The 134,331-nt window shown below is 62.9% G+C and overlaps 5 protein-coding genes across 18 annotated transcripts in view; 3 read left to right on the forward strand and 2 right to left on the reverse strand.

Annotated features, from left to right (window-relative positions):
• Nucleotides 1-1,607: 1,607 nt before the first annotated feature.
• PLCH2 (phospholipase C eta 2) lies at nucleotides 1,608-75,673 on the forward strand. Of its 6 annotated transcripts, XM_009214399.3 has the most exons (23): nucleotides 46,279-46,669; nucleotides 48,401-48,547; nucleotides 49,638-49,881; nucleotides 50,089-50,218; nucleotides 54,161-54,331; nucleotides 56,473-56,566; nucleotides 56,739-56,942; nucleotides 57,141-57,261; nucleotides 59,052-59,223; nucleotides 59,606-59,713; nucleotides 61,025-61,168; nucleotides 64,540-64,632; nucleotides 65,111-65,193; nucleotides 66,228-66,325; nucleotides 66,446-66,628; nucleotides 67,506-67,613; nucleotides 68,508-68,632; nucleotides 68,724-68,808; nucleotides 69,051-69,197; nucleotides 69,694-69,773; nucleotides 72,061-72,859; nucleotides 73,492-73,518; nucleotides 73,807-74,161. In XM_009214399.3, exons 1-22 carry the CDS (start codon nucleotides 46,492-46,494, stop codon nucleotides 73,500-73,502), a joined length of 3,525 nt encoding a protein of 1,174 aa, XP_009212663.1. In that variant the 5' UTR covers nucleotides 46,279-46,491; the 3' UTR covers nucleotides 73,503-73,518; nucleotides 73,807-74,161. The 6 variants fall into 6 exon arrangements, 5 of the variants coding, with proteins under 5 accessions (XP_031519607.1, XP_031519610.1, XP_031519608.1 ...); XM_031663747.1 differs by lacking the exons at nucleotides 46,279-46,669; nucleotides 73,492-73,518 and adding an exon at nucleotides 1,608-2,371 and having other exon boundaries at nucleotides 72,061-72,358; nucleotides 73,807-75,098; XM_031663750.1 differs by lacking the exons at nucleotides 46,279-46,669; nucleotides 73,492-73,518 and adding an exon at nucleotides 14,799-14,973 and having other exon boundaries at nucleotides 72,061-72,358; nucleotides 73,807-75,098.
• A 2,649-nt stretch (nucleotides 75,674-78,322) lies between these two features.
• Nucleotides 78,323-96,111, reverse strand: PANK4 (pantothenate kinase 4 (inactive)). Of its 2 annotated transcripts, XM_003890997.4 has the most exons (19): nucleotides 95,952-96,111; nucleotides 91,441-91,523; nucleotides 90,823-91,037; nucleotides 90,459-90,642; nucleotides 90,064-90,156; nucleotides 89,548-89,701; nucleotides 88,786-88,967; nucleotides 88,153-88,234; nucleotides 87,803-87,903; nucleotides 85,165-85,320; nucleotides 83,930-84,042; nucleotides 83,576-83,663; nucleotides 82,414-82,565; nucleotides 81,315-81,370; nucleotides 81,033-81,082; nucleotides 80,485-80,589; nucleotides 79,828-79,928; nucleotides 79,618-79,686; nucleotides 78,323-78,843 (listed from the first exon to the last, which is right to left on the reverse strand). In XM_003890997.4, exons 1-19 carry the CDS (start codon nucleotides 96,097-96,099, stop codon nucleotides 78,630-78,632), a joined length of 2,346 nt encoding a protein of 781 aa, XP_003891046.1. In that variant the 5' UTR covers nucleotides 96,100-96,111; the 3' UTR covers nucleotides 78,323-78,629. The 2 variants fall into 2 exon arrangements, with proteins under 2 accessions (XP_003891046.1, XP_021790903.1); XM_021935211.2 differs by lacking the exons at nucleotides 91,441-91,523; nucleotides 95,952-96,111 and adding an exon at nucleotides 91,280-91,417.
• Nucleotides 96,112-98,232: 2,121 nt separating this feature from the next.
• On the reverse strand, nucleotides 98,233-100,078 carry HES5 (hes family bHLH transcription factor 5). Of its 2 annotated transcripts, XM_003890999.5 has the most exons (3): nucleotides 99,594-100,073; nucleotides 99,329-99,494; nucleotides 98,233-99,232 (listed from the first exon to the last, which is right to left on the reverse strand). In XM_003890999.5, the coding sequence occupies exons 1-3, from the start codon at nucleotides 99,645-99,647 to the stop codon at nucleotides 98,952-98,954; spliced, it is 501 nt and encodes a 166-aa protein (XP_003891048.1). In that variant the 5' UTR covers nucleotides 99,648-100,073; the 3' UTR covers nucleotides 98,233-98,951. The 2 variants fall into 2 exon arrangements, with proteins under 2 accessions (XP_003891048.1, XP_009212927.1); XM_009214663.4 differs by having other exon boundaries at nucleotides 98,233-99,494; nucleotides 99,594-100,078.
• Nucleotides 100,079-106,836: 6,758 nt separating this feature from the next.
• Nucleotides 106,837-117,646, forward strand: LOC116273836. Of its 2 annotated transcripts, XR_004182292.1 has the most exons (3): nucleotides 106,837-110,257; nucleotides 116,201-116,312; nucleotides 116,929-117,646. XR_004182292.1 is itself a non-coding variant. In XM_031663760.1 (2 exons), the coding sequence occupies exons 1-2, from the start codon at nucleotides 116,501-116,503 to the stop codon at nucleotides 117,467-117,469; spliced, it is 681 nt and encodes a 226-aa protein (XP_031519620.1). In that variant the 5' UTR covers nucleotides 116,361-116,500; the 3' UTR covers nucleotides 117,470-117,646. The 2 variants fall into 2 exon arrangements, 1 of the variants encoding a protein (XP_031519620.1); XM_031663760.1 differs by lacking the exons at nucleotides 106,837-110,257; nucleotides 116,201-116,312 and adding an exon at nucleotides 116,361-116,640.
• Nucleotides 117,647-128,234: 10,588 nt separating this feature from the next.
• The window catches only part of TNFRSF14 (TNF receptor superfamily member 14), a 9,448-nt gene continuing 3,351 nt past the window's right edge, over nucleotides 128,235-134,331 (forward strand). For 2 of the 6 annotated variants that reach the window (XM_003891000.4, XM_009215078.3), the window contains exons 1-4: nucleotides 130,125-130,705; nucleotides 131,649-131,757; nucleotides 132,248-132,373; nucleotides 133,723-133,878. In XM_003891000.4, coding sequence (XP_003891049.2) covers nucleotides 130,637-130,705; nucleotides 131,649-131,757; nucleotides 132,248-132,373; nucleotides 133,723-133,878 — 460 coding nt within the window. In that variant the 5' untranslated portion in view covers nucleotides 130,125-130,636. Of the gene's footprint in view, nucleotides 128,330-129,795; nucleotides 130,706-131,648; nucleotides 131,758-132,247; nucleotides 132,374-133,722; nucleotides 133,879-134,331 lie in introns of those variants that run through there. The other 4 variants (XM_017956436.3, XM_009214942.2, XM_009214976.4 and 1 more) reach the window with 4 other exon arrangements.

A 134,331-nucleotide genomic window follows, 5' to 3' on the forward strand; every position in this document is an offset into this window, starting at 1 on the left:
TGGCTCGCCCGGTGCCGTGCTGTGGGGCCTACGCCAATGGCTGACCTCATGGTCCTCTGTGGCTTCGCCTAGGCTTGCGGCAGCCGACGTGGCGTTGTTGCCTAATTAGGTTGGACTGTGCCAGCCCCAGCGGAGCCCACGCCCGGCCCTCGCGCTGGCAGACGTGTCGGGGCACAGCTCCTGCACTCCCGCTGCCGCAGGAACTGCTCAGGAACCTGCTGGTCGCCGGCCGGGACGGTGGCTGGATCAGCTCAAGCCTCCAGGGCCCTGCGGCTGAGGGACTGCTCATTCCAGCCGCCTCAGGGAACCTGGGCTGGGAGACCCCATGTCTGGGGGTGAGCCTGGAGCCAGGGCAGTGCGGTGAGGGGCGTTGGAGAGAGGGCTGGGCACCACCAGGCTTGGGCGAGGAGGGAGGCCTCTGGTCGAGAGCGAGCCGAGAGTCTTGGGGGCCCTGGGGTGGGTGGCCTGACGCTGTCTCCCTGCCATCTTCTGGGGCCAGGGCTGCCAGAGGCGCCGGGCCAGCCAAGTCCCGGTCTGTGCCGATTGGAGGGGGTGGGAGAGGCTGGAGGGCCGGGGCCTGAGGTGTGCAGGGTGAGGGGACAGGTGGCCGAGGAGTCCTCCTTCCTGGGGATTGGGTGTGAGGAGGGAGGCGAGGTCAAGGGTGGGGATCCTACCTGCCAGGGCTGCTTCTAGGGCCCCGGGGAGACAGACATGTCGCCAGAAGCCTGGCCTTCCCAGCCCTGGCTGTTCTTCCCACCTGGTAGAGCCTGGCTCTGGGTGTCTGAGGGCCCAGGGCTCCTGATGTGCATCTGTACTGGGCAGGCAGGGAAGAATCCAGGCCCGCCTGGCCCTTGTTAATCCCCTCCCCAGGGAGGACACTCATCTCCCTGAGGGGCGGGCACCAAGGAAAAGGTGGCCAGAAAGGCTCTGAAAGGAGCTGGCCTGAGAGTGAGGAGTTGGCAGATGGTGTGGTGGAAAGGCAGGTTCTGGGCAGGGAGGCTGAGCAGAGGCTAGTGGGATGGAACCCCTGGGCCAGGACATGGAGGCTACTTGGAGCCTGGGGCCCCTTCTGGGGGAGCAGTGAGAGTTAGGGGTCTGGAGCTCAGCCAAGCAGGGCTGCCCTTGGCAGATGTTACCAGGGAGACCAAAGGGGCCTTGATTCACTGCATGGGCTGAGTGGTGACTGAAAGAGCCTGAGACCCTGGCCCCAGGAGTGACACCAGTGAGACCATAGGGCTGGAGAAAGGAGAAAGGGCTGCCTGCCATCCCACAGGCGACTCCTCAGCAGGTTAAGTGAATGGGTGGTGGTTTGGTGGGGCGGGACTGCGGGACCTGGGACTAGGACTGTGGGCTGGGAACCAGGGGAATCTCATCTGTTACCCAGTCTGGAGTGCAGTGAGTAGCTGGTCATGGACAGGTCCCGCCTCCCGGTTTCATTTTCATTCTCCTGCCTCAACCTCCTGAGTAGCAGGGGACTACAGGCACCCACCACCACACCCAGCTAATTTTTTTGTATTTTGGCTGGGACAGGTTGTGGGGTTTGGGATGTGGACGTGATCTGCCCGCCTCAGTCTCCCACAGTGCTGGGATTACAGGCGTGAGCCACTGTGCCTGGCCCCCAGGCACCTCTTGCTTTGCAGATGTGCTCCTGGAAGACTGGCTGGTTTCTGTAAAGTGACTCCCTATTTGCCTTTGAATTTCATCAAGCTGTGGGGAAAGTGTCAGCACAGAGAAACAGCTGGAGCATCGAGGAAGCTGTGGCCTCAGGTCCCTGGTCCTCTGGCTTCCTCTGTGACTCCCCCAGAGACTTGAGGTTTCAGGGAGGGGTCCTGTGGCTCTCCTCCCCTGCCCTTTGGTCCTTCCCACCTGACTGTTCAGACGCAGCTACCCAGCCTCACTGCCCTGGCCTACACCCACTCTGGTGGCCTATTTACCTATAAGGTGCAGTGAAGCTGGGCTGCAATGCAGAGCCTGCCAGCAGGGGTCGCTGGGCACACACTGTGCTCCCTCCCTCTAGTTATGCACTTGCCTGGACCGACCTTACCTGCTGACTCCCTCTGGCCTTCTTGCTCTCTCTAGGTGTGTGATGAGCTGCTGGCCCAGGCTACACCCTGACAAGGGACACCGAGGGCCCTGGGAGTGGAGGGACTTCAGAGAGGCCTCCTCCTGCCTCCTGTGGACGGCTGGCCCCAGCTGGTGATCCCAGCCAGTCCCAGCTTTCAACTGCTGTCCCCACTGACAGTCCTCAGTCCCTCCATGATGGCTCCCCCGACAGCCGGCCCCTTTCCTGGCCCAGCTTTTCCGCCTGAGGACCCAGGTCCGGATCTGGAGAGCAGGTGGCTTTTCTTGAGCGCCAACATTCTGCCTGTGGGTGAGTGAGGCCCTGGCTGCCCACACCAAGCCAGAGAACATTGTTCTTTTCCTGCTGAATGCGTCTCTGTTTCCTGGAGCCCAGGGACAGTATGATTCAGGGTTCAGTTCAGTGACCGTGATGTTCCGTGATGTCACCTGGGGAGAACGGGGGCTCTGCTAGCACCCCAGGACAGGTGGGGTCACCACGTGCAGAGGAGCCCAGCGTGCAATTCAAGAGCTCTCAGTGTGTGTTCCTTCGTGTGGGCAGAGAGGGGGTGGGTTCATTCTTGGGGGACGCTCTCTGCCCACCTGCTGCACTGCGGGGTCTGGGAGAGGTGCCCCTGCAGCTCACGATGCTTCCTTCTTGGTGGTGGTGTCACTGTCAGAAGGGCGAAGGTCTCCCGATGTGGCAGATAGCTCTGGGATCTAGTGTGGAGACTTTGGGGCGTGGAGCTGGTCCCCTGAGCTCCTGAGCTTCTGCTGGGGTGCCCTGGAGCAGCAGGCCTGCGGCTGGCTGCCCTGCGTGTGCGTGTGTTTGTGTGTGCACATCAGTACCTGCCACTTCTGCTCCCCCCGGGGGCCCTTGCTGCTCTCTGGGCAGCTGCTCTCAGGCGAGAACCATGGCAGTGGTGAGCACTTGCGTGTGTGCGTGTATCTGCCTGCACTCGTGAGGGTCTGCACCTGTGCCTACGTGGTGTGTGCCCAAGTGCGTGTGTGTGTGTGCTCATGCTCCGTGCATGCCTGTGCCTCACAAAGGTGGCTCCGGCTTGTTAATCTCACATTCTCAGATGTGCCCAGACAGGTCTCCGCCATCTGAGGGTGGAACTGCGCCTGTGTGGCTGCACACAGCCCCTGCCGGGCTTGGGGCCCTGGCTTTCAGCAGCTGTCTGGAATGGACTACCAGGGAATGGGGAGACTGGATGGGGGAGGGGAGCAAGCTGCGCCCCTCCCTCCAGAGCTTCCAGAGTCCCTGAGAGCTTCCAACTCTGGCAGGGCCTGGAGGGGGGAGGAGCTTGGACGGGGGAGGAGCTTGGAGGGGGGAGGAGCCAGCAGTCCTGTGTGCAGAAACAGTGTCGGGTCCTGGGGCAACAGTTCCAGGACAGGGGACTCCTGCAGCATCCCCTCCTGCTGCTGGCCCTGCCCCTCATCACAGTCCCTGACTCTGTCCCTACCACTTGTCACTGTCCCCACCCCATGCCTGGTTGGTGGATGCTGAGGGAGGGCAGTCTTGTGCTGAGTGCTGGCCTACCCTCATCCTGGGGGTCTTTCTGGGAGGCTCCTTCTTGGTTGAGCCTGAATCGTGTCCCATCCCCTTGAGTCGGTGCCTGCCACCACTGATGTGAGCTCAGTTACCTGTGCACATTAGGGCGGTGGTTGGCAAGGTGCCCCAGGTGGTGTGGGCCTCCGGCCTGCTCCAGGACAGGCTCAGCCCTGGCCTATTGGGTTTCGGGGTCCCGGGTAGGGAGGCTTGCATGGAACCTCGCGCATTTACGAGGCATCAGCTTTGTGCTACCTCCTCTGGGATTCATGGCCGTGGCCACCCACAGTGAGGCCAGGCCCGACTCTGCAGATGAGGTGGTGAGGACCCCAGGATGCTGGGGCTGGCGCCTGGCTGGTGACTCTCTCATCTTCCTGGCTCACACCCTCAGCCCTGAAGCCGTGGGCAGTGATGGGGACGGGGGTCGACTCTGCTTGGGAGTGCAGCTTGAGGGTGAAGAACTGAGCACTCCGGCTGGAACTGGGGCAGGTGGACAGCAGAGGGCCCAGGTTGGGGGCCGTGGGACAGCACTGGGGCCAGCTCCGTGTGCTGCTGGCCCCTCATGGCTGACGGCACCCCCATCCCCTGTGCAATTTGTCTTACCCCAGTTCTCGTGTATCCGTGGTAACGGGCTTTCATTTAGAGCAGCTTGATCCAGCTCCCGGGGCTAACGGGTGGGGAAGAATGCAAATAACTGCTGGGCACGTGGCCGGGCCCATGGCGCAGCCTGGAGTGTGCACCCGGCTCCCACACTCAGCGCCCTGGGCCTGGGAGCCCCTGCTGGGCATGTCGAGGGTCTGAGCTGCCTGGACAGTGCACCCTCCAGGCTCTGGGAGCCCCCACTCCTGATCCCTGAGCCTCTCAGTGCCTGGGGCCAGATGCCAGAGGTGGAGGGTCAGAGCCCGCTGTGCAGGCTTGCATGAATGGACACCACTGCCCTCCCACAGCAGGGAGGGTCCCCAGCTGCCCCCACTGGAGGGGCTGTCACAGGAGCTGCCCCTGGGAGGTGCCTGGAGGTCTGTCCTGTCGGTCAGGTGGGGAGGGGTCTGTGGCGGTGCCCCCTTCTCTTCCCAATGCGCACACGGGCTGGGTGGAAGAACCTGGGGACCCTCCCTGCCTGTGACCCACCAGTGCCCATGGCTGGGCTTCAAGTGCCTGCCCTTGCCCCGTCCTGTCCCTGAGGTTGGGGCCGTGTTTCCCTCTGGGAGGATCGGGCAGCTTATTGAACTCAGAGGTGAGAGCCTTCTTCGGGCTGCCCCCTAATACTGAGCCAGTGAGGGTAAAGGGGGGTAAAAGGGGGTCCTCCTTCCACTGTTCCCCTCCCAGCTCAGCTCCCGGCCCCTGCTGTGTACATGCTCAGGTGTCCGGGGAGGACCAGTGTGCTGTGGTGTGGGTGGTGGTGCTGGGAGCAGAGGCAGGCAGGTTTTGTAGGGCTGACCGCATGTGCACCTGGCCTCTGAGGGCTGGTGGGCCCTCCCTGGCATCTCCATATGGATGAGACTGGCAGCACGACCCTACTTGGCGGGGGGCTGCTGAGGCCTATCCGGGCTGGTGTGATCCTGTCCCCTGGAGTGCTCCAGCGGGAGGCTGTGGTCCTTGGGGCTCAGGGCTGCTGGAGTATGTGTGCCCCCATTCTCACTGAGCTGGAGCTGGAGCGGCTCAGCCTCGGCGCCTTGAGGCTGGCACAGGTGGGAACAGTGTGTCCGCACAATAGGAGCCTCCCTGGGGGCTTTCTGACTTCAAAGTGCACTCAGATCTGCGTTTTCCCTCTGACTCTACGCCAGCTCTTATGTTGGCAGCTCTTATATGTTTCTTTTTTCCGTGATCATGAAAGCAAGACTCACTCAGAGGAGATACTTTGGAAAATACAGAAAACGACAAGGGAGAAAATCAGATCCGGCATTGCCATCCGCCTCTCCCCGCTTCTTTGTGCCTTTGTGTGCCTGGGTTAGGCAGAGCCCCTGCCTGCTCCCCAAACCCCTCAGAGCCACTGACTCCCTCCCCAGACGTGCCCACGCCGGGGCCCTGGATGATGCTGGCTGCTTGGTCCCTTTGAACCTTTGACTTTTCCTCTGGAGCCGGCTTTGAGTGTCTGCCTCGTGCTCCAAGGGTGCAGCGGTGCGGTCTCCCCGGGCACCCAGGAAACTCGATGTGCTGCTGTCACCAACGTTGCAGGAGGTTCCTGCGCAGGCATCACGCATCCGGCTTCGTGGCGGGTCTCCCTGGGTGGCGTTTGATGTATGTGCACCGAGCTCTTTGAAGCTCCCACCTTCGGCTTCTTACTGAGCAACAAGAGAGGTGGCTGGGTGTGCCAGGCGCTGGTGGGGGCTTCGCCTGGGCGCCTGTGCAGGGGGCACTGTGCCTTCCCTGGGTCAGTCCCTGCCTGAAGTCGGGTCAGAGGCTTTTCTAGAAGGAGGCAGGACACACGGACTCACCTTCAGAGCCGTCTACGACCTGGGGAAGTGGCCCCGGCTCCTTGTGCAGTGGCAGCGTGGGGCCCTTCCTCTCCCAGGCACCCCTGGAGGCTCTGGCAGGTGCAGTGGCTGCGTGGGGCCCCTCCTCTCCTGGGCACCCATGGGGGCTCTGGCAGGGGCGTATTTCCCCCATGCACAGGTTCCTTATCTGTCTCCACAGCTGTATCCAGAATGCAGTCTGGTTGTGGAAAGCAAAATTAAACTCTGCCTCTGTAGACAGAGCAGCTGCTGCCAGGTCTGGGCGGCACAAGCTCCATCACTGGCCTCGGGGGCCTTGACTTTTCTTTGAGTTGTGGAAGCCGGGACACTGGGCCGTGGGACCCTCCAGTCCTGGAAGGGCCAAGTGTGGCAAGGGCCTGGCTTCCAGCAACCCCCTTTCCCCCAGCCGGTAGAGGAGCCCCAGGCTGCCCGGGCTGCCAGCCGCACGAGAGGTGGGGAGAGCCCGTTGTGTCTCCACTCCCTGGTGCCAGTGCACTAATGATGTGCTTCACCTGGAAACCGAGGCTCCCTGTGGAAACCACCTCCGAGCAGGATCAGCTGTGGGTTGGGTATGTCCTCGGGCGCCCATGCTGTGCCCAGGCTGTCCGGGAGACCTGAGCCCACACGGGAAGGCAGGCCCCTAGAAGTGTGTCCTCGTGGCCCATGGCTGGCTTCACAGGGGGATTTGTTCTGAGAAGTTCATGGCCTGCAAGCCTCAGCAGGCAGCAGGCCGGGCAGAACACCGGGGCGCAGGGACCTAGCTTTGCCAGCAGCAGGACGCAGGTACACTGACCCGGACGGTCCTGCCCGGGCTGCAGAGAAGTGGGCAGTCCAGGAGCTCTGCTGGAGGAGGGGTGGAGCTCACCAGGATGAGGGAGAGCATGTGGAAGACGGTCCCGGGGGTGAGGACCTTTCTTGCAGGAACCCCTGTCTCCTGGGGACAGTGAACAGGCCAGAGGCCAGGCAGGGGCTGTGGGTGGGGGCCTGGGTGCTGCCTCTTGCAGGGAGGGCACCTGGGCCCAGGGTGTTTCCTTAGAGAGGACAGGGGAGTGAGGCTCACGCCCAGGGTCCCCGGGCTCTGAGCTGTTGGGTGTTCTCACACCTCCCTGGGTGGTCAGAGGGCTCCAGCAAATCTGTTTTAGCTTCGGAATGGCTAGAGGCTGGAGACATGTGTTAGTAAGGTGGGGATAGCAGGCATGGGGCCTCTCTTTGCAGGGACTGGGGAAGGGGCCGGGGGCCTCAATGGGGTTCCTGGGGAGGACGGAGGTGGGAATAATTGCTGGCCAGCAGGGCCCGAGTGCAGCGTGACACGGCTCTCAGAGCCCACAGTGCGCCTGGCCAGCTGCGATCTCCAGGAGGGGAGACTGGGTTTTCAGGGTCCTTTGCTGGCTGTGGAATACAGCTGGGGTGGAGAAGATGATGAACTGTGGGCAGCCAGGGCACAGAGCCCCTGCGACGGGAGGCTCAGCTCAGCCTGCAGTGAGTGGCCCCACACCTGCGGGGCTCAAATGGGGACACCTGCTCTGCCCAGTATAGGGCTGAATTTGCTGCTAAGACTTCGGCTTTCATCATCTCTCTCCCTCCGGCCAGGAAAAGAGTGAGGGCCTCTCCTCCCTCCTCCCTTCCTCCCTCTTCCCTCCCTCCTCCACTCCTCCCTCTTCCCTCCCTCCTCCCCTCCTCCCTCTTCCCTCCCTCCTCCCCTCCTCCCTCTTCCCTCCCTCCTCCCCCCTCCTCCCTCCTCCCTCTTCCCTTCCTCCTCCTCCCTCCTCCCTTCTCTTCCTCCCTCCTCCCTCCTCCCTTCCTCCCTCCTCCCTCTTCCCTTCCTCCTTCCTCCCTCTTCTCTCCTCCCATCCTCCTCTCTTCCCTCCTCCCCTCCTCCCCCCCTCCCCTCCTCCCTTCCTCCCTCCTCCCTTCCTACTTCCTTCCTCCTCCCTTCTCCCCCCCTCCCTCCTCCTCCCTTCCTCCTTCCTCCCTCCTCCGTTCCTCCCTCCAAGGTCAGTGGCAGCTCCCCAGGGTTGAGCTGTCACCTATGGCTCTGTCTCCTGGGAGGCCTGGAGAGGCAGGGGTGGGTGGCTATGCAGGCTGTGCTGGCAGGCATGGCCCGAGGGCTAGGCTAGTCCCTTCTCCTAGTGCCCTGAAAATTGACACTGAGTGGGACATGCAGCCTTGTCCCGGGCACAGTGGCTCCTGGAGTCTGGTGAAGCGGGCAGGGCTGGTCTTCCCGGGCCAGGGTGGGTAGGGACCTGCAGGCAGGGGAGGGTGTGGGCAGCATGGCCCATCTGTTTAGAGCGTCCCAAGAGACCACCCAGCTGAGGCTTTGTGGGGAGCTCTGGTGCCAGGGTGCACCTTGGGTGGGAGCAAGCATGGGGACCTGAGGTCCCAAGACCCTCCCACAGTCCCCAGCCCAGACAGGGCCGCCGGGCCTCTTGCCTTCTGTGGGGCAGGGCAGCCCCCATGGGTCAGGTGCTCGGTGTTGCGCCGGGCCCAGCGGGCAGATGAGGGAGCAGCAAGGCCAGGTCAGGTCCCCGGGTCATGGAGGGCTTGGCTGGAAGGGAGCGGGCTTGGGCTATGGCCCGGGGTTGCTCTGCCAATTTCAGCGCCTTGGTGGGCTGCAAGCCCCTCCTCTCTGAGCACAGACTCCTGTTCCAGAGCCCCCCACATTCTCTAGGGTTGCTCCATGCAGTGCTCAGCCCCGACTCCTGCCCAGGACGGACAGACCTCCCCTGGCTGGCTGGACGGCTCTGCCCAAATCTCAAACTCATCATCCCTGAAAACTCAACCTCAGACCCCGACTCCAGGCCTCCCTGCTGGACAAATAGCACCCACCGCAAATGGGGGGGTCCAGATCCTGGGAACGCACTCCCACCCACCATCCATCCCGGGGGTTGCTCTCCTGTCTCGTGTCCCCTCTTTGCTCCACCCCTGCAGCCCCCACCCCTTCAGAACCACCTCAAGTCACACCTGGCTAAGCAGGGGCCATAGCCAGATCGCCTGCTCCCTGCCTCTCCCTCTAGGGACAGGCAACACACACATGCACACGCACACACATTTGTGCAGACATGCACATACGCGTGTGCACACCACACACATATGTGCACATATATATGTATACCCATGCCCCCCACACACACATAGGGAAACACATGTGCACGTACACACAGCACATGTTCACACGCACCCAAACCACACACACACACACAATACACGCACCCACACACATGGCCGTCCATCTCAGTGGTCTTCTGGAACTCGCCTGTCACTGCCTCCTCTGGCCTCGAAGGCCTTCCACAATCTGGCCCCTGCCTGCCTCTGCCACCCCACCCCCACTGAGCGGCCGCCAAGGTCCCTCCAGACCCACCTGGCACCTGCTGCCTCAGCATTAGTAAAGCTCTAGGCGACTTGGTTGGGTGCTGGCTTTGCAGGTCCCTGGCCTGAGGCCTCCCCCAGGGCAGGGTCACACTGCACTCCCAGCCACCTGGCTCAGAGCCTGGGGACGCTCTGAGCGTGCCTGTCAGCCGCCGTGGAAATGAGCAAGCGCGGAGATGAACCGCACTCAGCAGACGGCATGCGCTGGCGCCCGGCCCCGTGCAGGCGACAGTTGGTTTATGAGGAAGTGTGCAGTGGGCCCGGCTGGCATGGAGTAAGAAGAAAGGGCAGGGCCCAGTGTCCCTGGGTCCCACCGGTCTCTGCCCCCTGGTCTGTGTCCAGGAGGCAGTCCCTCCTGTGCCATCTCCCATCTCCCTGCCATGTCCCCTCCAACTCACCCCCAGCAGGGGTGTGCACACGTGGCCCTGGGCTCCGTCAGAGAGGGCAGCGTGAGGGCTCTGGGTGTGGGTGCCAACAGGAAGGGGAGGGGGCCTGTGCTTCTCCACATCGTCCTCGTTGATTGCCCAGGAGGGGGCACCCCGGCCACCGTGGCTGGTGCAGGTGAAGGCGCCGTCTTGCCCCCTCCTCCCAACACCTGCTCCCCACAGCCTGGAGGTCTATTTTCTTCCAGATTGGCTTGAATCATTCCGGCTGGGAGCACCCCCCGTCACGCTGTCGGCCCACCAGTCTGCCACCCTGTGTGCCAGAAGGGCCTCTGGTCCCATGGACACCTTCCCTGCAGACCTGGGGGCCTCCGGGGGCGCAGCGTGTGCAGGGGGATCCCCGGCAGTTCGCGGCAGCATTGAGTGTTTTGCCCGCCTCCGCCGGCGTGGGCTGCCCTGCCCAGGGATCTGGGCGGGCCGATGGAGCCCGGCTCTGGCCACATGGGTGGCTCCGAGTAGAAGTGGCTTAGACTATGCCCTCCCAGCCCTGACCCAGCTCCCAGGTCCCTGTCTTGCTAGACCTGAATGGAATTATCTTCCTTGCCAATGAGAGAGGCTGTTTCAAGGCAGGATACCAAGTCTCTGGGGACCCTGGGCAGGTGCCTTTCTCTCTTTGTGCCTCAGTTTCCCCCTCAGAGAAAAACATGTGCCAGGCCTCAATGATTCCTAAGGGCAGGCAGTGCCCATAAAGACCTTTGGCCCCCAGAGGGTGTCCTCACCCTTCTTGTTGGCACCAGCCCATGCAGCAAAGTGCCTGGGGGTCTCAGGGCAGGAGGCTCAGCCCTTCCCTGTCAGGGCCTGGGCATGCCCTGTGGGCTCCCACCCACCCCAGTGCTGGCCAGACCTGGTCCCTGACCCCAGGGCTGCCCCCCGGCTCTGGGCCTTGTTCATGGGAAGCTGAGCCAGGGCCAGCTGATCCGATCCTACCCGTTCGTTGTCTTGAGTTCTGATGGAGAACCGGATGTCTTCAGACCAGATGCTGGTGGAAAATGAAACACATACTTTCTAAATTTAGCCTCTGAGGATTGCACGTTTACCTAATTGGGTTGCGTGCACTTGCTCTCTCTGCAGTGCTCAGCTGTGCCTCTCCGGCCTGTCTGTCCTCCGTGGTGACCTCAGGCTGCAGTAAGGCCTCTGAGACCTCCCGCCCAGGTCTCTGGCCCGGAGCCATCTGTTCACCTGGAGCTGATACTGCTGCCCGCGGGGGAGAGTCCCGGGGTCTGTGGGGAGAGGCCGTCAGAGTCAGGCTGGATTCTTCTCCACTGAGGAAAGGCATTGCCTCAGAGACACCAGGCCTGGCCGGAGTGTTCGAGGGCAGTGGGCACGCAGCTCCCTGCCTGCAGGGGCCTCACGATCTTAATGTGAAGGGAAGACTCAAAATCAGGGCAAGGTCGTTGGGACACTGTGGGGGACAAGGCAACCAGGGAGGCTTCCCAGAGGAGGTGCCCTGCTCCTGACCTTGGAAACCAGGCAGGGGTGAGCAGGGGGCCTGTGGAGCAGGGGGAGTCAGGCCTGGGGGAGTGTCTGTGAGGGAAGGTAAACAGGATAGAGAAGGCAGCTGCAGCCTGTCCACAGGGCCCTGGGTGCCAGGCTGAGTGGGCTGATGTAGCCTGTGGTCCAGCCGCAGGGGTGGGTGTATTGGAGTGAGGCCTGCAGGCCAGATGGGGTCTGTGGGTATGGTCCAGGAAGTGGCCCATCTGGGAGAGCCTGGGAAGGAAGACTGGCTGGGAGGGCTGGAGCTGGGGAGGCTCTCGGGTGGGGGGCAGGCGGTGTGCCCTGGCTGCTGGCGTTGGCCCCAGGAGCGCCCAGCATGGTGGTGGGTGCCTCCACACAGCCTGCCGTGAGCAGGCGGCCTCTCTCCACGTCTGTCACTGGCCCTGCCCAACCTGCCCAGGGATCTTGTGTGCTCTGACCAGGGATTCTTGGAGCCTCTGGCTCAGGATGGAGATTTCTTTCATGGTTTCCAATTTGCATTTCAGTTTTGGCTTCGTGCAGGAGGCCAGGCTTCTGTCTCATTACTGTTGGTTTCATCTCTCTGCTTCTGTCCCTGGGTCGCTGGTGCTTGGCCACATCCCCCTGGGGACGGAAGGCTGTGGGTCTTTCCTCCTGGGGCTTCATCTGAGGCCACTGAGCTCCACAACTGCTGAGATCTGGCTGTGCCCGGGTGGTCCTGCCCCCAGGAAACTGCCCATGCTGTCCGGGAAAGGGGGTGCAGATGGGCATGGTTCAGAGGGCACTGCCCGCTCCAGGTGCCCAGGAAGTGGAGGGGGTGGGTCCCCATCCTGACTGCACTCAGCTCCCGGGCGTCTCTAAGCCAGGCAGTGAAGAGGGTGCTCAGGCTTTAGTCTGAGACAAGCCCTTAGAGGGCCGGGGAATGGGAAAAGCATAGGAGAGAGCCCCGCTGCCAGCCCCTGCTGCCCGGCCCCTGCTGTGAATGAAGCCTCAGGAGCCAAGAGGTGCTGGCACCACAGGTGTGGTCCCAGAACAACTCCCAGCTCCACGCAGGCATCCCATCCGGCCTGGGCTTGGCTTCTGCCAGCTCCTGGGCCTGCGCTGGGAGGGGCTGAGCGTGGGGGCATGGGGGTGGGCAGGAGCCTGGGCACGTTCATTCACAGCACAGAGCTCTGTGGGTACTCATTCATTCACCCACACCTCATTTATTCCTCCTGCACGTTTCTGAGCGTCGACTGGCACGTCCATCCTCCACTCATCTGCTGAGTCCACTCTCACTTTGGGATCCCAGACCAGCTGGTGCTGTCACGGCGGGGTTTCCTCCTGGGGAGGAGAGGGAGGAGCAGCAGCTCTGCCCTGGCCTGTGCATTGGGTCCTTGGTGTAGGGGTGAGCAGAGAAGCTGCGGGAGCCAGCACCCCGGGAGAGGAAGCCAGGGTGGAGTCCGGGAGTCCTGTGTACCGGTGTGGCCAGGGGAGCCCGGAACTAGCCTTTCCTTCGAGAGGAAGCTCTGGAGCTGCGGCAGGGTTCGCCGGGGGAGGAGCAGCTCTCTTCGCCTTCCATCCACAGCCCCCATTAAGGCAGCTACACCTCAGGGCACAGGGCTCTGTCAGCCCCTCACGGTAGTGATGGAGGCTTCACTGCAGGCTCATGGCCCTGGGCAGAGGCCGCTGGAGCCTGCCCAGCCTCGGCCAGATGAAACATCCGGGAACACACACCCGGCACAGAGTCTCCAGGGCTGTGTGGAGATGGCACTGCCTGGTGCTCCTGGAAAGCAGAAAGCCTCGGGAGCCGAGCTGGCCCTGCAGGCGGCAGGACACAGTCTGTCCGTGGTGAGCTTTGCACCAGGAGGAATCCTGACCACGCCCAGGCTCTGGGGCACAGCCAAGCAATAGACTGCTTGGGGGAGTCAGAAACCACCTGGGCTGCAGCCATCGGGAAAGAACCGTAGACACCAGCAAGTCTATTCCTGGGGACTGAGGCCTGGAGGGGAGACTGAGGCCCCTCGTGAATCTGTGGGGAACCACAACGTGCACCTGTGTCTTCCGTCTCCTCTTCAGTCACTATGCCAGGGCCAGATAGTGGGCAGGGTCTGCTTTGGAGAGCAAAATAGAAACTCTGGCAACACGGGTCCCGAGTGACATGCTCCCACGCACCCCTACCCCACCCCTGGCCTCCTTCCTGGTTCCCAGCTTGGTGCCCATCTTGGGCCTCATCTTAAGACTCAGCCTTTCCTGTCCCTGGCAGGCGGAGCTGGCGGGCCCAGGGATGTGTGCGTCCTTAGTGGCCTGTGCCCCTTTTTCAGCTCTGGCGAGGACCCCTCCCGGTCTGAACCACTCATATCAGACCCAGAGAACAAAGTCCAGGGACCCTTGGGTGCAGAAGCAGCATGGTGTGGGTGCACGGGGCTGCCCTAGGGTGAACGCTGTGGCTTCCCTCTAAGGCCAGAGGCTGGCCTTGTGGGTAAACTGGGGGGCTCTGAGCGCAGGAGCCCTTCTTATTCCAGAGTCTGCCAAGTTCTGCCTCTTCGCTCTGTGGCCAAGGCAGGCCTGGGGGAGTTGAGGCCTCTCTGGACACAGGCGAGAGCTGGGCAGTCTCTCTTGACTTGCCTCCCCCCTCCTCCTTCATGGCTGCCTGCAGCAGAGCCGGGAAAGGAGGAAGTGCCTGGAAGCAGAGAAACCTGGTGGGCAGGGAGGGTCCTCAGGGTCTAGGTCCTGTCTGTGTGGCGACTTTGGGCCTCCAGGGTCTGAAACAGTGGAAGGGGTGGCTGGTGTGGGGCTAGGGACCTGACCAGGGGAAGGGTCTTCCTGGTTGTCCCCGGGGCACAGGATGCAGCACCAAGCTCCCTCCCACCAGAGGTGGGTGGATGGCCGCCCGATGGGAGCTAAGGGTGCCCTGCCACCCTCTTGGGGCTGGGCTGTACCCCCTCCTCAGCAGTGCTAGGCACTTCTGCAAGGGTCTGCACGTGCCCCTGACATCTTAGTTGGGGGAGGGGTGGCCCAAGCCCCAGTCCTCGAACACCAGGGTGATGGGGTGGGGGGTGGGGAGTAATGTCGCCAAGGCCCCTGTCTTGGCTTCTCCCGGCGCCTGGGCAAACGCCCAGCCTGGAGATGGGAAGCGCTCTCGGCCCCGCCCCCTTCCCGGTCCCGCCGGCTGGGGTCACGGGGAGCCGGAGGGAGGCGGAGGGGGAGGTGGGAGAAGCCGAAGGCCGAGGGAGCATCTTTGCGGAGAAAGTACTTTGGCTGCGGCGGGCGCGGGGCGGGCCGGCTGGCCCCGCCGTGCGCCCAGCGCCCCACCTGTTCTGCGCGCCGCGCTCTCCCGGTTGCGCCTGATCTGCCCCCCCGCCCGGTGCCTGTGGCGGAGCCCGCGCCCCCGGCCCCCTCCCGGCGCGGGGCGGGCAGGGGGTGTGGTGCGGGCGGCACGAGTGACAGCGCGCTCCTCGCGCGGCGCCTCCACGGGGCGCAGTGTCACCGCGCACAGCCCGCCGCGGGCCGCCCGAGTCGGCGGGGCGATGCCGCGGGAGCCCGCGCCCCAGTCGGAGTCAGAGCCCGGCCGCTGACTGCGCCCCCCGGCCCGCAGCCCCCGCCCCCGCCGCCCTCGCTGCCGCCGCCACGGAGACAATGGACGCGGGAGCCGCCCCGCAGAAGCACAGTAGGTGCCGCTCCTGCCGCTGCGCCGCCGCCAACCGGGATGCGCGGGTGGACGCGCGGGGGCGCCGCAGCCCTGGTGCGGGTCCGAGCCGAGCTGCCTGGGCTTCAGACCCGGGAGCGGAGGCTCGGATCGCGGTGGCACGGGCACGGGTGCGGGTGCGGGTGCGGGACTGTGGGCGGGACGGGCGGAGCCGTCTTGAGCTCTCCGGGCGGCCTGAGGTGACGGGGACGGATCTGGGGGCCGCCCCTCTAAAAACTTTCCTCCCCGGGCTTCCGCGGAGGTCGCACTGGGGTTGTGACCATGCTGAGAATGATCCGTGCTGAGCCCCGGCCGGACACCTCTGACCCCTGCCGGATGGTGCCGCAGGGCACCCTGTGGGTCCGGGAGGTGCTGCGTGGATTGCCGCATGGGCACATCTGCCCAGGCTGCAGGTGCGCGTCTGGGGGGAGCCGGCCTCTCCCTGCACTAGCAGGTGGGGTGCAGCAGGCACTGCCCAGGCAGGCGGGAGCTCAGGAGGCCCTGGGGCGGCCCTGCGGCGTGGTCTGTAGGACACGGGAGGGGGAAGTGTCTGAGTGTCCACTGCTGAGGGGCCTCCTGGACTCTGGACCTGCGGCAGAGAGCTACAGGGTGTTCTTTAGGGGAGATGGGCTCTGCTGGAGCGGGTGGAGGAAGATGCCAAGGAGATAGGCGGCTTCCCGTCCCCTCCACTCCCCGCCTCCCACACTGTCTGGTGACACTGGAGGCAGCCAAGGTGGCCACTGATCCCCACTGTGACCCCTGAGACCACTGGGACTGCCCTTCCCCCATGGCCTTCTCCCTCCATGAGAATGGACCCGATCCGCATCCTCTTCCTCCCCTGACACTTTGGTCTGGTGAGGTGGGGTCACGGTGCCCAACACCCCTGTCTTGGGGAGCCCATGGTGTCTGCCGGCCTGGGTGTCTGATCCCAGAGACTCCTTCATCGAGGTGCAGCCTCAGAGAGGATTCAGGCACCATGGGAGGCCAGGGAGGGGCAAGTTAGAGAGAGAGGCCACTGTCCTACCTCCTGCTTGGTTGATGGGGACACAGCCAGCCTGTTGGTCTCCCCTAGGACCCTGGGCTGATGGGAGAAGTCGGCTCTATATTGGCCCCCAAAACGTTCGCTCTGCACTTAAGCCAGAGCCACATTCTCTGCACCGCCCTAGGGGAGGGTCTGGGGTCTGGAAAGGATGAGGGAGGCAGGTGTGCACTGGGCAAGTGGGTGCCTGTGGCTGTGCTGAGGGTCCCCACAGGCCCCTTCCTGGAGGCTGACCGCCTGATGGCCCTGCCCTCTGGGAGGTGAGAGAGCTGAGCTTTCAGCCTCGTCTGGATGAGGCAGGGAGGGAGACTGGCGCCTGCTTGGCATGTCCCCAGGGAACCCAGGGCAGTGAGAGAAGAGGCTGGAACCGGCCTGGGCAGTGGCTGGGGAACTGGTGGGAGTGTCAGCTGGACAGTGTGTGGAAGACACGGGGCTCGGGGCTCAGTCTGGTGGTCTTGGCCTCAGATCCCTGAGCCTGAGGCTGGGGTCAGGCCTGATGTCCAGCCTCTGGCAGAGCTGGCTGTGAGTGGGAAACAGCTGGGGGCACGGGGGAGGGTGGGGACAGGTTGGCAGCAGCCCCTCCTGTGGGTGACCATGTAGGGAGCCCGCCCGGGGTGGGGGGCAGAGGAGCTGGTGGGCAGGAGAGACCCCCTACAGACCCTCCTAGGTGGTGGTGGGGGCCCGGCAGCCCAGTTCCCGAGGCCCTCACTCCCACCACCGGAGTTCAGGTTACATAATCCGCACCGCACACACGGATTGCCGGAAGCCGCAGCAGCCAGGTCTGACAATACGAGTTGTAATTGGATTTTAATTTTTAATGTCCACAACACATGAAGAGCTTCGGACCAATTTGCATATCTTCTGTTACTCTGTCCTATTAGTGCGCCTAATAGGACCACTTCATTAGCTGCTAACTGTCGCACCCACAGTGCCGTCTGTCCGGGAACGGAGGGAGCCTGGCCCGAGCCCCATGCCAGAGCCCCACGCCAGAGCCCCATGAGCTGCTGGCCACCTGCTCCAGTGATGGGCACGCTGACGGGAGGGGGGCTGAGGACCAGCCCAGTGGGTCCCTCCCGCTGCCTGGCCGGCCTTCCCACCCCCGTCCTGCTTCCCTGTCTGCCTCAGACCTAGCCTGGGTGCTGCCCCTGGCTGCCAGGAAGGGGTGGCCACTGGGGGCTTATACATCAGCGCACCCACTGAAGGCCCAGCTTCCCCGCTGCTGCCCGCTCTGGGGCTGTCACAGGCCCAGCTGGGACTCTTGTCTCCAAGGGCCCCTGGGCACAAGTGGCCCTGGATTCTGGGGTCCCACTGCCACTCGCGCTGCTATTCACAACTTGTGGCTCAGCCCTGCCTGCGAGTTGGGGGATTTAGGCTGGAGTTAGGACCCTGCAGCCAGGTCTCTCGGGGCTGGGGGTGGGGTGGCCCTTGACAGACTGGGGCCCCAGGCAGAAGCAGGAGCTGTGTGCCTCGAGCCCCTCCCTCCCCCCAGCTGCAGGGGTCCCAGGAGGCGGGGCAGCTCCACTCCGACCGCCCTTCGGATTATTCTTAGGTCTGTTGTGTAACAGGCGCACATGGAGGCAGAGGGAGGAAGGGCTCCTGGAGGCATCTCCGGCAGCAGCAGCTAGCCAGCCGGGAGAACAGCTTTTGTCCTTTCCACTCGCCCAGCACAAAGGGACAAAGGAGGCTGCCTCAGCTGACCAGCCCAGTCGAGAGCTGGCTAGTCTGGGCCCATGCAGAGGGGTCGGGCTGGCAGGGAGGTCAGAGCTGGCAGAGGAGTCAGGGCCTGCAGAGGGGTCAGAGCCGGCAGGAATGCGGGCGTCCCTTCACTGCCTCATACTCCCCAGGGCTGGGCCGAGTCTGGGCTGGGGCTCCTTCCTCCTTCTGCTCCTGCAGCCCCATGTGTGTGCGTGCACACCTGTGTACCCATTCACCAGCACCTCTCTGGGGCCAGCTGCAGGGCAGCACAGTGACCTGGCGGAGGTGGAGGTGGCGGAGGGTACCCACCCCAGCCTCAGAGCTGCCCTCAGGACTCCTCTTCCTGCCTTCCCCTCCCACCCCCTTATGTGCTCCCAGCAGCCTTTGGGTGTGGATTCTGGGGTCTCCACCCCCGCAGATGGGAGCAGGCTCCTCACACCTGCCTTCTGAGCTCCCAGTGCAGATCAGACCCTGTAGATGAGGCTCCAGGAAGAGCCAGGCTTGATGGCAGAAACCAGGGACCCTGGGGGGTTCCAGGGCTAGGGTAGCTGCAAGGTGGGGCCCCAAGTCTGTGTGGGGAGGCCCATTTGCTCACCTCAACCACATCCTCCAGGACTACTCTGCCTTCAGCTCCTTCTCCCCGATCGCTGGACCTGTGTTCCACATACACCTGCACACGGTCACTCCCAAGACGGCGGAAGGGGCTCAGCCGGGCTTCTCAGGGCTCCTGCTCCCCCTCCCCCAGGTTCTGCTGTGCTCACAGGGTGCCCTCCCACTGGGGAGCAAGGCGGACATGCGTAGTGGGTGGAGATTCCAGAGACAGCCGGCCATGTTGGGGGCCTGCAGCTCCAGGGAGGGGCTGCTGACCTGGGGCTCCATTGTGACCCTTGGCTGTGACTGAGCTGCTGGCCCTGGAGAGACTGGAAGGCAGGAAGGGCTTGGGGGGTGGGGGCAAGTTGCTGAAATGTCCCCAGCTTGGTCCCTCGGGCCCAGGGAGACGTCTGACCGGAGCTTCAGCCGTGGTAACCTGGCCTCACTCCTCCCTGACGTGACCCGGTCTGCCCACTTCAGGGCAGCTGCTCTGAGTCTGGGGTCTTTCCCACCGGGGACCAGCCGACCGGAACCGAGGAATACAGAGGATGTATTCCCCGAGGATGCATGTGCCCCGCGGCAAGGCCTGAGGTCTTTTGGTCCCTCCCTGGCTGTGGGACCTTGGCAGGGCATGTCCCTCCTTCCCCTGCAGCACCAGGAGAGCCAGTGAGATCTTTGAGACCAGGCTGTGGCACAGTGCCTGTGGGCGGAGAGCATGGTGCCCCTGGCTGCTGTGGTCCTTTTTCTCTGGTGGTGGCCCCCCGGGCAGCCAAACCCAGGCAAAGGTGACTCCTTGTCGGGAAGGCTTTGCTGACAGCTGGGCTGCCCTCACCCTCCTGGAGCGCCAGGTGCCCCGGGTGTCTGGCACACCGTGACTTGGCGGGGTGTTTCCTGCGGCTGCTGGGGCCGGTTGCCGCGCACCGGCCAGTGAAAACGCCACACGCTCATTCTCTCGCAGTCCTGGAGGCCAGAAGTCCGAGGTCAGGGTGTCGGTGGGGCCGCGCTCCCCTGCAGGCTCCCAGGGAGGACCTTCCTGGCCTCCTCCAGTCTCTGGTGCCTCCGGCATCCCTTGGGTTGTGGCCGCCTCCTGCTTCTGCCTGTCGTCCCTCGTCCTTCTCTCTGTCTTCTCTTGCACCTCGAGTCTTCTGCTTTCTCCTGTAAGGATTTAGGGCCTGCCTGGGTCATTCAGGACGATCTCCTCGGTGCAGGGGCCTTCACTGAAGCACGTCCTCAGAGACCTTTTTTCCAAATAAGGCCAAATTCACAGGTTCTGGGATGTGTGTGTGTGTTTTGTCAGAGGTGGTCGCCCTTCAGCCTCCTACTGTGGCCATGTGCTCCACCCCAGCACCCCCACCCGAGGCAGGCCCTGGACCTCACGCTGCTGGGGTCCCACAGGTCCCCTAGCCCAGCCTCCTGGCTCCCCACCATCCTAGTCTCTCCCTGGGTGGGGCCCTGGCTCCACAGGTGACCAAGAGAGGTGCTGGAGGCCTGGACGGGCCTCACTGCATTCTCAGGGAGCAGCTGCTCCTGGTTCCCACCACTCATCACATCGCCGCTGCCCCACAAGGCAGCTGGGGCCTCCAGAAGGCTCGTTTAGTGAAACCATTGCACGTGGCTCCTTTGCGAGTGTTGGGAAAGGGCCGTGGTCTTGGGCCCTGGAGCACCTCCCAGGATCAGTGGCTCTGTAGGCTCCAGGGCCCACCAGCTGCTCTGAGGAGGCTCAGACGGGGCTGGGAGTCCTGGTTGGAGCTATAGCAGCTTCACGTCCCCCTGGACAGAGGAAAATGCAGATTCACCACCCCCACCCCCTGCCGCCCAGAGGTTGGAGCTATTTCAGTAGAAAAAGACGTTTTAAACTGGGGTGTCTGGCCAGCCACGGTGGCTCACGCCTGTATTCCCAGCACTTTGGGAGGCTGAGGCGGGTGGATCACCTGAGATCAGGAGTTCGAGACCAGCCTGGGCAACATGGTGAAACCCTGTCTCTACTAAAAATACAAAAATGTATCTGTGTGTGGTGGCAAGCACCTGCAATCCCAGCTACTTGGGAGGCTGAGGCAGGAGAATCGCTTGAACCCGGGAGGTGGCAGAGGTTGCAGTGAGCCAAGATGGTGCCACTGCACTCCAGCCCGAGTGACAGAGTGAGACTCCATCTCAACATAAATAAATACACAAACAAACCAGGGTGTCAAGGCCCACACTCGAGGGAGTGGTGTCAGGCGAGGTAGGGGCCCAGGTCTGCAGCAGCCTCTGCCTGGCCTGGGTGGGGCAGCTCTGCCCGGGTGGCGTCACTAGGGTGGAAGACATGGCTCTGGAGCTGGGCAGACGTGGATCCCAAATCTGCAACTGCGTGGCCTTGGGCAGTGGGACTCACCGCTGAGCTGGGCCAGCAGTAGTGTGTTGTGGACAGAACTGCGAGGCTGCTTGTAAGCTCTGCCTAGCCACCTCTGAGGGACAGTGGCTGCCCCATTCTGGGCCCCTCCTGCCCTTGTTCCCTGACGCTCCCTGGAACTCATCCATTCTCTGGAGAACCGGCAGCCCTCAGAACTGAGCTGTAGCTGCGGCTGCAGCCATCTTTGATGCGTAAGTGGAAGGCCGGCCTCGGACTGGGCTGCCGCCGCCAAGCTCAACCCTGGGAAGTGGGTGAATGAGGCTGTTTCTCTGCACACAGCGTCTCCCTGGCTCCCCTGGGGTCTCCCGAGCCACCTCAAGGAGCCCCGGCTCCTCCCAGCTGGGCCCGTCCCCTGAGGCTTGTCCAGGAACAGGCGCCCTGGGCAGAGGCGGCTTCACATGTCGCTGCCAGCCATTCCCTCCCTCCTTGGGGGCCTCCAGCACAGGCGGCCGGTCCTCTGGGCTCCTCTTTAGCTCACCAGGATGTGCCCCGCTTCTCAGAGCCTCTGCTCCCCAAGACTTGCACATGAAGTGAAGATGGGTCGGGCCTTCTGAGATGTTTCCCGGCAGCCTTCAGAACACAGTTGGGCGTTACCAAGTGCCCCCAACTCGGCCTGCCTCCCTATTCAGCCTGCCCCCTGCATTGCCTGCCCCCCACTCCCTGCCTGCCCCCTACATTGCCTGCCCTCCACTCCCTGCCTGCATCCCACTCTCTGTCTGTCCCCTGACTCCCTGCCCGCCCCCCACTCCCCACCTGCCCCCCAACTCCCTGCCTGCTGACTGTTGCATCCCAGGCTCCAGACCCTTGTACCAGGCGCATTTAAGGCCAAGTATGTGGGCCCCCAGCCTGGGCTCAAATCCCCGCCCGTCCTCCCACCAGTTCATGGACTATGGATCTTGGAGAGATACCTGTGTCTCTGGGCCTCAGTTTCCTCATCTGTGAAAAGGGGGTGACAGTGGTTGTGAGGGTGAGCAGGTGACTTGTAGAGAAGGAGGGACAGCCCGTCAGGGGGAACCCTGCCCATGCTAGGGACGTCAGCTCCCAGGACACGGCCCTGACCCTGGCCCTGCCTCAGGGGCTGTTGCTTGGCCACCTGGCACACAGTCTGGAAACAGGACTCAAGGTGCAATTTGGGACAGAGCCCGGGCTCCAGTCCAGCGGCTGGGCCGGGTGCGCTCCAGGAGGGAGGCCTGTTGCTGGTGTCCACGTCAACAAGATGCCGGGTGCCGCTCCACTCCCCAGGGCCCTCCCCGTCTCAGCCAAGGCAGGCGGTGGTGGGCCTGCCTCGCGTCCTGATTGTGGGGTCTGGGGCCAGAGACGTGTGTGCCTCCCCAGCCCCCCACGATCATACGCAGTCGTGTCTCCAAGGGACGCCACCAGCAGTGACAGGCAGAGATTGTTGCGGAGAACGTGGCTGATGGAGGTGCGCTTCCGGGCTGTACAGATCAGTGCCAGCTCTCTGGACTGATCAGTGCTGCCCGGCTAACCCCTGGTAGCCCCAGTGGGGCCACCACCACATACCTCCACTTCTGGAGGAAGCCCCTCTACTCCAGCCACAGGAACTGGCTCCAAGGGCCACTGTGAGGCCAGAGAGCCGCCACCCACCAACACGTCCTCTCACCGTGGAGGGGGCAGCCGTGTGGGGGTCTGTGCCATGGGTGGGCTGGGGGCTCTCGGGGGCTCTGATCCCTCAGAGGGTCAGCCGCCGTTGGCAGCAGGGAGCCCTTACCCCAGAGCGCAGCCCCGGTAACAGGCGCAGGACAAACCAATGGGACCCCTCCCTGGGGACTGGGCAGCATCACAGGGGCCTGGGTAAGTTGGCCCCACCGGCCTGGGACCCTAACGTGCTCTCGGCCCCAGCCCTGCCCCCACTGCATCTGGGCTGCCGGGGGATGGTGGGTGGTGGTGGGGGACTGTGATTCAGGCTGAGCTGTCACGGACGCCTGTCATCGGCACGCTGGTGGGGAAGTGTCTGTTCACACAGAAAACACGTTCTGAGCCCCGGGATCTTTGTCATCCTTCAGAAATGCCAACCCTGTGAAGTGAGGTCTGCTCCGCTGCAGGCCTGTCGGAGGAGGCTGAGCAGAGGCTTCCGTCTGGGCCCTGAGCCTCGGCAGTGCACGGGAAGGCGCCCCCTCCCTCCGGCCCAAGGCTCCCTTGCTGGTAGGGGCAGCTAAGCCTGGAGCTGTAGTGGGTGCCGTGTGCAGCCAGGTGTGCGGAAGGACAGTGGAGGCTGAGCGCAGCCGGGCCGCACGACCCAGGACGGTGGAGCTTCAGGGAGCAATCCGGAGGTTCTCCAGGAGCCGCTGAGGCCTGGGTCCCCCTGCCGCCTGCTATGCCCCGGCCCTGCCTGGCGGGTAGCAGCCCCACGGAGTATTTCATCTCGGCCCAAAGGCAACAGCTGCCGTCCTGGAGTGAGCCCCATGGAGGGGGGGACGGGAGCCCTTGATCCTGCCTCCTCCTCTCCCTCCTGCCCTGGCCCTTCCTGCCTCAGCCCCTCTGGCCTTTGGGAGCGGCCACCGTGAGCAGCAGGAGGCGAGGCTGGGACTGGGGTGGGTCCACCTCCCTCCAGCGGCCCCCTCGCAGGCATGAGGGGGGCAAATACATCATTCACCCGACCCCAAGCCGCCCCAGAGAGCAGCAGATGGGCCCAGGGAGGGGCTTAAATAATCCCCAGACCCCGGGGACTGGGGATGCTGGCCTAGGGCTCCCCAACCAGAGCCTGGGCATGAACCTCCCCTCTGGGACGCCTGGCCACCCGGTCAGACTTGGTCCTGGGAGGGCCTGGAGCCTGGCCAGTCACTGTCCTCAGCTGACTGTCCCTGGGCCTGGCCCTGAGTGCAGCAAGTACACAATCAGGGCCGTGCCTTTGCTGCCCGGAGCTCAGCAGAGCCTAGAGGAGGACAACCTGGAGGAAGGGATGCCTGCTGGCACCTGGTCCTGGCTTCTCAGGAGGGAAGTCCCGGCTCACCCCACCCCTTCCCATGGATCCATTCCAGGTGGGGGCGCCCCCTCAGTGCTCTCAGAGCTGGGACTCTTCACCACCCCCACCCAGGCCTGGGCCGCCCGTCCCTCACTGTGGCACAAGCCTCCTGCCTGTCCCCCGATCTTCCAGTGGGGCAGCTGGGACAATTTGCCAAAACGCAAGTCCACCCCCCGACGGCACCAGTGCCCCCATTGTGCTTGGGATGTGGCCTGCGGGCGCCATGCTCCCTGGGGCCCTTCCCCGTGTGGTGCTACTTGGGAGGTGAAGACCCCTGAAGTGTATGTTTCCGGTCCGCCCTGTTATCGCCCATTGCAAAGATGAGGACATTGAGGCTGGGGATGGCAGGTGGTGCAGGGGAGGCCCTTGTACTATCTGGAGGGCTCACTGGGAGCGTCTCTGCACACCGCAGGCCCTCCCCAGCCTGGAAGAGGGGGCTGCTGGCCCCGGCACGTTGATGGTGATCTGGGCTGAGACACGGGGCTCGCAGGACCTCCTTCACGTGTTCCGGGGCCAGCGTCCTCACGGGGCCCTGTGGCCTTTGCCCTCCATGCTGCCCAGGGCCACCCGCTCTGGCAGAGGCAGGACCCTCCACCACCCCTTCCTTCCACCCCAGTGGGGCAGAGCTCCCAGCGGAGAAAAGTGTACCCCAGTACCTGGTCTCCGCTGCCTCTTTCTGGGGTCCTTGTTCCTGTGTGTAGCCCCTGGACACCCTCTCCTGACTCCAGCAGACGCCGGTCCTGGGTCCAACTCGGTGCCTGTCCCCGTCTCCCGGTCAGGAGGGCTGCTATGGCTTCCAGGGTCCCCAGGATTTCGGGCAATGGTGGTGGGGGCTGCTGGAGAGGCCTGGCCTGTGTCTCCCGAGTCGGGTAGGGAAAAGAGGGCAGGCCCCAGACTGTGTGGGGGAGCCTCTGAGAGCTGAGGCTTGCTGATAGTGGGTTCTGGGGGTGCTGCAAGCCAGCCCCGCCCCCAGTCTGTCACCCACCTATAGGTGCCCACTGTGGGCAGAGCCGTGAGGGCCACCTGGCTTCTCCAGCAGTCCGGGCTGGTGCTCGGCCTCTCTGGGGCATGTCCTGGCCTGCCTGGCTGAGCTCCTAGGGCAGGCACTGCCTGTTCCCTTCTTGCCCTGCAGCATTGGAGGTGGCCCGGGCCTGGGCCCTCCAGTTCCCTGCTGGCCAGTGCCCCGCCCACCATGCCTGACTCACCCTGACACGTGGGGACCCCCAGGCAGCCCCGAGACAGGGTCTTAGGGCCGCCTCTGCAGGACCCTTGGAAGCGCAGGCACTTGCTCAGGGAGGCGTTGATGGTGTGGTATGGCAGGAGGCGGCACCACGTGGCAGGCTTGATGTGACACGATGTGGTGTGGCCCTGTCCGGGAGGATGGTCTGTGGAGGCTCAAGGCCACGGACCTTCTACTCCCCAGGGGCTGAACCAGCAATGCCCTGAGTGGAGCATGTCCTTTTACTGGGAAGGGGTGGCCTGACGGCGGACCCCAGGCATTCCTGTCTGGGACGCTGCAGGGCCTCTGGAGCCCCCTCCCAGGTGAGGCCTCCGAGTGGGGAAGGGCCAGGACGTGAGCCCCAGTGGCTTCCCCACGGTCCCCCAGGGTCTGGGATAAACCGGGAATGGTGGCTTCCCTGAGAGCAGCCCTGGCTTGGCCCCTTGGTGTCGCGGCCCTTGCGGGGCTGTTGGGACAGGACCTGTTCCTGAAGGTCTGTGCACTACGTCCTTGGCCAGGTTTGGGACTCTGTGGCAGCGTGGGTGGGACAGAGCAGGTGGCTCACGGCTCAGGAGCCCCTCGGAGTCCTCTTACTGTCACCAGCAAGAGTGTACGTCACCCCCAGAAACCTGTTGTCCAGGCTGGGGCCTCCCTGTCTGGGGGCAGCCGGGCCTCGGCCCCCCCGTGTGGCCTGAGCACGCACGCCCAGCTGGGTCCTGACCCCCACCTGCTCCAGGAGGCTCTGCTCCTCCCTGCAGCCTCCACAGGCTGGACTCCCATGATGCTGAGCCCCCAGTGGGGCTGGGACCTGGCTCTCCCCTCACCCTTGGGACCATGCTCTTTTCTGAGATAGGAACCCAGTTGACCCGTCTGCAGGCTTAGCCTGGGCATGGGACCCTTGGCTGTGGGAGCTGGGACGGGCAGGCACCTGGAACTGGACATTGGCTGTGTGATGGCCAGTCTAGGCTGGGCGCTGCCCAGAGGCCCAGCAGGTCCCTGTTCCCTGGCCTGGCCTGAGCGCCAAGGTGTCAGGCAGGAGGACCCTCGGCCCTGCCAGGCCCCTTCTGAATCCCTTGGTGCGGGTCCCCACGTTTGACGGTTCACCTGCTGTTCCCAGGGCCTGTGCTAGGTTGTGAGACACCCCCCAGGGAGAGCACGTAGGGGCACCGGGTCCCCAGAGAAGGGCCTGCGGGGACCTAGGGAGGCTGACAGCCTGCATTCCTACAGGTGGAGTTAGACTCAGTGAGTGTGAAGGACGCTCTGTGGCCACCATAGCTGGAGCAGTTGCCTGTGGGGGTGCCAACGCTTGTTCCCTGGGGTCCTGGGGGTCAGGCGGGGGCAGGAGCACTCAGAACCTTCAGAGGAGTGGCCCCAAGGCCTTTGCTGCAAATGGAGGTGGGAGGCTCCCAGGGGGCAAAGCGCACCTGCTGCAGGTGTGAGAGGGCCCAGCTCAGGCAGTATGGCCCCCAGGAGCCCCTCAGCCCCTCCACCCCACTGCAGGGCCTCCCTCCCCGGCCGTGCCCCCGTCTTCACCCTCCATACCTGTTGAGCCACGCCGTGGGTGGAGGCGAGCGTCCCGCGGGCGGGCTGTGTGCGTGTGCGTGCTGTGTGCTCGTGTGTTTGAGTGTATTTTTAAAGCGACTTTGCAGCTGTGTTTGACTCCATTGCACTCTCTGGTAGGAGCTCGGCAAGAGGCGCGTTGTGGGTTATTTTGGGCTTGGCAATACTGGAATTATTAGATTCCATGTTTGTAAGGAAACGGTGTTGCCTGGAGCAGCATTGGCTGTGGGCGGGGGTGTTGATGCCATGTGGGACGTGGAGCCCCGAGGGAAGGCCTAGCGTGTCCCTTGGGCCTGTCACGGGGTCATCGGAGTCACCAAGCCGCCAGCACCAGGTCACCCGGCGGGCAGTTTCCCCTGGGCCTTTGTCGGATTTAGGCCTCCCTTGGCTTCCGAGCGCAGCCCCCACAGTTCGTCCCCTGGGCGTTGGCTCCCACCTGACCTGTGGCCTCTGAGCCCTGCAGGGTATTGTATTGGAGGGGCTGCAGCCCGGCTTGGGAGGCAGGGCGGCACTGGGGGGTGGGTGGCGCTCTAGCCACGCACTCTGGCGCTTGTCAAAAAGACTTAAATTGCCCCTTGCTCTCAGCTGTGCCTTAAAAAGCTGCGGGTGGTGACTCAGTTGTCACCATCACAGTCACCGCTGCCGCTGCTTCTGGGGACACCTGAGGTCACTGGGGTGGTTCGTCCTGTGCAACCCCCGCCCAGCAGACTCCTTGGGGTTGGGGGATATGGGGGAGGTGCTGGAGCTGGTGCGACTCGGCCTCCGTCAGCTTCCTGTCATGGCTGTAACTTGAGGGAGCCTCCCTCCCTGGGGCTCAGTTTCCCCCTCTGAAGCCAGGGAGCTGGGCCTTCCTCTGGCCTTGATTTGTCCGGGGGTCTTGGTGGGAGGAGCCCACCCTTCCTGAGAGCAGGGGCCCACTTGGTAGGACCCTTTTCTGCCCCTTCTAGGTCCAGCGGAGGGGCCCGTGCTGGGTCTGCGGAGAGCAGGTCTCACAGCCACGGGGGGCTCCCAGGTGGGAAGGGACCCCAGGTTCACAGCATGACTCCGGCACTGTGAGGGGTGATCCGCACCTCCCCTAGGCCTTGGGCAGGTCCTCTCTGTCCAGCCAGGGCCCCCGCCTGTTGTCTCCATTTTCTAAGGGGCAAAAGTCACCTACCTCCAGAACCCCGTGGGGCTCCAGTCTTCAGGCGCCTGGTGTGGCGGTGGTGGCTTTGGGTCCCGCCCTGGTGGTCATCTCACACTGGCCAGCCCTTGTACAGGATGGTCTGGGGTGGGGGGGCCCAGGGCTCTTTCAGGTGGGCTGAGATGTGAACTGACCGGCTGGTAGCTCCGTCCATCAGCAAGGACAGGAATGAGACCTGGGCCTGCCTGGCCACGCTGGGCTAGCCTGTCCTCCACTCAGTGGGGACCCCTCCTCCCCTCCCCGCTGGGCTTCAGGGGACTTTCCAGCCATGGCTGGAACCTGTGAGTGGCCAGGAGCTGGGGGCCCCATGCTCCCAGCAGCCTTGTGGCTGTGATCTCAAGGGGCTGAGTGCCCTCTGCCTCAGTTTCCTGCCACTGCAGCTTCTCGCCAGGGTTCCCAAGTCGCCTGCTCCTCAGTGTCTCCTGGCCTCCTTCCCAGGACGCTCCTTGGGTTCTAGATCTGCTGAGATGGGGGCTGTGTGTGGCGGGACAGGGCTGCACCTACCCTGGGGGAGTGGCTGAGCCGCTGGATGGCCTCCCGCCTCTGAGGGGCCCAAGAGCGACTTGCAGGCAGTCAGGGAGGACTCCCTGAAGGAAGCGGTTTCCTCAGTGTCTGACCACAGGGCAGTCACAAGTTCCCCAAAGGTGAAGGGTGGCTCACCCCGAGTCCTGGCTGCATCCTGGTACCCACGGCCTGGTGCAGAACATGAACCCTCCCGGTCCCAGGAGGCGCGTGCTGGGGGCGGCTCCCAGCCCTTGGATGATCTTTCCTCGTGCCTAATAGGCAGCGTGCCTTCTTTTCTGTTTTTGACCTGAAAAAAAATAAAAAGAAAAAGAATATTTGCCTGCATAGCCCTGATGGCCACCCAGCCCACGCTGTCCACCGGGCAGGTGGTGGGGGGCGCAGAGAGCGAGGAGTGGGCCTCAGGCACCAAGGGGGCCACACAGGCACGGGGCTGGTGGGCGCTGGGCTCCCTGGTGCATCCCTGCACCAGGCAGGCGGGGTGGCAGGCGGGGTGGACCCAGTGGGACCAGCAAGGTCGGTGTGACCCCCACTTCCTGGGCCTGGGGAGAAGCTGGGCTCCATCTGTGCCCCCGGAGTGGCCAGTGGCTGGGTGGCCGGGGGAGATGCCAGAGGAGGCTCTGGCTCTTCCCTCAGGGAAGCTCCCGCCCAGACCGCGCCCATACAGGCAGCCCACCCCCGATACAGGCAGCCCCCCAAAGACCCATCTGCACAGGGACGGTCTCGAGGTCACGTTTCATTCCTGCATCAGCCTCCTGTACTCCCGATTCTCACTGGCTTTTAATCTGCACTTACGCAACCATGGTAAAAAGTGACTACATCTGGGATGTCCCTGTGCACTGTGATGTGTGCTTGACCATCTCTGCAGATGGGGGCCCGAGGGGTCACACTGACCTTGCTGGTCCCACTGGGTCCACCCCGCCTGCCAGTTCCTGTGAAAGCAGGAAGGCCACTCGGGCCAGCCTGGTGCCCGTTCCCAAGCCACTCGGCATGTCCAGGTCAGGCCAGGCCAGTGCCCACGGGGGCCTGTCCAGCCCAGCCTCCAGCCCTTCCTGCGTCATGGGTCCCGGCTGACGGCCCCTGCTGCAGGTGCTCCGCCCCCTGCTAGCGCCCTGCTCCAGGGTCTCTGCCGTCTGCTCCAAGGGGTCTTCACAGCAGCCTGGGCCACGCCAGTCTTGCAGCGGGGCTGCTCCTGGGCACTCTCGAGCCACTGCCTCATGGTGACCTGGCTCCCTCATTGCAGCCTCAGCCCTGAGTCCTGTTCCCTGGGGCCGGGTTGTCCCCATCTGGAGGTGGGGCTCAGGAGGGGCTTTGGTGATGCCAGGAGGTCAGTGGGTTCTTGCCACCCACCAGGAACCTCACTGGGGCTAAAACCATGCACCCTCAGCGTCCACTCAGGGCCTCCTGTTGGCCCTGCATGGGACATGGTGACAAATGCCACGCTGGTGACAGGTCCTCTCTGGCTTGTTTATTTTGTCTTGTTGGAGACGCATGTGCCCCCTTGCAGGCTTGCCAGTGTTCTTTCTTTCTGGTGGTCTTCCTTTCTGGTGGTCTTCCTTGCCCGTGGTCTTCCTTTCCAGTCCTTGGGCCAACACTGAGCCAGCACTCATCCGAATGCAGTGCTGATACCTGGGGAATATGCTCCTGAGTCATTCACACGCGGGACAGGACAGCTGTGGAAGGCCTGGGGCAGGCAGCGTTTGGAGGCCAGTTTCCGCTCAGCGCCTCATGGTGGGGCTGTTTTCCTTGGCACAGTGCGGGGCAGGTCCAGACGGCCAGGGGAGGGTCCATCGGCCCCTCACCACTCTGCTGGCTCCCCTCTGGCCTGTTTGGCTCCAAGCAAGCACCCTGAGCTGGGACCTGGGCCAAGCGCTCTTCTGCTCCGGCAGTGACTGGGCCCAGCTGGCGCCGTCCAGCCCTACCCAGGCCGCTTCTGCCCTCCGCTTCCTCGCCTTGCTGCTCTAGCCTGGCCTGAGGGAGGGGCCCGCGCCCCCATGGGACTGGCCCTTCATGCCCCTAGGGGCCCTGCTGTCCAGGAAATCAGCCCATTCTCTCCAGGTCTTTTCTAAGGCCGTGCTGCCCTGGAGTCCCAGGCCAGGTTCCCCCAAGAGCTAGGACCACTGACCACTGCTCTGTGTCTCCCAGACCAGAAGCCCTCGGGGTGCGGGGCCTACCTCTGGTTTCCTTACTTCCTCCCCAGTTCTAAGCCATGCCCAGTACACAGTAGGTGCTTAATAAACCCTGGCTGATGGCTGGGGGTACGGAATAGGTGGGCTGGAGACAGGCAAGGAAGGACACAGGGGGTGGCCAGTCTTGGCCCTGGGGCAGGGACCGTGTGGGCTCCCTCTGGCCTGAGAACCGAATCTGAGGACTGGGATCGTGGGAGCCAAAGGCAGGGGCTTAGTGGCAGAAAAGGGACACTGCTTCTTTTTCAAGGATTTTCACATTTTTAATGATTCGAGCAGCTGGGAGGCCTGGGGCAGCACCCAGGTGTAAGCTGGGCTGCTCTGGCCTGATGACCCTGGTGGAGGCTGGTGAGGCTGAAGGGGCGCCTGGTCCTGGGGATGGGGACTGGCCTGCCTCTGGGGCCAAGGCTGTGGGGGCCTTTGAGCAGCAGCCAGAGACTGATGGCGCTGACTCAAGCTCAGGTTTCACAGTGACTGGCTGTGTGGCCTTAGCAGGTCTCACAGCTTCTCTGAGCCTTTGACCCCTCAGTGCAGGGTGACACTCCCCACCTGCAGGGCAGCAGCCACCGGTTTGCCTTTTTCTCTCTGCCCTTCCTTCAGCAGGCCCTTGAGGCTGGGGGCCAGCCTGGTGGGGCAGGGGTTCAGAAGTCTGCCCAGTTCTCCTCTCTGGGGCTGGATCTCACGCCCCCACATGGGAAGGGTCTGGGTGGGGCCAGGTGGCCAGCAGCTCCTGACAGACCCGGCTGAGGGTGTGTGTCCTGGGACGTGGCTGCATTGGTGGTCATGTGGCAGTGTTCGTCCTGGAATCCTGCTCGCTGGACTCCGTGCCAGGCTGGCCAAGGCTCTGCATGGCTGCTGCACACGGGCACAAAATCTAGGTCAGGTTGGTGCAGGGGGGTAGGGCTGGGCAGCCAGGGCAGTGCCTGCTCCCTCAAGGTCCAGTGGGGCTCTACAGCCTGGGGCTGGACACCTGACCCACCAACCTTGGCCAGGTCCCTTCTGGCGGTGCCTGAACTCCCTGGCAAGGCTGTCCTGTGGCAGGGAGGAGGGAGGCATGTGGGCACCTGCTGTGACTGTGGATGCTGCTAGCAGGGCGGGCTGAGCTCGGTCCATGTGAGACCCAGCCCCTGGGCACCGGGAGGCCAGGATGTGTGGGCCCTGCTGAGATGATTCAGGCCAGAGCCTTGCCGAAGCTCCGGTCCCTGAGGCTGCCCCAGCTTTCACTCCCTGCTGCGTTACCCAGCCTCAGGGACTGCAGCCTCGGGGCCTCGGCTCCCCTCCTGCCCGCAATAGGGAACACTGTGGGGACAGTGACACCCACTGGACACCGCATCCCCATGCCTCCCGCCTCTGTGGGCCTCAAATCCAGCTGTTTCTTGCTCTCTCTTCTTTGTTTCTTCTGCACCTTCTGCCTTGGCATTAACAGTGTTCCCTTTGAACCTGTCTGCCAACTCCCCCAGGCTTGGGGGGACCGGGTCAGGGCTGGGGCCTTTGTTTGGGGAATGGCACTGTGGAAGGTGGACAGGGCAACTGGGGATGTCAGACTCATCCCCACCCAGGGCCTCTGCATCTGGCCCTCCCTGGCCATCCACCCGGGACGCCCTGTCCTGCCAGCTTGTGTTTGCTTGAGTCCACTCTTCCACCTCCATTCCACCCTCCTTCCACCCTTCCCCCCTTCTTCCTCCCCTGACCCTTCCTTTGTTTTCCCCCTCTGCCTGACCCCTCTTTCATTTTCCCCTCTGCCTGACACCCCTCTGCCTGGGCCTTGGGCCCTTCCGCCTGACCTCCACATCCACCTGTGCCCCCTCTGCCTGACCCCCATGACCCCATCCCTCTCGTCTGTTGCCCCTCCGGCCTGTTGCCCCCCTCCGCCTGAGCCAATCCTCCGTGACCAGCCTCCTGCCCCCATTGACCCCCCTCCACCTGTGCCCCCTCCTTCTGACCCTCTGCCCTGTTATCCCTCCCTCCTGGCCACCACCTCCCTCCGCCTGGCCCCCTGCGGCCTCCCCTCCGCCTGGCCACCCCCCTCTGCCTGACACCCCATGACCCTCCCTCCGCCTGACACCCCCTCCACCTGACACCCCATGACACTCCCTCCGCCTGATACCCCCTCTGCCTGATATGTGGTCTTGTCCCCATGGCCTGCTGCCAGGTGGTCGTCCCAAGGCATCTTGGTCCATCTGGGGCAACTGCGGTCAGTTTGGGTGGCCTGTGGTCAGTCTGGCCAGGTCCTCACTGGTCTGTCTTCCTCCTCAGCCAGAGGCTACGGGCTCCTCTGTGACCTTAGAGCCCCAGAACCAAGCTCTGGGCTTGGGCATCGCTGGGCACTGCTGGGCTGGTTCCACCTGGGGCCCTGGGGGCTGAGGCAGTAGGGGGATCTTTGTGTTGGGGACACACCAGGGCCTTAGAGGGGCATCCCTTGCCTTACCCTGTGCTCCCACCCCCCAGCCATTGCCCAGGACAGGAGGTCGCTCAGCCCGTCCTGGTGCCGAGATGTGTGTCGGGGTGGTGGGGGTGAGTCTGGCCCTTCAAGGCCCCCAGAGTGGGCTTAGTTTCCTAACCGAAGCCGTAACAGCCACAGAACTCTTAAACCAGGCGAGAAAGCAACACGGAATTCGCTTTGATGTTGAATAATTAATGCAACGTCTGAGGTACGGGCTTCTGGGCTGTGTCTCTCCCAGCCGCAGAGCTGTCAGCACCGTCTCGTCATTGGAGGGGCCTGCATTTCTGTCTTTAAACATGCGCTTGGCACCTCTGAGAGGTAATTAGGACATTCTGTGCACGATGAGGAGGCTGGGTGCTCACCTCCAGGGGGCTGCAGGGCCAGTGTGACTGTTGGGGACCAGCCCACCCTGGAGGGGGAGCTGCAGGGTCAGCTGGGCTGTGAGACCCCAAGCAAGAGTCCCCTGCCTCAGTTTCCCTATCTGAAAAGTGAAGAGGTTAGATCCAGGGGCCTCTGGGGGCCCGTCTAACTCAGGCATTCCAAGGTGGTGGAGGAGCAGAATCAGGGACACATGGGGGACCTCGTTGTGTCCCCAGGTTGCCCTGGTGCTGGTAGGCAGGATGCAGAGCCCTGCCTGCTGAAGTTTGCTGAACGGGGCTGCAGCTGAGAATCTGTTTACTGCAGCAGGTCATCGGGAAGCGTTTCCTTGGAGACATATGTAGGACAGAACTCGGAAGCTGAAACCCAGGCGCCCCACGAAGGCCCCACACCGCTGGCGGGAGGCGGTTCTCAGGGCTCTGCTCCTGGAGGCTGCTGGGACACAGCTGCCGCCCGGGGACTGGTCAGAGCCCGTGACCCGAGAACAGGGCTCCTAGCCCCTCCGCACAGCAGTGGCCACCCAGGGGGATATCGCACTTGGACTTTGGTGCAAGAATGTCTCCCGCCAGACTCCACTGAAGGTGTCCACCGCCCTCCTCCGGGAACCCTCCTCCTCCATGGCCTGAGCCAAGGCGCCATCTGGCCAGGCCCTTGGAGAACTGCTGGTCCTCCCTGGTTTCACACGGGGAAACTGAAGCCAGAGGGACACTAAACTCCCATGGGGTACACAGAGTCAGGCAGAGCCAGGGTGTGGACTGGGGTCTCCTGAGCTTGCCGAAGCACTGCCCTTCCTGGCTCCTGTCTACAGTGGCATTTTCTGGAACACACTCAGGGCGCCCCTCGCTCGCCAGCAGCCCCAGAGGACATGGTGCTAGGCTCCTGCACAGTGGGACCGCTTGGCAGCTGGTTGTGGGTGTGACCAGGCCACTGGCCTCCCCAGCTGCACAGGGTACGGCCCACTGTCCAGGAGAGGGCTCTGGGGCTCCGGAGCAGCTGGCCTGTGGGAAGTCCTGGGGGTGAGGTCTCTTTTCGTGGGGTTCGTGTGTGGGCAGGGGGGCTTCACAAGCTTCTTACCTCCCCACTCTGCCCTCACTCTGGTTTTCCCCTGATGTACGTCTCCATCTTCCATCCCTGGCTTTCTCTGGGGCTGTTTCTGCTCAAACTCTGGGTCACCCGAGGGCCCAGAATTGGCGATCCTGACGCAGACTGGTGCACAGAGCGCTTGTCTGGCCCCTGGGCATGCACACGAGTACACACAGGCCCTTGGGGTGCCCGGGAGACTGGAGCAACCCTGGCCTGTTGTGGCCCCCGTCTTTGGGCTGGCCATGTCTTCCTGAACCTGTGCCCTGGGGCAGGGGCCACCTAAATGATTTTCTTTGGAGGTGAGAGGTAAAGGAACTTTTGTTGCAGGATGGCTGAGAAGAGGGGTCACCTCCTGCTTCCCCAAGCCAATGGAGAAAGCAGGAATGGAAGGAACGCTGCAGGGAAGCCGGGGCCTGGGCTCTGTCTGGACTCGGCTGCCTCCTGCCCCTACCCCTGTGAGATGCTGGGCGGTGCCCTGCCCACTTGGGGCCTTTGTCCAGCCTGCAGGGCAAGAAAGCCTCTCCAGCTGAGAGAGAGAGGATGGAGACACTGCGGAGTCTGGGGTGGGCAGCGTGGATGTCAGGGAAGCACCTGGTGCAGGTGGCCTCGGGCTCATGGCTGGCTCTTGGTCAACTCACACAGACTGAAGATGGGACCCTCAGGCTCGGCTCTGCAGGAGGCATTAGGGCCTCAGCAGGCCCTGAGGCTGGGTCTGGTGTCACTGCAGCCCAGGAGGGCAAGGGGAGTGGTTGCCTTTGTGTGCAGCGTCTGGGCCCGGGGCACAGGTGTGCAGTGTTTCCAATGCACATCGAGGAAACTGAGGCACAGGGGAAGGGGGATCAGCTCTGTCCACCTACAGGACTAGCTGAGAACCCAGGGCTGCAGGCCCAAGGTCTAAGCTCGCCCTGTCTCAGGGTGTGGTGTCCTCCGGCCTCTGTCCTGGCAATGCCTGTGAACCCAAGGACAGATCCAGCCAGGGCTCACAGCCAGATCCAGCCTTAGACTGTGGGGACAGGGGTAGCCTCTCAGACCCAGAAGGCAAGGACCAATCCCAGCAAGCGGGGCTGAGGAGACACAGCTCTGGGCCCATAGGGTGGGGACCCTCTGCCCTCTGCCGTCCACCCTCCAGCCAAGGCAGGAGCTAGGTGTGGTCCTCCCAGCTATGCTGGTCCATGGCCAGGGGCAGGGGCTCTGGCGGGCTCCTGGCTGGCTCTTCGTCCCTGGGCACGTTTGTTGCTTCCAGTCGCCTTCTTCAAATGAGGAGAAAATTAAACTCCCGGGGGCCTGGTTCCCCTGCCACCATGGCACCTCCCTGCCTGCCACCCGCCGCCTGCCGGGCCAAATGCTCTCAAAGACAGAATTCTGCTTAAATGCCCAGAAAAGAGATTTAGGAGATCAGAATCTTAAGCACATTAACATGTGCAGTGGGCGGCTTTTAATCACCGCCTTTAATCGCAGGCCGCGGTGATGGAAATCATCTCCTGGCTGAGTGGCGGGCGGGGCTGGCCCTGAGGATGGATTATTCATTAGAACCTGAACCTGGGTTTCGCCGACCTCTGGAGGGGGGCTCAGGGGCCTCTGTCCACTCCAGGGAGGGGTGGCTGGGTCGGGACCTGCAGTCCGCACACCTCTCTCCCTCCTTCCCACCCTCGGGCGTGTCTGTGGCTTTCACTTTCTGTCTCCTCTCCCCACCTCAGTTTCTCCCTTCTGAGACTTGGGGCTGCTGGCCCTTTCCTGAGTGGACGGTCCCAGGGGACACGCAGAGCCCAGGTGTTGGGGGTGCTGGGATGCCTGTTGCTCCTGGGTCACTGGCTGCCTCTGGCACAAGCGCACTGCAGTGTCGTTGCCCGGACAGCCCCCATTGTAGCCTGGCCTCCCCTCAGCCCTGCCACTCAGCTCAGCGCCGGGACCCACTGAGACAAGGGACCCACAGGGAGGGACCACCCCTCCCTTCTCGCAGCTGTGCCCAGCCAGGTGGACACAGGCCCTGGGGCCCTGGCTGTGCCGAACGGGCCGTGAGACTGTTCATTCACGAGGGCAGGTCCCAAGAGCCCAGGGCAGGGGCTGGTCCAGCCGAGGGTCCCAGGTCACCCTGAGTGGTGGTGAAGGCAGGAAGCAGCTCCTTTAAGGATGCCAGGCAGCTGGGCCCAAGGGTCTTCCCTGGCAGGACCCAGGTGGTGACTGCAGTTGCTGGTGGCTCCCCTCCCCCTCCACACTGGGGCCCCGCCTGGCAGTAGGTGGTCACACCTTGAGATGGCAGCAGCTCAGAGAGCACAGAGGTGGCCCCGCATCCTCCTGCTCGGGCGTGCGTGCCTGCCTGCCCTGCCCACATCCAGGACTCAGCATCCACACAAGCTTCCCAGGCCGCGCTCTGCGATGGGGGCTCGAGGCCCCTTGGGGCAGAGGTGGCTCCTTTCAGAACACCCCTCATGGATGGATGTCTCTTTTGTCTGGAAAATGTTACGTCTCTCAGATGCTGGGAGCGGCATGTGCACGGGGAGGCAGAATGCTGGCTTGGCAAGGGCGAGGACCCCAGGGCGGGCAGCTCAGCACCGGACAGACAGGATGGGGAGGCGAGGGGCTGAGGGAGTGCAGGAAGGGGTGTAGCAGCACGCGGGGCTGCAGCCGTCACCGTCACCATCACCATCACCAGGAGCTGCTGCTGGGGCTCGGCCTCCCCCAACGCTGGACGCCCCCCAGGGCAGCCAGTGAAATGTCACCTCAGTGACCCTTGGCAGTGCTTAACCCTTCCCAGAGACCCTCCTGGTGAGTGGCTCTTCTTGGCTGCAGCCTGCGGGGCCTGGGGTGTAATGACCAGAGGGTCCCTGTGATGGAGGGGCAGCCAGCCAGGGAGCATTTGGCTCTGGTCCTGGGGGTGCAGCCACCCCTCAGTAGGAGAAGCCCCGCCGTGAGGGAGGGAGGGCAGGATGGACGGCGGGTGGTCACTCATGCTGCTATGGGAAGAGTCAGCAGGCAACCCGCCTCCCCTTCTGGCCTCTCAGTGGAGCCAGTTCAGCTCCTGCCAGAGACACTGGCCCGGGTGCCCTCCCCCGCCACCCCAGCAGAGGCTGCTGAGCCTGGGCTGGGCAGCCAAGGGTTAAGTGGGAGGGGCTCCCGCGGGAGGGGCGGTCCCAGCAGCGGCCCGTCCCGCCCTCCCCTCGCCTTCCTCACAGGCGCGGCAGTGTGTGGGGCTGCAATCGGCATGGGCACGGCGCGCGGGGTGCCCCTGCTCGGGCTGGGGCTCAGGGGACGCCGGGGGCCAGCACAGGGCCCGGTGTCCCTCGGGCCGTGCCGGTAACTGGGATTGGCGCCTGCCAGCCATGGAAGAGCCTGGGCCCCCGGGTGGGCTCAGCCAGGACCAAGGTAAGGGGGGCAGGTGGGGTCCCAGAAGGGGGCTGTGATGGTCCCCGTGGGGAGCCCAGGACCGGAGCTGTTCACTGGTGACCCACTGACCCCTCGAGGGCAGCGCAGGGCCCCTCCCAGCAGGGTCTCCGGGAGCACGGCCCAACAACCCCTTTACCTGCACATCCCTCAGATGCGGTCCCAGAGGAGGGATGCGGCCCCCACCCCTTGGCGCCCGCACCTTGCCTCATCTGCCGTGTTCTGACACCTGGCAGCGAGAGGGTCTGCTCCCTGCAAGGGGCCCAACACAGTCCAGGTGGGCAGTGGGGGAGGCGCCCTCAGCCATGCTAACACAGGTCCTGACCTGCAGCCTGACCCCAGCGGATGCACACTGCCTGGTGGGAGGCAGGTCTGGGGGTGCCAGGGGCTGGTAGGCTCTGGCCTTTGGGGCTCTGGGGGCTCTCCTGGCCCAACCCCACCCCAGCCCCTCATCCAGGTCGGCAGAGGTGGCCCTGAGCTGCAGTCAGCACCATGGACAGAACAGCTGCCGCTTTCTCTGGGGACCTGCAGTTGCTGTGCATCCTCAGGGTTCCCTGGAGTCACACGCTGGCCCGGTCCATCCCACTCCGCTCCGGGTTGGAGATTTCTTGCTGTGATCTGTCACGCTTTCCTGACCTGGGAGCCGGACATTGCCCTGTGCAGACAGAGCAGAGTCGCAGGGGTGGCGGGAGCCCCGGGCTGTTCACAGCAGGAGCTTCCAAAGGGCATTCTGGGAAGGCACCTTCAGCACTGGCTGGGGCAGGGTCTCCAGCCCCCCAAACACAGCACTAGCTCTGGGCCAGGGGCAGGGAGAGGAAAAGGTGAAGGGGGACAGTGGCCACGGCTGCAGAAGGAGTGGCTCAGGCGGGCCACCAGGAGGAAATTCCTGGGCTTCCAGGGACGGTAGGAGCCTCCTGGTGGTTGGAACCTGGTTGCTCTGTCCTCTGATCGACGTGGACACGTGGGCTGGGACATGGCATCGCTGCGGGGCAGACTGGGGATGGGTTGCTGGTTTTTGCCTCTGATGAACCGTGTGACCTCACACAAGGGACTGAGCCTCTCTGAGCCTCCATGGGCGAGAGGGATAGCATGGGGTGCTTTCACGGGGTGGCTGGGAGCGTTCAGAGCAAGCGTGTCTGCAAAGTGGTTGTGCCGTGCCTGGCCCGTGCCACTGCTCCAGGGTGCCCGTCCCCTCCTCTGCCCCACCCCTGTCGGAGGTGCCCTCTCTGAATGGAGGTCAGTGTGGCAGGTGTAACCAGGGCTGCTGGGGCAGACACTCTGTTTGTAGGATGTGCTGCATATTCAGGTCACTCCAAGTGCACCCACTCGCTGACCGCAGCCCCCATCCCAGGGCTTTCCTGAGCACATTGTCCCTGGTTCCTGCCTGTCTGGCCTGCAGAGAGCTCCCTGGAGTCACTGCCCTGTGCTGGCCACTGGGCTCAGGATGCCTGCCTGCTGTGGACAGGGGCTGGCTGCTGCCAGGTGGCCCCAAAGCCGCAGGTTCCAGGAGACCCAGCACACCTGGGGTCTGCAGCCAGCCAGGGAAGGGCCTAGTCTTAGGAGGGGGCAGTGGTGGGAGTGGCTCTGAGCCCACCCTCTGTGCCTGCGTCCTCTGGGCAGAGGGAGGGGAGCCAGCAGCACGGTCCTTACAGACTCCACGTGCCGCCGAGGACGGAGCAGATGGGCCGGTGTCCTGGGTCCAGCCCTCCATCTGCACAACTAATGAGCTGATGACGATGGCGTCCCAGTTCCTGGCAACTTCTCCTGCAGAAGCCATGGGCTGGCCCTGCCCGGGTAGTGCCCTTTGCTGGGGCAGTTTTGTGGGGGATGCCTGGGCCCTCTCAGGGACCCAGGCCCAGCGGCTCCACCTTCATTGAGGGTGGGCTGGGGGAGGGATTGGGGAAGGGGATGAGTAATCCGACGTGCCTGTTTCTTCCCGGGATTTTGCTCCCAGCACTTCGTACGTGGGCTCCCGCCGGCTGGACGGACTTCCTGTGTGGGCAAGGCGAGTGGGCGCGGGCCTCCCGCGTGGGGGCAGGGTGGAGTTGGTGGACACCATTCCCAGGACAGGACGTTTCCTCTGGTTCCTGAGAAGTCACTTACCGGGGTGGCCCCAGGCATGGGGGCCTCCATGCCAGCTGGGTGAAGACCCCAAGAGGGAGCCTTGTGGCTTACGGTCACTGGAGATACAAGTGAGCCACTCTGGTGGGGCTGTGGGGCCCCCTCCAGCTCTGCCCCAGAGAGCAGCACCTGGGCGGGGGCCACAGGGGGCTCTTCCAGCAGGCAGGTCCTAGCACCAGGATGCAGCCCTGACTTGGGGACGGTGGCCACACTGTCCTGGGTGTAGGTTCCTTCCACCTGCTCAGACCTGGCGACCCAGGAACACGCCTCTGAGGGACTTGAGTGGTTTTGGTTTCACGTTGATCAGACCCCCGGCTGCTCCGACTTTCAGGCCCCTGTTGTGGAGTTGACCAAGGGCTGGGTTTTGGGTGGCCCAGTTCTCAGGGGCAGCCCTGTGCCCTTCCTGGGTCAGCTGGTGTGTGGGTGGGGGCCAACCCAGGGAGCACCTCACTGGCTCCCAAAAGGCAGGAGTGGGAGAAAGGGCAGCCAGCCCAGCCCCAGGGCCAGCTTGAGCAAGGAGGTCCAGACAGGGACGGAACGAATGTACAAGACGCCAAAAGCTTCAGGCAGGGCTGCTCGGAGGGCCAGCTTCATCTCCAGGACACCTTGTCTGTCCAAGGCTCTCTGGCAGCGCATTCATAAGGCTGCTCGAGGAAGCTGCTCTCCGGCCTGGCAGTGACCTGGGGTGCTCTGGCCGGGAAGAGCAGCCCCGTGCCGGGACGGACGTGGCGGGCTCAGCCTCCTTCTGTTTCCTCGCCTCCTCCATGGCTCTGTGCCTGCTCTGCCTGGCAGCGGCCCAGCTGCCACCCTCCCTCCCGTGCCTGGCTCTGGGCTGGGGGCAGGGCTGGCTCCGCCCACTTGGCCCGAGGACCCTCCCCTTGGAGCTGCAGCCCCCTCCCCTCACTCAGCAGGTGCTCCCTCTCTCCCAGCTGGCAGGCCAGGCTCCATCTGGTGACTTTTCAGGAAAGCCCCCCCACCCCCGCACACTGTGGCTGCCACGAGCCTGGCTCCCTCTGCAGCTCCTCTGGGGTGTCCTGGACAGTGGCTGGGGGCAAGGCCATGCACCTGCCTGCAGAGAGCCCCAGGCCAGGTGGGTGCGATGCCCCGGCTGGCCATGCCCTGCTCAGTGAGGACAGAGAGGCAGCCAGGGCCTCAGAGAAGCCAGTGGCTGGTGGCAGGGACAGGAGCGGCTGGTGGCAGGGACAGGAGCCTCCAGAGACACACAGCGGGGGGCACTTGTGGTGGGGGGGAGCTGTGAAGTGGGCTATTAATAGGGTCCCCTTCCTGACGGGGCTGTCAAGTGCGACTAATACCGCCGCTGTGAGCTGGGCTGCCACCAACTGGGGACAGCGAGGGGGCAGGAAGGGGAGCCCACTCTGGGAGGGACCCTCACTGAGATGGGGACCTGGCCCTGGCTGTCCTGAAGCAGCTAGAGAAAGGCCAGATGTTGGGGCCTCCTTGGCCATAGCGGGCTGGCTGGAGAGTGTGGAGGCCTGGGCCTGGGCTGGGCAGGTGCCCACCTGCATAAGAAGGGGCTGCTCCGGGGGAAGGTACAGGGCACAGGTCCCCTGGCCTCAGAGGCCATCCTGCCCACTTGCCACTGCTGGCTGCTTGGAGGGTCCAGTGGCCTCAAGTTCCTGATGAGGGGCACCTTTCTGTGCAACTGGGACTGCTTTGGACACCTGTGACCATCACAAGTCCTCCTGTGCATCCCTCCACACTGGGTGGCCGGATGACAGAAGGAAGGTGTCTGCTGGCCCTCCCTCTGGGCCCCGTGGGAGCCGGATCTTTCTAGCAGCAGCTGGGCCACCAGGGGAGCATGAGCCTGGCTGCCGTCCTCCCCCTGCTCTGCAGCCGGTGGAAGGTGGTGGGCAGGTCAGGCGGCGCAGCCAGTGGAGAACCTGTCCCCACCCTCTAGGGCGCTGGCAGTTCCAGCTCCCCCAGGGCTCTGTGCATACTGACCAGGAGCCACCCAAGGGGGCAGAACAAAGTCAGGCCCCAGGGCCCCTTCTGGCCTGCTCCCCTGCCGAGCTGGGTACTGCCATGGGGTCAGGCCCTCCCCTCCACAATGCCCCCACCTCCTGCTGAGAGCTGGCATGGTCGCCACGCGGAGGGCGCTGCCAGAGGAAAGGGCAGAGCGTCTGTCCCTGCGGTGCCCTCCAGGCGTGTCTGGAGCGGCCCCAGCCCCACGGGCCCCAGGCACTTGCCCTTGGTTCCCCTTAGGCCCAGCCTGGTTCTGGGATCCCTGAGCTCCTAGCACGGCCACCCTGGGGTCCTGCCTGCGGGGAGGGCTCGAGGCACCAACTCACACTCCTGATAAAATAAAAATAGTTGGGGACGAGGCTCCCAGACGTGCGGGGGGACAAGTCGCTTCTCTCAGACGTTTAAATAATCTCCACCATATGTGTGTGGGCCCGGCCCTCCCTCCTGTGCGGCGCCAGTCCAGGGGCCCGGCTGATCTCCAGTGGGTACCGTGGCTGGGGCAAGGCGGCCACTTCCTCCTCCCTCCCATCCACCCAAGCACAGGCTCAGCCCCTCCTGCATGCTGGGCCAGCCCTTGGGGGCAGCACAGGAGGGGGACGCTGGGGCTGTGAGGGGCAGGCGGGGGCTGCAGAAGGGCCAGGGCCAGGAAGGGCTGCAGGAGCGTCCGGCCCTCATGCCTCACTGCTGCTGAGGTCCTTTGCTCTCCCAGCCCTGGGATGCGGCTGCCTCAGTGACTCTTGGTGGCCCTGGAGGGTGGGTAGGCTGGCCTGGGTCCCATCGGGACAGCAGGTGACGGTCAGGCCAATGCCAGCTGGGCCCAGGCACAGCCCTGTGGGGGCTTCAGAGGGCGACACGGGTGGGCCTGGTGGAAGGTCCTGCTGAAAGGCAGCAAGCGTTGGGAGAGGAGGGGGCTTAGAGGCAGCCAGGGCCGCCTCTGGACAGGCCTGGAAGAGGTGGGGCCCCTGCCCGCCCCATACGTGCTTTCGAAGGGAAGAGGTTGGTGGAGGGGCGTGTGCAGTCCCCGTACCCCCGTCGTGGGAGGGGCTGCGGCACCCAAAGGTGCCCCAGGTGTGTGTACGCGCCGGGAGGCCTGTGGGTGTGATTTGTGGGTTTTGTTGGAAGGTTCCATTGATTTTCCAGCCTTCCCCGGGGAGAGGCGGAGACGCTGAGCCCCCGCCGGCCCCTTGTCGATGACAGCTGCGAGGCCCGTGCTGCCTGCTGTGTTAGGACAAGATTGATCTCCGCCATAAAAACAAAATTAAGCCAACACCGCCCTGGCTTCTGACAGCACACGCTCGTCCTCTAATCCGCTGCCACCCGCCCGGTTCCAGCCTTGGGAAGAAAGGAAGGGGCTGCAGGAGCAAACTTCTCAGAGTGGGGAAACTGAGGCACTGAGCCAGGGAGGACAACCCAAGGTCAGGGGCAGGTCCAGGACCCCTGCTTCCCAGCAGCCGCCAGAGCCAGGCAGTCAGGGTGAGCCGGTGCAGCCCAGGTGCGGGGGCCGAGCCCAGGGGATCACGGGCGCCTTCCTCTGGGTGTCACCGTGGGGCCCGCACAGCCCTCCCGTGCGCTCTCCCCACCTGGGGTGCGGCCCCGTCTGCCCGCCCATCCGCCTGTCTGGGTGCATCTGTGTGGGAGGCTTCTCCAGGCCCAGGGCTGAAGCCGACCAGACCCTGGAGAGCTGCACCCAGGACACCAGTGTGGACGCTGGCTCCTGTCACCTCCTCAGCGCAGGCCTAGTGGCCTTAGCCGCCTCTGTCTTGCCCGTCCCTCCTTGTCCACCTGTGTCCAGCCAGTGCCTGCTGTGTGCTGGGTCATGGCCTCACAGGGGCAGAGCAGGGAGAAGGACTTGAGGTCCCTGCCCCAGGGATGTCTCGGGGTCAGGCAGTGCTCTGAGACTGGGGAGCCCCACCGTGGTGTGCAGGTACCTGGGGGAGCAGCAGGTGAGCCAGGGCCCTCCTCTACCCGACGGAGCCTGTATCTGCCCCTGACCAGGACTGCCGGCCCCTCCCAGTCTGGCCCCCGGCACCGGCCCACAGTCAGGTGCATTGTTTCAAGCCCACCTGAGCTCCCACATCAGGTGTCCTGGCTCAGGCTGACGGGAGGGGCCGAGCGGCCTGGGGTGGGTGTGGACCATGGCTGAGGGCTGGGCCCCTGTGTGGAACTGCAGAGCAGAGCATGGCTTCCTCGACTTCCCTGTGGGCTTTCAGGATGGCCGGCCCCTGGCTCAGGGCAGGCAGGGTGAGCATGGGGGCCGGCCAGTGCAGGCTGTGGGGCTGGGCTCGCCTGCCGGCATGGGGGTGGGGCACCCCCTCCCTGACCTTGTGTGGGGGCTGGACTGGGCCCTGGGCTGGTTCATAGGCAGCACGTAGGGAGGGGTTTTAAGTCCCTGGGCCTGGGCCCCTGCCACGTCTCTTGGCCTGGGGCACCCCTGGCTTCACTCTGCAGCTGCAGTTTTGTGTCTGCCTGAGTTTTGGAGGGGAGTGGGCGGTCCCTTTGGTCCTCAGGGCAGGCAGGGCAGCCCCCCGGCAGAGGCCTGCGTCAGGAAGGATTAGCCGGGCCTCCACCTGCCTGGTCAGTGGAGGAGCCCGACTCGGCTGCTGAGGAGGTCAGGGGACCTGGGGTGCAGGAGCCTGGGCCCCACGCTGGGGGGCTGGGGCCAGGCACTCTATGTGTGGCCCCTCTCAGAACCCCTGCCCAGGCAGATGGGGGCCTCTGCGCCCTAACCCCAGCTGATGGGGGATCAGCTAGTGGCTGAGAGCTTAAGGGAGAGAGGGAGGGGGCAGAGGCCCAGCCTTGGGGAGCTTCGAGGAGGGACGGGTGACAGACGGGAGCACCCCCAGCCGGGGCCAGGCCCAGGGTGAGGGAAGAGCAGGTGTGTCGCAGGCCAGGAGGCCTCTGAGGTGCAGGAAGGAGAACTGGACCCCTGTGTCAGAGTGGAAGCCCTCAGCAGCCCAGTGTGGGGTGGGCAGGGGCCCTGGGCCAGGGCTGTGGCCGTCTGGTCTGTCTCCAGGCCCTCGGGCCACCTCCTGGCCCCTGTGTTGCCCCTTACACGGTGGCTGTGCCCCGAGGCCCTGTCTTCCTGAGGATGCCCGGGACTCCAGCCCCTCTCCTCTCTCCACGGCTCATGACTCCCTAATCTAATTCCACGGCAGAGCCCAGAAACGCCTGCTGACCTGCTTCCGCCAAGAGCAGCAGAGCCTGTGACGGGGCCCCTGGTGGGGCCTGGGTTCACTCTGCGCTGATTGCATCTGATCTGGCTGGGTGTGGCCCCGGTCGTCAGTGGTCAGCCAGAGATGCATGGCCATCTCCTCAGGGACTGCCACCTCCCACGCCTGACCTTGGCCCTGGAGCTCTGCCAAGATGCCCAGCCCTGGCACCTCCCTGTCCTGGGTTCTGCAGGCCAAACTCCTCCCCTGGTGTCAGGGGAGGAGGGCAACTGCCCGGCACCTTGCAGTCCTTGTTGCTGGAGCCAATAGAGCCTGGGCAGTAGGTGGGAAGAAGGGCAGGGTTCCCCCCAGCGTAGTCATGAAGCACGGGCATGGCCAGGACACAGGTGGCTGGTGTTCAGCCGGGGTCTGCCACCTCCCATTCCCACAGCTGCCCCTGGTGTCCCGGCCTGGACTCAGGGATGGGAGAGCCTGTGCCGTCCTGCAGTGCTGGGCCAGTAAACAGGGTGGGCTGTGTGGTCCTGGTGGCAGTGGGACCTGAGTCCTTACCTCAGTGGGAGCTGAGACAGTGGGGTGGGTCCTCCTTGGGTGCGGCCCTTCTCCAGGTCAGACAGCTGTCATCCTTGTAGGGCAGAATGTGGGGACAAACGTGCCCTGGGCATGGGGCCACCTCCTCCGCCACGGCTCGGTGACCGGGGAGAAAGGTCAGGCTGGGGCTGCAGCTGCATGAGGGAGACACGGAGACCCCAACCCAGGCTCAAGGACCCACGTCCTTGGGCCTGGGCTGGGAGTTGCTGCTGAAAGCGCTCCAGCTTGGCTCCCCTCTGCAGCCACCAGGCTGGGCGCTGTGGGGATGAGGTGAGCTTCTGCCCCTGCTCCGAGCCGCCTGCCTCTGGACTTTGGGGATCCACTCAGAGGTCCCCATAAGTAGGGATGCGGGGTGAGGGCAGGGACCACTCCAGGCCCAGCCTCGGCATCCGTGGTGGGCACACAGCGGGGAGGCCCACCCCACACAGGGTCCTCTGAGGATGGTGCCCTGCAGGCCTTCCAGTTGCACCCTCTGGGTCCCAGGAGGACCCCTGTTGGTCCTGCTCTTGTCCTGCAGCCCTGGTGTGGGTCTGGACCTTGGTCTCAGGAGGGCCCCCACTGGTCCTGCTCTTGTCCCGCAGCCCTGGTGTGGTTCTGGTAGTCTGGGCCTTGGGAAACACTGTTGCCTCCACAGTGCCCTCCTGTCCCCAGCTGGGAGTTCCCTCGGCCTAAATCCTCTGCCAGCTGGGCTGGAGCTGGGATTAGCACAGGGATTGGGCCCGGGGCTGGGCGGGGCTGAGGCCCTTCGCTCCCCCAGCCTTGGGAGGCGGCTGCGTCAGGGACTCCTTGGTGGCCCTGGAGGGTGGGTAGGCTGGCCTGGGGGCCATCAGGCCAGCAGGTGACGGTCAGGCCAATGCCAGCCGGGCCCGGGCACAGCCCTGTGCGGGCTTCAGAGGGCCCTGAGGAGGAGGAGGAAGAGGCGGAGGAGAGAAGGCCCCACAGAGGTCCTGCCGCCAGCACTGCCAGTGCCTGACCTCTGCTGCCTGATGGCCGGGGGAGGCCTCTGTGGCCTCCGTGAACCGCCCGGCTGTCGTCAGGACATGTCTGGCCCCTGGCCCTCCCCTGAGAGCCGGACCAAGGGAACGGTGGCCTGGCTGGCGGAGGTACTCCTCTGGGTTGGAGGGAGTGTGGCGCTGTCTTCACAGTGGCAGCTCGACCCCCTGGGTAAGAAGGGGCAGGGGAGTGACCCGGAATGAGTGCTGGCCCTGTCCAGGTGCCTGGTGGGTGGGGGCTGCTCCTGGAGGTGGCGGAAGCCTGGGCCTCCATCCCATCCCTGCACTCGCCTCTCCCGTCCCCCTGGGTGCTCTAGGGGTCATGTGGGTCCAGCAGCGTCGGCCGGCCCTGCCCTTCGGCCGCTCAGAGGCATGCTCCGCACACCTTGGTCTCCCAGGCACCTGCGGGGCCTGGGGGCTGAACCCAAGGGGCAGGGGGAGATCTCAGGTGGCTCCAATGCTCTCATTAATGGGGTCCCTTGTGCTTTGGGGTCACTGGTGCTTGCAGCCCAGGCAGCTGGGCTGGCGCTGGACATAGGGGCCCTTGCTGTTAGGAGACTCTGCAGAGGAGACTGGCTGGGCATGGCTGGGAGTGGGGAGTGTGTGTCTTGTGGTGGCCTGTGGAGGGCCCTGGTCCATGCTGGCCTGACAGCTCTCTGCTTCAGCGGCAGACGGGGTCCCATCCAGGCTGCCCTGTTGCAGGCCTCTGCCCACCCCCTGCCCCCGTGTCCTGCCTCACCCCTCTCCTGAATCCCTGCAGCCATACCTGTGTCTTCACCTGCCGTGTGCCCCGAAGAGCCCAGCCCCCTGTGCCATGCTTTCCATCCCTTCAGTTCCCCTCTGCTTGTGATCATGTAGTAGCTTCCCCAGGGAGGCCTGGCCAGTACTGCCCTTGGTCCTCCACAACACCCTGCCGGGGTCCCTCAGTGTGCAGACCTGGGGTGGGATTAACGTCTCTGTGCTTTAGCAGATGGTACCTCTGGGACCCAGGCTTTCTGTGAGCAGGTGCACAGGAACCGAGGGGGTGGGACAGCTGACTCTGGCCTGGACTCCCTGGAGCCTGCAGCCCCCTCCCCTGGGACAAGCTACAGCAGGAGGCTGAATGGGCAGAGGAGGGGAGAGAAGGAACGAGGCAGGCGGCCTGAGGGAGGGGAGGGGTTGTGAAGCTCGGATCCGGCACCACAGCCTCCCAAGTCCATACTGCTGTGTGGGGCCTGGGACGTGGACATTTGTGGCACCATTCGTGGCCCTTGTTGCACATGAGGGGTGAGGGCTTTCCTGGAGACACCCCAGGCAGGGGCATAGTCAGGAATGTGACTGTTTGCTCCCAGAAGTGGCCTGTGACCGGGGGCGGGGGCGGGGGCGGGGGCATGGGTTGCTGCCTGTTAGGCCCACCCTGTGCCTGGCAAGGGGCCTCCACCTCACTGTGGCCCCAGACAGCAGGCCCAGCCACCTCGTCTGTCTTGCCTTGCGCCCGGCCTTCCCACTGTTGAGTTCAGTGCTGGCTCCGTCTGAGTGGTGGCTCTGGGGGCCCCAGACCCAGCACCAGTTCCCAGGGCTGCTGGGACTGGTCCAGGAGGTGTTGGGAGCGGCAGGTGGCTAAGCAGGGTGGGGAGCAGGGTCCTCAGTCCCCAGGACCATCTGGGGAGGAGTGGCGGGGCCCAGCTGGGCTGTGTGACCCAGGCAAGCCGGCACCTGGGGTGGAGGTGGCCCTGGGCTCTGGCCTTTGCCTTGTTGCTGGCAGGGTGGTCTGGGTGGGGCCGGGCGAGGTGAGGTGTGGCTGTGCCTCTGTTGATGGCCGTGTGTCTCCTGTGAGGTGTGGCCGTGCCTCCGCTGATGGCCGTGTCTCTCCCGTGAGGAGTGGTCGTGCCTCTGCTGACGGCCGTGTCTCTCTCATGTCCAGTGGAGCGGTGCATGGGTGCCATGCAGGAGGGGATGCAGATGGTGAAGCTGCGTGGCGGCTCCAAGGGCCTGGTCCGCTTCTACTACCTGGACGAGCACCGCTCCTGCATCCGCTGGAGGCCCTCACGCAAGAATGAGAAGGCCAAGAGTGAGTAGGAGCCCTGGGGAGGGGGGCAGGTCAGAGTCCCCGGGGGGACACGAGGGTAGGGACCTTCCCAGGGCAGCCACTGATGGCTGAGGAGCAGCGAGACCCTAGGCCTGGAAACCTCTGGGCTCAGTGACCTTGGGGATCCACAGTGACCTCTGGGCTGTGGGGTGGGAGGATCCAGGTCCCCTGCCCGCCTGGCAGAGCTCCCTGGGACTCAGGAGCAAGTAGCGCTGCGCCCAGCCCTGTGCTGAGTGCTGGGCTGGGAGGAGGAGCACAGCATTGTCCGTCTAGCTGGGGAGGTTACAGCTCCCCATAAACAGAAACGAGCCCCACAGGGGTATGCTGATGGGTGGCCCAGGCAGCCACTGGGCAGGGCCGCTGGAGGGAGCAGGGGCCACCGGAGATGGAGGCTCTGTGCAGGGGTGCGCGGGCAGGGTTGAGGCACACGGGGAACGGGGTGGAGTCCCACAGTTTGGGGAGAGACATGGCAGTCCTCAAAGGCTGGGATAAGGGTGCAGCCAGGGTCTCCGCGGGCTTTGCTGATGGGCAGGACCCAGGCATGCCCGGCAAGGCCTCAGCCCAGCAATTGCCAAGCATGTAGCCACTTTGGGCCCCTGGAGAGAGCCGCGCTGTGGAGCCCCCAGGCGGTCCTGAGGTCATGACAGCCTCGATGCACCTGAGCACAGAGGTGGGGCTCCCTGGAGCCGCTGTCCCCACCTGTGGCACTGGGGCCCTGGAGGTGGCCCGGGGCTTCCTTGGAACGTGGAGACGTGCTGGTTAAACGTGGAGCCCTGGGCCAGCCGGGCACCGGGGGCTGCAGGTGGGGGGAGGCGGACGCTTTCCTTCGTGGGGGCTGTGTCTTTTCCACAGGAAAGGGAAAGGGGGAGGGACACGGGTCAGCAGTGGGGGGCTGTGCAGTCTCGCAGATCTTCACCCTTTGTTCTTGAACCCTGGACCCTGGGCCCTGCCGAGGGTCCCGCATAGGTGGGCAAGGAGCTCCCAGCTGCTTGGTCACTGCTGTGTTGGGGCTGCTGGCAGGGGGACGCTGGGCCCCAGCTGGCCTGACCTGTGCTCCCTCCCCACCCCGCAGTCTCCATCGACTCCATCCAGGAGGTGAGTGAGGGGCGGCAGTCGGAGGTCTTCCAGCGCTACCCCGATGGCAGCTTTGACCCCAACTGCTGCTTCAGTATCTACCACGGCAGCCACCGCGAGTCGCTGGACCTGGTCTCCACCAGCAGCGAGGTGGCGCGCACCTGGGTCACTGGCCTGCGCTACCTCATGGCCGGCATCAGCGACGAGGACAGCCTGGCTCGCCGCCAGCGCACCAGGGACCAATATCCTTGGGCACTGAGCAGGCAGGGCAGACCCAGGGACCGGCCCCTTGGCTGCCCACCCTGGGAGGGCCCCTGCCCTTTGCCGGGTCACATGTTGGGGAAGCGGCCAGTAGGCTGGGGTCCCCTATTCCTTCCTACCTAGGCCAGAGGGTGGGGGCGGTGGAGCTGGACCCGTGGATCCCTGTTGGCCCCTAACTCGGCACCAAAGTGGCTGAAGCAGACGTTTGATGAGGCCGACAAGAACGGGGATGGCAGCCTGAGCATCGGCGAGGTCCTGCAGCTGCTGCACAAGCTCAACGTGAACCTGCCCCGGCAGAGGGTGAAGCAGATGTTCAGGGTAAGGCGAGCCTCGAGGGGAGCACCCCAGCCCTGGCGGGGCCCAGTTTCTTGTTACTTTCCCCGTGTGGCCCTCGCCCAGCCACCCTGATGTTAGGAGTTATGAAAATGCAGCCTTCAGCTGAGCTGCAGCCTTTATTGTCTGTAATTAGTTTCTGTTTCCGGAACGCCTGCTGGGCCGGGGGAGAGAAACTCTGCCCGTCAGCAGGTCCTGGTTCCGGGCGGCGCCGGCTGAGCCAGCAAACCAGGCCCTAGGGCCTTGCTGCTTTGCTGCAGCTTGGAAAGTGGGTTCTGTGGGCGCAAGCGCCAGGCCCCGGGGTCTCTGACACACACACAGGTGCACACACATACATGCACGTGCATAAATATGTGCACACACATGTGCACACACACATATGCACACAGGCACGCACATGCACACGCGTGCACACACACACACATGCTCACAGTCTGACAGCTCCGCCGTGTCCAGCCCCTGTCAGCTCCTGCCTGCTCCTGCCTGTTCTCACTGTAGATGGCTGGTCATGCCTGGCTGGAGTGAGGGAGGCTGGACTGTTCACAGCACGGGGTTTGTGCGTGAGTTAGGGGCTGGGTGCTCGCAGACACTCTGGGGACTGTCCGGGGCTCGTGAAGGCCCCAGTGGGGAGACAGTCTGCCTGGGCTGTGGTGGCTGGCAGGTGGCTGAGTCTGCACGTCTGCACCCCCTCTCCCTGCCTGCCTAGGGCCATCCCCAGCCACATTCTGGGCTCAGGGGCAGCTCTGGGGCCAGCAGGCCCCTCCACAGAGTTGAGACTGTGCCAGGGCCCGGGCAGCAGGCTGGCTTAGGGTGTGGGCTCCAGAGTGGCCTCTGAGTGGGAGAAGACAGATGCCCCTCACTGAATCCAGCAAGAGCGCACGGCTTCTGGGGCCTGAAGGTCCAACCAGACCTCCCTAAGGGAACTCTAGGCAGGCGGAGGCAGGACCAGGCTGCAGGGCTGGCTGTGGAGAGGAATGGCAGGGCAGCTGTTGCTGTCACGTCACAGGCCTGGCACTCCAGCCCTATGCAGTGGAGGCCCAGTGGCCCTGGCCTTTGGTGGTCAAGCCAGGTGGAGATGGCCCCAGTTTCAGAGTGCTGGGCCTCCCCGCCCGTCTGTGCTGCATCCTCTGTCGGCCCTGCAGAGCCGAGGGAAGAAGGAGCCTGCAGCCAGGCTGGAGGGGCTCTGAGAAGTGGCATCAGCTTCACTGTAGAGAAATCTGGAAACAGCTCCCATTGCCTGGCACGGCCGAATCAGAGACGTGCATGGTGGATAAACACTTGGCTTGAGGCTAATTTCATCAAACCTAAGATAAGGCTGGAAGTGGGCTGGACCCAGTGGGGCCTAATTGCCAAAGAGTGTGCTGGGTGGGCGCCGAGGCAGGCTCGGCCGAGGTACATGTTCAACAGCGGTGGCTTCCCTTTGTGGAAAGAAAAGATACCGCGTGACTGTCAGGGGCGTTCTAGGGTTGGGCTCAGGCCCCCTGAGGGCCTCACTGTCCGAGCATTTTTGTTCCTGCTCATTGGCGAGTGGCTCACCCTGGCACACAGCCACTCTGGAAGGGCTGCATCTCTGCCCAGCTTAGCCACAGGCCCTGGAAGGGCCACCAGCCCAGACTCTGTCCCACGGGGACCCTTTGAGCTGCAGCCTGTCCCCTTCACGGCTGTCCTGGGTACAGTGAGTGGGCACCCCCAGACTTGGGGCTACCCTCACACCTTGCACCAGGCAACCCGGGGCTTCATCTGGTGTTGCTGGGTCCCAGTGCATGTGGCTTTAGCTGGGCCCTTCATGCCATGCTGGCCTCATCCCAGCCTTAGTGTGGGCACACAGCCTGTCCCTGGGGTCCTGACCTTCACGCTAAGCCATGGGTGTAGGGCATGCAGCAGCCAGGGCTCTGCCCTGGGGACAGGGACAAAGGGGGTGATGGGGCCACCCGACTAGTGACTCCCCTGGCACAGAGGGGATCCCAGGGGAGCTGGCACCACCACCCCTGGCCACCACAGATCGTGGCCCCAGGAGGAGGCAAGGCTGTTCCCCAGCGCAGGCTGGTGGCTGCTGCTGTCCATGGTGCTGAGCTGGCCCTGGTCCCTGTTCAGCTGAGGCACGTCTGGAGGCCGAGGCAGGGCCCTGGGCACTCTCCATTGAGCTGTCCTGAGAAGTGTGGCCAGCGTGCAGGTAGCCCTTTGTGGCCTGCTCCCTCAACCGCACTCTGGGCTCCTTGCAGGCCCCCTTGGAGCCCCCAGGTGGGCTGCTGAGAGCACGCCGTCCTGAGCCTATGTGGGCTCTGGGAAGAGGACCTGGTGGGGCTTGTCTGAAAGCCCGAATCACGAAGCCTCTAGGCTACCACTGTGGCGGATGCAGCACCTCCTCGACTTTTGGAGGCATTTCCTGATCTCGGGGTACCCAGTCTGGGCCTTCCGTGGAGGCCCGAGGGCTCAGCCAGTGTAGGTGGACACCTGCCGGCTGGGTGTTGGTGTGGCCAGGCCTGGGGTGAGCAGGCACAGGGCAGAACCCTGCCTTCAAGGTACATCTGATCAGTCCATCCCATCTCTGGCCACATCCTCAGTGGGGGGCCAGGGCCGAAGTGACAGCAGGCGGCTCACCGGGAGCCTAGGACCCTCAAGATGCTGGGCAGCTGGGCATGTGTGAAACGAGCTGTCGGGGCTGCCCCTGCCTGAAATGTTGAGCTCTGGAACTCGTTGAAGAGCAGAGCTAGGCACTGCGTCCCTTCGGGCCTGGTGTTTCTCGTGAGTGGCGACTGAGCTGGGGTGTCACACTGGGGCCGTGTCACCTCCAAGTAGGTCATGCTCTCACTCTGCCCTGCCCAGCCCTGGGCTCCCATACCCTTGTGAGGTAAAGGCCTCAATCCTTAGGGCTCAGGGATTTCAAGCATCCCCTTCCATGGGGACTTTATTGCTGCCATGGGATTCCCACGGCCCCTGTATCACCTTGGGCTTCTGCTGGGCTGCCCGGCCTCCAGCCCAGGGGATGTTGTTGACCCCCATGTGGGTGGCATTGACTGACTCCCATGTGAGGTGGCATTGGCACCTGTGTGGGGAGCGTTGACTTCCATGTGGGTGGCATTGATTCTTGTGTGGGTGGCATTGACTCCTGGGTGGGGTGTTATTGGCTCCCGTGTGGCGGGCATTGGCTCCCGTGTGGGTGGCATTGGCTCCTGTGTGAGGTGGTGTTGACTCCCATGTTAGGTGGCGTTGGCTCCCAGGGGGGGGGGGTGGAGTCCCGTGTGGGGGGGGGGTTGGGCGGGGGGGGGGGGGGGGGTGGGGGCGCGCGTGTGGGGGGGGGTGTTTTTGGCTACCGTGTGGGTGTTGTTGACTCCCGTGTGGGGTGTTTTTGGCTCCCGTGTGGGTGGTGTTGGCTCCCGTGTGGGTGGTGGTGACTGCTGTGTGGGGGAGTGTAGACTCCCCTGTGGGTGGTGGTGGCTTCCGTGTGGGAGGTGTTGGCTCCCATGTGGGTGGTGTTGGCTCCCGTGTAGGTGGTGTTGACTCCCGTGTGGGTGGTGTTGACTCCTGTCTGGGTGATGTTGGCTCCCATGTGGGTGGTGTTGGCCCCCCTGTAGGTGGTGTTGACTGCTGTGTGTGGGGGTGTAGACTCCCATGTGGGTGGTGGTGGCTTCCGTGTGGGTGGTGTTAACTGCTGTGTGGGGTGAGTATATGGAGTTGGCTGTGGGTTGAAGGTGAAAGGCATATGGCGTTGGGCAGGTGCGTCAGTTCTGCATTTTCATGGGGCTGTCCTCATGGTGGGTGGGCCCGTGCCCTGGGGAGTGACTGGAGGCTGTGACAAGAGCAGTGGAGTAGAGGAGGGTGGGCTTGAGTGTTGGTCTTGACTGGGGAGCGGGGCGGCCCTGAAGGACCCCTGTGCACATAGCCCTGGTCGAGGTGCCAATGGGGACCCAAGGTCTTGCACTGCAGGAAGCAGATACTGACGACCACCAAGGGACGCTGGGTTTTGAAGAGTTCTGTGCCTTCTACAAGATGATGTCCACCCGCCGGGACCTCTACCTGCTCATGCTGACCTACAGCAACCACAAGGACCACCTGGATGCCGCCAGCCTGCAGCGCTTCCTGCAGGTGGAACAGAAGGTGCGCTGCCCGGGCAGGTGTTGGGGGCCCAGCCATCAGGCCTTGCCTTCTGTTCTGAGCTTTGAGCTTCACAGTCAGGGGACAGTGGTGATGGGGGAGCTGCCTGAGGCTATCCCAGGCCATCCCTGGGCTACCTGGGCTCATGCCCCTGCTCTGAGATGGAGAGATTAGGGTGGGGCAGGTCACAGCCTGGCATTTGAGAGCCCCCCAAGTTGGCTTTAGTTTTGATATTACAGGGTGCACCCTATGGGGCAGCCAAGCAGGTACGGAAGGTTTGTGGTTTCTCCTCCAGGGGCCTCTGAATGGCTTGGTCCTGACTGTGGACACCCTGCGCCTCCCACAGCTTGACCACGCCTCCTGCCTTGGTGTTGAGCATCTTGTGAACTAGCGTTCTGTGGCCCAGCCTTTGAGATCTGCCCCTGTGTTCCAGCCACATGGGTCTGGCTGACTCGCTCCCCTAGGGTGCCAGGCCCGCCACAATGTCCACTCACGTTTGTCCAGCAGATACTCAGATGCCTCGTGGAGTCCAGAGGGGCACGTTCACCCCTTTATTTAGACCCCAAGAAGTCCTGGCCATCCTTAGAGACCAATGCAAAGGCCACGTGCTCCCTGGACGCTGCCCCACTGACCGGGGACCTCATGTCCAGAGGTTCAGGGCTCTGGCCATCTTGTACCAGGCCTAGGCAGAGACTGGGTACCACATGCCCTGGTGGCAGGAGTTGCAGGTCCAGCCAGGCAGTGGACGGGAAGGGCAGAGCCCCAGTGGGGACAGGGCTCCGTGAGAGGGGCTCAGACTCTGTGTGGCCACCCTCCGGCCTTGTAGGAGTGCAGGTGAGGACCCTGGACCCTCCTCAGGGAGGACAGCAGGGACAGGGCAAGCCTTAGGGGACCAAGATGGCTCGGCTTGGGGGTACTGCTCAGGCACCTCCACTCTACTGGCCACCTGCGCTGCGTCAGCCTCTCGGTGATGGTCTGAGGGGGAGGATGGGAATGGCAGGAGGAGCCTTGGGAATCCCAGGTAGGGTCTGGGTGGGTTTTACCCAGGATCTCCCAGCAGTACCCCACCCCCGAGCTTACTACAAACCCAGAGCTGGCCTTTGGGGCTGCCCCTGGGCCTGAGCTCCCGGGATGCCCCGACCTGACGGCGCAGCTTGCCAGGCTCCATCCCGTGGCAGCCGCCTCTCCAATCCTGCAGGCACGATGCCTGGGAGGCATGGCCCAGGCTGGGGAGGCTAGCATCAGCTGGCTGGACCCCACTGTCTCAGACGCCCTGTGCCCTGGCCACCAGGGGCGGCACCGGCATATGTCTGTGGGTGACCTGGCTGCAGACAGTAGGTCCTATGTCCCAGTAAAGGCAGAGGTGGGAACGGGGCCTGGATGGGGGATTGGCAGGCAGAAGTGACCCTTCCCTCCCTGACCTTTGCCCCAAGCCTTCTGGAACCCTCCCTGGACTCAGGAGCCAGAGTCCTCCAGCCAGCAACTGGTGCCCTTTCCTGGCCTCCTGGTTGCTGGGCCTCCCCAGAGGCCCACAGCTGGCTCTGGGATCCCCCACCTGTCACCATGTTCCCAGGGAACTCTGAGAAGCCCCGTCGCTGGGTTGGGTAGCTCCTGGCCCAGCTGCACCATAGCGCCCTGGAGGTTCCTCAGCCTGCGATGCCTGGGGCGGCCTGAGCTGGGCTGGGCTGGACTGTGGTGTTCAGATCTCTTGGGAGGGTTTGTGTGTGGGGACTTGGGCAGACAGTGGGAGGGGCTGCATAAGGGGGCTGCCTGTGCCTGCCTGGCTCTGCCAAGGGGGCATGAAGCTTCTCGCTCTCCTGTACCCACCCATACATGGCCTCTGCTCCACGCCAGGCCCACTCTGGGCCACAGCTCTTGCACTGGTTGGGGGTGATCCAGCTGATGAGATCAGAGGCCCCTCCTGTGCTGTCAGAGTTCACAGTCAGAGCAAGTCATCCAAAAGCCACGTGATCCATGGTAGTCCCAAGTCATGTGACACTGGGGCTGGCTGGCCAGTGCCCCTGGGTACCATGGTCATCCCTGGTGTAAGAGACAGGCAGGGGACAGTGGTGATGGGGGAGCTGCCTGAGGCTATCCCAGGCCAGGGATGGGCTACCTGGGCTCATGCCCCTGCTCTGGCCTAGATGACGGATGTGACCCTCGAGAGCTGCCAGGACATCATCGAGCAGTTTGAGCCATGCCTAGAAAACAAGAGTAAGGGGCTGCTGGGCATTGATGGTGAGTGGGGCGCTGCTCTCAGCCCAGCTGTCCTGGGGTGCTGGAGGGGCAACGAGGGCCCAGCCTGTGGGCCGGGACAGGTTCTCTGTGTTCTGTGTGGCATGGGGGCAGGTGGTCATGAGATGAGGCTGGTGGTGGGCTGACATGGCCCTTATGCCATGCCATCCTGCAGGCTTCACCAACTACACGAGGAGCCCTGCTGGTGACATCTTCAATCCTGACCACCACCACGTGCACCAGGACATGACACAGCCACTGAGCCACTATTTCATCACCTCGTCCCACAACACCTACCTCGTGGGTGACCAGCTCATGTCCCAGTCGCGGGTGGACATGTACGCCTGGGTCCTGCAGGCTGGCTGCCGCTGTGTGGAGGGTAAGCCCTGGACCTCGAGCGGTGGCCGTGGGCTGGCATCTGCTGTGGGAGATGGGCTGCCCCTGAGGAACTCCCTAGGGGGATCTCTGGGCAGAGGCTGGGAGGGCCTCTTCTGTGTCCCTCACTGAGCAATGGGACAGGTTCTGTTTTGGTCGAAGCTCAGCCTGCCTGGGCTGACCAAGGTCTGCCTGCCTACAGTGGACTGCTGGGATGGGCCTGATGGGGAGCCCATCGTGCACCATGGCTACACTCTGACCTCCAAGATCCTCTTCAAGGATGTCATCGAAACCATCAACAAATACGCCTTCATCAAGAATGAGTGAGTGGCTGGGCCTGGGCGGCTGGCCCCAGAGGTGGGCAGCGTAGGGTCTCCAGGCTCTAGCTCTTCCTGCCACACCCACATGTCCTTTCTTTGGGAGCAGTGACTGTGGTGACCAGGGGGCTGGTTTCATTCTGGCATCTCTGGTTGAGGAGAGAGGGCAGGGAGAGATTGTGGCCGCAGGTCTAGGCAGGGACCTCGCAGGAGCAGCTCGTCTACACGCCTGGTGGCACCTCCCAGTGTCAGTGCCCACAGCAGCCGTGGCTCCCACACTCATCACCCCTGAGAAACCACTCTATGTCCAGACTCAATTTGCTGTCACTCAGCTGTGGCTATAGACACTGTTGAAAAAAATCCAATTTAGTTTCTGGAATTAGAAGACCACCTCCCCGTGTGGTTTGAGTTACCTTTAAGTCTTGGCTACGCAAGGCTCGAAGGTGGGGAAGGAGCTAATTGCATGAAGAAAGAGAGGAGAAGCAAGTTTGATTTAGGAGACAGAAATAGATGGGCCTCCCCTGGAAGAGCTGGCCCTTGCTGTCACTGTCTCAAGCCAGCCCCATCCCTGGGACTGTAGGTGGGGAGGGCATTACAGGGCACAGGGGTGGGGATAGGGGGAGGAGGGATGAGCCGGGAGGAGCCAGGGGCCTGCTGGGATCTCAGGACAGGGTTGCACCTGTGACCAGTGTAATTTGTGCAGGCACAATGTTTTCCTGTAGGCCCTGGGCTTCAGGCCTCAGTTTCTTGCCTGAGAAGTGGGGAGATGAGCCCCTGCACCCTGGTGCCCTGCCTGCCTGCTCCACATCACAGGACTTGCTCATCTCTTGCCCTGGTTAACCTCTTGTTCTGGGTCACTTACATTTTCTAAAATAATCATGGCTGCCTTTTGGTAAAAATCCAAGTAAAATGTATACATGGTTAAAAAAAATGAAGCTGAAAAGCTTCTAATTAAAAGTCCCTGGGCCGGGCACGGTGGCTCAAGCCTGTAATCCCAGCACTTTGGGAGGCTGAGACGGGCGGATCACAAGGTCAGGAGATCGAGACCATCCTGACTAACACGGTGAAACCCCGTCTCTACTAAAAAGTACAAAAAACTAGCCGGGTGAGGTGGCAGGCACCTGTAGTCCCAGCTACTTGGGAGGCTGAGGCAGGAGAATGGCGTGAACCTGGGAGGCGGAGCTTGCAGTGAGCTGAGATCGTGCCACTGCACTGTAGCCTGGGCGACAGAGCAAGACTCTGTCTCAAAAAAAAAAAAAAGTCCCTGCTACACTCCCCATTCTGCACTGTGCAGGTAATAACCATGTTCCACCAGATGGTGTGTGCCAGGCTTATGTCTCCTTCTTTATGGGACCAATGTCAGGACCCCAGGGCCATTCAGAGGACAGTGTCCCCAGTATCTAGGTCAAAGGGATTCTATTTCCCAGCCTATCTATTGCTCCACACTGTACCTTGGTTTTGTCCACATCGTTTTAAAACCATGACTTTTTCAAACGTTCCTTTTATTTTCCTGGAGTTTCTAGTTGCCTTTGGTTTTTTCCTTATTGGGGAAAGAAACTCATGCTGTCTTTACCAGTCCCTAAGATTCTCCCAGCTCCTTTCCCACCCACTCAGTTGCTTTTCAAAGCCACTGATGGGTGGGCCACCTCCCAGAGCTGCTGGTAGTCCCAGCTATCCTGGGTTCCTGGTGAAGACCCCTCCTCATTCAATGGTTGGGGTGGGCCCTTGCAGAGGTGGGGCCTACCCATCCTCTGAGGCCCTGGCCTCATCCTGCTCCTTCTGCTTTGGGGCCACAGGTACCCAGTGATCCTGTCCATCGAGAACCACTGCAGTGTCATCCAGCAGAAGAAAATGGCCCAGTATCTGACTGACATCCTTGGGGACAAGCTGGACCTGTCATCAGTGAGCAGTGAGGATGCCACCATGCTCCCCTCTCCACAGATGCTCAAGGGCAAGATCCTTGTGAAGGTGAGTGAGCTCCTGCCCTCCTGGCACCCGCTCACATAGAGTCTCGGGCCTGGGGCAGTGCCCTGCTCCAGACAAGCAGGAGCATCATGCCATCTGTGGGCAGATCTGGGGCGCTGAGGGCTGGCCATGCTCCTGACCTGGCTCCATCTCCCCATGGTGGTCACTCTGGCTCAGGACCTCCTCATGCATATCCAGGCCCTTCCCTCCACACTGCTGCAGCCACAAGGAACTGGCCAGTCTGGCCCCTGCCCCATGACTGAGATTCCAAAACTGAGCTTGAGAAAAGGCCCCTCTCCTTGGTCGGCGGCTCTTTGTGGGTGCCAGGTGCCGGCTTCCCAGCCTTTTCTCCAGGGCCCCTCTCATCGTGCACCGCCTCCCTCAGGGGAAGAAGCTCCCAGCCAACATCAGCGAGGATGCGGAGGAAGGCGAGGTGTCTGATGAGGACAGCGCTGATGAGATTGACGATGACTGCAAGCTCCTCAATGGGGATGTGAGTCGGGCTGGGGGGGGGGGGGCGGGTGCAGCCTGCGGTTCTCAAGAACAGCTGTCCGTCCTTGCTACTGGGGCGAATTAGAAAGGGAGGTGTCCGGGACAGAGGGACATTGGGGCAGATGTGCACAGTGGCCCGGAGCCTGGGGGGTCCTCCCTGCCCACCCACCCCTCTGCATGAGAGCTGCAGGCCTGCCTGTTCCGTTTCAGCTCCCACATTTGAGCTGACTCTTGGGGTGCCATCCACTCCCCCTGCCTTGTCCTCTTGGCCCCTCAGTAAGTGGGGGCAGCACTGGGGGCTGGGTCCCACGCCAGACTCCACCCCATTCCCACTGGTACCTGGCCCACCCAGGCCCTGGCACAGGATTTCCCAGCTTCCTGCCCTTTTTCCCACCAAGTCTGGCCAGACGCTGAGTGGCTGGTAGTCCTGCCCAGCCACCCCCGTGGCCAGTGCTGGCCTCATCTCCAAGCAGTGCCATCTCTAAGGTCAACTCTGATGTGGGGTTCCCATCAGCAGCACCTCCACAGAGTGCTGTCACCGTGTCCCCACCAGGGCCCGGGCGGGGGGCTGCGGAGTCAGGAGCCCCTGACTGTGAGGTGCTGGGCTCGGGGGCGCCGATCTCCTCTCCTCTGGACACTGCTCTGGGGCTGCTGCTGCGAGGCAGCGAAGGCCGTTGCTCCCAGAGGGGCCGTGCATGGGAAGATAATTGTGTGGCGTGTTCCTGGTCACGCGGCCAACCATTTTAGAAAGTCCTGAGGCAGCAGCACTCTTCCTGCCTGGGATGTGCAGCGCACGCCTCTGTGTGGCCTGTGTGACGGCAAAGCCAGCTCCACGGTGCTCCTGGCTCTGTGCCTACTCCAACCTGGCACCAGGGGCATATGACACCCAAGGCCCAGGCCCTGCCCTCAAGGATTCCAAGTTCATCAGGGGCACCCGAGGGGCTGCACTGGCAGGGAAGGGCATCCAGCCCAGCTCAGAGGCCATCCTGAAGTTTGCCCCTGGCCCTGCCATCTTCTGAGGCACATGGCGGCCAGTGGTGGGACTCCAGACCCTGTGCCGCCTGCTGGCACACTGACCTCTCAGGCCACGGGGCCAGAAGCCACACACATTCTGCTGAGGGCAGCCTCATGCTGCTGGAGGAGTCAGGTGGGCCTGGGTTCCTGTCCTGCCTGTGGCTGCCTGCAGGCCCCGAAGTGACTCACGCCTTCCGTGAGCCTGGGGTGGGCAGAGTGCTGTGACCCTGCGGGTTGGCACTGCCACTGCTCACAGGGCTGGGGCAGATGCCAACAGGCCGGCCTCTGGCTCCTGCAGGCATCCACCAATCGAAAGCGTGTAGAAAACATTGCTAAGAGGAAACTGGATTCCCTCATCAAGGAGTCGAAGATTCGGGACTGTGAGGACCCCAACGACTTCTCCGTCTCCACACTGTCCCCATCTGGAAAGCTCGGACGCAAGGTAGAGGCCAAAAAGGTGACACCCCTGATGCCAACAGGTCTCCCCGACAGCCAGCCTGTGGGCCAGCCAGGGCTCCCGAACGTATGGGTCTGTGCGCACACACCTCCAGGTGTGCACTCACACCTGTGCACACACAAATCTGCACACAAGCACACCTCTGTACACACCTCTGCACATACACCTGCATGATCCATACCCACCTACCAGCGGGGTCTCAAAACCCAGTCAGTCGTGGGAGCTGCCCCACTGTGGGGAATTGACGGCCTTCCCTGCCCAGCCCCCCACACACCGCCTGGAGCTGCCTGTGGCCACGTGGGGAAGCTTCCACGTGGAGCGAATGGCCCTCAGGGGCTGTCGTGGCAGACACAGTGGAGTGTGTGTGGGGTGAGAGGTGACAGGCAGGGCGGGCCGGGTCCTGTGGTCACAGAGCCTCCTTGCAGACCTCAAAGGAGCCAGGAGCTGTGGCCGGCAGATCCTGCAGTCCTGCTGTGGGTAGGACCGAGTGGGGAGCGTGGGTGGGCCCTACAGACCCTCCACAGGGTGACAGTGCTGGTGGGCGCCTGTGCTGGGGACAGTCTCCTGGTGCCTGGAGAGCCCTACTGTGCCCTGTGGCACTGGCTCGTTCTGCCTGTCCCTGCAGGGACCTTGCTGTTTTCCTAACCCTTGGAGACAGTGGGAAGGTGACTTCTCCCTGGCCAAGTGGGGGTGCTGTGTCCCCTTCCAGGACCAGTATTTTTAGACTCAGGTGTTTGCGTTTCCGCCCACGGTCCTCGGAGCACTCGGCACAGCTGACACCGCAGGAGAGCTCGAGGAACATGCCCTGTGCAGGTGGCTCTTGCGGGGCCCGAGCTGACAGGCGTTCCTTTATTTTTATCCCAAGGTGTCTAGGTGGGGGAGAGTGGCCATCTGTGGCTCCACTGGGCAGCCAGCTGGGCCTGTGCAAAACCTGGAGATGTGTCTGCAGGTCCAGGAAAGTGATCCCCTGCAGACCTCACGTCTGAGCTGCTGCTGGGGGTTCTGTGCTCAGGGACAGCTTCCTGTAGGAGGAGGAGGGGCTCAGGCACAGCCACTAAGGTTGCAGAAGGAGTGGGAATCCCACCCTGATGAGAGACACTCCCTGCTGGGTGTGGACACATACTCCAGAAGGGTCCCAGAGCCTTTAGCACAGGAGAGGGGCGGAGCTGATCCCAAGGCCAGGCCGGGATGCATTCAGTCCTGGAGCTCACTGGGGGCGTGGCCCAGGTGAAGGGGGTGTCTGTGGGCTGGGGGTCGTGGGAATGGCAAATCCCACTGAGGGACACCTGTGCCTCTCTGTCCCCCTGGGCCAGCCGGTGTCCCCGTGCCCATGAACCTTGAGGACGTGAGGCCTCTACTCATGAGTCCCTGAGGCCCGGGAGCAGGAATGGGTATCTTGGGGAGAGAAGCCGGATGGGTAAGGAGGGCACCCACCCCCAGACAGCTGGGCACAACCCAGTGAGTGCTTGTACTGCCAACAGCCTCGCCCGGCAGGCACCCTTCCCTGAGCACCCCCTTGGGGCCCAGCACCCAGCCTCCCCGACAGAGGCAGGGCTGGGGGGCGGCTGAGACCCTCCACTACCCTCCAGGCCCCCTCGCCTCCTGGGCCTTCTGCTGCCCCTTGGAGCATGGTTGGGTCTTGCTGTGTCCTCTGTTTGGGAGTCCCAGGGGTGACAGCAGGTCTGGCCATGCAGTACGGGCTGTGTCTGGCCGTCCGTCTCCTGGGTCAGTGCGTGCCTCTCCTCGGTCATGCCTGGATTTACAGTCACTCGTGGCTCTGGGTCACTGTGGCGTTTTGGGGATGTTTAAGGAGCTGTGAAGTGTGGTGGCCCCGACTGGCTCCAGGCGCACTGTGAATCCGGCTCCTGGCGCCTCTCCCGGCAGCTGTGGCGTCAATAAATTAAGAGGAAACTGGGGCTGGCTTTTCTGGAGGTGGAGAGAGACGAGCACGTCTGAGAGCCGTGTGGACCTGGACAACCCGGAAGCCTCCTGCTGCGGTGCACGCGGGGCCTCGGGCTCCGGCCAGTGCAGCCTGGTGACGGGAAGGCCCCGCGGCCACTCTGGGCTGTGGGAAGGGCCGTCCAATCCCATCCTGGCTCCCTGTGAGGGTGAAGGAGGGGCAGGGCACACCTCCGGCCCATGGTACCAGAGCACAGGGAGGCTGGCGGGAGCTCCCCGGCCGTGTCAACAGGACCGAGAGGCCCGCCTGGCATGGGGCCTGCGGACACAATGTGTCCTGATTTCCGATGCGTCTGGTGAGGGAGTGTCCAGGCAGGCACAGGTCCAGGCTGGTGAGAGCGGGGAGCAGTAGGAGCAGTTTGCTGCAGCGTGGCTGAGCGCCGAGTCTGTGGTCGTGAGAGCTGCAGTGGCCTCTTTGCAGCAGTGTGGGAGCATCCGCGGGTGTAGGAGGGCGTGTGTGCAGGGGCGTGTTGTGGGTGTTGCAGGGGTGTGTCCAGAGGGGTGGGCGTCTACAGGGGCACGGCCACGGGTGGGTGCTGTGTCCACTTCTGGCGGAAGTTCCTCTCTAACAGGGACCCCTGCTGCAAGCCCAGGGCTTCGCGGTGTTTCAAAGAAAGCAGCCCCCACCCTTGGTGGGGGACAGGATGTGCATGGGAGCCCCTCCTGAGCACAGCCGGGCCATGTTTTGGGGGTGTCTGTGGAGGGGGCTGCAGGGGTCAACTGGTAGCACAGGCTCTGCTGGTTCCATTGGGAATGAGCTTTGGGATGAATGAGCAGTTGGTGATGTGGCCCGGGGTTCAGCGGGGGGCAAGCAGGGGAGCCCCAGATGTGCCTGCTGCTTATACAGTGGTAGGAAGGCTCACAGTGGCTTCCTGGGGTTTCCTGGTTCACAGCCCGCCTCAGGGAGCGCCCACTGGAGCTGTCTGTCTGATGACGTGGTACCTGCGCGTTATGGGAACAGGTCAGGGCGGCAGGGCCACGGAACGCTCGTAAAAGGGTTACGCAAGCAGGCCTGGCCGAGGAATATTCCAGACACACAAATGCAGTTATTATGTAGTCACCACTGGTGGGGAAAAAAGATTCCGAACTTAATGAGTTTAAAATAACGCATGAGAGACGCTGAGGCAGGTGTGAGCACATGTTTCCACTGGGGCCTGCCTTCTAGGCTGCTTCTCCTCAGCAGCTGGCTCTGCCCCAGGGTGGACTGGGAACGGCGGCCACGGGGCTCCCCAACCTGTCCCCGCCCTGCCCTCTCCTCCCCCGTCTGCCTTACTTCAGACCTGGCTCAAGCCCACCTCCTCCAGGAAGGCCTCCTGTGGCGACCAGGGAGCTGTCCCGGCCTCCCTGCCTGGTTCAAGGCTGGGCTCACCATGTCCCTGTCTCTCCCTTGGACTCAGAGCAAGGCTGAAGAGGACGTGGAGTCTGGGGAGGATGCCGGGGCCAGCAGACGCAACGGCCGCCTCGTCGTGGGAAGCTTCTCCAGGCGCAAGGTCCGGCGCAGCTCCCAGGCCAGGGTCCCTGTCTGGGCCCAGTGTTCTCCCTGCTCCCAGTGCCCCAGTGGGCCCTGCCCCAGCCCCCAGGGTTCCCAGCCCCCAGGGTTCCCAGCCTGGCTTGCAGGATCCCTTCTGAGTCGGGCTGAACTATCGGCTGCAGGTGCCAGGGACTGGGCCAGGAGCCTGGGCTCGGAGCTGGTGGGAACAGGTGCCTCGCTGGCTCACATCCCTTCTCTGGCCCACGCTGGCCCTTGTCCCAAGCTCAGGTGCCCTGTGGCTGCCCTGGGTGTCCGCCGGAGCCCAGATTGGGAGGGCACCGAGGAGGCTTTGGCAGGCCCAGCCAGGTGGGATGGACATGGGAGGCTGCGTGGGCCACTGGGGACCCTGGAGGACAGGCCCTCCCCAACCCCCTACCTTCGCCAAGGCCTGACCTGGGCCAGGGGCCCTACAGCTCATGCCTCTGCCCCCCGCACAGAAGAAGGGCAGCAAGCTGAAGAAGGCGGCCAGCATGGAGGAGGGAGATGAGGGCCAGGACTCCCCGGGAGGTCAGAGCCGAGGGTAGGTGCCCTGCCCCATGGGGAGGCCCTGTACACTCCTGGGAGCCTGGCCCAGCCAGCCCCTTCTCTGCGGTGACCCCACCAGGGACAACCCCGAGCCGGGCAGGACCCACCCACTTCTTGGCCCCTGGAAGCAGTGGGAAGTGGTGGGGAGTGTGGTGTGCAGGGCAGGCTGGTGGCTGCGAGCAGTGGGGGCAGGGGTGGCCGAGCAGGTGGCTGGAGGGCCCAGGTCCCCACAAGCCTGGATGCTGCTGGGCTGTCGGCCCTTGGTCCTCGCCTCCTCCTATGAGGCCCCCAGCCTCATGCCCTCCCCAGGGAGCATCAAATGCCTGCCATGAAGTGGCTCCCCCACTTCCCGTCCAGTCAGGCTGAATTCAAGGCCCGGGCCCCTGTGTCTGAGGCTTCCCTCAGCACTGTCTGGAGTCTCTTTGGGATCTCAAACCTACAAGCCCAGAAGGAGCTTCCGCCCCTCCCCAGCCCTGAGCTCCCCCGTGCTGCCCACTCCCTCCTATTGCCGTCTCCCCTCACTTCCATCTCCCAGCGGTTCCTCTGTGCCCTTCGCCTGGGTACAGCCCCCTCCTGTCCAGTCCCGTCCCACATGCCAGCTGGGCTCTGCCCTCAGCACACACCTGATCCACACGTGCTGCTGCCACCTGGGTGACACGGAGGCCCCCTTGGACCCCGGCCTCCTCTCCACATAGTGATTCTAGTCCAGACCCAGGCCCTGACCCCAGCTCTCCCCTGCTCAGAACCTTCCAGAAGCCCCTACACCTGCCACGCTTGGCAGACCACATCATCCTCCATCGCACACAGTGCCTGGAGCCTTTGCCTCTGCCGGTATCTCCGAGCCAGCCCACATCCTGCCTGGCACTCGGGTTTCCGCAGCCTGCAGCCCAGTCTGGGGTCTGTCTCTCAGGGTTCAGGGCCCGCTGCGTGAATTGATGAACCTGCCTGAGTCCTGGAGCCCGTCTCACGGAGCTGGGTGCCAGGCTGGCCCTGGATGGGAGGGGTTCTGACACCCTGTACCTGCCACAGGACGACCCGGCAGAAGAAGACCATGAAGCTGTCCCGGGCCCTCTCTGACCTGGTGAAGTACACCAAGTCCGTGGCCACCCACGACATAGAGATGGAGGGTGAGTGGCTCAGGGACCTGGCACGGGTGGAGGCCTCCCTGTCCCCAATCCCTGCTATGCTGCTGGGCGCCGGGCGAGGTCGAGGACTCGCAGTCTGACGACCGGTCACCGGTACCACAGCGGTGTCCAGCTGGCAGGTGTCGTCCTTCAGCGAGACCAAGGCCCACCAGATTCTGCAGCAGAAGCCGGCGCAGTACCTGCGCTTCAACCAGCACCAGCTCTCCCGCATCTACCCCTCCTCCTACCGCGTGGACTCCAGCAACTACAACCCGCAGCCCTTCTGGAATGCCGGCTGCCAAATGGGTGGGTGTGGGCGTGGCGCACTAGGTGTGGTGGGGAGGGCTCGGCTCAGATGGTCCCTGGAGCCCAAGGGGTGAGCAGGGGACCTGCTGGGGCCTTGGTTCTGTCCGAGCTCTCTTGCCCTTGGAGCCTCCACACCTCCGCGGCGTGCTGCCGACACCAGGCTGCCACCGACACCAGGCTAGCACCGACACCAGGCTGCCACCGACACCAGGCTAGCACCGACACCAGGCTGCCACCGACACCAGGCTAGCACCGACACCAGGCTGCCACCGACACCAGGCTGGCTAGCACCGGCACCGCCGCCACTGACACCAGGCTGCCACTGACACCAGGCTAGCACCGACACTGTATTAGCACCGACACCAGGCTGCCACTGACACTGTGGCCGCCACTGACAATTGGTGGCTAGCACCGACACCAGGCTGCCACTGACACCAGGCTAGCCCCATACCTCAGGTTGCCACCGGCCACCAGGCTGCCACCGATACCCGTGGCCAGCACCGCATTACCAAGGCTGCCACCTAATACCAGGCTAGCACTGACACCAGGCTAGCACTGACGCCAGGCTAGCACTGGGGCAGGGTCCTTCAAGCCTCAGGGGATGTGGGAGCGATGATGCAGGCCTGTCCACGTACTCCCAGGACACCTGCCTGCGAGGCTGTGGCTGCGCCAGCTCCAGGAATGTTCCTCCAGGATGTGCTGGCCTCAGTTCTGCACAGGTGCGAGCCTCAGCGTCCCATTCATATTGGGTGAACGAGCGGCAGACAGCAGATCCACGGCAGCTGTGCAGGGGAGGCTAGCGTGTGGTGGCAGGTGGGTGGGGGACACACCTGGAAGGTCGGGTGCTGACCGGGGCAGCCTTGTGTCCCCCTCACAGTTGCCCTGAACTACCAGTCAGAGGGGCGGATGCTGCAGCTGAACCGAGCCAAGTTCAGCGCCAACGGTGGCTGCGGCTACGTACTCAAGCCCGAGTGCATGTGCCAGGGTGAGGCGCTCGGATGCTCAGGGCTTGGATGGGCCTCCTGGGTGTCCCCAGAACGGAGATCGGAGCCCCACGGGCTAGCAAGGGGGTGGGGGCGGCTTTGGCAGAGTCCCCTGGAGGGTCAGGTTGGGACGAAGCTCCCAGGATGCTGGGGAGGTGGGTGGGGAAACCCTCCTTGCTAGGGTTGCAAAGAAGGGCCCAGCTCTGCCAGGAATCCAGGGATGGAGAATTGGGGAGCCTGGGCCCCATGTGAGATTCATGGCAGGACTTGTCTGAGGGGGGCCCAGTGCCAGCGACCTAGCCCCCTGTGCCTGGCCCCTCTGTGGGTCTTAGGACCTGGGTCTGGGCTGGGTGTTGGAGGGAACCTCCTCCCAGCTCTCAGACACCTCTGTTTTGTCTGCTGTGGATGACTTCTAGCTTGGTCCCCCTGTGGCCCTGGCAGGAGTATCACCATGGGAGTGGGCAGGACAGGGGATGGGCGAGTGGACCTTCCGCTGGACCTGGCTACTGCTGTGGACCGGCCACTTCCACCTCTGCCCTTGGCTTGCCCTCCTCGGAGTTCTCAGCCTGACCGGGCCCCAGGGCACTGTCACCAGAGACCCCACCCCTCAAACCCCCAGGGACCCAGACCCAACCCCAGAAGCTGTGTGACCTCCTCGGCTCAGCCGTGGGAGGCATGGGCTCTGTCCCACGTGCTGCGGTGGCCACAAAGGTGATCCATACTGGGCCAGGTGCACCTGCCCCCCCGAGGTGCCCCCCCGGACTGTTGCCTCCCTCCCTCCACCTGGCACTGGCTCCAGTCTCCTATGTGGGGGCCGGGGAGGGGCAGCCGTGCCCCAGCGAGTAGGGGGCTTGCTGAGGGCTGGGCCACTGACCACCTGCCCGGCATCCCCTTAGGCATGTTCAACCCCAACTCGGAGGACCCCCTGCCCGGGCAGCTCAAGAAGCAGCTGGTGCTCCGGATCATCAGTGGCCAGCAGCTCCCCAAGCCGCGCGACTCCATGCTGGGGGACCGCGGGGAGGTGGGGGCCAGCCCTGCACAGGCGGGTGGGAGTGGGGAGTGGGCCGGGCATTGTGATGGGCCCCGAAGCCAGCCCCACTCCTGTGTCCCAGATCATCGACCCCTTTGTGGAGGTGGAGATCATCGGGCTCCCTGTGGACTGCAGCAGGGAGCAGACCCGCGTGGTGGACGACAACGGTGAGGCTCGGCCGTGGCTCTGTCACGCTGGTGATGGAAGTCTGAGGGGGAGGGTTGGGGCTACCTGGTGTGCCCGGGTGCTCTGCCCAGGCCTCCCTCGGTGACAGTCCTGGGTGCCGCTCCCCTCTAGGTGGGCAGTCCCGGGAGCAGCATTGGGAGTGGTGTGGGCCGGGGCTCCAGGCTGGAGTGGTGCTGGGCCGGGCCCTGCCCACGGGACACTCCTCCTGGCGCTGCTTCCCCAGGGTTCAACCCCACCTGGGAGGAGACCCTGGTGTTCACAGTGCACATGCCGGAGATCGCGCTGGTCCGCTTCCTCGTCTGGGACCACGACCCCATTGGGCGTGACTTCATTGGCCAGAGGACGCTGGCCTTCAGCAGCATGATGCCAGGTGGGCAGGTGTGGACACGGTGCCCCCCACACTGGCCGAGGGCCCCCGGGCAGGGCAGGCACTGTTTCCCCTGTGAGTTGGTGCCTGTGTGGGCGGGCCTGCATCTGGCACCAGAGACAGGAGGTGAGGACAGGAGAAGAGCCGGTCTGGGGCTCTGTGGGTCTGATGGGGACATAGCCTGTGCGGGAGAGGTCACCCCCAGGAAGAGGGCTGAGGACAGGACAAGAGCCAGCCTGGGGACCTGCGGGTCGGGGTGGGGCACGGCCTGTGGGGGAGGGGCCACCCCCAGGAAGAGGACCCTGCAGGCTGGTGCAATGCCAGTGGGCTTCCTGGAGGAGGTGGGGGTAGTGCTGGGCCCACGGGAGACAGAGGTCCCAGGCCTGGGTTTGTCGGCTGTATTTGGGGTCTTGGGACCTTTGAGTAGAGTGGGGGACAGAGCAGGTGGGGGCCTCGGGAGGCTGTGACCTCATGACCCTGCTGACCCACACTGCTCCAGGCTACAGGCACGTGTACCTGGAGGGGATAGAAGAGGCCTCCATCTTCGTGCACGTGGCTGTCAGTGACATCAGTGGTAAGGTGAGTGTCACCCCCTGCCACCAGCCATCGTGGGAAGGGGCCGCACCAGCCCCTTGTCCTATGCACCCCCATGTGTCCCCAGGCCTGGGTCCTGAACTCAGGCAGTGAGGCCTAGGGTCCCCTCCCCGGGCCTCTGCTCCTCTACCTGCAAGAGGGGGTGCTGTGGGGGTCTGGCTCCTGAGCCACCAGTGCCCACCTCTGACCCCAGGGCTGGCTGTGGGCATCTCCGGCAGGGCGGGTCCCGAGTGCTCTGGGCCTTGCCCCGCCGGCCTCGCAGGCTCCACCCCCACAGTGCTGCCATCTGGCTTCTCAGCAGGGACTGAGTGGTGCCCCCTCCCCTCTCTCACCCCCTACCCCTCTACTTCCTGCTGTCACATGGAAGGCAGCTGCCCGGGTTTGCCTGTCACTCCACACCCAGCATGTCGGTCCCCTGCCCCAGGTCAGAGTGGGGACTCGGCTTCCGCAGGAAGGGGTGCTGGTGCTGGCCCTGCTGCCCTGCAGAGCCGGCTGCCCTGGTTCTCAGCTGAGGCCCAGTGCCCTCTGGGTCCTGCTGGTTGCAGTTGGCCCTCGGAGGACCCTGCTCACACAGCACGAGGGGCCTGCCCAAGCCCAGTGCTGACTCTCCTGCTGTGCTCTCGGGCCCAGAAGTGCCATCCGGCCTCTGCCGTCTATACACCCATCTGTTCCTCGTCCCCCAGGCCGCAGGGCTCCCCATGCCGCTGCTGTGGCTGCCTCACCTGCTCCCTCTGTTTCTTTGGTCTTGCAGTCGGCTTCTCTATGGCCTCAGTCTCTACCTTTAGAAGCCCAGCTCTGTTAGGAGCCTTGAAGGTACCCGGTGCGCAGGACAGTGCGGCCTGCCACCCCTGCATGCCCAGGCCATGCCCCATTAGCATCCGTGATTCCTGGTAGCATTTGGGGACTGTCGCTCTTGTGACGTGGATCATGACATGGCTCTGGGGGCCCTGGCCATCCCCAGCCAGAGTGGCATTTACGAGGCAGATCCAGGGTTCAGCTGGGTGGCCGCCTTCTCACTGGCCTCCCCTCTCCTCCTCTCCCTCAATCCTCCCTCCCCTCCCTCAGCCCCTTCCCTGGTGGGGAGCCCGCTGGAGCCCCCGCTGTGCCCCTCCTATCCCCCTCCTTCTCTCTCCTGCCCCCCTCTCGGACCCTCAGGCTGCTGGTTCTGAGTTCCCCTCCCGCTCCTTCCCTGTCCTTGCCAACCATGCCCAGTGCCTGGGATGAGGGCACCCCTGAGGCCGGTGCTCCGAGCTGGAATCCCGGATCTGCTTCTAAATGGCTTCCCAGCCACTGTGACCAAATGCGTGGATTTGGAATCTTGAATCAGGAAGCTGATTCAAGTGCTGGCCATCTGAACGCATCTGCCCAAAGGTGCCCTGCAGGGAGGTGACCCACCTGCCGGGCCTGGGCCGCTCTGTGCACAAGCACGGCTCATCATGGGGGCACAGTGGGTGCTGCCGGTCTCGGGGGCATCTGGCATGTGAGGGCCCCTCTGGCCTCTGCACCCTGGAGATGCAGCTGCCTCCCTCTCAGCAGCTGTTCTGCTCAGGCAGGGACCGCCTGGACCTAGCTGTCCAGGAAGATTGGCTGTGGCCAGGTACTGGTGGACCAGGAGCCTGAGCCCATCTTGGCAGGGTTCAGGGGTCAGCAAGCCAGTTGTGGGCCTTGGGGGTTCACATGAGCAGAGGGCAGGGCAAGACCAGAAAAGGCTGCCTGGGGGAATCCAGGAAGGCTTCCTGGAAGAGGTGGTACTTCCCAGGGCAGGAGTATCACCATGAGAGTGAGCAGGACGTGGGCTGGGTGAGCACGCCTCCCACTGCACCTGGTTACTCCTGCTGTAGACCAGCTACTCCTGCCTGAGAGTGGGGCACACGCAACCAGGGAGTGCCACACCAGTGTCCCCTGCCAGCGATGGGGCTGCGGGTCTCTGAGCAGGTGCAGGCTGTGGTGGGCCGGGCTGGGACTTGAGGTCTTTCCTCCGGAGGAAGGACCTTCTCTCCATGCCCCTCACAGGCCCCACATGCCCAGGAGGGTGGGGTGGGCCATCTGTACTTAGATCTGTAGCAGCCACTGTCCCAGGCAGAATGCCCTAGGGACCCTGCTCCTGAAGGCCCAGGTGTGTCCACACGCCCCCAGCCTGAGGTGGCCCGGCCCCTCGGACCGAGACACGCACGGCACGTCTGTGGCACGGTCTGGAGAGCTGGCCCTGGGGGTGCAGCTGCAGCTGGGCTGGGACCCCTGGCAACAGCTATGCGGGCTCCTTCTCTTGCAGGTCAAGCAGGCTCTGGGCCTAAAAGGCCTCTTCCTCCGAGGCCCAAAGCCCGGCTCACTGGACAGTCATGCTGCTGGGCGGCCCCCGGCCCGGCCCTCCGTTAGCCAGAGGCTTCTACGGCGCACAGCCAGTGCCCCAACCAAGAGCCAGAAGCCGGGCCGCAAGGGCTTCCCGGAGCTGGTCCTGGGCACTCAGGACACAGGCTCCCAGGGGGTGGCGGACGACATGGTGCCCCCTAGCCCTAGACCTGCTCTGGAAGCCCCAGCCCAGGAGGGGCCCGGCAGCGGCAGCCCCCGAGGTAAGGCACCAGCTGCAGTGACAGAGAAGAGCCCTGTGCGAGTGCAGCCCCTGCGTGCCCTGGACGGCCCCGGGGCTGCTGGGATGGCCGCCACATGCATGAAGTGTGTGGTGGGATCCTGCGCCGGCGTGAACACCGAGGGCCTGCAGAGGGAGCGGCCACCTAGCCCAGGGCTCGCGAGCACGCAGGCAGCCATCCGCCAGCAGCCCTGGGCCCGGGCTGACCCACTGGGGGCCCCCTGCTGCGGCCTGGACCCTCAAGCTATCGCAGGGAGAAGCAGAGAGGCCCCCAAGGGTCCCGGGGCCTGGAGGCAGGGTCCAGGCGGTAGCGGCTCCGTGTCCTCGGACTCCAGCAGCCCAGACAGCCTGGGCATCCCTGAAAGGTCCCCCCACTGGCCTGAGGGTGCCTGCAGGCAACCGGGGGCCCTGCAGGGAGAGATGAGTGCCTTGTTTGCTCAAAAGCTGGAGGAGATCAGGAGTAAATCCCCCATGTTCTCCACCGGTAAGCCCCTCCTGCCCTGCGCCGTCCTCCCGCACGCCCCTGGCATGGCTGGGCCTGGGTCACCTGCTGCTGCTTCTGCGTAGACGGCATCGTCTCGTGTGCTCGTGGCTCTGTCTCCGTGGCACTGTCTCCGTGGCACTCTGCTCCCTTGGCTTGCCTGTGGCCGGTAGCCCCAGCCCTCCTGTCTGACCTTGAGGCCCTGGGACTTGGGGTGGAGCTGGTTTGAGGCCCGACAGGCTGGAAAGAACCAGCTGCTCTTACTGAGGGTCCGGGACCAGGAGTGTGGCCTGACATGCTGGGCCCCTCTGACTGGGCGCTTCCTCAAACTCACCTCCCAGGCGGCTGGCGACTGATGCCCTTCCTGGGACTGGGGGCCACGTCCCATCCCATTCCCACCGCCCTCCAGGGCAGGCTCCAGGGGTCCCTCCTGGGAAGTCTGATGTGGGCAGGTAGTGCAGCTGCTGGGTGTCTCCCGCGTCCCTGGGACGCCTGGAGCTTGCCGAGTGCTGTGTGGAGTGGATTCCCTGGGCCCTGAGGGAGGGACATACACGGAGCCCACCCCACACCACCCTGCCCCTCCAGACCCCCTGACCGAGCTTTCCTTTCTGCCCCCACCCACGCTGCCTCCGTAGTTAGGAACTGAGAGCGGCGAGCGACAGGTAACGGGGCCCAGCCCTGCTGTCCCGTGCTGTCCCAGCCCCAGGAGGGCCCCATGTGTGGCACAGGGCATGGACTGGGCCTCACCAGCAGCAGGGTGGGGACACTGAGTGTGCCGCGCCCGGGGGATGCCTCGGGGTGGGAGCTGGGCCCGGCGACCCTCGGCACAGGGTACTGGGGACACCACCCTGATTCAACTCCTCTCCGCCTCTCTCCCTGTCTTCCTCTCTTTCTCTCTTCTGCTTCTCCCTCTGGCTCTCTCTCGCTCTCACTCCCCTACCTCCCCACAGACACCCGCCCCCTCTCCACGCAGCGGCCGCTCCCTCCACCGTGCAGCCTGGAAACCATTGCCGAGGAGCCCGCCCCAGGCCCTGGCCCCACGCCACCAGCGGCCGTCCCCACCAGCTCTTCTCAGGAACGGCCCCCATACCCCACAGGACCGGGAGCCGATGTGACAAGCCCCCCAGAGGACACTGAGGAACACCGAGACAGCAGGCCTCGGCCGTGCAATGGCAAGCGTCCCGGCGGGGCATACGAGGGGGCCCCCAGCAGCCAGTCGGACGGCAGGAGCCAGCCCCGGACCCCGGGCCACCTGCCCGTGATTAGAAGGGTGAAGAGTGAGGGTCAGGTGCCCACAGAGCCCCTGGGAGGATGGCGGCCCCTGGCTGGTCCCTTTCCAGCCCCTGCCGTGTACTTCGATGCCACGGCCAGTGACCGGCTGTGGCAGCGGCTGGAGCCATGTGGCCACCGAGACAGCGTTTCCTCCTCCTCCAGCATGTCGTCTGGCGACACTGTCATTGACCTCTCCCTGCCCAGCCTGGGCCTGGGCCGCAGCCGCGAAAGCCTCCTCGGAGCCCACGTGGGACGCCTGCCCCCCAGGCCCCACTCAGCTTCAGCTGCCCGCCCAGACCTGCCACCTGTGACCAAAAGCAAATCCAACCCCAACCTGCGGGCTGCGGGCCAGCGGCCTCCCACGCCTGATGAACTGCGGCCCAGGCCCCTGGCCCCACGGATGCCTGGCCTCCCGCTCCGGCCGCCCTGGGGCTGCCACTCCCTGGTGGGCCTGCAGGACTGCCCCGTGGCTGCCAAGTCCAAGAGCCTGGGGGACCTCACTGCTGATGACTTTGGCCCTAGCTTTGAGGGCGGCTCCCGCAGCCTGAGCCACAGCCTGGGCCTCCCGGGAGGGACACGGTGGGTGTCGCGGCCAGGGCTGAGCCGGGACGCCCTGACGGAGCAGCTGCGCTGGCTCACGGTCTTCCAGCAGGCCGGAGACATCACGTCACCCACCAGCCTGGGCCCGGTTGGGGAGGGGGTGGCGGGGGGCCCCGGTTTTCTGCGGCGCTCTTCCTCCCGCAGCCAGAGCCGTGTGCGTGCCATTGCCAGTCGGGCCCGCCAGGCCCAGGAGCGGCAGCAGAGACTACAGGACCTGGGCCGGCAGGGACCCCCAGAGGAGGAGCGGGGCACCCCCGAGGGCGCCTGCTCCGTGGGCCACGAGGGCGGTGTGGATGCGCCAGCACCCTCCAAGGGAGCCCCTGGGTCAGCATCCGCGGCCGCGGAAAACCTGGTCCTGCTCCGCCTCTGACCACCTCAGTGGTGGGAACCTGGGGGACTCTGGAGGCCCAGGACAGGGGTGGGCGTGTCGTGTTTGCTCAGGAAACAGGGCAGCCAGGCCCCCAAAACTGTGTCCCTGGCTGCCCTGTGTCCCCTCGGCCCCTGCCTCCCTCCTGCCCCTGCTCCCGGGGGAGGAAAGGCTGAAGCTGCTGGCCTGGGGCCCACAGGAGGGGGTCGAGGCTGGCCCCGCCAGGCAGATTTTCCGGTTTTAAGATCGATCCATACAGAAATATTTAAATTTTTAGAAGCAAAACTTATACAATATTAAAATGATACCAAGTCCCTTTCCATTTTTACCTGGCTTTTCGCCCCGGGTGTGTGTGGTGTGCATCTGTGCACACCTGTCCTGAGCCTGCCCTGGGAGATGCGGCTGACCTGGCCACGGCACAGGCTGGGGTGCTTGTGAGGCACCAGGGCTGCTCAGGATGCTATCTGGGCCTCGCCTTGAAGGCTGCATCTGCCTTGCTGCGATCATGCTGCCCTCTGCACCAGGCCTAAGCCTCTGTAAACTCCCGAATGTGGTTCCAATAAACGTGCTCACCAGCATGCACGGGCTTCCCGCTCGCTCAGCCTCATGTGCGACACCAGGTGTCTGTCAGAGCCTGTGCCAGGCCCAAAGGACACCCCAAGAAAAGACCTGGCCCGTCCTCAGAGGGCTGAGCTGGATGGGCTCCCAGGGTGGGCTGCAAAGCCTGCTCCTCAGGGCACAGACCCTAACCCCGGGCCGCCGGCCCCCCGACCCTGCAGGCTGCTCTGCCTGCAGTCTTGGAGGATGGTGGTTCCAGAAAGGCCGTACCCTGGAGAGGCTGGGGTACTGGTTGGGCCTCCAGAAGCCTGTGCTGCAGCTCATCCTCTGCTGCCCCAACAATGGGAGTGGGTGTGGCCCACCCCGTGGCCAAGGAGGTCAGGGAGTGTCCTGCCCCGTGAGGCTCCACCACCTGCTGCTGCCCAAGAGGCCTGCCCAGCCCACCACCCGGATGAGTGCTGCTGTCGCGGTGTTCCGTCTCATCCCTGGCTGCGTTGCACCTAGGCAGGGCCCTTGGGAAGGTGGGCATGAGGCCCGGAGGCTGGAATCCTGGGGTGCTGGGGAAGTTCTGGGGGGTTGCTCTGCCCTCATCATGTTCCTGCACTGGCAGGGATTGTGGTCGGCCACAGGAACTGCTGTCATCACTTCCCCAACTCAGGCAGGCAGAGGGGCCACTGGTGCTCCCCTCCCCCGAGCCCCACCAGGCCCCTCAGAGACAGCCTGGCAAGACGTCGCCATCCTCGAGCCCCGGGACGCTTGCGTGCGGGCAGCTGTGGCCCCACCGAGAGCAGGGGTGTGGTGAGCTGGTTGCCTGGGACCCAGGGCGGCACCTGAGCCTGAGGAGTCTCAGTTCTGGGACGGGGGACTCACAGAGCCCCTGGCGGTGACAATGACAGCAGCCTGATGACCGAGGCCTCCCAGTGAGCCCCTGAGTGGTGCTGTGGGCAGAGTAGGGCTTGAGGAGCCAGCTGGGGGTCTGCGGGAGTCAAGGAGGGGCTGAGAGCCTGGGGCCAGATCGTGTCTTGAGAAAAGCGCAGTCGAAATGGCCACGTCAAGGGAGCAAGGCGGAGGCCAGAGCCCGCCTGCTCCAGCTGGGGTCACAGAGGCTAGGGTTACCCGGAGGCACAGGGGTACCTGGCTCATAGGCTGGGTGGCCTCTTGTGCAGGAGGGGAGCTGAGGCCAGGGCCACAGGCAGGCCAGCAGGCCCTGCGTGGGAGTGTGCAGGGGCTCACCAGCCTGGGCTGAGCCCTGGTGTCCTTGTCCTGGCTCTGTCCTCCCAGGCCTCTGTGCATCCCCCACCTCCTCCTGGGGATCCTGTCTGGGCCAGGCTCTGGCCAAACCTCTGCAGTGGGTGCGTCCCCCAGCACAGATGGACTCTCCAACCCTGGGGTCAAGCCCTGTGGATGTCAGGCCAGGCAGTCACACACCCGGGTGCCCAGAGCGGCCAGGCCACTGCTGCCATCCACCACCAGTGAGGGGGGCCAGGATGGTAGCAAGAGCTGGAGGGGCTGAGGAGTGCCAGGGAAGGCCAGAGATGCAGGCTGGGAGGGCTTCCCCATCAGAGAGCAGGGCCTGAGGGCCAGAAAGTGGTGAGGGCCGATGGGATCCTGGGGGCTGGGCCTCTGCCCTGGGGACCCACAGGAGGGAGAAGCTGGAGCCAGGTGGACAGTCAACCTCAGGACAGGACAGGAGCCCCCTTGGTGGCCGCTGCATGAGGGCTGGGCCTCAGGCTCCATGCAGACTCCAAGGGTAGGCCATGAAGAGACACCACCGTGGGGTCCAGAAATGGCCACTGGGCACCTCTGGGCAGGCCAGGTCTCCATGGGGGAGGGGTCTTAGCCTCTGCAGGTTCCAGACCACCAAGCAAAGCTGTCTGGAAGGTGGTCCATGCCACCCCACCTCCTTGGCCTAGGACAGCCTATGCTTGGGGGTCTCAGTGAAGCTTCCAGGTCTGGGGGACCCTAGTGGGGGGGCGGGGGGCAAGGTAGCAGCTCAGCCTCCTCAGGGCCTGCCCAGCAGCTCAGCACCATGAAGTCAAAGGAACAGCTCCCGCCACATGAAGTCAAAGCCGGGGGCCTGCAGCCAGCCCACCTCAGCAGGGCCTCCGCAAGCTCTGCACCCTCCTGTCCTCTCTACGAGGCTGTGTGGTCTCAATCCCACACCTGGGCTGAGACAGGAGTGACCCCCAGGCGCCTTGGAGCTCCCAGGGGCCAGGACCAGCAGGCCTCCCTGCTGCCAGCTCCCCCCAGCCATGCCCACCCTAGCCACAGAACAGGGCCCCGGGGAGCCTGGTCCCAAGGCCATAGCAACAAAACCCACACGGTCCGCACAGTTCCTAGCAGGGGCCGCGTCAGCGCCCGGCTGCCTGAGAACCCTTGAGGGCGATCGATGCCGAGGGCTCCTTTCCCAGGCACTTGAGTCAGGAGTGCTGCTCAGCACCCACACGTCCTGCAGGCGCAGCGGGAGGGCACTGGAGGGACGAGGGCGGCTCTTCTGGCCCGGCGGGAGCAGTGAGAGACACAGGGGCCCGGGTCTGTGGGGCAGCTGGCGCTCGGTGCCCACGAGGTCTAGAGGCAGCGCAGGGAAGGGCTCCCGCTCTGGGCTCCCCACACGGGAAGAGTCGGGAGAGGCTCCTGCTCCAAAACAAAACAGCGCAGGCGGCTCCGGCCTCTTTTAAAAACTCTATTTGGTGCATGCCCACGGCGCTGCGTCCCGTCAGACATACCTGGATAGATCTCTCTATTTATACATATATATAAAAGGTTCTGTAGCAGTTAAATAGATTCCAATACGAATGTCTCCCAGGACAAAGCTGCATCGCGCCTCTCGGCCACACGCATCCGTGCGGGCTGCGGCGTACGTGCCGTGTCACGGTAGTGCGATATAAATATGTTGCTTTGAACGTAGTTCCCCTGTGGTGGCAAAAACACATTCCTGACAAGTGACAAGCGGAACCATCCGGCGGCCGCGGTGCCTCACTCGGCCGGGACCTCATACTTGAAGATGACGCTGAAGAGCCGGCCGCCCAGCCGCTCGGCCAGCCACGCGTTCTTGATGACGGCCAGCTTGAGGCTCTCACAGCACAGGGCCGCGTGGTAGTTGGTGTGGACAGCACGGCCCATGCCCTCGATGACCACCAGGTCCGCGCCACGCTCCCGCACCAGTGCGGCCAGCCCCTTATCCAGGCGGCTTTGGGGAGGAAGAGAGAAAGACTAGACGAGTGGACCCCAGACCCCACCTCCCATACAGGGCAGCGACCAACGTGAAGGCCGAAACCCCTACCCCTCAATCCCTCATGTGGGGGCCTCCAAACCCAGCCTCAGCCCGGGGCCTCCTCAGAGCAGCAGCTCCCGCAGGGCCAGAGCAGCTGCAGCCGGGAAACTGCCCGAGATCTCCCTCGAACTCTAGGGGCTGATTCTTTGTCACCTTCACGCCCTCCCTGTTGGTGAGGTGGGACTGGAGCACAGATGAAGCCAGCACTGGAGAATCCCACCAAGCAGAGAAGACCAGTGGCCCCAGCACTCAGAACCCGCTCATTTAAAGGGTTCCTTTCTCTGCAATCAGCAGGACAGAGAGCACCACATACAATCGACTAAGGGCCTCCAGAACCACAGAAGCAGAGCCTGCTGTCTCTGCGGGACGCAGAGGTGACAGACACCGGGCAGCTGCCCAGGTCGCCCTCAGCCTCAGCTGAGTGGCCACAGGGACATCAGCCCCTCCTGCCCCAAGTCCCCCAACCCAGCCCAGGTGTAGCCACCTCAGACCCTGAATCCATTCACTCTCCCCAGGCCACCTTGGGGGATGGCATCTCTGTCGCCTCCTGAGGGCAGTCCGAGCCTGGGGTCAGGAGAGGCCGTAGGGGCAGTCCTGAGGCCGGTGTCCCGCATGTGCCTGGGTGCAGGTGCACAGCACACAGGGCATGGAGCCCAGGAGGGAGAGAGCAGGTGCAGGGTGCGGGGTTACCTGAGGTCGAGGCACGGGGAGCTGGAGCCCGTCTGCACCAGCAGCAGCCTCTCTTCCCGGAGCGCGGAGCTGCCAGACACAAGGTGGTCAGCGCCCCCAGGAGGGTGGCCCCCGGGAGCTCCCAGTTCAGTGACAATCCTCGTGGCCCACTCTGCCCAGCTGGTGCCCCTCCCCATCAAGGCCCCCCCAGCACCATCCGCCAACACTCACTGCACGACAGGGTCCATGCCCGCAATGCGCTCTGCCACGATGAGAGACTCGCTGTGGGTCACGTCGTTCAGGGCGGGGCCTGAGTTGCACGCCAGGATGACCTGCAGGAGGAGGGCCCAGGCTCTTTAGGAACCTTTGCTGGCCCAGCATGGTGCCTGTGTGCACCCCAGCCTTCAAGTGGCTGGCCTGGGTGAGGGTGCTGTGCCCAGCGGGCCTGGGTGAGGGTGCTGTGCTCTGCGGGCCTGGCCAGCCACCCGCTGCTGAGGAGCAGGGACCTTGCCTGACCTTGCCACTCTGTGGCCCCTGGGAGGGAGCCAAGCGGAGGGGCAGAACCGAGTTCACAGCCTGCCCTTGGGACCTGCCTGTCTCCAATTGGCATGAAGTCACAGTCCCAAAGCCTCATTGCTGCGCGCACGCTTCCAGAAGCCTGGCCTCAGCCCTGGGCTTCAGCACATGGACCCTCGGCCTGAGCCCGGGGGGCTGGGAGCCTCCACCCCAGCATATGAGGGCTCTGGGCCGCCTCCCACACGCTGCCACCTGCACCTACCTGCTGCGTCTGGAGGAGCCCGACCACCGCCAGAGGCCCAGGGCGGCGCCAACCCCACCAAGAGCAGAGAAGCCCAGGGGAAGGGCCCCACCCACCACCTCGCCACTCACCTCAGTCCCTCTAAGGAGTAGCTCCCTGACAAAGGGGAAGACTCCCAAAATGATGTCTATTCCACTGTTATCTGCGAAAATTAAGGCACATTTATGAGGGGGCCCCTGTAAGACAAAACCAGGACGTTCAGTTGGGAACAGGTGCATCCAAGCGAGTCAGACCCCACCCCTGCCGCCCGCCCCGCTGCCCTGCAGGGGCCGAGACCGGGGGCTTCAGGGCCCCAGAGGCATCGGGGATGGGCTCCCCTGCAGGGACCGAGACCAGGACTTCAGGGCCCCAGAGGCACCGGGGATGGATCAGCCTGCAGGGGCCAGTGACTGTCTCTTCTGGCAAGGCTTTGTGCCTAGAGCAGGTGACCTAAGAAGTGGTCATGACAGGAGTCATGTGGAGCAGGGGACGCTGAGGCCTCGGCCCGCAGAACTGTGAGACTCTAACAGGAGGGGAGGGCCTCCGGAGGCAGCCCATGCCTACCTCCCTCCAGTGACCACCCGCCCCCGGGCCCCACGCTGTGTCCCCAGGGGCAGAGGCGGGAAGCCCCTCCACATACCTTTAACCTCTGAAGCCACTCGCTGTAGGAATCCACGAGCCACGGTCTTTCTGAGAGAGAGGGAGGGACACACGGTCAGCTCGGCGCGCCAGGTCAGGGGTTAGGAGACGCATCTTCAGGGGTTCGTCTCTCCAGGAAGCAAGTTCTCCCCGCCCCCGAGCCTGGCTGACAGAGCCTCGAGCAGGGGAGGTGCCTGGACCCTGACCGCAACTGCTTTCGCTGTTGCAGAGAACGCTCAGGCACGGCCCCAGCTCAAGGCGCAGGTTACTTGGCCATCCGTACCTTGTAACTTCCTCTTTGCTTCTTCAAACCCAAAGTAGGGGTCGGATTCAAGGACACTGCATGCAGGAGGAGAAAAGAAAGTCAAGAAAAAACAGAACGAAAACCTTCGGCCAGAGTGCTCAACGTGAAGACCCCAAATCCCTCCCAGGCAGGACAGAGGCAGCTGCTCAATGTGAAGACCCCAGTCGCTCCCAGGCAGAACAGATGCAGCATTCTTGATACGCGGTGATCAGCAGAAGGCTCAGGGGGCCACCGAGCAAAGGTCTGAGAGAGCGCAGGCTGTTTCTTAAGGTGGACTCAGAGCCATGGGACCAGGGAAGCCCATCGGTGACTGGCAGCTGCAGTGTCCCCGTGCTCGGCGCCCACGTGGGCGGTGTGGGAGACCCCGGCCACAAGGCCAAGCCCATGGGTCAGGACCCTCCTCAAACGCTCCCAACAGGCTGCGGGAGGGACCTGTGTCCCAGAAGGGCAGCCACGGTTGGGGGCAGCATTCTTGTCTATGTCTGGAGACACGAGTGGAACCCAGGGAGGGCCGGGAACCCAGGCATCTCCCTCCAGCCCCACATGTAAAACAAGCAGGGACCACAAGACATGGTGTGGCCGCCTGGGGAGGCTCAGAGACTGGAAGCAGCTTCTTCGGGAGTGAAGGTAAATTACGGTGGGAATGGTTCATTTCCAAGATTCAGAGCCCCGGGCTTTAGACACCTGCCTGTCCCATAGGCCAGTCTAGGGAACTCCTTTGCAAAGCACCCTTTGATCATCACATCAGAAATGTTTAATTCCTACCACATGTAGGAAACGTGAATTTGGATTCTGACAATAGAAAATGTCAGCCCCGTATTTCGGGAGCCACACCCCTAGGCCTCCTCAGCATCTGTGCTTAAAGAAGGGGCATCCTCAGAGCCTGAGGGGACAGACAAGGGCGCTGGGCCCTGCACAGCCCCTGGGGCTGCTGCCATGTGCACTCCCTGGGCCCCAAAGCCCCGAGCCACCAAGCCACCAAGTGCTACACAACCCCTGAGGGACCCGCTCCACCTCCTTGCACGCAAGCCTGGGGCAGGACAGGGACCCGCAGGCTGCAGAGCCCGCAGACACCTACTCAGACACAGCTTTGGCCCCCCAGTCGAAGACGTTCCCCGCCAGGAGGCCTTTCACCAGCGCCAGCTGCCGCTCCTCCCAGCCCAGCGTGTCCAGGGAGCGCACGACCCCGGGGAAGCACCTCAGTGCCACGCCATTCTCCCGCTGCTTCACCTGCGGAAAATGCCAGACGCCAGGCCTGAGCGGAGACATGGCCTCAGCCCACAGGGCTGCTCCTGGCTTTCCGCCAGGCCGCGTCTCCACAGGCCCTCGGCAGAGCACCATCCCGGACACCCGCCAGGCCCAGCCTGTTCCACACCACACCCCTCAGGAGCACAGACTCAGGCCCAACCGGAAGCCCACCAGGCACAAGCCTATTGGCCCCGGGACAGCGGCCAGCGCGCAGCTGCACAGGGCTCTGAAGAGAGGCCCAGGACAGCTTCAGCCCCCACGTGACAGCAGTGGGTGAAGGGGAGGACACGGGTGGAGGACAGGTGGAGGACAAGGCCCCCACGGGTACCCACAGCCCTGGCCTCAAAACCCTCAACACCCAGACTTTCCCTATCACAAGGCTCGGTGTGTGAGGGGGAGGGGGAGGCGTGGCGCGGGCCATTCCCAGAAGGGGAGGGAGAAGTCCATGCCTCCGCTGCTGCCCGCTGCCTCCTGGCAGAAGGGGCCAAGGAGGGCTCTGGCCGCCAGACCTGAGGAAGCAAGATGGATGCCCAGAAAGGCCCATCTCAGAGGGCTCCCATGGCCCTGCACATTGCCGGGGTAAGAGGTCTCTGGTCACTGCCCAGCCTCCTAGGAGGCAGCGAGGGTGCCCCAGGAGAGGCAAGCAGTCCCCAACCACAATCGCCCACCCTCGCAGAAGCTGGGAGGCCCTCGGCTCCTGCAGACAAGCAGCCTGTGTCTCTCAGGAACACATGTCCACACGGGGCTCACACGCCTCTTCTCCAGTCACAGCGGTCCCCACCCCTAACTGGCGCCAGCATCTGTGGGGGTAACACAGCTCCTCAGCAGACGCTGCCAACAGAGGCCCTGGCTAGTGTGGTGCCAGTGCCGGAGGTGGGGCTGCTACCAAACCTGCATGGCCTCAGAGAGAACAGGACGCCCCAAGTCAGCGGGAGAGAGACAGGACCCACGGCGCCAGGAGCGAGCGGAAGGCCAGGGCACACTGCACTCACTTTGGAGTAGGGGTCTGGGAAGTTGAACTCGTTCAGACAGTGCTCCCTGGTGTCCAGCAGGCTGCGCACGGTCAGGGTCCCATAGGCGCTGGGGACAGACACGGCAGAGGGTGCTGAGCAGGACAGGCCGAACACCCGCCCATCTGCACATCCTGGGCTGCGCCACGGATGTCCTCGGGAGCCCGGCAGTGCAAACGCTGCTTGAGGTGGGGCCCGGGGGGACTGTGCCACCGGGGCCCACACCCACTCCCAGCCAGCTGGGGTCCAAATGCCAGCATCACAGCCACTTTCTCAGAGGTGCAGGGGCCCTCTGGGCAGAAGAGGCAGTCACACACCAGGATGCTGGGCACTTACAAGGGCTGCTGTCTCAGGGTCTGAAGCTTGTTCCAGTACTTCTGTCGGAACTTCTCCGCCCTCTCAGCTGCATCCACGGAGTCTGGCTGGCTCGCCACTGCGCGCTTCACTACCTGCCCGCGACAGGAGGGGTCAGCCAAGCATGGCCCTGCTGCTTGGGAATTCCTCATGGGACAGCCGGGGGCTCGGGGCAGAGTGGGGGCTGCCTGTTAAGCGCTGCCCAGGCCATGGTCGGGGACAGCTACAGGGGGCCTGAGGCAGGGTGGGGGCTGGCCGTGGGGGGCTGCCCAGGGCCGGGTTGCGGCGGCTAAAGGGGGCCTAGAGCAGGGTGGGAGCCAGCTGTCGGGGGCTGCTTGAGGCAGGGTAGGAGGTAGCTGTGGGGGGCTGCCCAGGGCAGGGTTAGGGCCTGCTGTGGGGGACTTGGGGCAGGGTGGGGGCTGCCTGGGCTGTGGTCAGGGCAGCTCCTACTGGAACAGGAAAGGCTGACGGTGACAGTTCACAGTCCCCTGAGGCTTCCCTTTGGCATTCGCCCCTCCCAGCTGCCCTGGGAGGCAGGAGCAGGAGTGACCCTGGCTCCTCACCACTCAGGAAACCCGAGGCTGAGACCCATGTCCTGGGACTCAAGCCCCACCCTGTGCCAGGGCCACGGGGCTCTGGATGCCCAGAGCTCACTCCGGGTCCTGGCAGGGCTGGGACTCTTCCCTCAGGACAAACCCCGGCAGCACCCGGCCTCTGCGAGGGCTTCATGATGAATGCGTGTTGCTACTGGGGCTCCCCGGCCCTAAGCTGAGCTCCCGAGGGGCAGCGTGGCCCCGGGCCTGGCATGTGCTCCACTGGACCACCCCGGCCTTGGAGGTGGGACGCAGGAGCCCCCAGGTGGCCTCACCGGAGCTTGTTGGGGCTGAGCCTCACCCCACCCTCAGAGTCAGGGTCCCACAGGGCCTCCTGCACTTCAGGTGGAGCGGAAAAGTCTACTAAACTGCTTTCTGAAGACATGTAATAGCTGACAAAATGTGCCTCGACGTCACGTCCTAACCGACCCACCAAGTGACCAAGAGCGGTATTTTTGCCTGAGAAACAGAAACCATCCCCCTCACACTCAGACGGAGATCAAGGGGTTTCTGGAAAACACCGCCCTGTCCCACTTCGCCACCTTGTCTTTGCCCCCAGGAGCCTTGGAAGGTTAGCCCGGGCCGCGGCCTCGGAATCCTCTAGTCGGCACCCAGAGCCCTCACCCCGTCCAGGGCCTCCTCGAAGCAGGTGAGCCAGTATTTTCGGGCCAGAGCGTCGTCGGTGAGGTCCACCGTGTCGGGCACATAGGAGGGCGGGTCCAGGAGGAGCGGCAGGTTGACCAGTGGCCTCTCCAGCCGGTCCATTTCCAGCAAGTCAAACTGGAAGACAGGCAGTGGCAGGGTGGAAACGTCACCACAGTTCAGAACCACCTAAGCCATGCTCAGAATCTTCCACTCTAATAAAGGAGGAGATGTAACGCCTTCTTCTGCCATGCCTTTGGGCCACAGAGAAGATCCCCACCGGACCCCCTCAGCTGCCCAGCGGCCCGAGCCGGATACCTTGACTCACCCCCTGGTTTGACACTGAGGTCGCGTCTGCTCACCACATGCCTCCTGCCCCCATCACCTCCCCGCTGCAGCCACCCCTCCCCAATCACTGCTGCAGTCACCCTACCATCACCCCTCCCCCACCATCCCTCTCCCCACCACCACCTCCCTGCAATCACCCCTCCCTGTCACCCCTACAGTTTCACCTCCTCCCCGTCACCCCTGCAGTCACGCTGTTCCCACCTCTGGTCCTCCAGGTGGCCATGTCTGCACACAGAGGTTTGGGGTGCTGTCCTCACTAAGCACTGGGCAGTGTTCCACCCCGTGCCAGGCAGGCAGCCCCCACGCCCCACACGCACCTTCCTTTCTCCATGAAGGGCTATGGCAAGGCCAGGCCACTATGCGCCCAGGGCACCCGGGGGCCACCTGTACCCAGCACAGGCGCGCTCATGGGCCCTGCTGGCTCCTTCTACCTTATTCCGGGAGGAACTGAACTGAGCTGAGCCAACACACACACCAGTACTCAGTTCCCTGCACGCTAACTGCAGCAGCTGCTGCTCTGGGACCAGAGGGGCTGTGGGGGGAACTGTGCAGCTGGCCGCCTCTTCCCACCCTCCGGTGACTACCCCGCAGGTCACACGCCAGCCCTCTGCCCTTCTCCACCAAGGCACCCCTGCCGGCAACTGCTAGGGCTGGAGAAGCAGCCTCCGGGTGGGCAGGGACCTCCAGGCAAGGAACTCCACAGCAACGGGGATGCCTTCCGGGTGGGAAGCCCACGCCGGGCAGAAGCTCCACAAGGAAAAAGCCAGTGACTTCCCAAAGCCAGTGCAGAAGGCGGCAGGAGCCCCACATTAACTACCACGGACCACAGCCGGGACCGCCCGGTGCTGCCGTGCCGGGTCGCAGGCTCCTTCTATCCTGACAAACGGGTTCAAATCTTTGCTTTGCCTTTTTTGGAGAATATAAACTCGAAAAAATGACTCCATCTCTCCGCATGTCAGTTTGATCCTCAGTAAGGTGGGGCACCTGCCTGGCAGGGCTGTGCCGCTGGTGGGCACCAAACAGGTAACAAGCGTCTCCTGAACGGGGCCCCCCGAGGTGCTGTGGCCGCCCGCGCAGTCACTCCAGGTTACAGTACAGGACGTTTGGCAAATTATGCACACGTGGCAGAAACGGAGGCTGGGAGACACCAAGCCCCTCTGCCCAACACCAGGGCAAAAGCCGAGAGGCTGGGCCTCTGCCAGGCCCCCAGGGCTTTGCCCCCACTCCCGGGCCTAGTATGGGCGGAGGGAAAGGCAGGCCAGGGCTGCGGCCAGTGTGGCGCATCCGTGCAGGGCCCAGGGGGAACCGCAGGACCCACACAAAAGGGAGGCGCCCTCCTGAGGAGCCAGAACTCAGCCAGGCGCGGTCTTGAAAATACTGACACGGACTTGTAAGGACCCCGTGTCGACAAACGACAAGCGACTTCCTGCCAACAATGCCAGTGGCCTGTCCTGAGGGGTCCGACTAGCTTTGTACGTGACCTCAGGTAACTGTTCACAGCTACAGAAGGAACGAGCCCCCCGGGGGGACACGGTCGAGGACCCTGACAGCCCGTGACACGGGGGCGGTTTCTGCCACGTGGGGCTGTGCTGGGGGCATTCCATGTGGCTGACACAGGTCCTGGCGGGGAACCCTTCCAAAGCAGCTCTAACTCGGCAGACATGGGGTGCATCTCTCAGCCCGCCAGTGCCACCCAGCTCAGGCCAGGGCAAACCGACTGGGGATCCGAGGAATGAGCCTGGACACCCCGAGGAGAGCAGACGCTAACCGACAGAGACAGAGACCGTCAGCCAGAGTGCGCAGTCCTAGCGCAGGGCCCTGGGTGGCTCCCGAGCTTTCGGGTTTCAGCTCCAAAGTGGACGGGCTCCCTGGTGTGGGGGGGGCCCCTGGTATGGGGAGGCCCCCTGGGGGGGGGGGGGCCCTCTGGTGGGGGGAGGCCCCTGGGTGTGGGGGGCCCCTGGTGTGGGGAGGCCCCCGTCACCCCTGAACTTTAGTAATCTCTCTGCAAACAAGAAGGCCGGATCACACAGACTCCGTAATTCCTGCTGAATGTTTCCAAAACACGAAAGCACCCAGTGAGGGAGAGAGGAAAGCAAACCACAGTGTCCTCCTCCCGCCCCTAGTTATACCCCAGGTCCTTGGAAGGATTCGCCATGGGTAGAGGCGCCTTTCAGCTGGGACAGCCACAAGAGGCTTCTCTCAGGGACAGGAGAAGGAAGCGCGGCACAGGCCGCTCCCTTGGGGCCCGGGACGGCCAGAGCCCGCTACTCACAGTGCCGCTCCGTGCCCGCTGCGCTGGGCCGAGCTCTGGTGATGTGCTCATCAACCCGGAGCTGCCTGCATAGTTCTCTCCCCAGCTGTACTGGTTGGGATCTGGAAAGCAGAGAGTCAGGTCACCTGTGTTAACCTTGTCCTTCATTCAAAGGCAAGAGAGTGGAGGAGGAAAGGGTATAAAAACCGATTAACTAAATTGTTAAAACGTCAGACATGCCTGCTGCTGTCACTTTCTAAGGACTCACGTTCCCCACCCCACCTCCACCCTGGGCCGCTCTGACCCAGAGCACAGGCCCAGACCACAGCTGAGGCCCAACGCTGCTCAGGGGCACCAGCACCGCGACTCACTGTCCTGCTCGGCTCCTTTCAGGAACGCTCCGATGGCTCCCAGGTAGCCTTCGTGCCTCAGAAACAGCGCTTGCACTTCCCCCTGCCATGGCCAAAGCACACGTGCCGCTGTCGGCCCCACACAACACCCGATGCCTCCGCAAACCAACTCAACACGGGCAGGCCTCACACTGCGCAGCCCAAACCCTCCAAGACGCATCCACGGCATACTTGCCGGTGGAATCGCGCCTGGCGCCAGAGGGCGGGCTGCTGTTTGAAGAAAGCTAAGGGTGAGATAGCTTCTCCCATGCGGCGAGTCCCTAGCCCACAAGTCTCTGCATCGGGGACGTGGGTGGGCGCCCCTCTGCAGGGGCACAGGCACCCTGACCCGAGCGCAGATCGGCGGACTCCCCCAGAACTCTCTAGAATGCTCATCACTGGTGATTTGCTCAGACTCAGGCGGCCACGGTGCCACAAAATGTAGGCTCCCCAGAACCAGCCAGAAGAGAGGGGTGCTGGCTTCTCGGCCACCCGCCTTCCAGGCGCCCCGGCCTCTCGACCTCCCTGGGCTGCTGCGGTCTCTGACCAGCATGACTGATTTTGAAGACCCTGGGGGTCCACGTCAGAGGCTGGGGAGGGCGGCGCGCCCGTTACCTTGGAGAAGAAGTTGATGCTGTAGGTGATGGTGCGCATGGTCACGGGGTGGCCCCGGATGAAGAAGCCTCCAAAGTACACGCGGTCCAGGCTGTGCAGCCGCGCGTGGAGACAGGCCAGCTGCCCGATGTCGTTGCTGATCATGTGCAGCAGGCTCTTGGCCATGTCTTCCTTGGAGAACTCTGGAGAAAGGAAGGAAAAGGCGCTCGCGTCCAAGCACAGCAAGTGCCTGATGTGACAGCAAGCGGGAGCGGAAGGGGAGAGAGAGCTGAGTGGGAGGGCATGGGGGAGAGAGCTGAGCGGGAGGGGACAGAGAGCTGAGCGGGAGGGGAGAATCGAGAACTCGTCGAACTCAGCGGAAAAAATCAAAATTTCAATCGAGAATCTTCTCGGAAAAACTTAATCAAAACAATATGGAGAAAGGAAGAAAGTCGAGGTCTGAATAATGAACAAAGTCGAGAACAGACAAAGCGTCGGAGGAAGGAAAAGTCAGAACGGAACGCGGAAACAGCAAGGAACAGACAAACGGAAGGAAGCGAACAAATCTCATGTCGAGAATAATGATAAGATCGATTGAGGATCGACTTTCAGGAAGAACAGTCATTTAATCAAACAACCATGTTCGGCAGGAGAAGAGGATGCAGGACCCCGACTCTCCAGGGAGCGGGTGTGGGAAAGTTAACAATGGGGGAAGCTCCTGTCCCCAAGACCCCAAGTGTCCCCACCCCCCTTCTCTCTGGCGGCAGAGGCCAGGGCCGGCACCTTGGTCGGCGGTGGCTGACTTCCCGAAGCTGCTGGCGATGAGGTTGCCGCTCAGCCCGAGTGTCTGGTGGGCACCACCGTAGACGTCCCGCACCAGCATGTCCACGTTGCTGTGCTGGCCCCTCGAGGCCAGGTGCAGGAGTTCGTCAAACTTCTGCGGGACACGGCGAGGGGGCGGGTGAGGCGCCGGGAGCTGCTGGAATCCCCACGACCCCAGAAACCAAGCCCACGGGAGGAGGCACACGTGGGCAGAGGGTGAATGGGCCCTCATCATGCGGGACCAAAGGCAGGAGGCAGCAAGGGGGACCCTCAGGCCACCCAGTCAGGAGCAGCTCTGGCTGCTGGGACACCCGTCCTTCAGGGCGCAGAGCCGAGCCGCAGACGCCAGAGACCCGCCGAAGCGAGTCAGGAGGGAGGCCCGGAAGCAGCTTTTGCACCTCCCAGCCACAGGCCTTTGGAGGACAGGAAGTGGACATCTCTGTAGACCCCGGAGGGCCTCTGGCAGCCGCCGCGTACCTTCGTTTTGGTGAGCAGAGCCCCGAGCCCCCAGAAGGTGCCACCTCCGATGGAGCTGCCGCCGACCCACTCGAACCTGTCCTCCGTCTCCACCTGCAGCAGAGCCAGGGCAGGTGTGTGCACAGCAGACCCTCAGCCACACAGGTCCCCCCCACCATCCCCGCACCTTGTGCTGCGCTGCGCTGGGGCGAGCCCCGCCCCCACCCCAGAACTGCCAGTGGGCGGACTCTCTCGATGGCAGAGCCTGGGGGCGCTGATGCCCCTCCCACAGCGGCTCTGAGCTCAAGGCTTCACCCCCCACCCACTGGGCCCCAGTCCTGGCTCCTGCTCCTGCACACAGCTTCACAAACTGTGGCTGAACCATCCACTCATTCATTCACGAAGCCAGGCCTCACCTTCACAATGGAGACTCCAGAGCCAATATTGACAAGAAGATAGGGGAAAATGTGGGGGTGGTTGGTCTGGAACCGGAACTCAGGGTCGGAATCCTTCTGGTACACGAAGGCCTCGTGGGGGATGTTCTTGAGCACAAAGTTGCACCCCTTAATCAGGCATGTCATCACATCCTCCTTGTCGACTCTGAAAAGAAAGTGCCAACCCCTTAAAGAGTACAGACCACAGACGGGTGTAGCACGCAGGCCTGCCCGGCCCAGAGGGGCAGCCGGGCCCGTGCATGATCCGAGGCACGATCGGACGCATGAGCACCAGGGACTTGGGGCAGCCACATGTTCCTTCCTTGCCCTCGAGGTCCCCACTCACTTCAGCCGCAGCTTCTCTTCGATGAGGTCCTTGAACTTGTAGGCCCCGCCCCCGGTCGCCTGGATGACCTTGGTCTCTGTGTTGACGAGATGGTCTTTGATGAAGTCCAGGCAGGCTTCGATGTAGGTATTCTCAAACTTAATGAAGTGCAGTCGAGCAGTGATCTCTTCTTGAACTGAGATCTCGTAGGGCGGCTCGTGATCACGTTCTGTGTCCTGGAAAAGAGAGTAGGGGAGGCTGCATGAGTGTGGGGCACCGTGCTGGGCTGGGCCGGGCACACCCTGCCCTAGCGGAGCTGGCCGTTCACACCAGCCTTCAACCAGGCAGGGCTCTGAGGCAGAATCCTGGGCAAGAGGGAGGAGCCCAGGACCGTGGCGACCTCAGGGCCACCCAGCAGGAGCAGAAGCCTCCCCCAGCGGGAGCACGGGCAGACACAGGTTCCTGAAAAGGGTCTTACAGGGACACGGTGGAAGGCAGGGGAGGCTGTCCGTGCTAGAAACTCCCAGGACATGGAAGCCGAGGTCTGCGGCAGCAGAGGGGTGACTGAGTGACAAGTGCCAGGTTCAAGATGACAGGGGAGCGGCTGCCCCGCCCCGGGAGGTCACGGCGCAGGCTCACCTTTCCCGAGTGGTCGAAAGACCGCACCTTGGCGACTTTGTGCTGCACTGTTGAATAGTAGGCCAGCTTGGTTAGCGACCCGCCTGCAGGGGAGACATACACCGGGCAGAATTCAGGACCAGGACAGAGCGGGGCTGGGGGTCCACATCCCCCACGCTCTTTGGGTGTCTTGGAGACTAAAATCTCTGTGGATGAGGGGTTTGGGGCTACTGGAATTTAAAAACCCTGTGGGCGCAAAAGAGACGACGGGAAAATGAACGATCAAATCTACACTTTTCTTTTTCCAAATTCTGCTCCTCCTCAGCTCCCTGGCCAAACTGAGTTCAAGAGGTCCCACTTCCCCATGGCACCAAGTCCTGCAGATGAAAGGGAGAGCTGTCTTGCTTTGGGTAACCTTGGTTATCCTCATTGCTTTAAGAAAATTCAGTTTCAAGTGATCTTGCTAATGACCCAAAGCGAAAAGCTGACAAATCCAGGCGTTTTAAGAAGCACACCCTCGTTGTAAGAAGTACACCCTCGTTTTAAGAAGCACACCCTCGTTTTAAGAAGTACACCCTCGTTTTAAGAAGTACACCCTCGTTTTAAGAAGTACACCCTCAACACAAAGGAGGCTCTTTTCACAGCCCAGGGCAGTCACCCGGCCTGAGCAGCTCCCCTACCCTGGAGAGGCAAACGGTGCCGCTGGCTACTCTCGAGAGGCCCTGGGCAGAAAATGCAGCCCCAGCCCCAAAGTAGCCAGAAGAAGTCAGAGGCCACCAAGGTCTCTTTCCCCAAGGGCCAGAGTCTGTCTGCGGTTCCACAGAAGCCCTGCGGCTCCCAGGATGATACTGTGATCAAAGGTTGGAAGGGGCTTTACGCACCTGAGCCAGGTTTCAGGGAAAGGTGAAAAGATTCTCGGAGAAGGCCTTTAAGGACAAATTCTTCTAAGTTTAAAAAAAAAAAGGACATTTTTGAGGCTACAGTAGTATTCATAGATTTGAAGCTCCATGAATGACAAACAGAAAAAGAAACAAAATGTGTGACTTTAAGTTCACCGTGTGGTGTACAGTGACTGAACAGAGTGCATTTTTTATGGGGCCTGAAAAAAAGAGGCAAAAATCCCGCATCATGAGAGTAAGGAGGCTAAAGCGATGTTCAAATGATTGTGTTTTGACAAAATACTATAAGGTTGAGAATAAACACTCATCGGTAAAGAGATCTGGAAACAGCCAGTGTTGTTCACGTAACAAAACCCATCGTGGCCAGGCCCCACAGCAGCCGCCTCATGGCACTGCCTGCCTGGTGGTGAGCACGGGCTCCCCGACGGCCGGAGTACAGTCCAGTGGACGCGTCACAGGATCAACCTGATCCCCTGGCCCGTGGCTTTAAGCCTCCTTGTCCCTCCCCCTGCCCCCAATCCTGGCCAGGCCTGGAGAGTCTCACTAAAATGCACCATGTTGTCGACTCACCTCGGCAAATAAATCATTTTCTAAAATGACAGATGATGCAAGAGGATGAAGATCTATTTTAAGAGACTCATCAAAAGTCACTATAAACAAACTCTCAGGTCACAGAAATCCAGTTTCAGGACCTGGGTTTTTTGTGTTAAAGATACGCCCAAACAGGATGTACTGGGGTTGGGACAGCGGTGGGGGGTGGGTTGGTTTCTGCAAGATACACATCCTCCCTCCCCGAGACCCCCTGCACTGAGAAGCCTAGCAAAGCCAGTGTTCCCTCTTCCTACTCCCCACACCCGGGGGGAACAAAAGGGGGCCTGAGGCGCGAGGAGGGCACCCAGAGCAGGAGGTCTTTTGGAGCAGAGGGAGCCTGTGGGCGGGGATCCTTCCGGGCTGAGCTCAGGGGCCCCTTGGAATCACAACAAACCGCCTGGCAAGGCAGTGACAGGCTTGCCCCCTGGGCTCTCCAGGCTGCCCGCGCTCCGCTCTGAGGCCAACAGCATCGGCTGGCTGGTGGGGAAGGGGGCTTCCCAGAGGTTTGGTCACGTGTGCTCTTCACACCTGAGCCAAGGCCTTCTAGTTCTCCCTGTCCCACAGGCCCCCGTCCCTTCTTCCATTCTCTCTGGTCCTGTCTTTCCTCTTTGGGCACCAATGGAGGGCAGGACAGCCCAGCAGACACCACGGCCCTGTGGCCCCTTCCTGTCCCACACGCCCCTGAGAAACTGTCTCCACGGCCCACAGAAACCTAAAATCAGATCAAAGCTGCAGGTGTGTTTTGAGAAACGCAAGGTCCCTGCTGCTTTCAAAGAGGTGAATCTGCTCAGCAGTTATCAGCGTCCCATCGAGGGGAAACCAGCTTGCCAAAACCCAGGGCAGGTGAGCTTTCCTGGATCGGGAAACATGGGCAAGGGAAGAGGAAATGGGAGAAGCCTGCTTTTAAACAATACTATTGACAAGCACATTGTCTTTGAGGGTTCCTGGGTTGAAGACACCCCACCCTCAGCCGTGGCCTCCCAGCAGCTGGGTCAGGAGTAACAAACAAAAGGTCTTCTCTCAGCGTCAGTCAATAGGTCCTCCTAAGAACCAGAGACACAGGACCCAGACACAGGGAGAAACTTTGAAGAGAGGAAATAAATACCAGCACTAAACAGACCTCTTAGAGCGTCCTTCTACCAAGAAACCCTCTGGGCTCAGCCCGGAGAAGAGGCTGGTGCTCCAGGGCCCTCCAGGGCTGCGACAGCCCTTCCTGGACGGTTCCAGCTCTGCGGTTTCGCTGGCCTCTGGTGGCCACACAGAACATCCACGGTGAGCCCTGTTCTCCTGGCCATTCCCCAGGTGACTTATGCAGGTCAACTGCAATTGCATTTCACAAATATTTAATCCCGACTTGTTCCCGGTAACAGAATCCCCCAGTGTAAGGGCAGCAGAACCTTTCAGGGCACACGCTCTACTGAGCCCGAAGGTCTCAGAAGGCTGGGGAGCCTCTGGCGAGGCCTGCAGTAGACGATCCCCTAAGCTGGGGCTGCAAGCTCAGCACCTGCAGTCCAATAGGCAGTCGGTTCCAAGTCCTATCAGGGTTCCCTAAAGATGCTACTCACACATCCTCATACCTGGCACCAGGCCACACCCCTAAGAAGCACTGCCTCTCATAAGCTCACTGCAAGGTGGGAGCCAGGACCTACAGCTGCTTCCATTCTCATGCCCCCACTTCCCTAGAGGACACCCTTCCCTGGCTGGGCACCTCAGAGAGATGGTGACACCAACGACCCCAAGGACATCACAGCAGCAAACATGTTGGATGCACCAGGAGCATACAGTTCAGAGGGAATGGCCTGGGTCTGAGTCCCAACTTTTCCAGGGAGGTGGGAAGCAGTCAGCGGGAGGCCCATTCATCCCAGTATTTACTGGGCGGCAAAGACAGGTCGGGTATCCTTTTGGGGGCTGGGGCTACAAGACACACCCCCGCTTTTGTGGGATTCACACATAAGCGGACTCAGCCTACAGCAGAAACGTGTGCTAAGAGGGAGAGATGTGTGAAGCGGCAGTGGCTATTCAAGGGGGTTTCTCCTGGTGAAGCTGCCCCCAGGAAGCCCTCATGTCTGAAACATGGGCAGAGTAGGAGAGTAGGGAGTGGCAGGTTCAAATCCTGGTTCTGCCACTTTCTAGCCGGATGACCCTGGGAAAATTAGTTCACCTTTCTGGGTCTTAGTATCCTCATCTAGGAAATGGGAGTAATTCGCGTTTCTCCTCTAGGGGTGTGATCCAGGAGTCAGGAGCGTGGGAAAAGGGTCTAAAACAGAGCCTGGCCAGCCGTCATTACTGAGAGCACTGCCATCAGGCAGGAGGGTCTGCAGCGGACCCTGGAGAGGCCAGGGCAGAAATGCAGGCCGCCTTGAAGGCCACGGAAGGCGCGAGTGGCTTTTAAACCAGAGGCATGAGTTCCCAGGACGTACGTCCACGGCCGCCTGAACTCACGCCCGGTGTCCACTCTCCAGAGAGCGGGGCTTATGCACGGACTGTCCGGCCCGCGGGCCACAGCTGCCCAGGCCTCGGGAACGCGGGGCCTTTTCGGGGCCACTCTGCCAAGGGCTTCCCGCCGAGCTCGTCCTCATCTAGACCAGAACTAAGGACCCCAATTCTCAGGCCAGCCACCGGCCAAGCGGCAGAGCCGGGGCGCCCAGCTGCCCATGCGGCCGAAGACATAAAATTCCGTCTGCTCCAGGGCCAGGCTGGCCGCCGACCCTCCCACCTCGCGGCGGGTAACGCTGGACCCCGGCCCCCAGCCTCCCAGGACGACCGCGCGAACTACCAGGCCCGGCAGGCCCCGCTCTGGTCCCTGCGGCGCCTGCCGGGAGCTGTAGTCCGGCCGTCGCTCCGAGCCTGCGCATCGGCGCCACCGCGGACTACAAAGGCCCGTGAGGCTGTGCGCGGGGTCCGCGGACTACAAGGCCCGTGAGGCTGTGCGCGAGGCTCGCGCCCCCGCCCTTCGTCCTTCCCGCCGCCCCCGCTCGCCGGCCCACCGCCGGCGCCCCGCCCGCCCCCGCCGCCCGCACCCAGCGCCCGGCCCGCGGCTACCTATGTCGATGGCGAAGCGCTTGGCGTTCTCCAGGTTGCGGAAGATCTCGTCGGGGGGCAGCGTGATGCTCTTGTCCAGGCTGTCCCCGCTGCTCCCGCTGCCGCTTGCTCCACACTCCGCCATTTTGAAAGTGCCCGGCCAGCTCATCAGCCATGGAGATATATGCGCATATATTTGACTGCTAAACGCCCCTCGCATAGATTATGTTAATGAGACGCCGGCCCCGCCCCCCGGCCTCTGACGTCTCGGCCGCTGACTAGAGCCAGTCCTGGGCAGGGGTCCGAGAGGCCCGGGGCGGCGGGCGGGCGGGCGGGCGGTTATCCTCCAGAGATCGCACATCAGCGCAGAACATCTGATGTTTTTTTACCGCGCTATCCACAGGCTTAACTCAGGTGTTCTGAGCCTTGCTGAGGGAGGCCGCGGAGGCCGCCCACCTGCTTCTAAGGGGGCACGTGGGTCTGCAGACCGTCAGAGAGCCCTGCCCTTCAGCGAGTGCCTGCTGTAAGCTTGGCCTTGCACACCAGGGCGAATGTGATGCGGTCTTTGCTAGGGTGACTCAATCCTGGCTTCCCAGGGGCGTGGGACTTTCAATGTTAAAAGTCCCATGCAAACTAGAGGAGTAGGGAACCGTGCCCCGTGTGGGAGGGAGCCCAGACTGGCATAGCACCTGTGGGAAGGGAAGATGTGTGCTGTAATGGCGATCCGTGGAAAGTGCTGTGGTCGGGAGAAGCCAGGCAGGCTGCCTTCGGGCAAGACAGGTGCCTGGGAGGCTGCAGGAACACGCCTCGGAAGCAGCTGGAGCCAGGAGAGGGGTATAGGTGGGGCAGGCCAGGGTTCCAGGGTGAGTGGCTGGGAAGCCGTGCTGGCATGAAGAGATGCATCTTCTCTAGAGGCTCTGGGCACCTTGGGAAAGAGCCCAGTGTTGGAAGCAGACAGATCAGCCCCTCCCGGGTAACCCGGGGTCATTACTGCACGTCTCTGGCCCTCAGCCTCTGTCTGCACGTGGAGAATGCCACCAGCTGTCTGGCAGGGCTCCTAGGAGCACAGGCCTGTGGGGCAGCACAAATTCCAGGGATAAAGCATCTGTGTGCGCGGGGCAAGGCTTTGGAGAGGAGGCATCCTTGCCTGTGTCTGCCAAGGGTGTGGGTGTGTGGCTCTGGACGCGGAGCCTGCCCCAGGGAGGCCTGAGTGGAAGAGTGGAGCACACCCCAGGCGGCTTAGACCTCTGGCAGCTCAGACCCCTGGCAGCATGGTGTGCCATGGGCCAGCCTGGCAGGAGGTGCCCTCCACGAGGGGCGCCCACCTGTGTGCCCACTGAACATGCGGGAAAAATGCAGGCGAATGGGGGCCCTCCTTGTGCTCTGCCCACCATTCCTGGTGGCTTGGTAGGGACTTCAGGAGGCCACTGGCAGGCACTGGGTTGGCCTGGCGGGGGGGACCCTGTCTAGACATTGCCTGCGGAGTAGCCAGAAAGGGGCTGAAGGCTGAGCGGGGTGAGAGGGGCTGAGCAGGAAGGAGCAGGCAGGGCAGGCCCACACCCGGGGCTGCCACTCAACGGGGATGGGAATGCGGCCCACTCCGGCCCAATCCTTGCTGGATGGATTTCGCCCCCTGGGAGCTGGTTCCTGGGAGCTGTAGGCCTCAGTTCTTGCAGACTCAGCCAACACCCTGTGGCCTGCCTAAAAATACATGCCCTTTCTGAGGCGAGGGATGGCCCCGTGCAGGCTCCTGCTAGGACTGCCGGATTCTGCTCTGTCACAGTGGCCAGCGGGCAGGTGTCCCTGGAGCCCATGCCAGGACGGGTGCTGCAGGCCTTGGGAGTACGGCAGCAACTGGGGCAAATGTTTTCTCCTGTTTGGCCCGGTCAAGCCCCTTTGACTGTAGCGAGAGGTCTACTGTGGGCTGTGGCCCTGGGTCCCCTCTCAGTGGACAGAGCCTAAGGTCCTGCACTGTCATCTTGCCCCACCCCTACCTTCTGGGAGCTAGTGAAAGGCCTGGGAGGGAGACCCACCCAGGGCTCTGACCACGTCCACCCCTCCAGCCCACCTTCCCCTGCCCCTGCTCCTCACCTGCTTTCCCTCCCTTCCTCCCTCCCTCCCGCTGTTCTTCGGGAGCAAGGACCCCACCCTTCTTCCTGGGTCCAGCAGGCCACTGGCAGGGGCCCCTCCCTGCTTAACTGCTACCGCGGCCCTGCCCATTCCCCTTCACCCCCTGCAGACCCTCCCCGTGGCTGCCAAGGACAGGTGTGAGGCACAGCAGAAGATAGACCATGGGCGGGGAGGGGGGGCTGAACAGTCGGATTTTATTAGCGGCTTCAGAGCAGTCCCGTGGCTTCCACGTGACCGAGAGTTCAATTTCTGAGTACAGTCATGCCCACACGCATCCACCCACACAGAGGAATCCTTTAAGGATCATAGTGGAGGCACCCACCCTCCCCAGACAGCCCACTGTGAGCTCCAGCCAGACCACCAGGCACACTCGGAGCCTTTTGGCCACAGCCCACAGGGTCCTGGGCGCCCGTCCGGGGTGATCACCGCTTCCTATGAGGATACAGCTCAAGTTCGGCCTTCACAAAAGGCAAATGTGCCCGCGGCACAGCCCGCCTGCCAGGGGTGCGCCCAGCAGCTACGGGCCCTGAAGAAAGTCCTCTACAGGCTGGGGGCACCGGCGTGCGAACCCCGGCACTACAAATATCATAGAACCCCGGACGGCCAGGGACTTCCCAGAAGTCACTTGCTTAAATGCAAACACAGAACAACCCCATGGGGTCAGACACTTGGCAGAAGATGGGCCCTGACTGTCCTAAAACGGCAGGGACTCTGCACACACATTCTCTGAGAATGGGGCTCCTGCGGGCCGGCCAGCCTGGGGCTGGAGCCTTCCGAAGAAGGGCACGTCCAAGCCCTGGGCGGACGACGGCGGGAAGGCGCTTCCCTACGGGCGAGAGGAGCAGGCTCGCCTTCTGGTCCTCGGGCCGCGCGCCCGCAGGTCCCGCCGGGTCACCAGGGCCGCCAGAGGCCGCAGGCGGGCTGGCGCGCGGTGGCGGCGGCGGCGGTGGCCTTGGCGGAGAGCGCGGGTGGGGTCGCGGCGCCCGGCGCCTTGGGCTCCTTGGCGGGCGCGGGGGGCGCGGCCGGGGGCCGCTGGAAGTGGTACAGCAGCTTCATCTGCGTGTCGCTGGCGGCGTGGAGCGTCAGGAACTGCACGGCCTCCTGCAAGCACCACGAGTAGCCCTCGCTGTAGTCCTGGTGCAGGCTCTTGGGGCCGGCGGCGGCGACGAAGGCTGCGGGGAGACGCGGCGGCGGTGAGCGGACGGCGGGGCGCGGGGGAGCCGCGGCGCGGTGGGAACTCGGAGCCCGGGGGGCCCGGGTGCGCTCACCTTTGCTGTGCTTCAGGTAGCTGACAGCCATCTCCAGGATGTCGGCCTTCTCCAGCTTGGAGTTGGGCTGGTGCCGCGCGAACTCCTGCTCCAGCAGCAGCTTCAGCTGCTCGATGCTGCTGTTGATGCGGTCGCGACGCATCTTCTCCACCACTGGCTTCCGCAGCTGCGGGAGGAGGGGGCGTCAGGCTGGCCCGGCCCGGCGCGGGGACACCCGGGGACCAGACGCCGCGGGGACAGCGCGCTGGGCGAGCCTGATACTTACTCGGTTTTTCTCTTTAGGGCTTAGCAGCTCCACGGCCACGGTGCTGGGGGCCATGCCTGGCGCGGAACAGGCGAGGAGGCAACGCGGGGAGGCCGGGCAAGACGAAGCGAGCGGGCGCGGGCAGGGCCAAGCGCGTCCCGGGCTGGAGCGGACACCGGCCCCGCGCGCCGGCGCCCTATATAGGCGCGGGCCACGGCCTGGCGCCTGGGGTCCTGGCGCCGCCGCCGTTCCCACACTCCGCGACCAATGGCCGCGCGGGCCGCACAAAGGCGCCGGCCCATTAGCGCACGCTAAATTGCCTGTGAATTGGCGCGGGCACAATGGGCGCTCCCCAAGGAGCAGGTGGGCCGCGCGGCACAATGTCCGGGCTGTGGGAACGCGCTCGCCCTCATTAGCATCCCGGGGCCTGATGCCGGGAGCCCCGCGCCTCAATATGCTGCCTTTTCCCAGGCCGCCAAGCGGGGAGGGGGGCAGGAAGGAGGGCCCCCTCTCCCGCCCTCCCCTCAGCTCCCCTCCCCTGCCTCTCCCCAGCGGCTCCCCACTGCTGGCTGGCAGAGGCCGCAGGCACAGATAAGGGAAAAGCTGTAGAATGAACAAGTGCCACGGCTTCCTGGGGGATGGGCATCTTCCCTGGCTGGGACCTGCTGCCCCTCCAGGGGAGGGGGAGAGAGGGGTCTACACTCAGGATCAGCCCTACGTGCCTATGTTACAAGTCCCCTGACTGTCACCTGGGACTCCTGACATCTCCAGACCTAGAAAATGGGCCTCGCTCCTTCCTGGCTGGGCTCCCGGCAGCTCCACGAAGCTGGGGCCTGTGCTCCACGTGGAGCCCGGCACCCGGCAGCTCTCTCCGCTTCCTGCACCCGGTCCTCCCAGGAGCCCTGTAACCCACAGCAGCACTGGGGTTGCTCCACGAGCTGGCAGATGTCCCTCAGGGGCCTCTCCCCACCCCTATCTGGCCAGGGATCTGACCTCGGTGTCCATGAAGCTTGGGAGGCCTCGGCTCTTGGCATACTTGCTGTGGCCACTGTTCCTGCATGCCACAGCCCCACCTCATCCCTCTGGCAGCCAGAGCACTTGTAGGGCTTGCTTTCCTCCGGCATTTTGCCAGTGGGAGGGGAGTGGGTGCCAGGTGGCAGACTTGAGGATCAGAGACCATGCCAGCCCTAGACCCCCCTCGCCCCCACCGGTCCATGGGATGAGCTAATAACCCTGGTACCTGGCCAACTGAGCCGAGCGCCTGGAGCCACTTTGGGGCAATGAATCCCACCCTGGGTCCTTAGGGGAGGGTCCCTTGGGAGACCCCCACCCCCTAGCCTGTGGTCACAGTTCCTCTGATGCTCTGCAGCAGAGACTGGGAGAGGATTCGGGGCCTGGGCTGCCTCCTAGGGACAGGTTGGGACCCTGCCAGGTCCTAGCGGAAGGGCCTCAGCCCCCGGAGCTGGGGCTGGCATCAGGGCTGGTTAGGCAGAGTTTGAATCCAGGAGTGGGGTTCCCTGGCCAGCTGGCAGAGTCCAATGAGGAGCCTTCCCCTGAGGCTCTTGGCAGTGACCCCCGGCTCTGAGTGACCCGCTTGGTGGGCCTAGCTCCAGGAGGCCCTCAGCACAAGGATGGATGGTCCAGGGGGCAACCAGGACAGTGCTGGGACAGCAGGGGAAGGCAGGACTTCAAGCCAGTGCAGGGTGGCCCTCCCACAGGCCAGCTGGACGCCATTGTGAAGAGTTAGGCTGGGAGGCTCCCAGGCAGAAACATCAGGTGACTTTGGAGGTGGCAGGAAGGGAACCCCTATTCACCGTCATACCATCGCTGGACTCCCACAACACCTCCCTTGAAGGGGACTCATGCCCCAGCCTGTCAGAGGGAGGCAGTGACACTGGGGGCTGGGACTGCTGCACCCTGAGCTGGGGGCTCTTCTCTGAGCAGGTGGGGTCCCACCAGAACGCTCTGGCACTTGATGGATGCAGGAGGGCAAACCTGTGTGGGGGTGTCCAGGCCACATGCTCATGCCATGGCTCCCACAGCTCTGGGCACTGATGGCGGCTGGCACTGGCTATGGGTGGTGGACTCCCAGCTACACAGGGGATCTGGTAGTGTTCAGTGGAGCCATTTTGCAGCCAAAGTGGGGTTCATACTGGCGGCAGTGACATTGTGGCATGTCCGTTGCCTGACTATGGGCTCCCTGGGGTTGGACTGGGGATGGGGAGAGCAGGATGAGGTAGTCACCTGTGTGCCCATGACCTACACCCTGCTGGTCCAGTGCCCACACCAAGGAGGTGCTCAGCCACGGGGTAGGAGATGCAGGAGCATGAGCAGGTGGCCCCAGCCCAGGCAGGCCCTGGCCACCACCTCTGCCAGCAGGAAACAGAACCTGAGCCACGTGTGCCTTGACCACCCGGCTGCTGGCAGCGAGGACCCGGGCCTGTGCCCAGATATGGGGGTGGCACCCAGGCCAGGCCCTGTTCCTGCAGGCTTTGGAGGGGCAGGTGGCTGGGGCTTGTGTCCTGGTCCCTTCCCCTGAGCCAGCTCTTCGGCCCACAGGAGACACGTGCCGCCGGGAGATGTGGTCCAACCCCCCTCACCCCCACGGCCTGCCCACCCGCAGTGGGCCAGGACGGCGGCCTGCAGGCGGTGAGGGTGGTGGGTGGGCCGTGTGGGGGCTGCCGCCTCCTGCCTCCTCCTCCCTCCCCCTGGACTGGAGCAGCTTTGATCCAATTTTCAGTTGTGGGAAATATGAAATGAATGGTGTTGAATCCTGGCCGGATGAAAGGCTGGTTCCCTCCCTGAGTTCGGGCCAGATGGCAGCTCTGGCGGCCTCCGAGGCACACGCCTGGCCTTTGTGGGCCGTTTAACACTGTGAATGGGGCCAAAGTGTGGGAAACTCACTAGGCTCCCGGCTCACACCATCCACGGCGGGCTGCGGAGGGGGCCGGAGGAGGGAGGGCTGGAGGCTGCTCCAGGCTGGCAGAGGCTCTGCCACGTAGACGCGCTGTGGAGTGTTGGGGGCTGGGAGCCTCCACCTTGGCTGCCTCAGTGTGGGATGGGGGAGTTCTTCCCCTAGCCCGGCTTTGAGGAGGGAGGGAGTTTGTCCTGCCTGCACCTGTCTGAGCCCCCCACCCTGGAGGGCTCCGTAAGTCTGAGGGGCTTGATAGTTGGGGTGGGGTTGGTGCATCTAGAGTTGGTAATACTCCTCCCGCCTCCACACACACAGCCATTGAGGCAGGGCGCTTTGCTGCGTCAATTCACGATGCTGTGCCACCATCACCACTGTCCATCTCCAGAAAATGTCCTTCTCCCCAGGCTGAACCTCTGTCCCCACGAAACACGGACTCCCTGTTCCCCTCTGCAGCTCAGCAGCTATTGAAGCAGGGCACTTTGCTGGGGGCCTTCAGGCAAAACCTACAAGTTGGGCATGATTAAGTTAGAATGCGTGCGTCTAGAACCATGATCCATTTCTAAATAATCCACACACCCAGCACCACTCCCCTCCAGGGCTGACAGTAACGTGAAGAGCTCCCTGGAGAGGAGGGACCCCTGGGGGTGGGGGGCGGTGGGAAGCTCCAGGGGCATTTGCTCCCAACTCCAAAGCGGAATGTGACGCTGGGAAGGTCAAACAGCGCAGACATTAGAAAACAGCCTGGCAGTTCTCCAAAACATGAAGCGCAGACCCAGCAGCTCCACTTCTAGGTCCACGCACTAGAGAATGGAAAGCAGGACCTCAGGGATGTATTTGGGTCCTGTCTTCAGAGCAGCGCGGTTCCCTAACCCAAGAGGTGGCCCCACCCCAGTGTCCGTGAACAGACAAATGTGGTCCATCCACATAGTGGACCGTTCTTCAGCCTCAGAAGAGAAGGAGCTTGTGACGCAGGCCACAGCAGGCCTGCACCTTGAGGACACTGTGCTCAGTGACATAAAGCAGTCACAAAAGGGCCCATCCCAGGTGATGCCATAGTACGAGGCCCCTAGAGTCGTCAGATTCACAGACAGAAAGTGGAATGGTGGGTGCCAGGGGCTGGGGTGATTAGGCAGAACCTCTGTTCCTGGGGACAGAGGCTCAGCTTGGGAGATGGACATTTTCTGGAGGTGGACAGTGGTGACAGGGGCACAACATCACGAATACTCTTCATGATCCGGAACTCTACACTGAAAAATGGCTAAGATGGTTGTTTTATGTTATATATATATTGCCACAATCGGAGAAAACAAGGAGGAGGAGCTTTTTTGGAGAAGAACCATGAACTCCCTTCTGCTGCCCCTTCCCCACCCAGGCAGTCATAGCCCCCAATCCCCCTCAGGCCCTGCCTCCTCATGGCCATAGCAGAGGAGCTAGGTGTGGTGCCGGGCACCCCCAACCTGGTGTTCCTGTCCCCAAGGGTTTCCAGTTTGGGGTGTGGGGAGCAGGCAGGCTGGCGGGATCCAGGAGCCAGGCTGACCTGGGGAAGGAGGGTCGGGGTAACCACAGCTCCCAGCTTTTCCCTCTTCCAGCCCCTGGAGCCCTTGCTTGCGGGCCTCTGGGTGGAAACTCTACTTGAAGTCTGCAAAATGTCCTCTGCCTGAGAAGCGAGTTCAGGGAGATGGCCCCATTCCGGATTTCAGAGACAGTGGCCTCCCCCACATCCAGGACCCCTGCCTGAACGGTGGCTGGCACTGCCTGCCTTTGCCCTGGGCCCATCCACACACGGTGGCCCTGGGGCCAGGCCAGCCCCCTTCATCAGCAGCCAGTCCATCTGCCTCAAGGAGGCACCGGCTTGTTTCCCCAGGTGTGAACGGATGGAGCTGGACCAGGTATGGCTCCGAGTCTCCACCCTCGGCCAGGGAGGGCACCTGTTCACGGGAGGAGGAGTGGCTGGGAGGGGGTTGAGATCGCTCTTTGAGGCTCCAGGCAGGAGCTGCAGTGGGGGAGGGAGGAAGAGTCCCAGGCGCTGAGCATCTACCTGTGAAGCACCAGGCAGGTATGAAACGTGGAAATCCGACTTCCTGCATGCCCTTTGCTGACTCTACCGCTGGGGGGCTGGGGGCGAGAGGGTCACAGAGGTTAAGTGACGTGCCCAAGGTCACATGTATTCTGGGTCAGCTAACAGGAGGAGTCAACGCTCGAGTATTTATTATGCACTTCACGTGTACTTGCCAGTTTAGACTTGACTACGAAGCCGGGAGGTAAGCACTGTTTATTTTCTCTTTACACTGAGTCTGCAGCACAGAGAGGTGCTCACACCGCACAACTGGTGAGGGTCTGGCGTGAGACGGGGATCTGCAGTGGTGCGCCCCCTCTTCTTCCTGAGGAGCTGAAGGAGGTGGGGTGGTGGGAAGGCAGGGGTGTGTGGAGCTGGGGAAGGGAGCCTGGGGCGCTCACGTGCACGGAGCCCTCTGGTGGGGAGGGGGCATTATTGAGGGACGGTGTGGCCTCCCCCGCTCCCTGCAGCCCTCCACCCTCTGGAGTTGGCAGAGCAGCGCATCGATCCGATCAGCGCTGGGAGCTGGAGCTCCAGATGGCGGGTGGCCTGCACGGACGGGCAGACAAAAGGAGGCTGCAGCATGAAGGCGGCCAGCGAGGCACGCGCGATGCCCTTTGTCGCCAGGGAAGGCTGCCAGGAGCACGGAGTGTGGGAACTGCCGGCTGCATGGCTCCTCTTGGCTCTCGTCTTTGGGGGTGCTCTGTGGGGGTGGTGGCACCACCATGAGGCCAAGAGGAAGTCCTCAGCCCTTTCCACGCCCTGGGCCCTCTGCTAGGCCGCTGGCGGCCTCCTGGTGGCCTCAGTTCCTTGCATGCCTCCCCTCCTAAATAAAGAACTGGACCAAAGACCTGGGTCCAGAAATGGGGTTGGTTCCAGCTCCTCCCCACAGGCAACCCCCCTCGGTGGGCAGCTTCTCTTTCCTTGGTCAGCAGGTGCTTGGGCACACACGCTGAGCAGGGACTGAGGCTTGGCTCCTGCACTGGGGGCAGGGGACACTCTTACCTGTTGAGATGCCTTGGGGATGTAGACCGGGCCCGGCATGGACCTGTGGTGAAGCTGGGCACAACAGCTGGGCTGGAGCCCACCTGACACTGGGGGCAGAATCGGGCAGCAACACGCCCCCTGGCAGAGCCAACACAGTTTTGGGGGCATAGATTTGGTTAATTTTTCATGTCTGTGTTTTCTTGAATGAGCATTTATTACTTGTGCAGTTTTTGAAAGGGCTCCCCCACATAGAGACACACACACACACAGAGACACGCGCGCACAGACGCGCATCCACACAGACACGCACACACACCGACACGCACACACACAGACACGCCCATGCACACACACACACAGAGACACGCACACATGCACACAGACACGAACACACAGACACACACACGGAGACATGCACACACACAGACACACACACACCCACATACACACGCGTAGGTTCCTGCAGGGGTCCCTGGGAGGAAGTCATTGCATCTTCAGAAGGGCGAGAAAGAATCCCTGAGATGGGGACGAAGGGGAAGGTGGGTGACCAAAGGGGCTTCCAGAGGGGACGTAACTGAGGAGGGCGTTGGCAAGTTCTGGGTGAGGAGTTCTGGGAAGCACCTTCCAGGCAGAGGGCACTACAGGGACACCAGCTTGGGGCAGGAGAGACCAGGTGACCAGGACCCACGTCTCCAAGTCTGGAAGGAGGCTCCTGTGTTTTTTTTTTTTTGGTTTGTTTTTTTGAGACAGTCTTGCTCTTGTTGCCCAGGCTGGAGTGCAGTGGTATGATCTGGGCTCACTGTAAGCTGCGCCTCCTGGGTTCAAGCAATTCTCCTGCCTCAGCCTCCTGAGTAGCTGGGATTATAGGCACGTGCCACTACACTCGGCTAATTTTGTACTTTTAGTAGAGACAGGGTTTCATCATGTTGGCCAGGCTGGTCTTGAACTCCTGACCCCAGGTGATCCGCCCGCCTCAGCCTCCCAAAATGCTGAGATTACAGGTGTGAGCCACTGTGCCCGTCCCAGGAGGCTCCTGTGTATACACCTGTGTGAGTGCACCTGTGCATGTGTATGTCTGTGTGTGTGCCTGTATGTGTGTACCAGTGTGTGTGTGCACTTGTGTACGTGTGTGTGTCCCTGTGTGTATGCGTGCCCATGTGTTTGTGTGTATGTGTGTGTGTGCATGTGCCTGTGTGTCCCAGTGTGTGTGCGCCCGTGTGTTTATGTACCAATGTGTGTGCTTGTATACGTGTGTGCCCATGTGTCTGTGTGTACAAGTGTTTCTGTGTGTCTGTGTACCAGTGTGTGTGCTTGTGTACTTGTGTGTGTGTGCCCATGTGTCTGTGTGTACCGGTGTGGGTGTGCGTGTGTGCCCATGTGTGTCTATACATGCATCTGTGTGCATGTGCCCAGGAATGCTTACACCTGCTCAGATGTCCTCAGCTGGGCCACCCGTCCCCACCCTGCCCCACTGCCCTCACTCCCAGAGTGTCCGCATTGGCCGAGCACTGCTCTGTGCCACGTGAGCCCTGGGGTGACTGTGGGGAAAACCCTGACAGGAGTGCCCCCACCCTGCCCTGCCCAGTAGGAACAGTGCGCAGCCAGGCCCCTGGCGGCCCTCCGAGGCAGGTAAGTGCATCCCTATCTGCAGGTGAGGGACAGAGGTGCTGAAGGGCAAAGTAACTTGCCCAGGTCTCACGGTCGTGCCCCCCCCCACGCCCGGAGGCGGGTCTTGGCGAGGGGCATGCTGCCAGTCAGTTGGCAGCAGAACCAAGAAGGGACAGAGCTCAGGGTGCGGCCCTCAGTGCTTAGGATCAGCCACTCCTCCCCAGGGTGACACTGGCTTCCCATAGGAGGTGCTGCTGTGTGCTGCTCAGACCCAGGAGGGGGGTCAGGGCGTGCAGAGTCCAGTGGGGAAGCCGAGGCCCGAGGAAAAGTGGGCAGGGGCCAGAGCCTTCTCCTGGGGTGGAGGTCAGGCTGCAGATGCTGCCAGCCCTGTCCCACCACAGCCTGGCTTCTCAGTTGGGTCTCCCCCACTGGCTGTGACACCCCTGGGTGGTGCTGACAGGTGTTACTCGAGGCAGACTCTGTAACCCGCTTGGGATGCTCAAGCCCCAGGGTAGAATTCAGGCCCAAGGGGTGATTGGGGAAGGGGGCTCTGATGTCCTTGGGAGCTGCTGGGCCTGTCTCTGCACCCCTGACCTGGAGTGACCTCGGTGAGAAAGTGGGCTGAGAACTCTCTCATCATCCAAGGTGGAGGCTGGACAGGCCTCCCTGTTCACACTGTGCTAAAGTAAATAGCAGTTCCTGAGCCCCTCCTGTGTGCAGAGTCCTTCCTGTGTGCAGAGTCCTCTCTGTATGCAGAGCCCCTCCTGTGTGCAGAGCCGCTCCTGTGTGCAGAGCCCCTCCTGTGTGCAGAGTCCCCTCCTGTGTGCAGAGTCCCCTCTGTGTGCAGAGCCCCTCCTGTGTGCAGAACCCCTCCTGTGTGCAGAGTCCCTCCTGTGTGCAGAGCCCCTCCTGTGTGTAGTCCCCTCTGTGTTCTGTGTGCAGAGCCCCTCCTGTGTGCAGAGTTTCCTCTGTGTGCAGAGCCCTTCCTGTGTGCAGAGCCCCTCCTGTGTGCAGAACCCCTCCTGTGTGCAGAGCCCCTCCTGTGTGCAGAGCCCCTCCTGTGTGCAGAGCCCCTCCTGTGTGCAGAGCCCCTCCTGTGTGCAGTTTCCTCTGTGTGCAGAGCATCTCCTGTGTGCAGAGCCCCTCCTGTGTGCAGAGCATCTCCTGTGTGCAGAACCCCTCCTGTGTGCAGAGTCCCCTCTGTGTGTAGAGCCCCTCCTGTGTGCAGAGCCCCTCCTGTGTACAGAGCCCCTCCTGTGTGCAGAACCCCTCCTGTGTACAGAGCCCCTCCACCTGTGCAGAGCCCCTCCTGTGTGCAGTCCCCTCTGTGTTCTGTGTGCAGAGCCCCTCCTGTGTAGAGAACATGCCTGTGTGTTACCTCTCATGTGCAGAGCCCTTCTTGTGTGCAGATCATCCTCTGTGTGCTGAGCCCTTCTTGTGTGCAGATCATCCTCTGTGTGCTGAGCCCTTCTTGTGTGCAGATCATCCTCTGTGTGCAGAGCCGCTGCCATGTGCTGAGCCCCCCAGTATGTGGCACCTCCCCTGGATGTGAAGCACTCCCATTTGCTGAGGTCAGGACATCAGACCCCCCTTCCCAATCACCCCTTGGGCCTGAATTCTACCTGGGGGCCTAAGCATCCCAAGCGGGTTAGAGCGTCTGCCTTGAGTAACACCTGTTGGCAGCACCCAGTGGTGTCACAACTGGCAAGAGACCCGGCTGAGAAGCTGGGTTGTGGTGGGACAGGGCTCGCAGCCTCTGCAGTCTGACCTCCAAGTGAGCACCCCCGGTGTGCACAGCCCAGAAGGGCTTTGCACCTGCACAGCAGCTCTGTGATTCTGGATTATGATGATCAAGTCCATTGTACAGATGAGGAAACTGAGGCTTCACAAAGTGAGGGGACCGGCCTGTCTAGGTGTGCTCCTGGGGCCCTCACGGGGGTCAGCCTCTCAGCTCCCACTCTGCAGCAACTCCCCAGGCTCTGGGTTATTGAGGCTGGGAACACAGACACCTGCTTAAACCATCTCTGTGGGGCCTCCACATCCCCCGCTGTGAGCTGGGTGCCTCCCAGACCTGCTTGTCATCTCCAGCGGCACCACTGACAGCCACTGACAATGCCCAGGACAGTGGCTGTGTGGAATCGTTCTGCCAGCGGGCCAGGCCCTGCAGCAGGGTCCCGCTGTTCCTCAGGTCTGCTCTTCCTGTGCCTGTGGAGACAGACTGCCCAGTCTCCTGTGGCATTTCAGTGGCGTGCTGGGGTGCAGAGCAGGGGTGCAGAGTCTGGGAGCAGCTAGAACCTGCAGGGGTCCCCCAGGAGTGTTTCCTTCCGAGAGGCCCCGGGGCAGGCACTGAGTGGCTTGGTGAAAGCGGCAGGTCCAGGCCAAGGCTGGGCTCCGCCCTTGTCTTTCTCACTCAGAGACTGTTGGACACACCCCACTCCTCTCTGAGCCTCAGCTTATGGGTCTGTAAAATGGGCTTTCCCTGCCAAGGCTCATCTTGGCCTCAGGAAGCCTGGCTCCAGGTTGCTGGAAGTGAGGCAAACCCTGAAGATGGCTGGGAAAGAGCTGGGGCACTGCAGAGTAGCGTCCACCCGCTCCATACCCAGTTAGCCCCAGCCCAGAAGGAGTCTCTGTGCTGGGGCAGGTCACCTGTTGTCTGATTCTCACGTGAAATTTGGCCCGTGGGCCCAAACAGGTGTCCCAGTCCCTGCACTGCACACTGCACCTGGCCAGGGGTACCAAGTCAGGGGGCAGGGCCCTCTACCCATCTCCTGATCTCACACCAGCCTGGCCCAAGACACGGGGACCTGTGGGGTCTGAACAGGGAGGGCAGGTCTAAAGCCTTGTGTGGGAGCACTCTGGGTGGGCTGGGCTGGGCCGTGGAGGTACCACTTCCGAGGCCCATCTTGGCTAGGGTCTGACTCTCTGCAGAGGCTGCGGGTCTCAAACCCACAGACTGAGATTCTGTGGTTCAGGGACGCAGATCCTTCCCCCCTGCCAGCTGCTCAGCTTTGAATTCGTTTACTCAGGAAAGAGTGGGGGCAGTGAGGCTTCCTCTCCAGGCTGTGGTGAGAGCCTGGTGAGTGCTCTGGGCCTCAGGGCTCCTTTTCTCATCTGACTAAGGTAAGGCTCCATCCCTCCACCGGGACCTGTGGCCGGGCTCCCTGGCCCAAGAACCTCGGGGGAAAGGCCCTTGCTGGAGAATTGGGGGTGCACCAGGCCCACTGAGCTGAAGCCCTTTGGTGCCCTGGCTTGGGCCTGGGTTCTCCAGGACCCCATTCTCGTGGGGCTGACACCTGACAGGCCACTGGGGCCCCCACTGAGACAGTAGCCCACACCCCTGGGCAGGGTGCACCAACTGCTCCTAGGGCACCTGGGCATCTGTAGAGATGGGATGAGTGTTCCTGAAGCCGAGGGGGCTCCTGTAGCCCATGAGGGCACCCCTGACAGACTGCAGCCTTCCCAAGTCCCAGGCCAGGCTTGAGGCCTCAGCTTTGTGCACCATTCCAGGTCCCACCTTCTCCAAGGGGCTGGAGTCCACACCCCGGAGGGCATGGCCACAACTTCAGGCTCCCCCTGCCCAGCCTTCCGGGCCTCGGTTTCCCTAGTGTAAAGCCAGGCTGCTGTGGAGGCCATGGGGACACCTGCGGGGTGGGCGCCCCCGGCGCGCAGGGGTGGGCGGTGGGAAAGCCCGCGGCCCGCGGTCTCACGGGCGAGGGGATTAGGGGCCACCCGGGCCCACGTGGCCGCGCGCCCCGCCCTGCCTGTCTCCCCCCAGCCCCCCTGCGCCCCGGGGCAGGGCCGGGTCGCCGTCCCAAGCTGGTTAAAAACCCCGCGGTGTCAGAGAGCAGCTCGTTCCCAACCTCTGAAAGGCAGACAAGCCCTTTATTGCTCTATTATAACGCGGAGCCAGATGGTCTTTTGGGAGTTGCCCCCCCGCGCCCCCCGCCGCCGCCCTCATTCATTCAGAGTCAGACCCCGGCACTAATGCCGCGGGGGGGCCCAGGCACGCTTCCCTCGCCGCCCGCCCGCGCAGTGTGGGAACTGCCGGCGAGCGCGAACCCACAGCCCCGCGGAGGGAGGGGCTCGGAAACCCGCGCACCGGAGAGGGGGGGGGGGGGGGGGGGGGGGGGGGGGGGGGGGGGGGGGGGGGGGGGGGGGGGGGGGGGGTGGGGAGGGCTGTGTCCCGGCTCGCCCGGGTCGGGAGGGCTCTCGAGTTAGGGGCTAGGGAAACGCTCAGGAGGCTCATCCCCAGCCCCCAAATCCCTGGTTCTTAGAGGCTGGGGAGGCGGGAGCGGGGAGGACTCCCAGGGTGTCCCCCAGCTGTGGGACCTCGGGCAGGGCACTTAACCCTACCCGTGCCTCAGTTTCCTCATCTGTTAAATGGAGACAGTGATAGGCCCCCTCACTAGGTTTTGGGAGGATCAGACGCGTTAATATTTGTAAAGTTTTTAGAAAAGGAGTGAGTGTCGGGGCCTCTCACTGATTTTGGACCACCCCCTACCCCCACCCCCCACCCCCACCCCCACCCCCACCCAAGAGTGTTCTTTAATTTTTTTTGTTTTTTGAGACAGGGTCTCCCTGTGTTGCCCAGGCTGGTCTTGAACTCCAGGGCTCAAGCGATCCTCCTGTCTTGGCCTCCTGACTAGCTGGGATTATAGGTCAGCGGGTCTCAGCACCGGCTGAAACAAATAAATAGAGAAGGATATTTCACTACATGTGAAAAAGATGAAATTCAAGTTTCAGCATCCATAAATAACATTGTACAGAGACATAGCCGGGCATCACAGCCGCTGCTGTCCAGGAGGGCCACCTCCTGGTGCACCACCAGTGGTGTGGGAGGACAGACCCTGGCCACACGGTCTGCAGTGATTACTGCTTGGCTCTCTTCATAAGCACTGGCCCCACCCACAGTGAAGGACTACCTGTGCCAGGCAGAGCCTTCCACAATCGCTGTGCTCCCACCCCCGGGGGTGTGCCCCATTCCTCTCACTTCTGGGGCTGATGTGGCAGCCTCAGGAGGCGACTGAGTGTGCACTCGGGTGTGGCCACACCATCCTGAGGCTTCATCATCATGCCCATTGGACAGGGAGGCAAACTGAGGCCCATGGAAACCGAGGGCCCAGCTGCCAGGTGGAGGCAGAGTCTGGAGAGAACCCTGGGCAAGGGCAGGTGGGCAGCCTCACCCACCCAGGTCGGGCACCTGCTTTGCTTATCTGGCCCTCACCCTGGCCACAAGCACTTCCTCGGGTCCCTGCCACAGAGCATGCACGCGGATCTGCTCTTCCACTGCTGGGAAAGACCCACTTTGTACCGAAAAGCGTCCCAGCTCCCCTCCCGGCTAGTCTGGCAGCTCCACATAACTCGCTGGGGTCCTGGGCTGACTTTTTGCCTTTTTCCCCATCTGGTTATTGAGGGGGTGGCCTGGTTGATCTTTGGGGCTCCCCAAACAGACACAGGGTGGGGTCAATATGCCTTCTGCGGGGAGCAGAGTCCAGGGGGAGCAGCAGCCTGGGGCAGTGCTGGGGGCTTTGTGGGATGGCAGCTTGCTTGCTCCTGAAGCAGATTAGGGCCTGTGGGGGGCTGGGGTCTGGGCCACACTGCCGGGGTGGTGGGGGTGGGAGGGGCTGCTGGTTGTCGGTTACCTAAGAAGCCCTGGGTGGGGGCCGGCAGCTCTGGGACTCTGGATCTGGAAGTCCATTCTCTTGTCCCACTGGCCTGCAGATGCTTGGCCCTTACTGTGGCCCTGGCCTTGTTGCACTGCCCCTGTGCCAGCACCTCCCCATCTGGTGCCCTAGCTCTGTAAGCACTGTCTGGCCAGGGTGGGGGGACCCTCCGTCTATGAACCTCTGTCATCCGCATGTGGGGGCCAGGGAGATCACAGATGTGGGCTCAGGTCCCAGGCCCCAGTGATCATTTCTCTCTGAGCCTTGGATCCCAGCCCTTCCCTTGACATGCCCCCAACCCCTACCCTAACTCTTACAGGGGATGCTGGCCTTTATCAGCACTCTATTTGGGGTGTGGTGCCGAGTGGGGCTCCCATCCTCCCCACCCCCATTACGGTGGGCCAGCTGTCTCAGGCAGGGGCTTCCAGCCCAGCGTTGGGACCCTCAGCAGTGACCAGCAGGGAGGACCCATGCCTGGGGCACTCCGACAGCCACGGATGGGGGTCTCCTGGGACCTGCTGCAGTACAGTGGACATGGCACCACCGTCACAGATGGAGGGAAGGGAGGGGAAGGCCTGGCCAGCTTAGGCAGAGGTCAGGCTGCCAGCCCAGCAGGGCAGGAAACACCCTTTTTCATTAAGTGGTCTCTGTGTGCTGGGTACAGGGCTGAGAGTTCTGCTGGTCCCGCGGTGGGGGAAGAGGGACGGGAGGGGCTCTGGGAGTCTGGGCTTCATCCTTTGGTTGACCCCCAGGTCTGGCAGAGACCTTCAGCCTCTTGTCCCCACCCCCGGACTGAGATGCATCCTGGCTTCAACCAGGGGAGACTCTGGCTTCTGGAGGGCAGCCACCCTCTGGACTTGAAGGTGCCCAGGGCAGGTTCCAGAAGGTCGTGCTTCCCCCCAACCCCCTGACCCCGCCCCTGGAGCCCCTGGGGCTGTGTCCAGCCTCCTGCTCAGTGGCCCTCAGCCCACTGGGCTCCAGTCCCATCAGGCAGCTCCCCTGCCCTGGAGCCACCCTCAGAGCAGAGTGGCAGCCACCCTCAGCCCTCCCTCACCTGTGGCTCCTACGTGAGGTGTGGGGGAGGGAGGGGAGCCTGGCACTGGTGCCTGTGTCAGGGCTTGGGGCTGGCACCGAGTCTGTGTGCTGCCCCAGGCATCCGCCTACCTCCCCTGCCTGGAGGGGCATTAGGGCTGGAGCCCGCTCTGGGTGGGTTCCCACACCCCACCCCGCTCCGCGGACATTCATCCTTCACAAAAGGCGCGTGCGCGGCAACAAACTCATTCGCCACGGGCTGCCTGGGCTTTGTGTGCTGAGCTCCGGCCTCAGAGGCCATCTGGGGAGCAGTCGTCCCAGCGGGCGGCAGGGCCCCCTCCAGGCTGCCTTTGAGGCCCAGGAAGCAGCCGAGGCTCCCTGAGCAACCGCGCTGGAAACCGCACACATCTGGCCTGTTCAGAACCTTCCAGTTCCCACAGCCTCCTGGCTGTCCCCTGCATGCTCTGGTCCTGGCATGGCACTAGGTGCCAGGAGGGTACCAAGGCAGGCGCCTGCCTCCCTGCCCTACCCCTGATGCAGGCTATGTGCACACGGCCCAGTGGGGAGAGCTGTGGGCACAAGGTTCAAATCTAGGGAGTGCCCCTCAGTAGGTGGGCCCTCTGGGGCTGTTTCCTCACTGTGCAATGGAGCTGATAACGGTCCCACCCAAGGCCTGTGCTGAGGACGGAGAGTGGATGAGGCATGCGCATTGGCCTCAGCAGGCAGACCCCCGCCCCAGGCACTGCCAGGCTCTGCTTCTGCTCACCTTCTTCATTCGGTTTCCTGGGTGGGCGACCCCTGCCCGTGTCCCAGGCTTCCTGGGAACTGGCTGGGGGTCAGGGAAAGGCCAGCTGGCTGCCGGCAGCTATGCTTAGAGCTGGGCCCACCCCTGCTCGGTGGGGATGGGGCAGCTGTGGTCCTGCCCCCGTCTCAGGACTCTGAGCAGCTTCTGCCTGGCCTGTATGCAGTAGGCATGGCCTGTATGCAGTAGGTGCTGAGTAAGTGAGCACTTGCCTTGAGGCCCTCAGCCCTGAGCATCTCCAAGTCTGATCTCAGCCCTGGACCTGGCTTGGGTCTGCCCAGCTGTGGGTGCAGCCACGTGGCCTGAGGTCGGCGGGGGACTGGCAGCCCCCAGCAAGCTCTTCTGCTGAGCACACCCTCCCCCAGAGGGCCAGAGGCCAGGACAACAGCGGACCAGGGCTCCAGGGCAGCCTGCCTGGCGTGGTGGGCATTTCTGAGTCTGGGCAGTTGGATGGGGTAGGGGGCATGGAGCCGGGTGTCCGAGGGCTTTTCCACTCAGGAGACCGTTCCTGGCCAAGGGGCCAGAGCTCAGCAGACAGGGCCTCTGCAGAGGCGCCCCTGCCCCCAGCCATGCTGGGGGCGTCCTTGAGAGGGTGTCCTGCAGACCCAGAGATAATCCGGGCTTTGAGAGGCTGTGAGAGGCTGGCCCGAGGACTTTCCCACAGCCCCACAGAAAGGGCCGGCAGCCAGCTGCTCACCCACAAAAGGCTCCCGGCCATTCATGGCCTCAGGCAGGCGGGGCTGGCAGAGAGGCAGCCACAGCCTACCTGGCCACCCCCAGCAGGACTTTCGTGATAGGGAGGCAGTTCCCTGCTGGCCATGGGGGCGGGAGGTCTGCAGGGCTGGGGGCATAGGGGCAGTCTTGTGCAACCACCCAGGCCAGCTGTCACCCCCTCTCTTTTGGCCCGAGACTGGCACCCTTCCTGGGCCCATCATTTATCATGGGTGCCTGGGTAAAGGATGGCTTAGGAGGACCCTGCAGGCACCCACTGCCGTGCCTGACGTCGTGCCTCCACCGTCAGACCACCCATCGCTCGCCCCCACACTCTGGCCGTGAGTCCCCGGGGCTGCACCTTCCTTGCTTCCAAGTCTGGCCTGCATGGCTCTCACACCCTTTGCATCCATCCTCTTGCCCACTCAGCAGCCCACCCTGTCACTCAGTGCAGGGGGCAGGAGAGGGACATGGTGGGGCTGGGCAAGGCCTCCTCCCTGGACCTGTCTCCTCATCTGAGGTGTGGGACAGCACTGCCGCCTCTCAAGGCTGATGGAAAGACCCCCAAGGGCAGCTGGTTAACGAATAGCAGGTTTGGAGAAGCTGGGGCGGGGGGCTGCTCCCCAGAATTAACTGCCCAGAGCACCTCCAAGGATGACTTTTTAATATGAGAGCCAGCCCAGGGGAGGGAGGAGGAGTCAGGGGGCTTCCTGGGGGAGGTGGCCGCTGGCCTGGATTATCAGGAAGTGCAGGAGGAGGGTGGGGGCTTCCTGGAGCAGTGGCCCTGGCCTCCCTGTGCAGTGACTGCTGCTCAGCCTCTTCCCTGGCCTTTCTGTCTCCTTGTTGCTTCCACAGCTGGAGCTGCTTCTGCGGCCTCTGTCCTCACCCCTAAGGGGGCCAGGCCTGGGCAGACGCCTGGGCTGGGGCTGCTCCTGGCCAGGCGGGAAGACTGTGAGACGGAGGACAGGTCAGGTGGCCGGAAAGCTGGGAACAGGGAGGGAGCAGGTTTGAGGGAGGGACTTAGGGGCAGGCGCCTCCTCCGGGTCAGGCCCCACGTGTCCCCCGGCCACGCCTGCCCACACCCCGCTGCTGGAGGCCGGTTGGAGGGGGGCGCGTCCCTATCCCAGCCCAACCCGGAGCTAGGGGGCGGGGGCCATGCGTCTTCCGGCCCTGGCTGCCAATTGGCTGCTGGGCGTGGGAAAGCGTGTACCACCGCCGGGCGCCCATAAAGGCGCCTCCACCACCTGCACCGCCGCCGCCGCCGCCTCCCGGCCGGCCTCCGATCCGCGCGCTCGGTGAGGCCGGTGCTCCAGAGTGAGGAGCGTGGCGGTGTGGCGCAGCGCAAGGCGCTCGTGGCGGGCCGGGCAGGGGCTGGTGGGCGCTCCTTGCCACCTTTCTGCTTTCCCTGCTGTCCGAGAAGTTCCTGCGGTGCCAGCCCAGCCCCAAGCTGGGGACAGAGCAGGAAACGTCCCCGGCGAGCCTGGTGGGGGTGGCGGCAGGGGTGTCTGTCGCCTGCGCTGGGCAGGACGCGCGTCCCACCGGCCTCCCGCCCCGCAGGCCTCACCAGCCACCTCACTCCGCAGCCCAGGCCTCCGAGAGCGCGGCGGATGGACCTCAGGGAAGGCCTGGCGCGCCGCCTCCGGGAAGCCTTCCGGCGTTCCCGCTGCACCGAGTACTGGGGAGCCTCAGACCACGGTGAATGAAGAGCGACGGGCCGGAGAGACCTCGGCCTCTGCCCAGAAGCAGCGTCCAGCAACCCGGCCTACAGGGGACCGGTGGACGCCCTGGTGGCCACTTTGCCAGACCCCTCATCTCCCAGAGAACCAGAGGGGGTTTCCGTTCCCCTCCTGCTTGGTGCCCAGCGCCAGGGCGGGGCGGGGGCTGAGCAGCCCCTCCCATGGACGCAGCGGCCAGTCTACGTGTTGGAGGAGGGGCTCTGGGGAAAGGGGGGTGTTAGAAAGGCGGTTGGAGGCAGCCGGAGGTGGGGAGGCGCCTGGTGGGGAGGGGCAGGTGTGTGGGGAGGGGCTGGGCAGCGCCTCCCCAGTCAGGCCCTGCAGCTGTACCCCGGCTCCGTTCGGCCTGGGAAAGGACTCCACGGTTTACGCTGAAGTGGTGGTGGGGTAGGTGAACGCTGTGCAATGGAAGAGCATGGTCCTGTGCTGACTGCCCCCGGGTATGGGGCTGTGGCGGCACTGGGGGGGATGCGGTGTGTCATTTGAGCAATGGCGGCCAACTGTGGCGTGCAGGCCTTGGAGCTGCCCCTCCGTGGAGCTTTAATAAAGGCACTGGCCCTGCAATTTCTTCCTGAGTTTCTGGCCCACGGCTTGGCCGACTGCAGCCCCTGAGATTAGAGGCCTCTGCTCAGGACATGGGCAGGGAGCTTGGGGCTCCCCGGGCTGGGGCCCTGCCCCTCTGGCCTCTCCCCTGGCCCCTGCTGGAAAGCCCCTCAGGGCTGCTCTGAGCCCGGGACAGCTCCTTCCTGCCCACAGCAATCTGGGGGAGCCCCGGTTTGCCCAGTGCCCCTGTGAGCCCCGCTGTGTGTCAGCCACCTGTGGGAGTGTTCGCCAGTCACCTCTCAATAACCCCGGGAGGCAGAGCGACATGACCTCATTTTAGAGATGACCAAGTGGGGGCTCCTGCACTCTGGAACCATGACAAGCACACAGGACATGAGAGTGGGGGCTGAGGCCCTGCAGCAGCGGGGGCTGGCCTTGGACTGCGATCCACCCTGACCATGGCTGCCCCGCCCCCACGGACTCACCTGACCCCTCATCAAACCCCATGTATTCCCCAAATAATTTATTCTAGTGTCTGGGTCCAGCCCAGTGTCCCTCACTGACAACCAGACCATGGAGGGCAGCCCTTGTGTTTTCCCAGAGGGAGGGAAGGGAGGAGGAGGCGGATTTTTAAAGGGCTGCAGCGGGTGTGGTTGCAAATGCACACCTGGGGTTAGGCATGCAGGTGATGGCACAGGGAGCCCAGGTTCCCGGAAGCCGCATCTGCGGCGGGGGAGGCAGGGCCTGGATTTTGCTGCCCCCTGGTGGCTTGAGGCCTGTCCAGGCAAAAGGCCTGGACCTGCAGTCCCTGTGGCTCAGAGAAGGAGACAGGTCTGAGGTCTCCCACCAGGAAGTCTCAGCTCCCAGGACAAACTCAGAGGTGGAGGGTCCCTGGGCCCTGCCCCAGCTCCCTCAGGGCGGCCCCCACATCCTGGCCTGCTGCCAGGGATCGCGGCCACAGCCCCGCACCGACCAGGGAAGGCCCAGGCCTGGGTGGGCCTTTCCAGAGGATCCTGGAATGTTGCTTAGGGGAGGCTGAGATCAGACTGGCAGTCACCTGTCTGGGAAAGCACCAGGCCCTGCGGAAGTCCCCATGGTGACAGTCACGTCCTGGCCACGTGGGCGGGTGTGGGGGAGGGAGGGCAGGGAGGCGGAAGTCCTGGTATTTTCCTGCAGACTGGCACGGGCAGGACCTGAGCCGCCCAAAGTCATGAGTCGCTGCCACTGCTCCTTCTGTGCCTGGTGCAGCCCCAGCCCACGGAGTCTGGGCCACCCCGATCCGGTACCCACCACTTCACACTTGGGGTTCTGACTTCCCCGCTGTGAGCCTGTCTCCTCCGTGGGAGGGAGGCCAACCTGAGCCATCCCTGTGCCCACTGCACTGCCCAGCATGGGGTGGGTGCCTCATAAGTAGGCTGAGCCTACCCTGGGGCCCCCACTACTGGCAGGCATACAGCAGGTGCCTGCCTGGGGACTGCCACCTCTGCCCTGGGGGGCCTCCACTTCACTTTTGATGAGCAGGGGCACGGGGCAGTGGCCACTCAGGGTGCTGGGACAGGTGCCCTTTCTCCCACCCTGGCCTATCCTGGGGCATCTGAGGGGGAGGGCAGGGCTGCAGCCGCCCCACTTCACTCGAGGGTCTGGCTGCCCCACCTGTGACCTTGTCCTCCGTGGAAGGAGCTGCACCGTCTTTTTTCACTCTCGATGATGACCGACCGGTGACGGCAAGCGTCGCACGTTTAAAGGAACCATCGTAGCTGCTGCCAGGCAGGCCCGCGCACTTTCAGACGTGGGGCTTCGGCCCTGAGGCCCTGACCCCACAGGCCCTGGCCCGGCTGAAGGGAGTTGGAGTTCCCAGACTGGGGCGGCCCCTCACCTGGGGTGGTGGAGCAGGAGCTTGGCCAGCGGGGTTTCCTCCCAGCTCTGGGAGCCGCCGGCTGCAAGCCGCTGGCTGCAACCTCTGCCTCCCAGGCTGGCGATTCTCCTGCCGCAGCCTCGGTAGCCTCCCAGGTTCAGCGATTCTCCCCAGGTTCCAGCTGATTCTCCTGCCTCAGCCTCGGTAGCTGGGATTCTCCTGCCTCAGCCTCCCGAGTAGCCTCCCAGGTTCAGCGGTCTCGGGGTTAAACAATTCTCCTGCCTCAGCATCCCCAAGCCTCCCGAGTAGCTGGGATTACAAGGCACCCCAACACCATGCCCAGTTAATTTTTGTATTCTTCCTAGAGACCGGGTTTCAGCATGTTAGTCAGGATGGTCTCAAACTCCTGATCTCAGGTGATCTGCCCACCTCCGCCTCCCAAAGTGCTGGGATTACAGGCATGAGCCACCATGCCCGGCCTAGGTGACTTTTCATGGTGAGATAACGCACAGGCATGGTGAGCAGCGTGGCAGAGGACCCGTGTGCAGGGTCCTGTCTCCCGCCAGGGACCCCTTCATCTGGGAAACCTCCGCTGCAGGACAGGGACGCCTGTCGTGAGGATGCAGGGTCTCTCCAGGGCACCCGGGCCTCCTTGGAGCCTCTTTACACTCTTTGGCTGCGGGCTTTCTTCTCTGTGGTGAAAGGTACATGACGTTTTATTGACCATTTCAGCCACTGGCAAGTGTGCAAATCAGTGGCTTTAGTCCTTTTGTAATGCAGCTGGACCCCACCCTTTCCCGATTCCCGCAGGCCAGGGCTGAGGGCGGGGAGGGGCCTGTGCAGCAGCCTGAAGCCAGCTTTCCAATGGCAGGGCTCCCTTCTGGGAAAGCCATGGGTTCCCTGGGGCCAGCCTTCCCCCAGCAGTGGTGGTTCACACGTCTCTCCATCCCACTTCCGGTGCAAAAGCCACACAGGCAGATGCAAACACAAACAATGCAGACGTGGAGGAGGGAGAAAGTGAAAGTGGCTTCGGAGTCCCTCCAGCCGCCCTCTGGGGACACCTGCCCAGCGTTCTTCAGACACAAGCACTCCTGGAGGCCAGGAAGAGGAGGAGGCAGCAGGGTCCTGGGGACAGAGGGACGAAGCTGTGAGGACATAGGGAGCAGGTACCGTCTCAGGCCCAGGAGGGAACCAAGCCCACCAGCCCCTGCATTTGGACTTCCAGCCCCCAGAACTATGAGAACATCGCGCTTCCATCTCTTGGACCCCCAAGTCTGTGGCCCTTTGCTTTGTTTTGATACCCCAGCACCATGAACCCCTTCCCAACCCCTCCCCAGCCCTGGCCCCATCTTCCTTGACCTCTCTCTCCCTGCAGATTAGATCTGTCTGTCCCAGAAATTCACCTGAAGCACAAAGTGTGGCACCTCGGGGCCTGGCTCCCCTCACGTGGCCTCATGTCTGCACATTCGTCCGCCATGCAGTGTGTGTCCACGGTTGCCAAGTAGCATCTCATTGTGTGGCTCTAGCCCAGTGGGTTAATCTGTTCACCGGCTGGAGGGCGTGGCAGTGGTTTCCAGCTCTTGGTTATCACAGAGAAAGTGAGTGTGAACTTCCACACACACGTTTTGCTGAGGACAAATCCTTTCATTTCACTTGGTTACTAGGAGTGGAGTTGCCGGGCCCTAGGGAAGGTGTGTGTTTCTCTCTAAAAGAATTGGCCAAACCGGTGTCCAAAGTTGTACCATTTTAGGCTCCCGCCAGCAGCACGTGGGAGCTCGAATTATGCCGTGTCCTTCCCACACTTGGTGTGGTCAGAGCGTTTCCTCTCCATCACCGTGACGGGCGTGGAGTGGAATCTCATGGTGGTTTTCACACCGTTTCCCAAATGACTGTGGACACTGACCACACTTTTGTGGCCATGGGGGCGTGGATTTGGTGAGGTTCAAATCCTGCCCTTTAAAAAACAATAGTGCTGTTTGTCCTCATGTTGACTTGTAAGAATTTTCTAAGAAATGTTGTGAGAATTGCCACCCAGTGCGCGGTTTGCCTTTTCGTTTCCTGAAAAACAAACTTCCAAGAGCAGGAGTCGCCAGTGTCGATGAGTCCCAATTTCATTTTCTCTCGTGGCTCTTGTGTTCCGTGTCCTGTTCAAGAAATCTTTGCCCACGTCCAGATCACAAATATTTTCTCAGTGTTTTTCCCAGGAAGCTTTATAGTTTGAGCTTTACGTTCAGGCCCATCGTCCGTTTCAAGCTAACTTTTTCTGTCATGTAGGTAAAGATTAAGGCCATTGTCCCCTGTCATTTATCCAGTATTGTAGAACTTGTTTGCCAAAAAGACTATCTTCTTCATGTTGCATTCCCTCGACACCTCTGTCAGAAACGTTTGCATCATCCGTGAATGGGTCTCTCTGGCCGCTCCTGTTTCATTGACCTATTGGCACTCCTCATGCCCGCCCCACTGTCTCTCAATGGCTGAAGCTCTACAGTAAGTCTTTAAGTCAGGAAATGAAAATACCCCAACTTTTCTTTTCCTTTTCACTATTATTTTGGCTGGTAAATGTCCTGTTTTCATATACATGTTTAGAATCAGTTTCTAGATGACCAAGCCTCCTGGAATGTTGACTGAGATTGCATTGGTCCATTTGGGGGAGAATGTGTATTTTCCTCATACTCAGTCTTCTGATTTATCCACATGCCATTCCTTTCCAGTTACTAAGTCTTCTTTCACTTCTCTCGGCAACAGTTTTGCTGGCCTTGCGGGTATTTTGTTAAATTTCCCCTAAGCATTTCCTGTTTTTTGATGCTAATATGTTCTTGTTTCCCTTATACTTCAAAACCCAGTGTTTACTTTTTAAAATATTGGCCTTGCATCTTGTGACCTTGATAATAAAGTTACTAGTTCCCATGGCCATTTTGTCGATTTCTTAGAACTTTTATACACACAAGCACATTCTCTGCAAAGAAGCAAAATGTCTTTTCCCCCTTTGTGTCCAATCTCTATGCCTTCCATTTCTTTTTCTTGTCTTATTGCACTGGCTAGGACCTCCAGTGCCATGTTGAGGTGGGACGGGAGTCCTTGCCTGGCTCCTGACCCCCAGGAAGACGTGTCCCGTTTCACCTGCAGACTTGAGGCATGGGGCCCCTCTGCACGCCGCCTCCTGACCCCCAGGAAGACATGTCCCGTTTCACCTGCAGACTTGAGACATGGGGCCCCTCTGCACGCCGCCTCCTGACCCCCAGGAAGACGTGTCCCGTTTCACCTGCAGACTTGAGGCATGGGGCCCCTCTGCACGCCGCCCCCTGGCTCAGCTTCTGTGCTGCTCCCTGGTCTCTGCAGCTCTGTCTTGCAATTTCCAGCTGCCATCCTTTTGCTTTTAACCAGCCAATTTTTCTTGTTTTGTGTGTATCTGTTTTCCCCCTTTTTCTGGAGAACAGGGTCTCTCTATATTGCCCAGGCAGGTCTTGAACTCCTTGGCTCAAGCGATCCTCCCACCTCTGCCTCCCTAAGTGCTGGGATCACAGGCATGAGCCACCTCACTGGACTTAACCAGCCCATTTCTTAAAATGTAAAGTGGGTTTCTTGTAGTCAGCCTTTAGTTGGCTCTTGGTTTTGTATCTAATATGGCCATTTCTGTATTTAACTGCAATATTTAGATCATTTATAATCAAAGTCATTACCTATACGATTGAATGTGGGCATACCATCTTTCTATTATTTGCTGTTTCATATTTCTGACTTCCCGTTCTTCTGTTTGATTATTTTTGTAGTATTTCATTTCATCCGCGTGGTTGACTTCTTAGTGATACATCTTTGTTTTCCTTATTTAGTGGTTGTTGCAGCATTTGTGACATCCATCTGCACTTATCACAGCCTGTCTTCAGGTTGTGTGGCCACTGAACACGCCTGCACCTTCCCACGCAGCGTGAAATGCAGAAGAACCTCACAGTCACACCCTTGCCTTTCCCCCTCGTAACTTGTACTACTGTTGTAGGTTTTAACTGTACATGCTATAAGTGTCACAATGCATTGCTAAAATGGTTGCGTTAAACATTTTATTGTTTTTGAAGATATTTAAAAATGAGAAAAATTTCCTCCCACATTTGCCATTTCTTTCATCCATAATTCCTTTGAGCACATTTCAATTTCCACATGAGGTCAGGCGAGGTGGCTCACGCCTGTAATCCTAACACTCTGGAAGGCCAAGGTGGGCAGATCACCCGAGGTCAGGAGTTCGAGACCAGCCTGGCCAACATGGTGAAAACCCATCCCTACTGAAAATACAAAAATTAGCCAGGTGTGGTGGTGCACACCTGTAATCCCAGCTACTTGGGAGGCAGAGGCAGGAGAATCCCTTGAACCCAGGAGGCAGAGGTTGCAGTGAGCCAAGATGGCACCACTGCATGGAGACAGAGTGAGACTCCATCTAAAAAGAAAAAAAAGGGGCCAGTTTCGGTGGCTCATGCCTGTAATCCCAGCACTTTGGGAGGCCGAAGCAGGCGAATCACAAGGTCAGGTGATCGAGACCATCCTGGCTAACACGGTGAAACCCCGTCTCTACTACAAATACAAAAAATTAGCAGGGCTTGGCAGCGTGCCCCTGTAGTCCCAGCTGCTGGGGAGGCTGAGGCAGGAGAATGCCTTGAACTCGGGAGGTGGAGCTTGCAGTGAGCTGAGATCGCGCCACCGCACTCCAACCTGGGCGACAGAGGGAGACTCCCTCTCAAAAAGACAAAAAATAAAAAATGTCCATGTGAAAAAAAAATTCCTTGGGCTTGAAGAAAGTCCTTGGATGTTTCTTGTCATGTAAGTCTGTCTGCTGCTGAGAAATTCTCTTGGCTGTCAGTATGTCCTCAGTCTTTGATTTGCTTCCGTTCATTTCTATATATATATATATTTTTTTTTTTTTTTTTTTTGAGATATAGTCTCACTCTGTCGCCCAGGCTGGAGTGCAGTGGCATGAGCTTCCCTCACTGCAACCTCTGCCTCCTGGGTTCAAGCGATTCTCATGCCTCAACCTCCAGAGTAGCTGGGAATACAGGCGTGCGCCACCATGCATGGCTAATTTTTATATTTTTAGTAGAGATGGGGTTTCGCCATGTTGGCCAGGCTGCCCTCAAACTCCTGACTTCAAGTGATCCGCCCGCCTCAGTCCCCCAGACTGGGCCCGGCCTCCAGTTCATCTATTTTTGTAACTGAACAGAGAAGATCTTGCCGTGTTGCCCAAGCTGGCCTTGAATCCTGGGCTCAGGTGACCCTCCTGCCTCGACTTCCGAGTTGCTGGGACCCCAGGCGCAGGCCACCGTGCTTGGCCCACTTTTGACAGACAGATTCACTGGGTTTGGAATTCAAAATTGAAGTGTTCGGCCGGGCGCGGTGGCTCAAGCCTGTAATCCCAGCACTTTGGGAGGCCGAGACGGGTGGATCACGAGGTCAGAAGATCGAGACCATCCTGGCGAACACGGTGAAACCCCGTCTCTACTAAAAAATACAAAAAACTAGCCGGGCGAGGTGGCAGGCGCCTGTAGTCCCAGTTACTTGGGAGGCTGAGGCAGGAGAATGGCGTAAACCCGGGAGGCGGAGCTTGCAGTGAGCTGAGATCCGGCCACTGCACTCCAGCCCGGGCGACAGAGCGAGACTCCGTCTCACAAAAAAAATAAAATAAAAAAAAAAAAAAACAAAATTGAAGTGTTCTTTCAGCATCATAAAAACGTTTTGCTTCCCTTCTGACCTGCACCGTTCCTGGGGACAAGTCCACGCGGCCCTTATCTTGGAGTCTTTGTACCCAAAGGTGGCCTCACCTCAGCCCGGTGTTCAGGTCCCCTCTGTGTCCCTGGTTTCCGGGCATTGATTAGGATTTGCTGTGCTGTGGGTGCCTCTCTATTTACCCGTCTTGGGGTCTGTTGATCTTTTTGCATTTGTGGGATCACAGTTTTCTTGTGCCCAGGGGGACTGGTGCGCCTACAAGCACGTTATTCATTTCAGACTTGTTTCTTTGTTTTGTCCTTCGTTTCTCACACCAGGCTTCCATTTTCCTTTAGAATCCTGTTATCTCCAAAGTTCACGTCCTGGCCAGTTCCACCCGTGGCTGCCCCTTCACCGGGCCTCTTGCCGCCCGTTCCACCGCCACCACCTTACCCCTCGTCTGGGCATGCTGTGATTTCTTGTTAGTGTGGACATTGTGTTGTGGCGGCTTTGATCACCTGCATTTTTGTTGGGTTGTTTTGGCCTTCCTTTAAAGGACGCTGCGTTGTGTTCCGGCGTGGAGTTCAGCTCCTTCCCTATTCACGTTGGTCCTTGCTGTGGCTTTGAGCATCTTTGGTGGTCTGGCCCAGTCTCTCCCTGCAGGGAAGAGTCCAGCCCCATTCCCAGGACGGCCCTGCTGGTGGCTGCCGACAGCCCAGGATCCTCCAGGACTCTCCCTCTGGCGGTCGGAACTCCTGTCTCCCGCCTGTGAGTTCTGGGGCCGGGGGTCCCCCTAGGGCCCCCGCCCATGCTGAAGAGTCCACCTTCCACATGCATGGTCCGGACTCCGGAGGCCTCAGAGACCCTCAGGCAGCCTTCTGGAGATCTGTGTCACAATGCAGGTTGCGTTTCGACTCTGCCTTCCAGGTCCCTCTGTGGACGCTTTCCTGAGCCCTGACCTCCTTCTCCTCAGCCCCCGAGGACCGCCCGACCTGCTTGGACGCCTGCCCCTGCAGGTCTCAGTGGGCCTCCACCCCCCAGGCTGGGGAACCCTCCTAGCTCGAGGCCCGCCTGCCCCTCCTGCTGGGGATCGGCCCCATGGTGCCTAGTGCTGACAACAGTCCATCCTGGAGTTTCAGTCTCAAGCTTCGCTGGCAGGGAGACTGCCGTATGTTGCCTCTCCCGGCAGGTGGGGCAGCGGGACCAGCTCCCTTCAGGCCGGCACTTTGGTTGAGTTCCAGGAATTCTCTTTTTGCTATGAAGGCTTCCAGGCTCATCCCACATCAGCCACCCTCACACCTGCGCGTGCGTTTATCCGTAAGCAGCAGCAGGACCTCTGGACCGTGGTGTAATGATGTAAACGCGTGATCTGGGATCTATCCTGTGTGTGCACTGAGATGTCACCTGGCAGCTTCTTCCCTCAGCAGGTGGTCCCACACTGTGCCTGCCCTCAGGGGCAGAGGCCCCGGCTCCCCACAACTTCGTTGCAGTGACCTGAGGCCTCCCTGGCTCAGTCCTTTCCCCAGGGTCAGGGGTCATCTATTGAACCAGGACGAGGCCTTCCCCTGACTCTGTGCCTGAGCTGAACCTGGGCGGCAGTGCCCAGTGGCTCAGACCCCAGGAAACTATTACCGAGGTCTGACTCTCCTTTGCTCACAGGAGGCCCACTGGCCTGGACCCCCTGCCTCCGTGCCTCAGTTTCCTCCTGGAAGGTGGGGATGTTGAGTGCCTGGGTTGTGGCTGTGCACTAACCTAGAGCTGTGAGCCGAGCCGAATGTCTGGAAGGGTGCTAGCTAGGTGCAGGTGTGATGTCCCTCACACAGAAAGTGGGAGGCCCCGGAGGCTGGAGCAGGTGGGGATGCCGGTGGTGGGACACAATGGGGAGCTAGAGGAGGAAAGCGTCTGGTATTTCATTACAGAGACCCCAAGCCCATGGGAGGGTGGGAGGTGGTCACAAGGAGGAGGTGGGGAGAACAGAGGCTGCTTGGTCCTGATGTGGGGTGAGGAGAGGCGCCATCCCTGAGGCAGGAATGGTGGCCAGGAGGGAGGGAGGTGGGAAACATGGCAGACAGAGGGGAGGCGGGGGGAGCCCAGAGCCAGGGTGTGGTGGAGTGCCTGGAGCCAGAGGCACCCTGAGGAGGTTTCCCAGCAGGCAGCGATACCCTGGCCTGCAGCGTGGAGGCTGGGGCTGGACTGGGAGGCCTGGGGGCGCCTGGGGACGCCTGGGGCTGCCCCGATTCCCCAGCAGGCCTTGCCTCACCCTCTGGGAGGCCCCGGCTGCACAGATCTCTCCCACAATGCTCTGACCACTGGCTGAGTCCTCTCCCTTCTGTCCCCAGGCCCGAGGCGTTGGAGCTGCCCCTACCCTAGGCCATGAGAGCTGGACACAGAGTCTTCCAGGTTCAGAGGGCTCACTTGCTGCTGCTCACTCTGCCCACCCCAGCCTCCCCTTATGCCGACCAGGCTGCCCACCTGGGTGACCCCGGAGCCTCCCCCTCACACTTCCGTCTGCTGTGCACACCGTCCAACCAGCCTGACAGCTACCCAAAGCCTCCAGAGCACACAACGGGCCTGGTATCTGTGCCTCCCTCTTGGGGTGGGCCACGGCCTGCTCTGTGTCCCTTCCCCTCCCCACTCATCAGCGGTGGACCCCAGCTTCCCTCTGCAGCAGCGCTCAACTCAGGCACTTTCTCAGAGAAGCGCAGCCCACCTCGCCCCCTGCAAGCCCCTCTTCATCCGTTAGAGCCCCCCGTGGCCTGGGCAGTCCATCATGAGTGTCTGCACCACACGACTGTAGATGTTTGGCTTCTGGACTCAAATCCTTCACCAGACCATAACCAGGAGGGCAATGACCAGGCCTCAGCCTCAGCCCCCTGCCTGACCTGCACTGGTACAGCATTGGGTCTGGGGAGTCCCTGGGACAGCAGGCACGGGGCTGGGGGGCTCACCTGCCTCCCTCTCCCTGCTGGTTCTGGTGTGCCCGGGGATGGGGGCGGTGATATCCTGCAGGCAACTGTGTGGGTGGGGATGGCTGCGGGCTGCAGAGGGCCCCGTCTCCCGCCTCCCTGGGCTGCCTCATTTCCTCCCTGATGCCCTGATGACCCTGGTGTCCTGGACAGGGCCTGGAGGTGCTGGTGCCGGGAGAGCCTGCGCTGGATGGATGAAGGAGTGAGTGCTGTACTTAGTGGGGGGCGCTGAGCGCTGGGTCAGGAGCCCAGGACCTTTCCTCCTGCTGCCCGGGAGGCAACAGCCTGGACCCCTGGAGTCTGCATTCCAGGAGAGCGGGCAGACCACAGAGAAGGGAGAAAACGGGCGGAGGGCCGAGGCGGGCAGACACATGGAGCAGGGACCGGGGACAGGGCTTATTTAGCAATCAGAGAAGGCCTCAAGGAAGAGGTGACGTTTCAGCAAAGACCTGGCACTGTCTCCACTCTCGGTGGGGCAGACGGGCTCCCTTCAGCCCCCTTGAGGCCTGGTACCTGGGACCCTATGTCAGGCTCGGGGCCTTGGCGTGGGAAGCTGAAGTGGGGCAGGAGGGGCCGAGTCTCACTGATACCTGTGTTAGTCTTGTCTCTTGCCATGCCTCAGTTTCCCTCCTTCCCAGGGTGGGGTGGATGAGATGGCTTGAGGACGTGTCTGAGAGAGTGGGGTTGGAGGCCTGTACCAGCAGGCGTAGGCGCTGTGTCTGCTCTTGGAGGCTGGGCGTTCCTGGGGAGTTGGGGAGGGAACGTGCTGTCCCTGCACCCTGGAGCCCCCATGCCCTCCTGGGGCACCTGGGAGTGGAGGATGAAAGGGGCCCCCTTCTTCTTTGAAAGCCCCATGCAGCTCTGTGGGCTGGGGGGGCTCTGTATGTGGGGGGCATTCCTGGCAGGGGGCACTGAGGGCCAAGGATGTGAGTGCACCAGGGAAACAGCAGAGAGGGCTCCTCTCCCAGGCTCCAGCCGTGGGGTGGGAGTCCACGCTCCTGGGTGTCTCTTGGGGGCTTTTCCTCCACTGGGCGCCACCTGGTCCCCCACCCTGCCTCAGAGTGCTGGAGTCTGGGGCCTGGGCTCATCCACCCCGGACGGTGGTCGGCGGTGCACCTGCCTCTGGAGCTCGGGATGCTTGGTCCCACAGGGGCGCACACCACAGCCTGCCTAACCTCACCCCTGCCTGCTCCCTCTCCAGTGCTGGCCTGCGGGGCTGCACACTTTCTAGTCGGGGTGCGGGTCCTGGGCTCCTGCCACAGCTTCCTGTGGCCAGCCACCCTGCCAACTCTTCTGCAGGTCAGGGTGGGCACGATCCCCAAGGTCCTTTCCACCAGATGCCACTGAGTCCCCCAGGGGCCAGGGCTGGACCCTGGAGGGAGTCCCCGGCAGAAGTCAGGACCAGGAGGGGCTTGGTGCAGTCCTGGGCCAGGCATCCAGCAGATGGGCTTGCTGGAGGTGGGAGTTCCTGGTGTGGAGCCGGAGCTCCCAGAGGGGGTGACCGGGACCTGCCCTGGGCAAGCACAGGCGGTGCGTGACAGACCTGGGCTTCCATTGGCTGCACCACGTCCAGCAGCAGGGAGGGGCCACGGGGCACTAGTGTCGTCGCATGGGTCACAAGGTTCCATGTGATGCAGGGAGTGAGGCCATCACGAGGGACTCACTGGTGCCTGCCTTGGGGCTCTGGGGCTGTGGGCCGCCTCCGTGCAGTGGTCTCCCCACCGCCAGGCTCTGCAGGGCAGGGAAGCCCAGTGGGGCACAGGGAGCCAAGAGGCTGGGGTGCAGGGTCCACAGGGAGACCGGGTGAGGCCAGCAGCCTTCCCAGCCCGAGGAGCGTCTCTGCAGGGGGAGTAAGAGCTGCGCTTCCACCCTCCCAGGGGAGGGGCGGGGGCACTCTGGGCTTTTCCCATCCCTCACACAGGGACACAGCCCTGGTGGGCCTGTGACTGAAACTGGCCAGACCGCATTCTGGCGGTTTGATTCAGAAGGGAAGTTTACCCTGTTCAGCAGAAGTTGAGATGGGAACAGGAAACCCACAGGGCCCCTTTATTCGGCAAAAATGTCAATCAGCGCCATGGGGAGCAGCCAGGGGTCCCTGAGTGTGTGAGTGAGGTGGGGAAACACAGATGCACTTTGGGGGGCTCCCCCTTCTACAGGAAACCCAGGGCCGACTGGAAAGGTGCCGGGGGAGAACTGGCCCCTCCCATCAGGCGCCTCCTTCACACTGGCCCTTCCCCTCAGCTTTGCCTGGACAGCTCCTGCCTCCCGCAGGGCCCACCTGTGTCCCCCAGCGCTGCTCCGCCCAGCAGGCCTGAGCCCCTTTCTGCTCCCAGACACCCACCGCTGCCCACTCTCCTGCCACTGGGGTTCTGAGGCACAGCTTGTCACACCGAGGCGGTTTCTCTTTTGCTTTCTCTTTTAGCTGATGGTCGCAGAAATGGCGCTGAGTTCCTCTGCTGGAGTTCGTCTTGCTAGCTGGGTTCCTGGGCTGCCAGTCTGAGCCTGAGGCATGAAGCCTCCTGGAAGTTGGGGGTCTCCTCCCCGGAGACCCGCCCCCAAAGCCGACATCTTGACGCTGGTGAGCCTCGCAGATCCCACTTCTGACCCCAGGGCCCCCCAGAGATCTCTTCCCCATGCCCCTGTCCTGGCCGTTGCTGGGTCCTGTGTCCAGCCTGTCCCCGGCTGCCTGGAGATCTCGGGCCAACCCAGACCCCCAGCACTGGGCTTACCACAGTGAGGTGAGCGGCAGAGCAACAGCCCTACCCAGCAGACCTCTTTCTGTGTGTGCTGCCCGCTCACCACTCCATCCACGGGCAGCTGGTGAGCCCCCATTGGCAGGATGTGGGCACTTCTGGGGGCTGGGTGTCTCTGGGCATCTCTGGGCGGGGCCCTGGAGCAGGTGACCCAACTCTCCGGCAGCCCTGACCTTGGTGACAGGTGATAAGATCAGTGTGCAGCAGGGGGCTGGACAGGGGTGGGGACACCCTCCGTGCTCATGTGACCCTCCTGTCTGTCCAGCCCCTTTCCCCATCAGGGGCTCCCGACTGCCCATGAGCCAGCCCAGGAATGAGACCACAGCAGAGCCACCCTCCCTGATGTGACCCACTGTCTGGCTTGTGAGCCCCTGGGGCCCGTCCCCGGCTGCCCCTGCTGGCTCTTCGGGGTCAGCAGATCCAGCCTAGGCCAGCAGGGGGCCTACAGGTTGTCTGCCCAGTGGGCTCAAGGCTCCCAGGTGTGGGGTGGGGAGTCCCTGGCGAGGGCAGAGTGCCAGTTCCCAGGGCTCTATGCTGCAAGGCAGGGTCATCACGGCTGGAGGAAGGGCGGTCCCCACCCAGTCCCGGGCTCCACAGGTTGGCAAGGTTGTCCCATGAGCCTGGCCCGGGGCCCGATTCTCTCCTCTCCACCAGGCACTGCCGCTCCTCCCCACTGCACAGAGGGGAGACTCAGGCTGTGACACCAAGTCTGGCAGAGCCCACAGGGGCAGCCAGGACATCTCCCAACGCCTGTCCTGACCCCCTTAGGTGCTGTATCTCACCTTCCTGGGATCCCCCTGCTATGCCCCAGCTCTGCCCTCCTGCAAAGAGGACGAGTACCCAGTGGGCTCCGAGTGCTGTCCCAAGTGCGGTCCAGGTATGTGCGGCCCATTGGCGGCCAGCTCCGTGGGCCGAGGGCAGACACTCTTGCCCTGTCCTGCCCCAGACACCCCTGTGTTCTCTGCTCCCTGGCCATGGGTGTGGGCCCAGGTGCACAGATATGGAGGGCAGGAGCCCCAGGCCAGCAGCTTGGACTCTTCACCCTGGGGGACCCTCACAGTCACACTGCACGGGAAATGGTCTGAGAGACGTGGCTGACCCACCGTGACCAGAGACACAGGCTCATACCAGAGCCAGGCCAGGTGTCCCAGGAGGCCCCACATGCTTCCAGAACTTTCTGATTTTCCCCAGAGCGGCTCCACTCGTGGCTGATGGGCTGCTGTGTCCCTCGGGGAACAGCTCATGGGCCATTTGAGTCCCCTTAGCTGGTGTCTCCCTGCTTGGGCTCCGGGCGCAGGCGGAGTGGTGGATGGGCTCCCGAAGGGGCCTCCTGCAGACATGCGAAGTTCCCACTCTCTGTGTGGCAGGTTTCCACGTGAGGCAGGCCTGCGGGGAGCAGACGGGCACGGTGTGTGAACCTTGCTCTCCGGGGACCTACATTGCTCACTTCAATGGCCTGAGCAAGTGTCTGCAGTGCCAAATGTGTGACCCAGGTAGGAGGCCAACACAACCGGCCCAGCCTCCGCTCGGGCACCCCACACCCTCTCTCCATGACCACAGTGCCACAGGAGGGCCCTGGCTGCCCCAGGCCAGGTCCCGACCCCATCTCCATGAGTGCACCCTGCAGGGGATGCCTTCAGGCCAGCCTCCGGCCCCCGTCTACCTCTGTCTCACCTCTCACTTTGTCACGGGGCTATCAGGTGGGCCATCCTGAGCTTGGCGACTGACCATTAGCCCTCGTCCTTGGCTCCTCTGGTGCCCTGGGTGGGTGCCCAGACCTCTCCTGTTCCCACGTCCCTAGCTGCAAAGTGGAGTGGAGTGGTGCTGGGGCTCTCCGGACGGCACTGGGACCTGCTGCTTCCCCACAGGGCTTCTTGTCCCTTTCTCCTCCAGATATTGATTTCCCCATGACCTCAGGGGAAGGGGTCACCTGGAGGCTGGTGCCCACCTGAGTCCAGGCAGACAGAAAGGGGAGCCAGACCCAGAGGCGTGCCTTTGAGTCACTGAGCGCAGAGCCTGTCCATGGCGGCCAGTGGCTTTGTCCTCTTGGAGCCTCATGCCAGGCTCAGCATGGCAAGTGCTCCCTGGGGCCAGGCAGTACGGCATCTGCAGGACAGGGCTGATGGCACACCTGGGGGCAGGGCCTGAGCCTACAGGGAGGCACGAGGCAGGTGGGCTAGCCACGAACAGAAGAGGAAGCTGGAGTGCTTTGGGGGTTCATGCATGCAGGCTGGGATTTGGGGCTCACATCTCAACCTGCGTGCCCCCATGCCCCTCCCCTCTTGTGAAAGCACCTGTCTGCCTGGGCTGAGGATGTGGGGCCACAGGTGGCAGGTGAGGCTGCCCTCAGGAGGGGCTCAGGCCCAGCTGGTACCTCCCCTCCACCAGTACCTGAAGAAGTGGGGCTGTCACCCTACCTGCCTCTGCCATTGGAATGGCCTAGTTTGCACAGATGGGAAGCCCATCTGAGGGGCAGGTGTCTGGGGTGGGCACGTGAGGACCTGTCTGAGTTACCCTGTCCTGGAACTGACAGTGCGAGCTTGGCATCCTGCCCATCTGGCAGAAGGCTAGTTTCTCCAGGAGGCCTGGCTCCCGTTAACAAGGCCCTCCCAGGACCCGCCTTCAGGCCCTCATCCCACACGCAACTCTGCCGTCCCTGGGTGTCCCTCCCAGCCTCAGGTCTTCTATGCCAGGCACCTCCGGGCACCTCGTTTGGCTGAGCCAGGGGTTCAGCCTGGCCGGGGGCCCTGGCAGCAGTCCTTGGCCTGTGGATGCTGTTCTGGCCTGTGGGTGGTGTCCTGGCCTCCACGTATCCCTCTCAGCCCCTCCTCTTGGACCCCAGCCATGGGCCTGCGCACAAGCCGGAACTGCTCCACGACAGCGAACGCCCTGTGTGGCTGCAGCCCAGGCCACTTCTGCATCATCCAGGATGGGGACCACTGCGCCGCGTGCCGCGCTTACGCCACCTCCAGCCCGGGCCAGAGGGTACAGAAGGGAGGTAAGTAGTGGGTGGCGGACATCCCTCCCATTTCCACCCTGGTCCCTAGTGCCCCGCTATCTGGAGCCCCAGGTCTCCTTGACGTCATGGCCTGCCCAGGGGCCCTGGTGAGACAGAACCTTGGCCAGCACCAGGCCCACCCACTTTAGTCCTGTCCTGGAAGCAGCCCAGTGGGGAACAGGCAATGGAGGTGGGGGAGGGGGCAGGGAAAGGCCACCCCAGGTGGCTCCACCTCGGAGTTCTGGGACTCCCCAGTCCCCAGGCCTCACTCTCGGGTCCCAGGCATGGTGCCTGGGTTTATGGGAATGACCACGGTCAATGCCACTGTCCAAGCTAAGTCTAGGAGGAGTAACTGTCCAGCCCTGGCCTGGCACCTGGCCAGGCAGCCCCCACAACACTGCAGGATGTGGACACAGAGGGACTCCTGGACTCATGAAATTCCAACTTCTCAAG

This window comes from Papio anubis, chromosome 1 (genome assembly GCF_008728515.1).
Source record: "Papio anubis isolate 15944 chromosome 1, Panubis1.0, whole genome shotgun sequence".
Taxonomy (NCBI): Eukaryota; Metazoa; Chordata; class Mammalia; order Primates; family Cercopithecidae; genus Papio; species Papio anubis.

What these genes read in the sequence shown, in the direction of transcription:
- PANK4 (XM_003890997.4), bottom strand. Translation starts at nt 96,099, where the DNA reads ATGAGCTGGCCGGGCACTTTCAAAATGGCGGAGTGTGGAGCAAGCGGC. An exon ending in TCCCAGACCCCTACTCCAAA is followed by an intron (nt 82,566 to 83,575) that starts GTGAGTGCAGTG and finishes CATTTTCCGCAG; the next exon opens with GTGAAGCAGCGGGAGAATGG. An exon ending in TCCCCGTGCCTCGACCTCAG is followed by an intron (nt 78,844 to 79,617) that starts GTAACCCCGCAC and finishes TCCTCCCCAAAG; the next exon opens with CCGCCTGGATAAGGGGCTGG.
- PLCH2 (XM_009214244.3), top strand. Translation starts at nt 46,492, where the DNA reads ATGGCCGGGGGAGGCCTCTGTGGCCTCCGTGAACCGCCCGGCTGTCGT. An exon ending in TGCTGGGGGACCGCGGGGAG is followed by an intron (nt 68,633 to 68,723) that starts GTGGGGGCCAGC and finishes CCTGTGTCCCAG; the next exon opens with ATCATCGACCCCTTTGTGGA. An exon ending in TCAGTGACATCAGTGGTAAG is followed by an intron (nt 69,774 to 72,060) that starts GTGAGTGTCACC and finishes CTTCTCTTGCAG; the next exon opens with GTCAAGCAGGCTCTGGGCCT.
- LOC116273836 (XM_031663760.1), top strand. Translation starts at nt 116,501, where the DNA reads ATGCGTCTTCCGGCCCTGGCTGCCAATTGGCTGCTGGGCGTGGGAAAG. An exon ending in GCCTCCGATCCGCGCGCTCG is followed by an intron (nt 116,641 to 116,928) that starts GTGAGGCCGGTG and finishes CTCACTCCGCAG; the next exon opens with CCCAGGCCTCCGAGAGCGCG.
- HES5 (XM_009214663.4), bottom strand. Translation starts at nt 99,647, where the DNA reads ATGGCCCCCAGCACCGTGGCCGTGGAGCTGCTAAGCCCTAAAGAGAAA. An exon ending in GCCCTAAAGAGAAAAACCGA is followed by an intron (nt 99,495 to 99,593) that starts GTAAGTATCAGG and finishes CTCCTCCCGCAG; the next exon opens with CTGCGGAAGCCAGTGGTGGA.